This window comes from Rhinatrema bivittatum, chromosome 15 (genome assembly GCF_901001135.1).
Source record: "Rhinatrema bivittatum chromosome 15, aRhiBiv1.1, whole genome shotgun sequence".
Lineage (NCBI taxonomy): Eukaryota > Metazoa > Chordata > Amphibia > Gymnophiona > Rhinatrematidae > Rhinatrema > Rhinatrema bivittatum.
In genome coordinates this window covers 75,095,164-75,202,127 of record NC_042629.1, presented here as the reverse complement: position 1 = coordinate 75,202,127, position 106,964 = coordinate 75,095,164, and the positions used below count along the sequence as shown (strand labels likewise).

The 106,964-nt window shown below is 46.5% G+C and overlaps 4 protein-coding genes across 6 annotated transcripts in view; all 4 read right to left on the bottom strand.

Annotated features, from left to right (window-relative positions):
- Window positions 1-3,244, bottom strand: part of LOC115076690 (C-factor-like) — an 18,440-nt gene extending 15,196 nt beyond the window's left edge. Inside the window, exon 1 of the mRNA XM_029578415.1 lies at window positions 3,012-3,244. Coding sequence (XP_029434275.1) covers window positions 3,012-3,230 — 219 coding nt within the window. The 5' untranslated portion in view covers window positions 3,231-3,244. The remainder of the gene's footprint in view (window positions 1-3,011) is intronic.
- A 15,425-nt stretch (window positions 3,245-18,669) lies between these two features.
- CCNL2 (cyclin L2) lies at window positions 18,670-45,437 on the bottom strand. Of its 3 annotated transcripts, none has more exons than XM_029579319.1 (11): window positions 45,097-45,435; window positions 39,967-40,041; window positions 38,439-38,548; window positions 37,962-38,082; window positions 31,895-31,959; window positions 29,593-29,692; window positions 29,303-29,407; window positions 28,778-28,919; window positions 20,225-20,351; window positions 20,055-20,141; window positions 18,670-19,775 (listed from the first exon to the last, which is right to left on the bottom strand). In XM_029579319.1, the coding sequence occupies exons 1-11, from the start codon at window positions 45,343-45,345 to the stop codon at window positions 19,448-19,450; spliced, it is 1,509 nt and encodes a 502-aa protein (XP_029435179.1). In that variant the 5' UTR covers window positions 45,346-45,435; the 3' UTR covers window positions 18,670-19,447. The 3 variants fall into 3 exon arrangements, with proteins under 3 accessions (XP_029435179.1, XP_029435180.1, XP_029435181.1); XM_029579320.1 differs by having other exon boundaries at window positions 20,234-20,351; XM_029579321.1 differs by lacking the exon at window positions 18,670-19,775 and having other exon boundaries at window positions 20,055-20,165; window positions 45,097-45,437.
- A 7,637-nt stretch (window positions 45,438-53,074) lies between these two features.
- On the bottom strand, window positions 53,075-58,227 carry MRPL20 (mitochondrial ribosomal protein L20). Its single transcript, XM_029578633.1, has 4 exons — window positions 58,047-58,227; window positions 57,729-57,839; window positions 55,654-55,731; window positions 53,075-55,099 (listed from the first exon to the last, which is right to left on the bottom strand). The coding sequence occupies exons 1-4, from the start codon at window positions 58,131-58,133 to the stop codon at window positions 54,926-54,928; spliced, it is 450 nt and encodes a 149-aa protein (XP_029434493.1). The 5' UTR covers window positions 58,134-58,227; the 3' UTR covers window positions 53,075-54,925.
- A 3,016-nt stretch (window positions 58,228-61,243) lies between these two features.
- Window positions 61,244-68,819, bottom strand: ANKRD65 (ankyrin repeat domain 65). Its single transcript, XM_029578635.1, is given in 4 exon segments — window positions 61,244-62,595; window positions 62,597-62,846; window positions 63,332-63,884; window positions 68,055-68,819. Coding segments are annotated over 4 exon segments (1,203 nt in total). The 5' UTR covers window positions 68,228-68,819; the 3' UTR covers window positions 61,244-62,368.
- Window positions 68,820-106,964: the final 38,145 nt, after the last annotated feature.

The following is a 106,964-nucleotide window of genomic DNA, read 5'->3' as shown; positions in this document are numbered from 1 at the left end:
CCTGAAATTTTATGAAACATCACCTTACGCTCTTTAAAATGTTTTGGTGAAAACATTTTTTTGATGTGAAAAGTTGGTTTGAAGTGGATCGGTAAATCAGTGACCATTTTTTGGCATTTTTCTGAAAGAGGTTAATGACTAAATAAAATCAAAATAAAGTGAATACAAGAAAGTATTGGATGTGGGTTGTGCAGTGCGATTTGATTTGATTCCCCCCATTTTTTGTGGATTGGGAGTGGTTACGTGTTCTATGCAGGTATGGACATACGGCTGTCTCTGTGCAGGTGAAAAGAATATGAGGATGGGGATCGCAGGTGATGCGATTCCCATCGCGAATGCCGGTATAGAAAAAAAAACTAAAAAAAACAAACCTCAAAATAGGCAGTCTTCATGCAGGTGGTAGCATGCGACTGTCTCCGTGCAGGGGCAGGTATGAGGCTGTCTCCGTGCAGGGGCAGGTATGAGGCTGTCTCCGTGCAGGGGCGGGTATGAGGCTGTCTCCGTGCAGGGGCGGGTATGAGGCTGCCTCCGTGCAGGGGCGGGTATGAGGCTGTCTCCATGCAGGGGCAGGTATGAGGCTGTCTCTGTGCAGGTATGAGGCTGTCTCCGTGCAGGGGCGGGGTATGAGGCTGTCTCCATGCAGGGGCAGGTATGAGGCTGCCTCCGTGCAGGGGCGGGTATGAGGCTGTCTCCATGCAGGGGCAGGTATGAGGCTGTCTCTGTGCAGGTATGAGGCTGTCTCCGTGCAGGGGCGGGTATGAGGCTGTCTCCATGCAGGGGCAGGTATGAGGCTGTCTCCGTGCAGGGGCGGGTATGAGGCTGTCTCCATGCAGGGGCAGGTATGAGGCTGTCTCTGTGCAGGTATGAGGCTGTCTCCGTGCAGGGGCGGGTATGAGGCTGTCTCCATGCAGGGGCAGGTATGAGGCTGTCTCTGTGCAGGTATGAGGCTGTCTCCGTGCAGGGGCGGGTATGAGGCTGTCTCCGTGCAGGGGCAGGTATGAGGCTGTCTCCGTGCAGGGGCGGGTATGCGACTGTCTCCGTGCAGGGGCAGGTATGAGGCTGTCTCCGTGCAGGGGCGGGTATGAGGCTGTCTCCGTGCAGGGGCAGGTATGAGGCTGTCTCCGTGCAGGGGCGGGTATGAGGCTGTCTCCATGCAGGGGCAGGTATGAGGCTGTCTCCGTGCAGGGGCAGGTATGAGGCTGTCTCCGTGCAGGGGCGGGTATGAGGCTGTCTCCATGCAGGGGCAAGTATGAGGCTGTCTCCGTGCAGGGGCAGGTATGAGGCTGTCTCCGTGCAGGGGCGGGTATGAGGCTGTCTCCATGCAGGGGCAGGTATGAGGCTGTCTCTGTGCAGGGGCGGGTATGAGGCTGTCTCCGTGCAGGGGCAGGTATGAGGCTGTCTCCGTGCAGGTGTGAGTAGAGGCTGTCTCCGTGCAGGGGCAGGTATGAGGCTGTCTCCGTGCAGGGGCGGGTATGAGGCTGTCTCCGTGCAGGTATGAGGCTGTCTCCGTGCAGGTGCAGGTAGGTGGCTGTCTCCGTGCAGGGGCGGGTATGAGGCTGTCTGTGTGCAGGTGCGGGTATGAGGCTGTCTCCGTGCAGGGGCGGGTATGAGGCTGTCTGTGTGCAGGGGCGGGTATGAGGCTGTCTCCGTGCAGGTATGAGGCTGTCTCCGTGCAGGTGCAGGTAGGTGGCTGTCTCCGTGCAGGGGCAGGTATGAGGCTGTCTCCGTGCAGGTATGAGGCTGTCTCCGTGCAGGTGCAGGTAGGTGGCTGTCTCCGTGCAGGGGCGGGTATGAGGCTGTCTCCGTGCAGGTATGAGGCTGTCTCCGTGCAGGGGCAGGTATGAGGCTGTCTCCGTGCAGGTATGAGGCTGTCTCCGTGCAGGTGCAGGTAGGTGGCTGTCTCCGTGCAGGGGCGGGTATGAGGCTGTCTCCGTGCAGGTATGAGGCTGTCTCCGTGCAGGGGCAGGTATGCGGCTGTCTCCGTGCAGGGGCGGGTATGAGGCTGTCTGTGTGCAGGTGCGGGTATGAGGCTGTCTCCGTGCAGGGGCGGGTATGAGGCTGTCTCCGTGCAGGGGCAGGTATGAGGCTGTCTGTGTGCAGGTGCGGGTATGAGGCTGTCTCCGTGCAGGGGCGGGTATGAGGCTGTCTGTGTGCAGGGGCAGGTATGAGGCTGTCTCCGTGCAGGGGCGGGTATGAGGCTGTCTCCGTGCAGGGGCAGGTATGAGGCTGTCTCCGTGCAGGTATGAGGCTGTCTCCGTGCAGGTGCAGGTAGGTGGCTGTCTCCGTGCAGGGGCGGGTATGAGGCTGTCTCCGTGCAGGTGTGAGTAGAGGCTGTCTCCGTGCAGGGGCGGGTATGCGACTGTCTCCGTGCAGGGGCAGGTATGAGGCTGTCTCCGTGCAGGGGCGGGTATGAGGCTGTCTCCGTGCAGGGGCAGGTATGAGGCTGTCTCCGTGCAGGGGCGGGTATGAGGCTGTCTGTGTGCAGGTGCGGGTATGAGGCTGTCTCCGTGCAGGGGCGGGTATGAGGCTGTCTGTGTGCAGGGGCAGGTATGAGGCTGTCTCCGTGCAGGTATGAGGCTGTCTCCGTGCAGGGGCAGGTATGAGGCTGTCTCCGTGCAGGTATGAGGCTGTCTCCGTGCAGGGGCGGGTATGAGGCTGTCTCCGTGCAGGTGCAGGTAGGTGGCTGTCTCCGTGCAGGGGCGGGTATGAGGCTGTCTCCGTGCAGGTATGAGGCTGTCTCCGTGCAGGGGCAGGTATGCGGCTGTCTCCGTGCAGGGGCGGGTATGAGGCTGTCTCCGTGCAGGGGCAGGTATGAGGCTGTCTCCGTGCAGGGGCGGGTATGAGGCTGTCTTTGAGCAGCAAGGGCAGGGCACAGGTTTAAATGCAAAGACCCAAGTGCCCTGCTCGCCATGCAAGCCGCTGTCACTTGTGCTGCTAAGATCTGGAGGATGTCTGTCTGTCTGTCTTTGTTTCCCTTTATTCCTTTCATACCCATTCTGCTCTTTCCTTACCTGAGCCCCTTCAGGCTGGCGACATGTGGCGATGATGAGGTCGGGCGGGTGGGGGGCTGTTGCCAGCCCCTCTACCAGCCCCCGCCCCAGCCCCCGGCTGCAGCCGGTGATGAGCACGGAGGAGCAGCGGTGGGAAGCAGCGGCCATGGTCTGGGGGGAGATCGAGGATCGTGGCTGGGCCCAGAGGGAGTGAATGACACAAGCTGGAGCCTGCCTCATGCACTGCTGCCAGCTGCCTTATATCATCCACCCATCCCCTCCTAAAATCCATCGCCACACCACACCCCCCTCCTGTAATCCAACTCCACCCCAGCCCCTGCAATCCACCGGCTCCCACAACCCCTCCCTCAATCCACCCCCCCCCCCCCCCCCCCCCCGTCTGAAATCCAACTCCAACAGCACTCCTTCCTGCACCTGCTCACCACACCCTCCAATCCTTCTGCTCACCACTCCCCGCCCCCCACCCTCCTGAAATCCAGGTCCACACCACCATCCCTCTCCCCTCCCAAAATGCACCTGCTCACCACACCTCCTTCCTAAAATGCAGCTCAGCACCACAGCCCACAAAAATGTAACCAGCATCTAGTCATAGTAAAAAGTGCACATTTCCATACAACATACAGATATGAAATACACTGTAGACATAGGAGAGCGGAGAACTAGGAGTAAGACCAGAAAAGAAACATAATCCTAGGGCGGCTGCTGCAGGTTCAGATGGAGCCGGCTCCGGACGCACGCTTTCTCTCTGTAAAGAGAGAGGACTGGCAGGCTCCCAGTGCCTTAGCTCCGGACAGGGAGTTGTCCCAGGGAGCATGGCACTTGTAACCTGCCAGGCTGCCAGTTCACCTTTCCCCTAGCTACCTCAATTCCAGATTTGTTATCATTTTGTAAACAAAGGCGGCTCAAACATTTCTGCCAGAACATAGAATCACTTTTCCAGAGCCATCCAAAATCCCTCAGAAACCTTTCACAAATGAATATCTACTTTATACCCCGAGGGTCCTATGCAGGGTAGGGACCCTCGCACCTGCCGTTTGGTCTGGGGGATCTGCTGCCAGCTTCTAGCCCCGCTCGTCGGCTCAGCGCTTCACTCATTCCCCTCCTCCCCGGTTTGGCTCACATTTCTTCCCTGTTTACTGAAGAATTTAAGCTCAAAGGAAACCCCCATTCGGTTTAATGTTCACCTCTGGCATTTTGCACCTGTTACTTGGTTTTGTGCTGAGACAGTATTACACACATCCACTCTTGTTCCTTCTCTCTTAATCTTAGCATCAACATTTTCCCTGGAGTGGACTCCTGCAATGTCTGCTTGCCTCTCTCGGGACTTCCTCTAGGGTCACAGAGGAGGTTGGGTTGCAGGGGCCCGATGCAATATCACGCGTGCACATCCCCTCTCTTGGGTGCTCGATGCAATACTCAAATGAGCTGGCGCGTGCTAAAAGGGACAAGGAATGGATAAATTGTGCATCCTTGGCATCGAGCGCCCAGAAGTGGCAGTGCGCAGGAACGGAAAACAGGAACTCAATTTTTCAAGCATCCGTTTCCCTACCCGGGCACAGCTATGGAATAGGAAAATGGACACTTGTAAATTGAACTTCCCTTTCCTAACCTGACTGCCGTCGAGATTTTTTTTCTTTTCATGTTGCAGCTTTCTGTGGCTCCTCCTGCTTAGTATCACAACGATATTAAGTAGGAGGAACCAGCGGCGGATTCACGACATCAGACCGGCCCGGGTAATCGCCGCCCAGGCCGGCCCAGGACACATCACGTGGTCTGCCGAGCACGGCTCTGTCACGGTCGCACACGGCAGACCACGTGACTGGAGCGATCGGCCCACCAGGGGATGCTCGATCCCCCGATAGGCCAATCCGCCCCTGGGAGGAACCACAGAAAAACTGTATTTTTTGCTTTTTTGAGCATATCTTGGGGTGCCTCAAAACTTAACACCTGCTCTGGACTGGCATTGATTTTTAAGGGTTAAAATGTGCACGTCAGGCAAACATTTTTTTTTTTTACATTGGGGGTACTAGCTAATAGCCTCAGCAACAAGGCATTTGCATGCGATGAATGCTATTAGCTACCTGCCAATCCCAATATTATATTAGGTGCATGTCTAGCGCTCCCAGTTGCATGTTTAGTGGCATGCTGAGCTCGGCACCTGATATCGCATCGGCCTCTTTCTGGGCAGAACAAATTACAATTTGAACTTTTCTGTAAATAGAGGTAAAATGGGGGAGAAGTGGATGGAAATGTGATTTTTCGTCCCTGCTCTGCTCCAGAGCTCGATGCATTGCACATAGGACCTGACTCACTAAGGATTTTTCCCATAGACACAAAACGGGAGAAAAACCTTAATGAACCTGGCCCTTAATTTGTCAAAACATCTCTGACATGATCCTGGACATCTCCATCTCCAAGGTCTTCGACCAGCCCCTGAATCTAGGAGGAGTTTCATTTTGCACAATTTTCAAGTTTCTCCCTTTAAACTCTTGAACTGGTTTGCTCGCCCCATTCAGCTTTTGGACCTTGTCCTCAGGCCTGTTCTGTTCCTGCTGCTCTCGCGCCCCCTGCCAGTCACTGCTTGCTTAAGCTCAGTCGCTCTTTACAAGTCACCTTGGGGCATAGCCCCAGAGCTTGACAACTCTTTTAAACCAGATCGCTTTCGGGCACAGTCTCTCCCTGTCCCATATCCTGCATTAGATTCTCCTTTTCCTTCCGGCCTTTCCTCACAGAGGTGCAGGTGGAGGCCTGGACATGACAGCGCTCACTGGTTTTTAGAGCAGCCAGGGGAGCTATACAATAGATTTGTTTAAGCGCTGCATTACCAGGCAGCTGTGATGACAGCAGAAACCTTTTGACTTGTGGTTTAGTGTACAGCGTAGCTGACCACTCACAATATTGAGGGTTGGGGGGGTTTCATTTCCAGCCTAGGGCTCTGCTCCCACGGTCAGTGCAGGCTGGTGATGCTGCAGTGCCAGCTTCCACAGCTCCAGAAGAGCAGGAGGTCCACTCACCCTACACGGACACCCACTTTGTGCTCTCCAAGCCCTTATCCATGCAAAGACAGAAGAGGTTGCCTACAAGTGTTAGGGTATAAAACAGGGGACAAATTCCCAAGACCCCACACCTGGTCTGAACTGAGCAGAAGTCCCAAGGAACAGTAGGAAACCGCCATAGAAAAAAAAAATGGGTTGTGAAACGTTGAACCCATTCCCTGATGTCAAGGATACTCCTGTTCCTCTGGTAAATGAGTTGCAAGGGCCAGCATCAGTATCAGCACCAGAATTATCCAGAACCAGTTTATTTGACTCTAAAAGAGCAACACAGCATGACTAACATGACAAAACAGAAAATGTAGTAGAACTGAAAGCAGTGACCTGTTAGTGCCATCGTACTTCCTCCAGCTAATAGCTGGCTGCAGGACAACTCTACCTTGCTCCTGTTACCACTGGCTGGGCTGAGCCTGTTACCTTCCTCTTTCTTCCCCGTACTGGTTTGGACTGGGTACCGCATCGCCCTTCACTCCTGCCACTACCGGTTACAGGCCAGTACCTCATCTCTTTCATACTGACCTGTTGGCATTCTCAGCCCTGATATACAGAACACAAGATCCACTGGCACGAGCAGGCGGGCAGCCTAAAAGCAGCGAGGAAGACACAAAATAGGTAGCCTAGGCAAGCTAAAGGCAGATGAAATTTAATGTGGACAACTGCAAGGTTTTATATTAGAAGTTCCCATTCAGGAAAAGAATGTAGGTACCATCACTGAAAACACATTGAAAGGCTCTGCTCAATGTGCAGCACCAGCCAAAAAAGTGAACACAACACTAGAGATTATTAGGAAAGGAATGGAGAATAAAACAGAGAATATCATAATGCCTCTGTATCACTCCATGGTGCCATCTCTCAGAGAAATACTGAGGGACTGCAAGTGGCACGCTGGGTGATGTACAGTGTCAGGGTGACTCTCTGTCTCCATCTGCTGGCAGGGAGGCAAAACCCAGGAGTCTGGACTGATCCTGGTACGTACAGGGAACTGCTGGAGACAGAGAAATACTGAGGGACTGCAAGTGGCACACTGGGTTATGTACAGTGTCAGTGAGACTCTCTGTCTCCATCTGCTGGCAGGGAGTTATAACCCAGGAGTCTGGACTGATCTGGGTACATACAGGAAAATGAAGTTACTGGGTAATACATTTAAACTAAAAATATTTTTTACTCACACAATTAAGGTCTGGAATTTGTTGCCTGAAGATGTGGTGAAAGCTATCAGCACACCTACATTTAAAAAAAAAGTTTTGGACAAGTTCCTGGAGGAACCATTATTAAGGTGGAGTTTTAGAAATACACTTCCTATCCCAGCTATAAGCAGCTTGGAATCTCTCTACCCCTTGGGATCCTGCCAGGTATGTGTGACCTGGATTGGCCACTGTTGGAAATAGGATGCTGGGCTTCATGGAGCTTTGGTCTGACCCAATATGGGAAGTCGTTTGTTCTTTGTGAAACTAGGTAATGAGAGAGAAGATTGGACAGAAAAAGTAGGAAAAAATGAGAGATAGGAAAGGAACACTTTAGTGATGGGGGAAGCAAAGAGAAAAGTAATGAGAAGTTAAAAACAGCTGCAAGTATCATTAGCTTTGAAATCCACCTTGTGACAAGTAGCTGAACAACAGTGGAACGTGAAATGTCCAAATAGAAATAAAGCCAAGTTGGAGCACATAAAATCTGGGACACAAAAGGTTAGAAAGTTTTAAAAATGTAAAGCTACATAGAGAGCGAGGCTCTTAACATAATGGGAAGGATTGGGAATTATAACTATGTTTGTTAAAGTTATGTAACCTTTCGCTCTTTAGTAGGGTGTTTCAGAAACCATGCACCCTGCTACACTTTGTACTGTTAATAGTTTTGATTTAATAAAAAAGATTTGATGTAAAAATATTAAGATTTCAGTGACAGGAAAATTAGTCCTTACCTGTTAATTTTCATTCCTGTAGTACCACGGATCAGTCCAGACCATGGGTTGAGCCTCCTGTCCAGCAGATGGAGACAGACAAAAACTGAAAGGGTATCCTATAGCAGGACAGAGCCTACCCTGCAGGACAGAGCCCTTCAGTATAACCAGTCAAAGTAGAAAACAACAAACCGTGAATAGGATCAAGCAAGTAGTCAAAAAGCTCAATTGAGGGCCGCCCAAAATCCTGAGGACTAAGTTGAGGTTCCAGGAGGGACAGGGGGTCTCAGGTGTTTCACCCCTTTGAGGAACCGGACAATGTCAGGGTGAGAGGAAAGCAGAAGTTCTTCTTGGAGGTGGACCCAGGATCCAAGAGCAGAAACCTGAACCCTCAGAAAGTTGTAAGCGAGGCCCTTCTCCAGACCCTCCTGAAGGAACACAAGGATCTGAGGCACGGAAGCTGACCATGGCCGTGCGGCTTGAGAAGTGCACCAGGATTCGAAGACCTTCCAGACTCGTAAATAAGCAATGGAAGTTGAGGTCTTCCTAGCCTTGAGGAGAGTCGAGACTTCGGCCTCCGGGTATCCACGGCGTCTAAGTCTCCACCTTTCAAAAGCCAGGCCACAAGACAAAAGCGATCAGCCTGGTTGAAAAATACTGGACCTTGATGCAGTAGGCGCGGCAGGTGCCCCAAGTGTAGAGGACCGTCCACCGCGAGGTTGATCAGGTCTGCGAACCAAGGACGGCGTGGCCATTCTGGTGTGACCAGGATCACCAAACCTTGGTGGACCTCTATCCTCCGGAGAACCTTGCCCACTAGTGGCCACGGAAAGGGGGGGGGGAAACATGTAGAGTAGGAGGTGACATGGCCATGGAAGGACCAGCGCATCCTCGCTTTCTGCGACTGAAGAACCGCAGTGCCTTGGTAATGTGAAAAGTGGCCATGAGATCCAGGGGAGGGGTCCCCCAACGATGAATGAGGAGCTGCATCGCCTCCTCGAAGAGTTCCCACTCCCCGGGATCTAAACGTTGTCGACTCAAGAAGTCCACCTGAATGTTGTCCATGCCCACAGTATGAGAGGCTGCCAGTTGAGAGGCGGACCTCCGCCCACGACATTAACTTGTGCATTTCCAACGAGACATGATGACTTCTCGTGCCCCCCTGGCGGTTTATGTACGCTACTGTGGTCGTGTTATCCGAGAGGATCCTGACCGCCCGAGGGTAAGAAAACGTTCCAGTGCCAAACTTACCGCTCTCGTTTCCAGGCGATTGATTGGCCACGCGGCTTGAGACTTTGTCCACTGCCCCTGGACTGAACTCGTCTGGCACACTGGCCCCCAGCCGGATAGACTGGCATCCGTGGTGACCACCACCCAGTCTGGAATTTCCAGGGGCATTCCCTGCGCCAAGTGGAGTGGGTCTAGCCACCAAAGCAGGCTGTCTTTGGCGAGCTGGGGGCATGGGAGGATGATCTGGTACTCCTGCGACACCGGTTTCCAGCGAGAGAGTAACGCTCTCTGTAGCGAGCACATGTGCGCAAATGCCCAGGGTACAAGATCGATAGTGGATGCCATGGATCCCAGCTGTGGGAGCAGGGAGACAAGAGAAGCACTGAACCTGCCCCAGGAGCGACTGGGCTGATCCGGTCGCAGGAAGACTTTGCCCATCGCCGTGTCAAAGCGCGCACCCAGGAAATCCAAAGACCGTGACGGAATAAGACTGCTCTTGGCAAAGTTGACAAACCCAACCGAGGGATTGAAGAAGCTGCACAACCCGGGTGACCGCTGCGTGACCCTGTGTCAATGTCTTTGCTCGGATAAGCCAGTCGTCCAGATATGGGTAAACTAGAATTCCCTCGCGTCGGAGAGCTGCCGCCATGACCACCAATACCTTCGTGAATGTTCGGGGGTGGGGGGAGAGAAGCGGTCGCCAAGCCAAAATGGAGGGCTTGGAATTGGAAATGCTGACTCAGAATCTTGAAGCGGAGGAAACGCTGGTGCTTTGAGGATGGGGATGTGAAGATAAGCCTCCGACAGATCCAGGGAGGCAAGGAATTCCCCCTGATGCTCTGCAGCGATCACTGAGCATAAAGTCTCCATCCGGAAATGAAGGACCTTGAAGGACTTGTTGACTACCTTGAGATCCAATATTGGACGGAAGGATCCCTCCCCTTCTTGGGGTCCACAAAGTAGATCGAACAGTGGCCTGAGCCCACCTCCGTGGGTGGTATTGGAAGGATGACCCCGAGAGCCTGCCGTACAATGAGCTGCTTTTGAGGTGGTCCGCCGGGAGAGAAATCTGTCTCTTGGGGGTGGAGCAAAATCCAATGCGTAGCCATGTCTTAGGATGTCTAGTACCCACGTGATCCGGACTCATTCCTCGTAGAAAAGAGAGATTTTGTCCCCTGATCCTGGGGGTCGGGGAGTGGGTCAGTCTGGCATCATTGAGAGGACTTGGAGGAAGCCCCTTGGGCCACCCCGTCCCTAGTTGGTCTACAGCCTCGAAAGGAACAAGACCAAGACTGAGATCTGGAAGAGGGCGTCCGAGGCATCACCTGTCTGGTGGTGCGGAAGCAGCGTTGCCTGTGGAACCGACTTCTGGAGGGATTAAACGATCTCGAGGTTCACGGTTGATCTTCTGGGAGGCGATGTACCGCATTCTCTCCGAGTGACTTGATGATCTGGTCCAAATCATCCTCGAAAAGGAATTTCCCTTTAAAAGGAAGAGATCCCAACTGTGACTTGGATGAGGAATCTACCAACTAGTTGCGGAGCCAGAGGAAACGTTGCGCTGAGACTGCAGAGACCATTGACTTTGCTAGAACTCGGAGGAGGTCATACAGGGAATCTGCTCCATAGGCTATGACTGCCTCCAGACAGTCTGCCTGTCTTGCTTCCTCTGGCGGTAGCTCCTGAGAGGTAAGGAGTTGCTGTACCCAGCGAAGTCCTGCTCTTTGCGCAAGCGAGCTACAAATGGCCGCTTGGACTCCCAGTGCGGAAACCTCAAATACCCTTTTGAGGTAGACTTCCAGTTTCCTGTCCTGCAGGTCCCGCACAGCCGTGCCCGGAATGGTCAGACGCTTCGTGCCAGCCGAGACAACCTTCGGAATCTTAAGTAGTTCTAAGAAGTCCTCAGGGAGAGGGTACAGTTTAACCATCGCCCTGCTGACTTTCAGTGAGGCTTCGGGCACATCCCATTCCCTAGCCAATGATTGCAGGAAGGTAGGATGGGTAGGAAAAGCCCTGGTCGGAGGCCCACCAGCACTGGGTCCCCCTTTTTCCCCCCCGAGGTAGTGAGTCCCAGCAGATCCAGGGGGCCTCAATGTCCAGCTCTTGGAGGATATGTGGAATGAGAGCGTCCAACTCATCTCTCTGAAAGATCCAGAGCACCCTAGGGTCATCCCCTTCCATCTGGGCAGCAAGCAGGGGGAGCATCCAGTCCAGGATCCGGGACCAAGTCCACCCGCCCCCCCCCCCCCCCCCCCACAAGGGGGAAGAGCAAGACGCACCCGGGAGGACCCCTGAGGGGGCCACCGGTGCCCCCCCACTGGGATCCAACTCCCTAGAGGACTCCCCCGGGAGGAGTATCAGCTGTCCTGGGCACCTTGGGGGGGCGGAGGCCCTGTTGCGGAATCCGGAGGCTGGGACATTCTTGCCAAATATGCGTCCATGGAGGCGGGCCCGAGGGGGGGCAAGTCAGAAGGATCCCCAGGTGGCAATTAGGGTCCCAGAGGCGGAACCGGTGTTAAAACTGGTGGTAACAGTGCAGCAAGATCTTCCAAATCCTCTCCTGAGGGCAACGGTGCAGCTGGCTCTGAGACCAAGATGGCCACCATTCCCACGCAAAGCGGAATCGGCCCCCGACTGTGAAGGCATGCTTGACCGCACGAAGAAGGTCGTCCCGCCGGCTGCGAGGTGCCCTCCCCACCAGGGAGGCACCTCGTACAAATCCCCTTGCGGGAGAGCCTCGATCCTGGCTCCCCGCACATCTGAGAGCCCTCGGTTTGAGGGGGTAGGAGCCACGGGTAGCAGGAAACACCTCCACTTTCAAACTCACCGACCCAGAGGAAGCACGAGCGCCAGCAGAGGAATGTTACCTCTCTGCGGTGAGCAGCCCCGAGTAATGCACTTCTCGGGGCTGCAGGTCGGGACGCGGCAGGAGGGGAGAAGTTGAAACCTTCAACATGCACCCCCAGGAGAGCTGGTTCGAGGAGAACCTAAAGGAATGTAATAAAGTCACAAAAACTTACCCCATAAAACCAATAAGGAAAAGAAGAAACCAGACAGTGTAAGAGAGCAGATGTGTCTGCAAGTTAAGGCAGTATAATCAACTATTTTGGTTTGTTTTTTTTTCTAAATAACTTGATCCAAACAAAGGAGAAAAGAAAGAATAATTCTCTCCATATACTGGGGAAGCCAAGGTTCCCCTGCTCCTATCTGTTGGAGTCAGAAAGGTACTGAAGACTTACAGAGGGTGCACTGGTTTATGAGGCAGCACCCTCCGAAGCTTTGTCTGACTCCATCTACTGGAAGGGGGAGATAACCCACCGTCTGGACTGATCCTGGTACGAACAGGGAATGCACACTCTTGGCTCTAAAATGCTATCCAGGGCCCAGAGTCGGGGCAGAGAGGGCTTTGTCATTCCTTTAGACAATAGAAAACATTTCATAAAGAAAAATACTAAAACTGTTTGTGTTCCACTGAAAGGAAGGCAGTGCAGCTATGCCACACCTGAGCACATCACCACCTGCTGCGATGGCTTAGTAGGCAGAGAAACACTTCCTCAGAAACTAGGGCATAGGTGTGTACAAAAGCCATTTGTTCCTGGCTGCTGTGGAAGCCGTAGCAGAACCTGTTTGCCAACCCTGTTCTGGAAGCAGATCTATTGAATATGCATTAGAAACCCAGTGCATAAAAATCTTATGCATATTCAATGCTGAAAACCTGCTTGAATGGATGTGCCCGCAGGAGAGGGCTGGGAAACCCTGTGATAATGCAATATTAGAGAGAACAAATGGCACTGCAACTCTTCATGCAGGCACAAGAAAAGTGGAAACAGAAGCTTCTTCAAGCTTGCTTGGAACACATGGCTGGTTACTGGTGCCTTTAATGAAAAAAATTCCATAAAAATCAGTAGTAGAAAGTACAGTTTCAGTTTTATTACTGTATTGGGTTTGTGATTGATGGGGATTGCTTCTATTGATTTTTTTTTATAGTGCTGTACACTACCTACAGCCACTTAAAAGAAAATTATTCCTTACCTGCTAATTTTTGTTCCTGTAGTACCAAGGATCAGTCCAGACCGTGGGTTCTCTCCCCCTTCCAGCAGATGGAGTCAGAGAGAACTTTGAAGGATGCTTATAAGGCAGTGCACCCTCTACTAATCCTCAGTATGGAGTATATCAAAGCAAAGAGGAAAATCAGGATGGATCAAGAACAATAGAATTAACTAACAAATAACAGTGTGCAATGGGCACAAAACAGTGTCAAACAACAAACTTGCAGAATGAACCATTAACCAGCCAAAGGAAAAAAAGCACTGAAGAACAATTTGAGCAGAGAGGCAATCCCAAATCCAATAAACAGTCAGGGAGGGCATCTGGACTGATCCTTGGTACTACAGGAACAAAAATTAGCAGGTAAGGAATCATTTTCTTTTCCCTGTACGTACCAGGATCAGTCCAGACAGTGGGATGTACCAAAGCTTTCCTATGTAGGGTGGGCCCTGGAAAGCCCTGCTCGAATGACCCTAGAGCCGAAGGAGCCAAAAGTAGGTGACTGTGTAGACTATAATGATGAGCAAAGGTATGTAACGATTTCCAAGTTGCCGCTCGACAAATCTCCTGGAACGAGACAGATTGCATCTCCGCCCAGGAAGCAGCCTGAGCTCGAAGAGAATGGGCCGTGACACCTGCCGGAGGTTGTCAACCCGCTCCAATGTAGGCCACCGAGATCGCCTCCTTCAGCCAGCGAGCAATGGTAGTTTGACACCTTGGCCCCCTTCTTCGGACCATGCCAGAGGACAAAAAGATGGTCCGACAAGCGAAAATCATTAGTGACTTCCAGATAGCGAATGAGGATACGCTTGACATCTAGCTTGCATAGATCTGAGCCACCGAGGCGGTCCGTGGCGACACAGGTATGGAGGCACACCAGTTCTAAAAAAAAAAAAAACAAAACAAAACCCAAAAAACAAACAAAAAACTTTCCATACCCTGATATAGGAGATGGAGGTAGAAGTCTTTCTAGTCTTGAGGAGGGTCGAGATAACGGCCTCTGGGTATCCACGCCGTCTCCTCTCAAAACCCAGGCCACAAGACAGAAGCGATCGGCCTGGGCAAAAGATACCGGACCCTGATGCAGCAAGCGTGGAAGGTGAGCCGGACGAAGAGGTCTGTCCACTGCGAGGTTTATCAAGTCTGCAAACCACAGACTGAGCCATTCCGGTGCCACCAGCATTACCGGACCCTGGTGGGACTCTATTCTCTGGAGCACCTTGCCGACCAGCGGCCAAGGGGGAAACAGAGGAGAACATGACGGGGCCAGGGGAGGACTAAGGCATCCACTCCCTCTGCACCGTACTCTCTTCTGCGACTGAAGAACCGAGCTGCCTTGGCATTCCAGGAGGTTGCCATTAGATCCAGATAGGGGGTCCCCCATCTGTGGAACAGATGGGGGACCCCCTATCTGGATGTTGACGACTGAGAAAGTCAGCTTGAACGTTGTCTACGCCTGCAATGTGGGAAGCTAGGCGGGAGAGATGAGTCTCCGCCCAAGCCATGAGCCTATCTGTCTGTCTCCCGAAAGACATGCCGGCTCCTCGTGCCCCCCTTGGCGATTGATGTAGGCCACAGTGGTTGCATTGTCAGAGTATTCAGACTGTGCGATGATGGACGAGAGGTAGGAAGCGTTTCAATGCCAGACGCACTGCTCTGGTCTCCAAGCAATTGATCGGCCAAGTTGCTTGGGACGGTGTCCACTTCCCTTGCGTAGAACTCATCTGACACACCGCTCCCCAGCCAGAGAGAATGGCGTCCGTCGTGACGATTACCCATTTCGGGATGTCCAAAGGAACACCCTGGAGATGAGACAGGTTGAACCACCACGAGAGACTGTCTTTGGCTCCCTGCAGGAGAGAAAGGATGGTTTGGAAGTCCCAAGACACCGGCTTCCAGCGGGAGAGCAAGGCGCGCTGTAAGGGACGCATATGTGCAAACGCCCAGGGGACCAGATCGATGGTGGAAGCCATGGATCCCAGGACCTGGAGCTAATCCCATGCCATTGGAAGCAAGAGACCGATGAATCGCTGAATCTGAGCTATAAGTGTATGAGCCCTGTCCGGGGGCAGAGACACCTTGCCCAGCGCTGTGTCGAAATGCACCCCCAGGAAGTCCAGAGACTGAGATGGAGAAAGGCTGCTCTTGGCGAAGTTGACCACCCAACCGAGGGAGTGAAGAAGCGTCAACACCTTGTCGACCGCCCGGTGGCACTGGTCTGAGGACTTTGCCCGAATGAGCCAGTCGTTCAGGTATGGGTGCACCAAGACTCCCTCCCTCCGGAGAGCGGCAGCTACTACAATCATAACCTTCGTGAAGGTTCAAAGAGCAGTCGCAAGACCAAAGGGTAGAGCCTAGAATTAGAAATGCTGTCCCAGAATCTTGAACCACAGAAAACACTGATGCGCTTGGAGGATGGGAATGTGTAGATAAGCTTCCATCAGATCCAGGGAGGCCAAAAATTCTCTGGAGTGTACCGCCGCTATCACGGAGGTTTCCATCCGAAAGTGGGGAATCTTGAGGACCCTGTTGACCATCTTGAGATCCAAGATCGGGGGGAAGGAACCTTCCTTCTTGGGGACTACAAAGTAATCCTAATAATGTCCCCGGTCTACTTCCGGGAGGGAGGGGGGGGGGGAGGGGACGACACCGGACGAATTGCTCCAAGAGCCAGAAGCCTGTTGAGTGTCTGCCAGACTATGGAGTTGTTTCTGGACTGGGCCACATGGAGAGAAGAGGAACCTGTCTCTTAGCGGCCGAGCAAATTCTAACACGTAGCTGTGTCTTAGAATATCCAGGACCCACTGATCTGACGTGATGTTGACCCACTCCTCGTAGAAAAGGGAGAGATGTCCCCCTATCCTGGGGATCGGGGAGTGGGCCGGCATAGCTTCATTGTGAAGACTTGGGAGGACGTCCCCTGGGCCGGACCAGAGCGGGGCTGTCTTCAGGCACGAAAGGACTGACTCCAGGATTGAGATCGAGAGGACAGCTGATGAGGAGCTGCAGTCCTTGCCTAGCGGAAACGACTGATTCCTGAATCTGCTTCTAGTGAAATTAAAAAGACCTAGAAGAACGAGGGCGATCCTCTGGCAGTTTGTGTACCTTATTCTCTTGGAGGGACTTGATAATCTGGTCCAGATCCTTCCCAAATAGTAGCTTGCCCTTGAAGGGTAGGGATCCCAGCTGCGACTTGGAAGAAGAATCCGCCGACCAGTTGCGAAGCCAGAGGAGGCGTCTAGCCGAGACTGCAGAAACCATAGATCTGGCCAATACTCTCAGAATGTCATATAGAGCGTCTGCTCCATATGCTATGACGGCCTCCAGGTGGTCTGCCTGAAGTGCTTCCTCAGGAGGCAACTCCTGGGAGCTGAGCAGCTGTTGAAGCCAGCGGAGGCCTGCACGCTGAGCAAAGGAACTACAAATGGCTGCCCGGACCCCCAGGGCGGACACCTCGAAAACTTAAGATAAACTTCCAGCTTTCGATCTTGAAGATCTCGCAAGGCTGCACCACCCGTTACTGGAATGGTAGTTCTTTTAGTCACCGCTGAGACTGCAGAATCTACTTTGGGAACCTTAAGAAGCTCCAGGAAATCATCCGGGAGAGTATATAGCTTATCCATGGCTCTGACAACCTTGAGGGAGGTCTCCTGAGAATCCCATTCCCTGGATAACAGTTGAAGGAACGTGGGATGGGAAGGAAAGGATCTACACGGCGGATGTAGACCAGCCAGAAGGGGGTCCCCTTTCTTCGCTGGTGGATTAGGCTCAGGCGGGTCCTGAGGGGCCTCAATGTCCAATTCCTGTAGGATATGTGGAATGAGGGGGTCCAGCTCATCCATCTGGAAGATCCGCTGGACTCTAGGTTCATCCCCTTCCAATTGAGCCGTAGTTGAAGGTTCATCCGGATCCGGGTCCTGCTGAGGAACAGACCCCTCTGCAGAGGGGTGTACCAAACGGACCCTCGGAGCGCTTGAGGTGGTCGGAAGTACCCCTGGTCCCGGGACCACTGACTGTTGGGCACTCCCCAAGACCTCAGTAGAAACAGCCATTCTGGGTACCTTAGGAGGAGGTCCCGCCAAAAATTCCTGGTGCTGGCCCATTCTGGTCAGGTAAGCATTGTGAAGAACAAAATCCGTGGAAAGCGGAGGTGGCCCCGATGGAGAAAGAGTGGGAAGAGCCCCTGATGGAGGAAAAGGCTCCAGAGGTGGAATGGGTGTCAAAACCGGCGACTGAGATGAAAAAGGAGCGTCCTGCTCTTCTCCTGTTAGCGCCGGAGCAGCCGAGTCTGGAGACAAAACGGCTGCCGTTCCCGCGGTCAGCGGGATCGGGGCTGGCCCGAGTGTAGAGGCGCGCCAGAAGACTAGAACCAGAGCGGCCTGGTGGTTGAGAGGGTCCCTCCCCCACCAGGGAGGCAAGCTGTGCAAATCGCCTCGTGGGAGAGCCTCGACCCGGGCTCTCCACAAGCTCAGCATCTGGATGAACGAGGCATGGGGAACCCGATGGAGCCGCGAGGGAACCAGCTGCTCTTAACGCGAGAAACAGGCAAGGTTTAAAGCTGCGGGAAGCGGGAAAAAACCTCCGCTTCAGCCTGTTCTTCCTCACGCTCACCAGGTTCGTGGCTGTAAGAAGCGGGTAATAACCACGGCTTCAGTCCTGCTCTCTCATTTTGCTAAATTTCGCCTCTGTGCTTCCTTTTGTATTTATCAGTTGCCCCGTTCCCCCTTTCCCTGTTTATTGTAATTTTCCACCTTTTTTACGTTAAAATGTAAACCGATGAGATGTGTATTTTAATGTTGGTATAGAAAAGCTGTTAAATAAATATCCCTCAGCGACCCACAGATAGAGGCACAGAGGAATAACGCCTCTCTGTGCCGGCTGTCCCGAGGAAAATGGAGTCTCAGGGGCAGCGGGTCGGATAGCAGCCACAGGGGGAGAGGTCGGCACCATCAACTTGCACCCCGGAGAGAGGAAATAACCTGTCAAAAGGAAATAAAAACAAACTTACCCCGACAACAGAGATGGGAGGGGTGGGGAGAGCTGCAAATAGTACTGCCTGCAAGCTATAGAATGCTCCCACTAAAACAGGAGCGGAGGCTACAGGAAAGCTCTCCAAATAATTCCCTCAGAAAATTCAGATTTTTTTTTTTTTAATTAGACTTGATCCATCCAGAAGAAAGCTGAGGAAAATAGAGAAAATTCCTAAAATAGCTTTCTAGTCATCTCAGTGGGGAACGAACGCCACCACTTATCTGCTGGAGTCAAGAGAATACTGAGGATTAGTAGAGGGTGCACTGCCTTATAAGGAAGCATCCTTCAAAGTTCTCTCTGTCTCCATCTGCTGGAAGGGGGAGATAACCCACTGTCTGCACTGATCCTGGTACGTACAGGGAATTTTTGTTCTTTAGTCTAATACAATAAAGACAAGTTCTTAAATACAAAACAATACTTTAATACAATCAAGGTAGTTACAGGTCAGATATATATCATTCAAAGATCCTAGGCCTGGGCATTTTTTAGACGTATATTAACAAGCTACCCTTCCTTAAAGCTTCAATTCTCCTGAGTGCAGAGTATTTAACAAACACAAAGCTATGTTGTCAGAAACCTCTCTATTTACATACATACTGCATGCTGGTGTCCTGCACTCAGCACCTTGCAGATACAAAATACTCTTTCCAGACATCACATCTTTATGGCAATTCACTGTACAAATCCCAATCTTCTGAGCAGGGAATCTTCAGCGAGATACTTTTCAAAACATAATATACAGTTATTTACATTGTGCACAGGGTTAGAGGCAAAGGTTATACTCCCGAAGCAAATGATCTCAAAAATGAAAAAAACTCAAGGATAAATTCAACCTAATATAGGCATGTGTTCTGTTTTAAAAAGACCAAGATGTTTACATTTGTATACATAACTAAGATTTGATACAAAAAGATCTGAAGTCCTGAACTGCTGTAAACATTTAAAAGTTTCTAAATTCAAATTTTCAAAGGGGACAGGCAGAGCCCTCTCAAATGTCTTGAAAAGCAAATGATGTTTTCATAACAGGTCACTCCTAGATAATACAGGAATACCAACCAAGGCTAGCACCAATTGCGGCATTAACAGCCTTCACAAGCTCTCTGGGGTTCCTTAGGGCACAGCTGGGCAATGCTGAAGCTGCAGTTTTAGCACCCAATTGTTCTGCCTTCCCGCCTGGCTCATCTGCGATGCCGGCCATGCCCAGAATGTTCTCGTTCATAGCGATGACCCATTCTCTCGTAAGACCTTGACCGCTCATGCCTTGCATCCCGGTAATAGTGGTGCCTCTTCTTGTACTTGCCAGGGTTAGCAGATGAGCGCTCTCGGGAAGAGCTTCTGCTGTGGGAATGCCGGTGTTTCTGGCTGGAGTATTTGTGGTCTTTCGATGTTTCATAAGCCCAGGATTTGTAAGAACCATGGTTTGACTGCCTGGGAGGAGAGTCGCTCCGACTTCTGGAGCGACTGCGTGATTTGGAGCCACTGGATGGGGAATAACTCTCACTTTTTCTATTTCAGAAAAGGGAAAAAGAAATGAATAAAAATCAGCCTGCAGTCTTTAACGTCTACTCTGAGTAAGCTGGTATGGGTGGGCAATCTAAGCAGCCATGTGGTCTTTTTCTACCATCACATTTCTATTTAACATCTGTTATCTTCTGCTACAAAAGGACAAGAGCTTGAAATAGCAGCTATCAGAACTCAGACAGCAACAATACTAAGCATCTCACCCAAACAACTCAAGTCCCTTCACAGCACAGTGCAGCAAGGCTGTAACATGTAGGCACTTACCTCCTTTTGGGAGACTGTGACCGGGAGTGGGATCTTGAGTAGCTGCGATCCCGGCTTCGGCTCCTGCTCCCTTTACCCTTCTGTAAACTGCAGAGAAAAACAAACATTCAACTACATGAGGGTTTTATTTGTGAGTGCCCTGAAATTGCAGGTAGAACAGGCAAGCTTACGATTCTGACCCATTCATTGGGCTGGATGAGCTAGCTCGTTTGGCAACCTCAAGTTTTCTTTTGGCATTCTTCATGGCTTGAACAGTCAGTGGTGAAGGCTTGTTTACCTTGCCCTCTTTCGGGGAGTCTGAAATGGAACATTGAAAATAGCTTAAACCCTAACTATGCAAGCTGGAAGGTTTACGTGAAGAAAGGAGAAGCTGCAGAACACTGCTGCTCAGAATTACCAATCTAAAGGCTTGCATTCAAATCTGTCCATGCTAAAGCAACAGGTCACTCAACTTGGATGGAGAGAGAGAGAATGCCAAACAGCCCATTTAGGTTCACCTGAATGCTAAGTTCCAGTAAGATGAGTTGCAGGAATTTACTGTGGGCAATGTTTACAGTAAACAAGTAGCAGAACCCCATATAAAGTCAGAAGAGAAATGCACAGGTTAAAATGGCTAGCTCCTTTTTATCTATCCAGATGCAGTAAATACCTTTATTTTATTATGTGAGGAGTTGGATTATGCTTGACCACAGTTAATAGTTCTAATCTGTTAAATATTTGAGGGCTTTAAGATTGATTGGAAGGGATTAGTGCGCTCCATTAATAGTTCTGCCATTCAGCCTATTCTTTCATAGTCTGCTATGCACTAAGCCTTTTCGTTGCACACTTAACTCAGGTACAAATAGACTGTAAGCCCTCAGGGGACAGCAAAATACCTACAGCAACTGAATGTAATCTGCTTTGAAATGTCTTAAAGGTGGAAAAGAAATGAAATAAAATAGTGAGCAAGGTTGGGGTTTGCATTACGGGTTTATTGTAGTTTATATTCTGATATAAATTATAGTATTTTAGTTTGATATGAAGTAATTATTGCAAATCAGTAGAATGGGAATGTAGTCCTAGCAATTTAATGACCAGGATTTGTTAGGAGATCTATAGTTCCAATCTTCACAAGAGAAGGGGCTCAGGGAAGGGCTGCTTTAGTAAAAATAGGAAAACTGGTTCTTACCCGGTTATTTTCACTCCTGAAGTACCCCAGATCGGTCCAGACAAGTGGGTTTTGCATCCCAGCCAGCAGATGGAGGCAGAGAAACTTTGAGGCATTGCTACATAACCGAGAGTGCCACCTGTAGACCCCTCAGTACTGACCCAAGCCAAGCAATTGGAAAAAAAACCAAACAAACCATCAACTTACCCTAACCAGGGCGAACAAAGACCTCATGGCTGGAGTCTCCCTAAACTGCAGCCCCCCTCAAACAAAGGAACTGAAAAACCATTGTAACTATGGGTTCTGAACATATACACAGAAAAATTACAAACTGTGTCCATAAAGGTCCTTCTACAATAGGGGGATGGGTCTCTGGACTGATCCGTGGAATGAAAATCAGCAGGTGGGAACCAATTTTCCTTTCCCTGTACGGACCAAGAACCCCGACATCCACTCGGTATTGCTGGGTGAGAGTGTGAAGGGAAGACCACGTTGCTGCCTTAAAGATCTCCTGGAGGAGAGACCAACTGACATTCTGCCCAGGAGGCTGCCTGCTCCCTAGCAGATTACGGCCCTTACAAAGATAGGCAGAGAAAACAGCTTCCTTTAACCACCTAGCAATCCTAGCCTTGGATGCTTTGTTTTGCTTTGCCCCACCAAATAAGGTCAATGCTAGTGACCTTTAGATAGTGTAATAGGATCCGTTTCGCATCCAACACGTGAAGCTCCTTAGAGACTGTGACATCTACAAAGCACAGTTTGGTAAGGCTGGAAGTTCTACCATTTGGTCAAGGTGGAAAGAGGAAACGACCTTCGGCAAAAATGAGGGCACCATACACAACGATACCCTATCCCCCATTATTCACAGGAAAGGCTCCCTACAGGACCCAGCTTGCAGCTCCAGTATCCACCTGACCAAACAATTTCCACCAGAAAGACAATTTTCAAGGTAAGATCCTTCAGGATCGCTCTAAAGGTCTCTTCACAGAGTACTCGCAAAACCAAACTTAAGCTCCACACCAGACACAACTCGCACAATAGAGGTTGCAAATGTTTGCCCCCCTTTAGAAACCATACCACATCTGGGTGAGATGCCAGGGCTCTCCCGAGCCACTTTTACCTTCGATAGCCTCATCAGCGGGTACTGACTTTCAAGCCTGCCTCCGGGGAATCCCACTCCCAGCTCACTGACTTCCTTATCTTCTTGGACAACTGAAAAGCCTTCAGTGGCACCCGAAGTCCATCCAGGTCTGGGTCCACGCCCTCACTGTCTTGAATCTTCCTGGGTAACCTTAATCCCCAGCTCCTCCAGAACCTGAGGAATGAGAGGTCTCAATTCTTCCTTTCTGAACAGCTGGATAAAACCTAGCGTCATCCCCCTCCAAAATCATAGCTTCATCCAGATCAGTCACGTCCTTATCAGCCCGTGGGCCGGCATCCAGATCCCATCTAGCGGGTCATCCAATTCCTCCCAAGGTATGTTGCCGCCTGACCCAGACACTGCAAGAGACTCCTGGGTCCCTTTTTCGGAGCTACTCTAGGCCTCGTGGGGGACACTGCAACCTTCCCACCAGGGGCCATGTCCCCCCACCCCCTTCCTTGCCAAATAGGCCTCATACAGGAGCAAAACCAAGTATGTGGAAGATTCCTCCAGATCTGAGGTCTCGTCACATGGCACGTACCCCTCAGGTTCCCCTTCACCAGCAAATGCCTCAAAATTATTCTGACTTATGGGAGACAGAAGGGGGAATCCCTGAGTTTTCCTTCTGCCCTTCACACAGACATAAGGACCTTAAGGGTGCATACCCCTGAACTATAAACCTTGTTCGTCAAGAACCAAACAAAACAAGGAACTGCCCTCTAAGAGAAAAATTCTTTATTAAACCGAAAAGTTCTGTACTAAGCAGAAACTTAGTCCTTTCAGCATCAAACGGGAGGGCCTCTGGACTGCTCTCTGGTATTACAGAACAAAAATGAGCAGGTAAAACCAGATTTTCCTTTCCTGAACATACCCAGATCAGTCCAGACTCTTGGGATGTACCCAAGCACCCCTACACTAGGCGGGCCCCGGCAAGACCCTCGCGCAGGACACTTCTCCCCGAAGGATGGCTCATCCTGCGCCCTGACGATACCTGGAAAAGGTATGAACTGAGGACCACCCTACTGCCCTACAAATCTCCTGTGGCAGCAGAAATTGACACTCAGCCCAGGAAGCAGCCTGCACCCTAGTGGAATGCGCCCGCAAACAGGAATTTGTCGTCCCTTACAAATGTAAGCCGAACAACCAACGAGATATGGTAGGCTTAAAGGCTTTCTCCCCTTTCTTCAGTCCACTGAAGAGGACAAAGATGATCTGAGCGATGAAAAGCATTAGTAACCTCCAAATACCGAAGTAATCTCCGCCGCACATCCAGAAGATGTAATTCTCTATCCTGAGGAGAATCTTTCAGCCACTCTGGAAAACCGGACGATCTAGCGTCTAACATGAAAGGCAGACATCACCTTAGGAACAATGGAAGGAACTGTTCTCAAAGATTCCATTCCCAGAAATCCGCAAAAAAACGGACAGAGCCCGAAGTTCCGCTCCCTAATGAATCTCTACCTGCTTAAGATTCCTAAGGTATACTCGGTGGTCACGACCATAGCCAAGCATACAACTATCCCTGTGACGGAAGGCACAGCGCTCAAGGACCTCCAGGATAGGAAGCTGGAAGTTTTACTTAAGCGGATTTTTGAAGTGTCCGCTTCGGGTGTGCGGGCCGCAGTATGTAGCAGCCTCATGCAGAGGGCTACTCTCCGTTGGGTCGTAATTCTCCTCAGGATAGAGAATTACGACCTAGGACCTTCCCCCGGGGGAGACTGAGCAGGAACTGCATGGAATCAGCGGTAGCCTATACTGCAGATGCTTTGTATGATCTCCTTCGTACTTCTGCCCGCACAATGTCTTCGGCGGTTTCCGCAAGGCGACTGCTATGGCTCCGTAACTGGTCGGCGGATGCCTTTAAGTCTCAGCTGGGTTCCTTTCCTTTCCGGGGCAAACTCGAGCAGCTCATAAGAGCCTTGGGGGACAAGGTTTACAAGCTCCCGGAAGACAAACCCAGATTGGCCCGCTCGCCCGGTGCCTATAGGGGTCATTTTCGGGGACAGCACCGTTTCCGGTCTGGTAGGGGTTCTTCTTATGCCCCTGGGCAATCGTCTACAAGGGCGCAATCGGCGCATTCCTTTTGTGGCAGGCCGCCTCAGCGCGCTGGAGCCTCCCATACCTTCACCCACACCAAAGCTCCCCAATGAAGGGGCGCCGGCCCATTCCTCAGTCCCGAAGATCAGGGGCCAACTCTCCCGGTTTCGTGAGGAATGGGTCAAGATTACCTCGGACCAGTGGGTTCTAGATATTATAAATCGCGGTTACGCTTTGGATTTTGCTCGACCCCTTCGGGATCTCTTCCTAGAATCTCCCTGTGGGCCGCCTCTGCTAAAGCAACAAGTGGTTCTTCAAACGTTGCCCCGGTTAAAGGATCTAGGAGCCATTGTTTCAGTTCCCATGACCAAACCAGTCGCTACTCCATTTATTTCGTGGTCCTACTGGCCAATCTTGGACCTCAAACAGGTCAAAAGGGCATTGAAGGTTCCTCGGTTTTGCATGGAGACGTTGAGGTCTGTCATTGCAGCAGTCCACAAAGGCGAATTTTTGGCTTCTTTGGATCTGACGGAAGCTTACCTCCACATAGGGATCCAAGAACACCATCAGAGGTTCCTGCGGTTCAGGATCATGGGACAGCATTACCAGTTTCACGCCCTACCCTTTGGGCTGGCAACAGCTCCCCGCGTGTTCACCAAGGTGATGGTGGTAGTGGCAGCGAGCCTTCGGTGGAAAGGGATCTTGGTACATCCCTACCTGGACGACTGGCTCATAAGAGGCCCTTTGCACAGAAGCGGTTCACTCAGTTTTGCTTGTAGGCGATCATGCAAAGAGCCAGCTGGTTCCATCCCAGGTGTTGGAATTTCTAGGAGCCCAATTAGACACTGCCGTGGGCAAGGTTTCACTGCCTCTGGTGCGGATGGAGTGGTTAATGTCTCAGGTACAGCGTCTGTTGTCTCTTCCCTCACCCGTGGTGAGGGACTAGTTGCAGGTTCTTGGTTTTATGGCATCTACCCTGGATTTGGTTCCTTGGGGTTCTGCGCATATGAGACCTTTGCAGAGGGCATTGCTTTCTCGTTGGGATCCCAAGTCGGAAGAGTTCCACTTGCCATTACCACTGCTAGAACCGGCCAGATCCAGTCTAGATTGGTGGCTGACCCTGGATCACTTACTTCAAGGGGTGGACCTGGAGAATCCTCAATGGATAATTGTGACGACATTCCAGCCTGACCGGTTGGGGGGCAGTCTGTCAGAGGTCAGTGCAGGGCCTTTGGACACAGTCGCAGACCAAGTGGTCCATCAATCGCTTAGAGACCAGGGCGGTTCATCTAGCACTGCTCCAATTTCTTCCCCTTGCCCGGCACTGGGCGGTACGGATTCTCTAACAATGTGACCACCGTGGCTTACATAAACCATCAAGGGAGTACGAGAAGCCGCCCGTGGCCGCCGAAGCAGACATGTTAATGATCTGGGCAGAACGCAATCTGACCCGCATAGCTGCATCTCACATAGCTGGGTCGACAACGTTCAGGCAGACTTCCTCAGCCGCCAGTGGCTAGATCCCAGAGAATGGGAGCTGTCCGGGGAGGCGATGCAGCTATTGAGACGGTGGGGGACCCCCCCACCTAGACTTAATGGCGACTCATCTGAACACAAAAGCATCTCGTTTCTTCAGTCACGGATCGGAAGGGGTGGATGCCCTGGTTCTTCCATGGCCTCCACACATTCTCCTTTATGTGTTTCCTCCTTGGCCGTTGGTGGGAAAGGTGTTGCGACGCATAGAATCTCACCAGGGGCCGGTAATTCTGGTGGCCCCGAAGACCGTGGTTCGCCGAACTGATCAACCTAGCGGTGGACGGTCCCTTCTGCCTCAGTCATCTGCCGAACCTCCTCCGGCAGGGTACAGTATATTTCGATCAAGCCGACCGCTTCTGTCTAGCGGCTTGGCTTACGAGAGGCGGCAATTCTTTAAACATATCTAATGGTGAGATCAGATCATGTCTTGGGAAATTCAAAACCCTTAGGTTTAGATACTTCAGAGAATTTTCGATGGCCTCAAGCCTTTTATCATAAAGAATCTCGACCTTTGTAAATCTGATAGCAACCATGCAAGTTATTCACTCTCATCTACTACATGTTGACTTTCCTCCAGCTTTGACATTTCAGTCTCAATTTTAATAAAGCGTTGATTAGATGTCTGTTACTTTAATTAAATTAATAATAGCCATTTCTAATGATTTTATAGCTGACCAAATAGAGTCCATTGTAATCTCTTCAGGCTTTAGAACTTGCAATAAGTTTCCTTTCAGAGTAGTTGGTTCACATTGGCCCTCCTTAACTTGGTTTCCTTCTTCTGGTGGAGGAGGAGTGTTAGGGGCCCCGGGACTCAAAGATGCCTCGGCCAAAGGATCTGGAATCCGCTCTACTCCAGACTCCTCAATGGCCTGAGAGGAGGCAATTAAGAAGGAAGGGTTACTCTGAGGTGGTGATTACCACTCTTCTCCGTGCTCGAAAAACTTCTACATCTATCACCTACGTTCGGGTATGGAAGTTGTTTGATTCTTGGTGCCGTGGGTTGAGTTTGTCCCCGCGGCAGGCCACTATTGTTCATTCTTGCCTTCTTAAAGGACGGCTTATGAAAGGGCTTGGAGTACAGTTCGCTCCGGGTGCAGGTAGCGGCCTTGGGCTGTTTGAGGTAAGGTTGATGGTGCTTCCATTGCTGCTCACCCGGATGTGGCACGTACTTGAAGTCGCCAGTGCACGCGATCTGTCCATCCTGGAGTTTAATTTGTTTTCCATAGTCTTTGCGGGTCCTCCTTTGAATCAGGCTATGTTGAAGGATGTAACACTTAAAACGGTGTTTCTTGTGGCTATCTGTTCGGCTAGACTGGTTTCAGAGCTCCAAGCCTTGTCATGTCGAGAGCCTTTTCTGCGAATCTCTGATTCTGCGATTTCTCTTTGGATAGTGCCCTCCTTCCTCCCAAAGGTAGTCTCGGCATTTCATGTCAACCAGTCAGTCGAGTTGCAGGCATTCTATGATGAGGATAAGGATCTGAAGAAGTTGGATGTCCGTAGAGTTCTCTTGCGGTACTTGGAGGTAACTAATCAGTTTCGATTGTCTGATCATCTTTTTGTTTTGTGGAGCAGTCCTAAGAAAGGGACCAAGGCTTCTAGAGCTACTATTGCCCGTTGGTTGAAAGATGCTATTGCTTCAGCTTACATATGTCACAGGTGCCCAGTACCGGATGGTCTTAAGGTGCATTCTCTTAGGTCACAAGCAGCATCCTGGGCAGAAAGCCAATGTGTCTTGCACCAAGAGATTTGTCGGGCGGCCACTTGGAAATCCTTGCACACATTTGCTAAACATTACCGGTTGGATGTGAGGGACCCGAAGGTGGATTCTTTTGGCAGCAGTGTGCTTTGCACGGGACTCTCCAGGTCCCACCCCTTTTAGGGCAGCTTCGGTACATCCCAGCAGTCTGGACTGATCCTGGTACGTACAGAGAAAGGAAAATTAGTTCTTACCTGTTAATTTTCGTTCCTGTAGTACCAAGATCAGTCCAGACGCCCGCCCATAGACCGGAGAGTCAACTCACCTACTTGTATTTCTCTTGGCAGATTTTTCGAAGACTACACATCTCTGCAACATAGTTCCTTTTGTCACAAGTTATAGTTTAAGAGGTTAATGCAAGTTCTAGTTTGTCAGGGGGTTAATGTTTGACTTTATCTAGTCATTGGTTGATAAAAAAAATAAAAATAAACAAACAGCCATTCATTCTGCTTTGATATTGATTATACTGAAGGATTGCAGGTGGCACACCAGGTTATATGGGGGGTGCTTTTCAGCTTTTCTCCGACTCCATCTGCTGGAAGGGAGGCATAACCCAGTAGACTGGACTGATCCTGGTACGTACAGGGAAACTTTATTAAGTGGGTACTTCCCTGACTGGTGGATGATGAGAGGGTGCCAGGACCCCTGGCTATTTGACCATCCAGTACGCTGTGGGTAAACCCAGTCAGTGGTATCCAACCCCCCAGCGGTCCGGCTCTACCTGAGGAGTGGCCCATGAAGATGCCCAGCACCTCAGGGAGCGTCCGAGCTGGAACCTGAAACTACTGCAAAACGAAAACTCTCCTTTTCCTTTTTGTTTTAAACTAACAGTGTGCAGGTGCAACTCTGCCATCTGCTGGAGTCAGAAAAATACAGAGGCCCTGCAGGTGGCACTCTCAGTTATGTAGCAGTGCCTCAAAGTTTTGTTCTCTGCCTCCATCTGCTGGAAGGGATGAAAAACCCACTGGTCTGGACATGTTCAGGAAGTGAAATTCTAGTTCCAGTCACATTAAGCTGCAAAGCTATGCCAGCACACTTTCCCAGCTCCTTATTCAATATTCTTAAGGATGCAGAGTTGCGGTTCAAAATTCGGTTTTAAATCTCACCATTTTTGGAAACCGGTGAAAACTCAGGCGCATTTTCCATGCATGGTGTGCCATCAGGAAGCAGCCCTTTCGCCCTGGCTTTAGCCTCTTCAAGTGCGAATTTTCTTTGTTCAACTTTGCTTTCCAGATATGAGAGGTCAGCCTGTAACAATGGACAAGGGAAGATCGGTTTTATGAAGGGCTCAGTACATCCCTGCAGATCTTTCAGCATGGTAACCTTCTCCGATCAAGTCCTGTAACCATGCGACTGATTTTATGCAAACCACTGTACCCTTCATCCAAAAGAATGAAGCGACCCTCGGCTATGCCATGGGTAGCACAGAGTAATGGACCCCATACGGTCAGTATCTGCAATATGCAAGCTTGATTCCATTATGTGGCACAGTGGTAATTTCAGATAAATAATGGCCATCCAATTTGTAACTAGAGCAGTATAAATGACCAAAAGTTGAAGATAAAACAAAAGATAATTGGTATACCAAATATGAAAGTATGAACATTTTCTCCACAGAAATAAGAACAAACCTTTTTCTGAGAATACAGTCGTAGGATCTGATAACAAATCTCTTTAATTTTCTCCTCTGATGCTCCAAACAGAAGAAACCAGTGTGGTCTGCTAGGTAAAGGGATCTATGACAAAACAAACAGAACAGGAATTTATCAACTGTATAAATCAGCAGCACATTGACTCTGCTACATACGCTATTGGAGGTCAGTGCCATAGAAGCAGTATGTTTACAACCATACAGAGCTTGGCTAACACTGTTCTTTTATGTACATGCCACAAACTATCATCTTAAAGCATATTATCTGACCTCTAATGTTCTAGCAGCAAGGTAAATGCAGGCACAGGCAATGGTTTCTGGCTGGAATCTCACAAAGACATCCGTGCGCAGGCTGTCATTCATATAATTCCTGAAAAAGAAGAGCAAAGAATTGCAGATCCTAGAGAAGCCCTTAGCCTTGTAACACGTACACTATCTGGCATTTCTACTAAGGTCCGATACTGAAGAGAACTTCCAGCAACCACAATGATGGAGAACCCATTTTAACACTTCTATTCCCACTCTCTCATGTACTGGCCTCCTCTTAGGCTTCTGGAGAGACGAGGCACTCATTTATTAATGCTTTCCCACAGGAACCTAGTCTCAAATCTTTCTTTAGGGGAGAAGCAGCATGCAAACTCATAAAAAAAAGTCAATGAACAGTTGCCATTTCTTCTCCCAGTTCTCCAGTGTCATCCACACCAACATGCATCATACACAAAGTTCCTTTCAAGAAATCCAGAACCGGTCCCACAGGCTTTTCATGGATGAACAAACAGTCATGTACTATGGCCACTGAAAATAAAACCATCATCTGGATGAAAGTGCTGCTCAGGATCAAGACAAGTAAGCCTCTGGCTAAGTGCTCTTCTCAAGCTGGTTGCCTCTTCTGAGCCATGTAAAAAGGGTTTCCAAATATTCCTGTTCAACAAGTCCTTGTACCTGAGTATTCACAGAAGGCTGTAACTGTAAAACATTGCACAGGTCCCACAAGAGTCATTAAGCAGTTCAGGTACCCCACAATTGACAAAAAGCAAACCTCACAAAGGGGGCAGTGCGGTGGACCCAGGCATGGGATTAATTGAAGGGAGTTTATAGATCTCAGGCTAGCAGCAGAGGGACTCACACTGAGGTACTGGGAGGGGAGTGGGAGCCTGGCTAGGACATGGCTGCACATAGAAGGCCTCCAGATGGCATTTTTGGCAAGTGAAGGCCATCATTCCACCGCTGTTGGGGATGGGAATACATGAAGATTAGGAAACAGGCAAGGAGATCACCACTGAAGGCAGCCCTAAAATAACTCTCTCCTGGATGGTACCTCAACCACTGCCCCAGCTGGTACATAAAGCAGTTTGGTGGGAAGGGGATGGGAAGAGAAAGTCATGTGTAAACATTTGCATATACGGAATATACAGAAAAACTCTATAAACACTAAAACATTAAAGATACAGATTTTACACGAGCATGAGTTATATCAAAATTACTGTAAATTGTCAAAATCTTATAACTAATAGCACATACTGAGCAGCCATTACTATAAAGCTACAGACAAAGCTTTATGTATTTTATGCCAAAGTACAAGGTAAAACATGCTACTATACATGAACTAGATAGATGGGGATTGCATTCGATGCAAGGACTGTATCCAATGCTAAACTTAAGCGTCTTTGCATCTTAATCTACAATTGCTGTAGGTTCATACAGTTACAAGGTAATAAGTTAAAAAGTACATTTAGGTAGAAATTTTAAACAAAATCAGCAAGTAAGATAAGATAAAAATGTTCAGCAGAAGTAGGCCAGTTACTCTATCACATACTGTATATACCACCTGTCTAGAGAGTCAGCCTTCTCTCTGGAGAGCCTGCATTGGATTGACAGAAGACGGCCGCTATCCCTGCACCAAAGCGCTTGGACAGCAGAGCAGATGGCTTAGTCACTTACCATCACAGGCTACCCTTTGATCAAAAGAGTACAGAAAAGAAAAAGTTAAAATAGGTTCTCCATCAGTGATGTAACAGCACCAGACAATTCAGTCAGCAGAAACCCGTCCCCTACTTTTACAACCCCTGTACATATTAGACAGTTTGTAAGGTTTGCTACTAAGTATTGTTATAGAGATAAGCCCTCTAAATAAAAAGCAAGAGTAGAGAGTGGCGAAAAACTGCAACCTTGGCCAATACGAATACAACCATGCAGACAAGGCAAGGAATAAAGCATTTAACAGTGCATCAAGTAGTGCCAGAACCTACAAGGGTCCTCATGGAAGCAAACCCCTCCTACAGGCCGAGCAAAGGGAGAGGGCGTGCTCTTCTCAGCAGACATCCATGCCCGTAACCCCCCTCCAAGAATGGAACAGTTTATTGCAGGATCAGGCAACTGATAGGGAAAGAGTTGGTTTCCTTACCATCTTAAGGAACACACGTTTCAACAGCTGATCAATACTAAGCAGGAGGCAGAGCTCCAGACACCAGTGGAGCCCATGCCAGTGGTGCCACTGGTGACTGGAGGGCCTGCCAACCTCCCTGCCACTGCCCTTGCTGGTGTCTAAAAAACAAGAGAACAATGAACTTACCATGAGGTCTGGACCAGGTGTTGGTTACGTTCACATTCTAACACCTGAAGGTACATAACGATTATCTGGAAAATATGAGTTAGGTGGTTATTGTCAAGAAGTTCTAGGTGTGGGTATGTAAATGGGGCAGCCATGGCATACCTGCTGAAATACAAAACCATTATTGCTTCAGGAGGACTTGGAATTTACTCTGCAAAATATTACTGCCCCAAGAGTCAGGCACTCTCACACTGCTAGCACTGCTCATAATCCTAGAATACAACAGATCTAGAATTAAAGCCTAGCACATTTCTCCACCCCTATGATAAAAAAGGCTAGGGATGCAAGACCAGTCAGAACTGCTAAACTGAAATTCTGTTATAAACTACTGCACTCAACACAAAGAAAAGTGAACAGAAAATGATCTCATGACAAAACAAAAGCGGTTTACTAGTGGCAGCTATAGGAAAATTGGTTCTTACCTGCTGATTTTCATTCCTGTAGTACCAAGGATCAGTCCAGACTGCTGGTTGTGTCTCCATTCCAGCAGATGGAGCCAGAGAAAAACTGAAAAGCACCCCCTCAATATACCGGTGTGCCACCTGCGATCCCTCAGTATAATCAATATCAAAGCAGAATGAAGTAAATTTAATAACCAATGACTAGATCAAGGAATCCCTATTTATATATTTATTTTTATTTTATTTTATTTTTTTAAAATAAAACAATAACCACGAAACAAGCTGAGCGGACTCTCCTGGACAATATATCTCTGGGCAGGCGTCTGGACTGATCCTTGGTACCACAGGAACAAAAATTAGCAGATAAGAACCAAATTTTCCTTTCCCTGTACGTACCAGGATCAGTCCAGACTGCTGGGATGTACCCAAGCTGCCCTAAATGGGGTGGGACCTCGAGAGTCTCGCTCTAAACACACTGCTGCTAAAGTAATCCACATCCAGAGCTCGGACGTCCAAACAGTAATGCTTAGCAAACGTGTGCAAAGATTTCCAAGTGGCTGCCCTGCAGATTTCTTGAGGTGATACACATTGGCTCTCTGTCCACGACGCTGCTTGCGATCTGATAGAATGAGCCTTAAGACCATATGGCACTTGTCGCACGTGAGATATGAACAATGAAGCAATAGAGTCCTGTGGCCATCGGGCAATCGTAGTCTTAGAAGCCTTACACCCTTTCTTTGGACCACTCCATAAGACAAAAAGATGATCAGACAGTCGAAAGGCAATAGTCACTTCCAAATACCGCAGGAGAATCCGTCATATGTCTAACTTCCTCATATCCTGGCCCTGAGGAGAACTCTTATCCACCTCCGGAAAGGCTGGTAACGCAACAGACTGGTTGATGTGGAATGCAGAGACCACCTTTGGCAGAAAAGAAGGCACAGTCCGAAGCGGAACTCCAGAATCCGATATTTGCAAGAACGTTCTCTACAACGCCTGGCCGAACAGATAGCCACGAGAAACACCGTTGTAAGAGTTAGGCTCAAAAGGAGAACTGCAAAGTCCACGGAGCACCGCAAATCGCCCGCACCGGCGGGTGTAAATGTTTAGCTCCCCTCAAAAAACGAGCAACATCCAGATGTCCCGCAATGGAGGTACCCTCCCATCTTATCTCGTAAGCAGCCGAATGTCGCCACCGGGACCCGGGGTGAACTGTGTGCCAAACCTTTCTTCAAGCCGTCCTGTAAGAAGGCAAGAATGTGTACTATCATGGCCTGCCGTGGGGACACCTTCAACCCACTGCACCAGGAATCAAACACTTTCCTCACCCGAACATAGAGAAGTAGATGCCTTTCGTGTGCGCAGAAGGGTACTAATCACCGCCTCTAGATAGCCTCTTTCACAATTGCCTCCTCTCAGAACCCAAGTCGCTAGACAAAAACGATTCGCCTGATCGAAATATACTGGACGCTGTCACAGTAAATTCAGTAGGTGACCCAGACACAAAGGGCCCTCTATCGCTAGGTCGATCAGATACGCAACCTACGGCCTTCTCGGCCACAAGAGTAACCGGTCCCCGGAGGGATTCTATTCACCTTAAAACCTTTCCCACCAATGGCCAAGGAGGAAACACGTAGAAGAGAATGTTGGAAGGCCATGGAAGAACCAGGGCACCCACCCCTTCCGATCCGTGTTCCCTTCTGCGACTGAAGAAACAAGCCGCTTTGGCGTTCAGCTGAGTCGCTATCAAGTCCAGTCAATGTCGCCGGGATCTAGCCACTGTCGGCTGAAGAAGTCAGTCTGGAAGTTGTCTACTCCAGCTATATGAGATGCTGCTATGCAGGTCAGATTGCATTCCGCCCAGGCCATGAACTTGTCCGCCTCGGAGGCTACCAGCAAACTCTTTGTACCCCCTTGACTGTTTATGTAAGCCACGGTGGCCGCATTGTCAGATGTGATAAGCGGGACGGCCAGACCGCCCCCAACCGATCAGGCTGGCATCCGTTGCCACAATTAACCACTGAGGACTCTCCAGGTCCACACCATGAAGCAAGTGATCCGGGACCAATCTCCCATCTAGGCTGACCCTGGTCAGATCCAGTAACGGCAAGGGCAGGTAGAACTCTTCCGACTTGGGATCCCAACGGGAAAGCAACGCCCAAGGAACCAACTCCAGGGAAGACGCCATAGAACCAAAAACTTGTAATTAGTCCCACACCTTGGGCAAAGGAAGGACCAACAGACGTCGAACTTGAACCATTAACTTCTCCATCCTTGCCAGAGGCAGGGAAACCTTGCCCTCAGATGTGTCGAAACATGCTCTGAGAAATTCCACGTGCTCCCGGAAATTCCAACATCTGGGACGGAGCCATCTGGCTCTTAGTGTAATTGACGACCCAGCCTAGCGAATGTAGACTGTGCAATACCGACTGCACCGCAACCTTGCAAGGCTATTTCGATTTCGCTCGAATGAGCCAATCGTCCAGGCAGGGATGAACTAATATCCCATCGTGCCGAAAGCATGCTAAGACTACCACTATCACCCGAAGAGTGGGCCAGCAATGTTTCATAGGGTAGATTTAGCCAGAGCTCCTTGCGTAGAGGAGTCCCAAGTTAGTCTCCGGTCTCGAAAGGAATGAGACCAGGCGTGCGACCCCGAAGAGGGAGTCCTGTGAGGCCACGCCGTTGCCCTCTGAACCGGGGCCAAATAGTGTTGGAAATTCTGACTGTCCAAAGACTATCTTCTGGCAATTTATGTACCTTATCCACCCCAAGCGATTTAATGATATGGTCCAACTCGTCTGGGGCGGACCCATCAACATCCCCAAGGAGAAGGTCCTGCGGATGAGAAACTAATGACCCCGAGGAATTAAACGCTGTCCGTCCCGACTGTCCCGTAGAGAGATCAAACACCCCTGATGGCTTGGGGACCTTCGCTGGTGTAGGTCCCTCCCCTCCTGCCATTCACCCTATGTGTCTAAAAAAGCTTTGGGCAATAAAAACACAAACTTGAAAAAAAAACAAACCCAAAACCTGCTGTCTCTTTAAACCTAGAAGAAAAATGTGCTGCCTCTTTAAGGCCCCCCTAGGGGAGGGGCCGCATCGGGAGGAGAGGCAGGCTCTAGGTCGGTGGCACAGGCTTAAATTAGGTGTAATAAAAGTACAAAATCAGTTGTAAAGTAAGAAGGGGCTTTCCCTGGAATTGGAGGAGAGGGGATATCGACCTAAGGGTCCAGGATCAAGTCTGGAGAGCTCACGGGGCGCAAAGCGGGAGGGGATTGAACAACCACAGAATCCCTTCCCCTGTCCGGCAAGGAAACGGGCTTGATTTGTGCAGCAGCAGGCTGGCTCTCCACATGTGGATACCAAATGGCGATAGAGGCATCGGGAGGGAGAGAGGAGTTGCCGCGGGAACGGCCAAGTTCTTCTGTGCCCGGCTGCTGTGAGCGGGAGAGAGAAAATTGCTCTCCGTTCCTTCCCCTGTAAACTGCCGGTCCTTGTACAGGGTACTGATTAATAAAAAGTAAACATTTTTCCTCTTTCTTTTCCCCTCCCCAGACAGTTTAAAGTGACAGAGGAATTTTACTTCTCTGACAGTAAGAGACATGAAGGTTCACAGGGGTCTTAAGTGACAGAGGAATGTTACTTCTCTGACCAGAGGCCTTAGGCATGAAACTTGACAGGGGTCTCTACGGGAAAGGACTGGACCCCCCCCCCCGGGAGGCAAAAAAACGGGGAGGGTCTGCATCTGGCTGCTAATCGCGGGGCCGTTGAGGGCTCAAAGATGGCGGGGAGAGAGAAGGGATATCTCCTCCCCATGAGCCTTGTGCAGCTTCAGAACCAGGAGCAGACAAGATGACCGCCGCATCCCCGCTGTGCGGGGATGGGACCTCTGCCTGATCGCTCCTCGAGCCATGCGGCAGGGAAAAAAACCCTGCCGAGAAAATCAGCCTCTGCGAAGGTGCCCCTTGAAACACGACCCACGTGGCATTAAAAGCGCACAAAAAAATTAAAGGCAGCTGGGTGAAGTAATCCACTCCCTCCAGAGGCCCGGGAGACTATGGCAGGCTAGGGCCGAAGAAAAGGTCTGAATACCCTTTTAAATGTGCCCTTTTTTGAAACAATTCTTTTCTTTTCTTTTTTTTGGAATCAGCCACCACGCAGGGGAAACACCTCCCTGATACCTTAGCACAAGCGAGCACCCACCAGAGGAATTTTATCGTCTCTGGGCTGGTATAGAAGGGGGAGAGTGACCGGCCCACCGGTAAGTACTTCCCCCAGCTCACCGGGTAGGGACACAATCTCCGGGTAAAAAGGCATTAGGGCACTGCCCTGCCTTGCCTGCCCTTCAGGACGCTATCAGTACACTTGCCTTTCCTGACAGTATTGTTATTTATATAGAGATCTTTTTTTTAATTTTTAATCAAGATCTAAGAGATATCTCAAATGCCAAACCTTTCCCAATGTACAGGATTATCTCGGAATTTGACAAGGAACAGGACCGCAGGTTATGCTTTCCATCATCTGCTGGAGCCAGAGAAATACTGAAGGAACGCAGGTGGCACACAGGTATATCTAGGGGGTGCTTTTCCCAGCAGTCTGGACTGATCCTGGTACGTACAGGGAAGCTTGTACACATTTAAAAAGTTATAGTAATATGCTCCATGGTGCACTGCCTACCCTAACACCACAAGGTGTGCCACATCGGGTCAGACCAATGGCCCATCGAGCCCAGTATTCTGATATTGGCAATCCCAGTCATTAAGTACTCAGGAGATCTTAATGGGAAAATTTAATTCCTTTTGGCTTTCTCCCAGAAGTTGCTGTAATCCTCAAGTCTACTTGGCTAATACAACTGTCCTCCAGAAAACAAGCCCAACCTTTTATAAAATCATGCTAGCAACCTGGACCACATCCTCCACAGCTTAACTGTGCAGTCACTGAGAAATGCTCAAACTTTATAAATATGCCACATGAGTTTCAGGGCGTATCCTTTAGTCCTAGTATTTGAAAGGGTAAATAGCCATCCATACTTTCAGTTCCACTCCACTTATGATTTTATAAACCTCTGTGCCGAGTCCTAAGCTGTTTAGCCTTTTAAAAAGGAGTCAGTTATCCCTCTTTGTGGCCTTTTCTAATTCCACTCTTGCTCCGAGTTGAGGCAACCAGAACTACAAACAATACTTAAGGTGTATTACAAATCTATATAAAGCTTTAAAGAACATTCTTCATTATCCTCTGTTCTTCTCTCAACAACTCCTAATATTTTATTTAATTTTTTTTGAGCGCTGCTGCACACTGAGCAGAGAATGTAATTGTTTTGTCCATAAATTACTTCGCGATTCTTTTCCTGGGTGGTGGATCCTAAAATGGTACCCATTGTTTATGGGTTTGTATTATTTACCCTGCAGCGCCCCCCTTCACTCTGTATCTGTCTATATTAAATTTCATCCGTTATTCAGATGTCTGGTTTCTCAGCCTTGCAAGTCCTTCTGCAATTCCTCATTCTGCTTGTGCCCGAGAAGGTGCTGTATATAAAATACAGCTGCTGAAATTCTCTCATGCAAACCAAGGGTATAAAATGTTCTAACAGCAGCATGTCAGCTATGTTGCAATGTATTACCTACCTTGTGAGGGTGCTTTACGTGGACACAGAAGCCTAGCTCCTTTAGAACTCTCCTCTCGGCTTTTATAATTTGATTTTTCAAATTAACATAATCTTGATCCAGTATTAAAGGTGCACATTTCCTGCAAAAAGAACACAGAGAATCAAACCATATGTAGAACATAAGGGGGGTAAGAAGGAAGTGTACAAAAAAAACCCCACCCAAACAAACTCACTCAGATATTCTTACATCTACACAGCAGGAACTGCCACCACAGCAGCAGATTTCCCTCCCTGGCCTCAGCATACCTTTACTGGACAGAGGTCATTATTTACTATGAAAGCAGCTGAGACACTTTCAGGAAACAGGACACCACAACACTAATCAGTGGATTCCTTTAAAGGGGTGCATTTAATTGTAAAAAAGTAGAATACTTAGAATATTTCACATCAACCATATTAAATTTAGCAGTACACCTTTAAACCCACAAAAACTTACTTCTTTTCCCTTAGCTGTCGAAGACGGTGAAACACATTAATGACATCCCTTATACGTCTTGGTGCTTCTTCAATTTTGGATGCCAGATGAACACAGGCCATTGATACATGCTGAAATATAAGTAGTGCAATATACTGATGTTTTGGTCAACTCTGGATCGGACAACCTCTTAACAGCTTCAGGAGGGATAATAAGAAAAAATGAGATAACAAGGCAGTTGATTTTGTAAATAAAGTATGTGAAAAAGAAAAACCAGTTCCTCATATCTCAAAAACAGTACTTGAGGCAAGCAGGGATAGACTTTTTTTTTTGAGGGGGGGGTGGTGGAAATAATAGCTTCCAGCCAAAATTTTCAAGGTGTCTGTGAGGCAGATAATCTATTGCTCCCCCCCCCCACCACACACTTTTTACAGTTCTGGCCTTCCCTCATCTTGTAAGGCCAACACAACCCCTCTATCTGGCAGCGAGCATCAAATTCTAGTCTCCCAAGTAGCTTTAAGTCCTGGAAATCAGTAGTTTTCAGTATAAAAATTCTAGCACAAAGAATCATGACATGACGCTGAAGAATGTAGAATCTGAGGTGGTCCTTCAGACTGTGAATAGATGGCAAAAATAAGTTTCTAAAATCCAAGATTAAATCAGAAAAGCTTAGAGGGGTGCTGAACAACGGTAAAACAAGTAACAGCATAGCCACCAGTACTGTAACAGGGCGGTATAATGGGCAGACCCGACTTCTGTGTGGTGAAAAGCTCTAGTCAAATTCTTTAAGTTTTACAGTTCAGAAACCCGTTTTCAAGATGTGCCTATATATGTGTTTAAGTACCACTGCACACTGGAAAAGAATTCAAGCTAACAAGAAATCATATGAAGCAGAGCATACGTATAACTTGAATCCTGACAAACTGGTTTACCCGGGCCTCTTCCTCCCTCTGATCAGCTGACAGGATAACGCAGGCGTGCAATCAAACAGCCATTACTTTACTGCTTCATCCTCCCTTAAGATACTAAAGATGGCGGGTCTGTTAAAACTTAGATCTTTTCCATTATTTATCAAGCAAAACACACTTGAAATGCAAAAACATGTTCAGGCAAAATTTCACATCTAAATGGAGGACTTTTTTTTTAGGTAACAAAATGATGCATATGTTATATTTTAGACCAAACATGTACACCTGATATCCACAATCCAAAGGAAATAATTCAAGAAATATAGCGGTTACAGGTCAACTACATTATTACTAGATCAATTGCGCTCCATGAACTCCCTTAACCAGAAACTGGCAGCTGGCCCAACTCTTCCCCCTTATTACTAAGGAAATAAAATAGGTATGAAGCCCCGTGATATTTTAACAAGCATTTACATGGAAATTTAAGGACATATAATGCTCCCAACTACTGGACTCTAGGTCTTGAGACCTAGAAGATTTTTTTATATTTTGTTTAGTAATACTCAAATACATGCATTTTTATAAATTATGACTGCTATTTAAAGATACTTTATTCATTACAAAAAAAAGGCCTGGCTTACCTCCATGGAATGTTTTACAAATGATTTTGTATAAAAGAAGCGCTGAAACAGAACTTGACCTGTAGCCATGGCCACCTAGAGTTCAAAGAAAAAGTCAAACAAAATGAGTTACGTTTCAATAAATGTGCCAAGTAACCCCTTAATGCTACTCCAATACTAAGTGGAGGAGGAGTGGCCCAATGGGCAAATCACTTCACCCCCTCCACTGCCTCAGGCAGGCACAGAATGGGAAAAAGAAAATTGCTCAGTAAACAAGGCCCTTAGAGTGTGAGCCCTCTGAGGATAGGGAATTACCTACAATACCTGAATGTAATCCATTTTAAGTACCTGAAAGGCAAAATATAAGTCAGTTAAATATCCAGGCCCCTACATTAGCAACCTCCTCGTCCTCGCTAACTGCATTCCTCTACCCACAAGAATCTCCTAATGGTTTCAAGGGATGCAACCCCAAGAATCTTACAACTGAAATGCACCAAATACAAAAAAATGCTAGGTTCATCAATCGGCCACAGGACACAGCTAAACTAAAATGTCTGACAAATAAGAACAGCCAAACGATAAAACAACCTTTCATTCCATTAGTGTTTACCATCCCTGTTTAATGTAACTTTCATTCTTCTGTTTACATAAAGTTTGGTTTTTGTTACATTTTCCCCTGTTCGATGTAAACCGATCTGATATGGTATTTAACCATGAAGGTCGGCATAGAAAAATGCTAAATAAACAAACTAACTAACTAGATGACTTTCACTGCATGTAGCCAATTCAGGTCAGGGTAGCCACACAAGGATATGTAGAACTAATTAATAAACTCTTAAATGCTGCATATTCCATAGTTCATAGCAGAATACAAACTAACGCACAAAGAGATTTAAAACATTTAAGTCATTAAGACAAAAGAAAAAAAACCCAAGGGGTTAAAAGCAAATGTAAAGAAAAACCATCATTAGAAAAATTTTACCTATCTTCAAACTCTATTTTAAATCAAGTTTTTCATGCCTTTTTGAATGTAATTTGGGACAGTGATCCAGATAATGGCTCCTGCAACTGAGAATGCCCAGCCTAGCTCCTTTGACAGTATTTGTAGTAGATTTTTGCTTTTGGATCTAAGAGCACGAGTTGGTGTGTATATGCAAAGGATGGCTTTGGATATTTTATAATAAATTCTTTGCAGGGCTTCTAAAATTGAGGTAACATGTTCCCATAAGTAAACGCACTGCGGCATTCTGTACTATTTGTAAAGGTCTGTTAGTAGTACTTGCACGCCATTCAGAATAGCATTGCAATAGTCCAATCCAGTTAATACCAAAGCCTGGAGGCCCGAACTGAAATCTTGGGGGTCTAATAAGGGGTTTTCTTGTAGCATATGTAAGCTGAAGAATGAACTTTTGACTAAGTTACTAATGTGATATTTCATTGTCAAGGAGCTATCAATTTTAACACCTAAATTAGGTGCTTGCTATTTAATAGTTATTGCTTGTCTATTAAAAGAAAAACGTTTTGGGAAAACTTTTCCGAGCTGAAAAATATTTTTTTTATTTACATTTAGTTGCAATTTATTATGAGAAAGCCAAGTGTGACTTGCATTTAAGTTTAATAGTTTTAGTGTAAATGACCAAGAGTCTTGATAAGCAAATAGAAATTGGATGTCATCAGCATGGATTTTATAATTGACACCAAGGCCAGCAAGCAAATTAATAACATAAAGGGACCAAGTAAATGTTAAAAAGTGGCAGGCAGGGAAGAGCCTTGGGGGACCATTCTGAATGAGAACTATCTGCTCTGATCTGAAATGTTCTGTCGGAGAGACGTGAATTGATCCATTTTAGATAATCAATGAAATCATGATTTCTGTTCTCGGGTGTTGAATAATACTAGAACGTAATTAATTCCTTTATCGAATCCATGGATGATTGTATCCGGGAAAGAAATCAGTAATGTTTCTGTGCTTAACTTTTTTCTAAAACCCAACTGATCATTTAACATGTTTTCTAAATCTAATTGTTTTAGCAGGACTGATTCAATCAGTTTAGTAATGAAAGGGAGAATTCTGGTCCGTAATTTAGTAGATTTGTGGGGGTCTGAATTCTTTTTAGGTACTGGATGGGTGGAAACTTGTTTTAAACTTGGAGGAAGTGTACCTTCAGTTAAGGATAGATTCATTTTTTTAAGTCATTACTGTTGCAGCTGCATAGAAACAGACGGCAGAAAAAGACGAGGTAGTCCATCAAGTCTATCCCACAATCTTGTTTTGAATCACAGACTTTTAGTCTGGGTCCTTTCATTGTCACTAGGGTTTAACAAACTGATTAACCCTATGCCATAGCTCCTTAGAGGGTCCACAGAGTCAAATGAATTTCCTATTGGTGTCCTACCCTATGCCATAGCTCCTTAGAGGGTCCACAGAGTCAAATGAATTTCCTATTGGTGTCCTATCCTATTATCTTCTTCACAATGTCTCCTTTACTTCCTCCCTATTGTTTGAGCTCATCACCCATGATCTTGGGAACTCCTGGAATTATTTCCTTAAGGAACCATATAGTCTCTTGCCGTAAGGTCCTGTACAGTCTTCTTCCTCACCATCTCCTCCGGCAGGGCATTCCAAGCATCTACCACCCTCTCCATGAAGAACCATTTTCTGACGTTCAGTTGAGTTTACCTCACTGGCTTTTCATATTGTGACCCCTGTTCTCATCATATCTTTCAAATGGAAGAGATTTGGTTTTAGTTATGAATCATTTATATCTTTCCGGTATCTGAAGGTCTGTATCATATATCTTATGCACCTCCACTCTTCCAGGGTGGACATATTTAGGGCCTTCAACCTACCTTCATAGGTCATATGATGGAATCCTCCCACCATTTTGGTCACCTTTCTCTGAACCACCTCCTCTCTCTCTCCCCCTTGAGATATGGACTCCAGAACTGAACTCATTACTCCAGTTTGGGCCTCACCAGGAATCTATACAAGGGAATTATCACTTTTTTTCTTACTAGATATTCTTCTTTCTATGCAGCCCAACATTCACCTAGCTTTAGCAATTAATATGTCACACTATTGGGACAGGGACTTGGGCCAGGCCTGGTTACTTTACACTTACAGCCAAGACGGAAGAGTTCTAGCAACTTCAGGTCTAGTTCTTTGTGGGATGCATCTGAAGAACTAATCAGGGCACAAAATAACTTTTGGATGAATGGTGGTGCAAGATGGTACTATCTTACAACTCCCTGACTATCAGGCTGATACAGTACACGGAGCGCACTGTTAACCCGCCATTGGACGCGCGTTTTCGACGTGCTAGCGTTACCCCTTATTCAGTAAGGGGTCGAAAACGCACGTCCAACCCCCCCGCATATTTTACTTTCAGAAATTAGCGCCTACCCGAAGGTAGGAGCTAATTTCTCCGGGCACCGGGAAAGTGCACAGAAAAGCAGTAAAGACTGCTTTTCTGTGCACCCTCCGACTTAATATCATGGCGATATTAAGTCGGAGGTCCCGAAAGTTACAAAAATTTGAAGTCAGCCCGCAGCTTGAAAACCGGACGCTCAATTTTGCCGGTGTCCGGTTTCCAAACCTGTGGCTGTCAGCGGGTTTGAGAACAGACGCTGGCAAAATTGAGCATCGGCTGTCAAACTCGCTGACAGCCGCCGCTCCTGTCCAAAAAGAGGCGCTAGGGAGGCACTAGTGTCCCCAGCGCCTCTTTTTACCGCCGGCCTTCATTTGAATACTGAATCGCGCGCTCTCCCGCGGACTTTACTGTATCGGCCCGTATACTAGGAAATATGCTACCCCAGCCTCAGTTCAAAGTTGTAAAAGTCAGATGCGCACCTGCAGGCTAACTTAAAGACAACAGGCTTTCTCTGGGGAAAACAGGGAATCCCAGGAGCACAAATATGACCCCTCCCCCCATTTGCCAAAATAAGTACTTAAAACTGCATTTAAATGTTTAGAATCTATAGTATTTTGTCACTGGGTCTGCATGTTCTGTCCCACTTTCTACATATAAACCCCGATATCTCTCTGAAGTTGATTAACTCAGTATTGCATTCCTTTGTCAATTTATTCAGACAGCACCAACTTGTATACAGAGTAATAAAACTTACAATTTATAAGGTGCATTTTAGCAGCCTGAATTTGTATTGCCTATACCATTATCAGTAATTTACACCATGCTACAAGGCCCAGGTAGTGCTTTACTGAGACACAAGACAGTCTCTGGTCCCTAATGTTTCTATACTAGTCAAGACAGGAGGAGTACCAGCGTTATGATTTAAGCTAGTCTGAAAAAGATGGAGTTATAGGGCACCTGACTATACTAAACTACAAAAACTACGCTTATGCCACTAGCACCCAGAAGAGAGACCGATTATGCTTTACATATTAGGTGGATCCAGGACTACCCAGAGCAAAGAAAGTCACTTGTTTCATAAAGCTGAAGACCTTTATTTGATTTATGTTCTGCCTTTTAGACTCTTCAAAGTGGATTACATTCAGGAACTGCATTTCTCTGTCCCCAGAAGGCTTCCAGTCATTCGTTTCAGTAACAGACAGATCAATCGTCTAAGATATCAGAGATCTGGGATTAAAGGTTAAAGTCTAACAAGCATAACAAAGTTACATAATACAGAAAATATTAATTAGATTGCCTTTTCTTTCCAAAACTGCATGTCGCAGCAGCATAGATATAGAAGATAAGTTACTCGTTGAGCAGGATGGCATAAATGAGGAGACCACCGATTTAAGGGCAAATACCATCTATGAACATTCATTCCCCGTTATGTTCGCTAAAGCAAACCTAGCAGTGAACTCCCCATATAATGGAAAGAACAAGGACGGAGGGGTGAGAGTTACTTCCTAGCCATCCTCCTCTAAACCAAGCTGAGCCACCAATAAAGAAGAAAAAAGTCTCTTTCTGTGGCTTACCCGAGCGTGCACAGAAGCTCCCCGCAGCCGCGTGCCAAGAGCCCTCCCACCCCCAGCTCGGGGCCCAGCGAGTCGGGGGGGGGGGGGGGGGGGGAAGGAAGGCCACGCAGGCCCAGCACGCAGACAAAAGGAAGGCCGCGGCCCAGCGCTACAACAGAGTCCCGCCCGAGAGGCCCCAGCGCGCGACTCCCCCGTGCCCCCCTCACCTGCGGCAGCCGTAGCAGGATGCCCGCCGCCTGGATGAGCTCGCAGCCCGCGCAGCGCAGGTCCCGCTCCGTGGCCGCGTCCAGGCCGTCCATCTGCGTCGGCGTCAGCGCGCAGTATTCCTCCGACATCAGACAGTTCTCCAGCGTAATAAGGACGCCCGAGTACATCTTGTCGCCGATAAGGATCCCCTGGGAGCCGGGACCCGAGCTAGGCCCTGCCACTGCCGCCGCTCCTGCTGCCGCCGCCATTTTCCGCTCGCTTCCTCCTCCTGGGTGTAGACGACGACGGTTACCGATGCGGACGGCCCGCCCTGCCAGCGCCCTCTGGTTGGCTGCGATACTTGGGCCTTTGTTCTCTTCCCGCGCGGGGATTGGCTCGCGCCCCTGTACGTCACTTTTTGGAAAGTTGGGGGGGGGGGGGTGTTCCGGGGTGACGTCAGCGTGCGTGCATTCAGAGCGGCTGAGTCACGTCAGCGGGATTGCGCAAGGCGGGAAGTGCCCAGCCTCGCGGCCTAGGCCTGGCTCTGCCTGTGCTTGGGAGAGAAACTGCAAAGGGCTCGGCTCGCTCTGGGGAGCTGGTTTTTCCCCGAAGGGAGGAATTGCGCCCCTGAGTTGAGCCGGCTGTTGCCTATTTTCCACAAGACAAGCACCCCTCCCGCTGAACAGTGATGCTGTTATTTTCAAATTCACTTTTATTAAATAAAAAAACTTGACAAATCAGTTCTAGTAACCAAGCAGGTCGTAATACTTTTGTTTTATTTAACTGCTTTTTTAATACTCTCCAGTTGTATTCGTTTATATATCTTTCCTGTCTTCCAACTCCCATGTTCTTGCTCCGTTTAATGTAACTTTACCTTCTATATAGTTGTTAATTGATTTCCCCCAGTTACACTGTAAACCGGTACGATAAGACCTGGTCTTGAGCAGCGGTATATTAAAAGAATTTAAATAAATAATACATAAGTGTAATACTTAAGCCCACAGCTTTAAACTGACCTACACCGGAGGAGACAGTTGCCTTGTTACATTATTGCACTCATGGAGGCCATGCAAGATGCTTGGGCCCTGAGACAGGCTCTGCCTACTAATTATTTTCACTGGCTCCCCAGCGCTTCCAATGCTTGCAAACTTTCTGCTGCTACTAATTTGTTCACATACCACATCGACCTGGTTTCTTTTTATTCCCCTTTCTGCCACTAACCTTTTACCTGCCTCAAACGGCCCTTGGCATGCTAATTTGCCAGCCTGCTTCTGGGACTTGTCCTATCTGCATTGTTCCTCTCCCGCTGGGGTCCATGTAGCTAGTGCAAACAGAAAACGGGTGAGAGAAGCTAAGGGCAGCAGTGTTATATACCCTTGGCCAGGGCAGTTTAAAATGGGCCGATATATTCACCTTCACCATAGTTCCTCAACTATGCAACCATAATATCACCACCTTTACACACCACACCTGCACTCGCTGCAATAGGCAAAAGAGCCACCCTCTTAAAAAGGATGTGCTAGGGATAAATTGTGTGTCCCTGGCATCAAGCGTGCAGGAGCCTTGGCTGTGTACAGGTTAGGAAAACAGACGCTCGATTTTACAAGCACCTGTTTTTGGGTTAGGAAAATGGATGCTCGTAACTTAAGCATCTCTTTTCCTAACCTGACCGCTTTAACTACCCTTTTTTTTTTTGTTTGCTGCTTCTGTGGTTCCTCCTGTGACAATTTATTTATTTATTTTTATTTATTTAAAATTTTTATATACCGACATTCATCCAGGATATCACATCGGTTCACAGTGTAACGCAAATATACGCCATGCAAGGCGCTTTACATGGAACAGATAAAACATGTTAACAAGGGAATAAAGGGGTAAGAGAACATGGGATAAATTGCATTAAATATTAAACAAGAATTGCAATTATATACATATGTACAATGTTGAGAGAACTGAGAGAAAAGAGATTTAGGAATATTAGGGGGGAGGGGGGAGTGGAGAGCAGAGGGGGGAGAAAAGGGGAGAAGGGGGCGGAAAGAAGAAGGATGGGGCAAAAGCGGGGTACCGAAAGGGGGGCCGTGGAAAGGCAGAGTGGAGATTAGGTGTATGCTTTGGCAAATAGCCAGGTCTTAAGCTTCCGCTTGAAGGATTTCAGGCATTCCTCTTGCCGTAGTTCGACTGGCATTGTGTTCCAAAGGGTCGGCCCGGCGATGGATAGTGCACGGGCTCTTGTGGAGGTAAGTTTGTGGAGTTTGGGAGAGGGGATAGGCATGGTTGCGAGATGTGCATGTCTGGTAGGCTTATTGGACTGGTGTAAGCGGAAGGATTCATTGAACCAGTTCATTTCAGGATTGTATAAAGCCTTGTGGATGAGAGAGAGCGCCTTATATTGTATACGGGATGCTATTGGGAGCCAATGTAGGTCTTTTAGAACAGGTGTAATATGGTCATGTTTGCGTAGGTTGGTCAAGATTCGGGCTGTTGTGTTTTGCAGAATTTGAATGGGATGAATGGCGTTGTTAGGAAGGCCGAGGAGCAGGGAGTTGCAGTAGTCTGTTTTGGCAAAGATAGTGGTTTGAAGCACTGTCCGGAAATCAGGGGCATGCAGTAAGGGTTTAAGTTTTTTTAGTGTATGGAGTTTAAGGAAACCATCTTTAAGTATATTGTTGATAAATTTCTTCAGGGTAAAGTGCCCGTCGAGGATGATTCCCAGATCACGGACTTGTTGGGCAAATTTGAACTGTGATAGAGGGGGGAGGATCGAGTGGTTGGGGGGTGAGATGAGCATAATTTCAGTTTTAGTTGTGTTAAGGGCTAGGTGGATGGAAGAGAGGAGATTGTTTATGGATTGGAGGGTATCATTCCAGAAATCCATGGTTTTCGAAAGGGAGTCAGTGATGGGTATGAGCAGCTGAACATCATCAGCGTATATGTAATGGGGGAGATTTAGGCTAGAAAGGAAGTAGCAGAGGGGAAGGATGTAAATATTGAAGAGGGTAGAGGAGAGGGATGATCCCTGAGGGACACCTTGATTAAGGGGGATGGCATTGGATACGTGATTGCCTAGCTGAATTTTGTAGTCTCTGTTGCTGAGGTAGGATTTGAACCAGTTGTGGGCAACACCTGTAATGCCTATTTCAGTTAGGCGCTGTAGAAGAATGGGATGGCTGACGGTGTCAAATGCGGATGAGATGTCAAGGAAGGCAAGTATGTATGATTGTCCTTTCTCAAATCCTTTAATAATGTGGTCAGTCAGTGAAAGTAATAGAGTCTCCGTGCTGTGAGATTTACGAAAGCCAAATTGTGCGGGGGCAAGAATGTGATTGTCTTCAAGGTATTCTGTCAGTTGCTTGTTGACAGTTTTTTCAAGGAGTTTAGCGATGAATGGAAGGTTAGAAATGGGGCGATAATTGGCTAGATCAGAAGGGTCTAGTTTGGGTTTCTTGAGGATCGGTTTGACAATAGCCTGTTTCAGGGGGAGCGGTACCTGTCCAGAGTTAATGGATAGGTTGATAATGTTTGTTAAAGGTTTAGCAATAATATTGGGTATTGTGAGGAGATGTTTTGTGGGTATGGTGTCAGATGGATGCGTGGAAGGTTTGGCTTTTTTGATAAAGGTTTCAATTTCTAATGTTGAGGTGCAGTCTAGAGAGGATAGCACTGTGGTATTTTTGCTAGTCATTGTATGGATGAGATCAGGTTCGACGAGGTTGATGGGAATAGCAGAAGAGGGGAACTTTGATATTAACTTATCTATTTTGGTTTGGAAAAAAGTGGCTAATTCTTTGCATTTGGATTTAGCTAGTTCATCAGGGATGTCAGGAGTAGCCGTCTTGGTAAGTGAGTTAACGTAGGCATAAAGAACTTTGGGGTTGTATTGGAATTGGTGTATTTTGATGGCGTAGAAGTCTCGTTTTGTCGTGTTAAGTTTGTCACTGTATAGGTGTAGGGAGGATTTAAATTGTGCCAGATGTATGTGTGAAGGGTCCTTGCGCCATATCTTTTCAGATTTCCGAAGGTGGTGTTTGAGGTTTTTTAACTCTTGGGAGTACCAAGGTTTCTTACTCTTATTACTTTGTGGACAGATAAGTTTAGTTTGTAGGGGACAGGTAGTATTGGCTATATTATTGGTGATGTCGTACCAGGAGGCAAGTGCAGTGTCTGCATTGGTGAGTTCAAGGTGTTCAAGGTTATTAGCGACAGCCGAGATGAGGTCATCTCTGGTACAGTTTTTTCTAAAGTGTATGGTTTTATTTGTGTTGTCATGGATGGTAGGTGTCTTGATGGAGAGAGTGGTATTGATGAGGTGATGATCAGACCAGGGGATAGGAGTATGAGAGGGTGAGTCAGTTTGTATGAGGGCATTTGTAAAGAGGAGGTCAAGGGTATGACCCGCCTTGTGAGTAGGTAAATGGATGGATTGCTTGTAGCCTAAAGCATTTAATGAATCAAGAATGGCATCACATGGAGGGGTGCGGGGGGTGCTGTCTACATGCAGGTTAAAATCACCAAGTATGATTGCTGGAGTGTTGATGGAGATATTTGTTGCAATGTATTCAATGAGGGTTGAAGGGTTGTTATGTAGGATACCTGGAGGGGCATAAATAAGGCATAATTGTAAAAAAGGGGATTTGAATAGGCCTATTTCAATTTTTGGCGGGGGCGGGATAGTGTGGAGAATCATGTTAAATTTTTTTTTTATGATTAAAAGTAAACCACCTCCTTTCCTTTTCGGCCTAGGGATGGAGAAAATGTCGTAAGTTTCGGAAGGAAATTGGTTTAAGAGAACAGTGTCAGATTCCTTTAGCCAGGTCTCTGTTATAGCACAGATGTCTGGGTCTTGGTCGGTGAGAAGGTTGCAGAGGAGAGGTATCTTTTTGTTTAGAGATTGGACATTAAGTAGGACGAGGGATAGAGCAGTGAGGCCGATGATTTGGGTAAGGGGGGGGGAGATCATATTGGGGAGGATTGTTCTTATATGTGACTGGTGTCGTGGGTATAGGGGGGTGTTGGGTCTGCATTTGTTATATTTGAGTATGGTGATCTGGTGCTGCTGCATGTTGTAATGTGAGGTGTTGGTGGGTGGTGTGTGAATGGAGATAGAAAGAGTTAGGGGGGGAGGTTAGTGAGTAGTGAATAGGTTGTTTTAAGCTATCATGAAGTGGACAGGGCAGAAGCGGGGGTGTAGATTTGTGAATGGGTAGAGGGGGGTGAGGGGGACCTGGTCGGATAAGATCAGGCGCGACCTTTTGAGCAAGATGACAGAAGGGGGACGGGAGGTACTTGAAAACGTATTTAGCAATAAAGAACAGTAGTTGAGTTGTGTACATTAGATGGCAGAAAAACAATAGAAGGGAGTGCAAAATCACAGTACTGAAATAAGTGGTCGGAGCACAGCGTGAAGGGCAGAGCCAAGACTGAACGTACTCTTACCCTAGCAATAGTGTCTTCTTTCTATAAGTCAGAGGAACAACAGAAAAGCAATATTTGCTGCTTTTCTGTGCATGGCTTGTGCCACTTCAAAACAATGCCAGCTGTGGGGCTGGTGTTCATTTTTGAGCATAAAAAATGTGCACCTGGAGGTTGCAGTAACCTTTTACATCTGGCATACTAAGTAATAGCCTCTTCAACAGGCATTTACACGTGATGAAAGCTATTAGCTGCAGACTGGTTTGGACATGCTAATCCAGGTAGTGCATCAGGCATAAGTAATGCATACAACCGCACGTGCAGCTGTCCTTAGCACCGGATATTACATCAGCCTCATAAAGTATGATGGCACTTAAGTAATTCCTGATCCATTTTTTTCTATTGCCCATAATACAAGAGACCTCCAGCTTAATCCACAGCAGCAAGCACCCCCTGTTTCTCTCTCTATATCATGCCTTGATTTTTAACAATCTTTTCCTCATCATTTTTCAGTGGAAAGCTATTCTAATCATCATCTTATCCTTACAATTGTAGCTACACATCTCATTTCAGGTCTTAAAGGAATAAATGTAGCAATACCAGGGTTTCAGCACCTGTTCAAAAAAGCTTTATTGGGAACAATACTGAACAGAAATACAAAGAGTTGCATGCTTGTTCCTGATGCTTGGTAGTAAACAGCTGAGTACAACAAGTATCTTTTTACTACATCTTTATGCAAACATTAACCCAACATTGTTGGCTGTTACACGATAATGCAGATACCTTGGATGGCTATGATACAAGAGGCAAAGCTGTGCAATCAATCACAAACTGAAGAGTGGTATATCTGAATGGAATACAGGGTTATGATATTGGTTAGGATGAAAGAAGATCAGGGCTCTGAATCCCTCCCTCTTCTAAATACCTTATCAAAGGAACGCAAAAACATACATTGTGCATTTCTACCCTATAAAAAGGGATGATAACTGCCCAAAAGTAAGAAACATATCTACTAAAATCTTTCCTCAGTAGAAAGTGGCTCAACTTCATGCCAGGCCGCATACACAGGCAGAGGTAGGGTGGGCTCTGCCATACTGCAGCAGAAGGGTATAGGGGTAGAATTCATAGGCCTTACAGTCTATCTGCAGTCATAGTCTGTTTTAATAAATTCAGTTTGACAACTGAAGGTGGTTTGTTAGGAAGGAAACTACATGCAGCTCAGCACCTACTTACAAATGACAGAGTGCTAAGTTGACTTAGTGACAGGAATAACAACTAACCACAGTGCTACCCAAAGTGAAAGCTAAGCAACTGATCATACAAATAAGTAATCCAGTAACACATGGAACTACACTAACACAGTTCAACCCTCTCAGACTATGCATCAGCTGTTAAAGGGAACATATCCAGTAATAAGACTGATTACTATTCTCCTAATATTTGACTCAATGATTTAACCATATTTATACTAATTACACTCCTTCCTCACCTCTCCTCCCACCCCTAAAAAAAAAAAGCCAACATTCAGGCGGATACAGTAAAAGTCGTGGGAGAGCAGGCAAACACCCGCTCTCCTGTGCTCATGATTTAGTATTTAAATGAGGGTCCGTGGTAAAAAGAGGCGCTAGGGACACTAGTGCGTCCCTAGCGCCTTTTTGACAGGAGCAGCGGCTGTCAGTGAGTTTGACAGCTGACGCTCAATTTTGCGGGCGCCTGTTCTCAAACCCGCTGACAGCCACAGGTTCGGAAACTGGACGCTGGCAAAATTGAGCATTCCGGTTTTCAACGCGCGAGCTGATTTTACATTTTTTTTTTTTTTTTTTTACTTTTGGGACCTCCGATTTAATATCACTATGATATTAAGTCGGAGGATGTACAGAAAAGCAGTTTTTACTGCTTTTCTGTACACTTTCCCGGTGCTGGCAGAAATTAACGCCTACCTTTGGGCAGGCGCTAATTTCTGAAAGTAAAATGTGCGGCTTGGCTGCACATTTTCGCACGGGAATAACTAATAGCGCCCGCAACATGCATTTGCATGTTGCGGGCGCTATTAGTTTCAGGGGGTTGGATGCGCGTTTTCGACGCACTATTACCCCTTACTGAATAAGGGGTAAAGCTAGCCTGTCGAAAACGTGTGGGCTAACAGTGCGCTCTACCGGAGCGCACTGTACTGTATCGGCCTGATTATGTGTTGCTATGGAAATAAGACAAGATTTGTTAAAGCTTTAATGGGTGTGATTGGCCTTTCATTGTCTGCTTCTCTAATAAAGCTCCTCCTTAAGCATCCTGACCACCAATGACGCTCTGAGAGTGGCAAAAGCAAAACTCTTCTGGCCTTAAGGTCCGGTAAGTGCAAATTTACAGCAAACACTTGGCAGGATTCTCCAAGCAAGGGCATCTTCAGTTTCGTTAAGGGAGAGCTGAACAAAATGAGTACTAACTGCTTGCACCTCGTGTACCACAATGGGTCGTCCCAAACATGATGTTATATTAGTGTTTACGGTTCTATTTTTGCATTGTATAACAGAAATAAATCGCCAAATTTTAGGATCTTTGCATGAAAACAAAAGTTGCTTTTGCAGTTTTGGGCTCTTTCACTTGACAGTGGGAGAGGTTTTTTTTTTATTCTCTACCCTTCCAGCACAGATAAAATGAATAATACCCAGAAGCTGATGTTAAAATAAAGACACAAATCCAATTCTACTTCTTCCAACAGCTTCTGATTGCTTTACGGTTGCCTTTGATATGATATGAAAGAGGGAGTATTAGTGATTCCTAATATTAGATGATTAATTTAGGTACACTTTTTACAAAGTCGACAGGCTAATGAACCTCGGCACATTTAAAGATCTTGAATTGCTGGATAGCTGATGCACTGTATGGCCAACCATCACCCGCATACAAAATGCTGCATTAGTATGCGCAGAATTTAAAAAATGCATTTGCTCATTTCCCTGGGGCGAGTGCATTTTCTGGGGCTGACGAAACAACCTGGACAGCCAGAGGCACCAGCCATGTCTCTCCTTTTATTTGAATCTGATAGCAATGGAAGCAAAAGAGTCTTTTAAGGAGTCAGGGAACTAAAGCACCCTTGGAGGTGCAGGAATGAGGCGGCAGCAGAAAAAATGGCTTCAGCCCAGATTAGGGCTCAGGAGTGGGGAAAGGAAAGTGGGAAGACACACAAGGGGGAGAGAGGATAGAGGAGAGGGAGAGGACTGCAGGTTGCACTTGCTGGGAAGAAATGCACTCATTGTGTACTCCCTGCCATCCCCACCCTTCCCAAAAAAACATTCATCTCTGGCGAGTAAGTCCCAGAGGAATGGTAGAATCCCTGACTAGCAGCCACTGGGAGCAGAGTCTAATCCGCAGGAGAGGAAATACATTCCCTGGAGCCAATGACACAAACAGGTACTATCCTCACTTTATATACTGCGCTACAGTACTGTGGTTACTCTTATTCCCACACATCAGCGATCAAGCAAGTTCTGGGGAATCGCACAGGAAAGAATGAGGCTGCTGCTTTTTCTGCAGTTCCTAGATGTCCACAGTTACAAGAGCAGGGCACTAGTTTCTTTCTTCCTTAAGGGTTGTTTCATCAAAAACAGCAATGAATTGAGAAAATCAAGCTCATTCTTCTTCTACCCCTGCTGAATCTACTTTGGTGACTGAATGTGCATTTCAGTATGAATGAAAGCTCGTTTTAAAATTTTATTTTGCTATGAAAGAGAAAGCTTTTCTAACAGGCTGTAGAATTAGTAGTCTAGAAAGAAAAGATTTGGGCTATTGGCTTTGATGGTAGGAATCCGGGTGCTTCTTTTTCTTTATGAGATCCTGCCACGTGCCATGTTTTGTACATGCAAGTTATGTATATTTTAGCCTATTACTACTACTAAACATTTCTATAGCGGTACACAACATACGCAGCCTGAAAACTTCTCAGATTCTCAATCTCAGCCTTGCTCCTGAGAAGACTAAGGCTTCCAATTTAGGATAGTAGAAGAGATTGTGCTGTAAATGTTTACTTTTTTGTATTATGAGTTTTTGAATCAGGAACACATATAGTGTTTAATTCTGGGTAGGATGGGATGTTATCTGCATTTCAGGGTAACAGAGAACATCACCTCTTTACATTACAACTTAAAAAGCTAAGCATTCTCTTTTTTTTCCTTAAAGGAAGGCAGATCTTGATATTTTCTCTCTTAAGAACTCTTTAAAATTATAATAAAAAAGGAAATACACTGGTCCAAATAAGACCCACCTTTTTTCAAGGCTTGTTAGACAAGCAAACGAAGACTTTATATCAGCATAGATACACAGATATGTACAGAAAATCTGTTTAATATTAAGGGGCCTTTTCAAAAGACCCAATCAGGGAAACTCCTGCTTGTACTATGTGACACAATCAAGGTTACTACGTCCAGTGGTACCAAATCTGTGCTTCTAGTGATGTTCCACCACACGGGAAAATATTCCTTCTGGCTCTCTGCCATCACCCAGCACCACCAGAAATCCTTCTTCTCTCCTTCGTTGGGCCAGTGATGCCAATGCCTTAAATGTCTTTGGTTCGTAAATGGCTAAGTCAGAGATCACCTTTCGGTTCAAAGCTACCTGTGTCTAAGACAAGCAAGCAGAGAACAGGGATAATGAGATCAATTAAACACTCCCATCCTTTTAATAAAAAAAAAAAACAAAAAAAACCCCCTACTTATTTGCATGGGTAGCTCAAGTTAACAACAGATGCTGTATTTTTTCTCAATTCCATCTTTAGAATAAATGGTAAGAGTTCTATGAAAATAGAAATTAACAGAGCAAAGCAAAAATGAAATAGAAATTAACTTAATTGCATGCAATTAACTATATCACTTATTTATCTTTTTAAGGATATTTGAGATTGTGAACATTATGCATGTTAATACCTGTGAGCCATCTAGACTCTTGGATTCATGGCATATAATAAGCCTTTAAAGTAAAATAAATAAGTATAACTTTAATATTTTAGTTGATTAGGTTGTGTACTTTATAAAAGGTTCCTAAATACCTCTATTCAGTTAAGAAGGGGTCCACTATCTTTATATTAATACTATGTAGTACATCACCTCACTACAGCTTATAAACTTTTTCATTTGTTAATCAACTTAATACAGGAGCTATCAAAGCCATTCACTTACTTTAACCAAATTACACATGAGAATTGGATATTTCAAACCATGTTCTCGACAAGCTCCTGCAATTCTGCTAATCCAAAGCTAGGAGAAAAAAAAAAAAAAAAGAACAGTGTAGGTTAAAGGCTTTTTTATATTACAAACGAGCCGATACAGTACAGTGCACTCCGACAGAGCACACTTAACCCTCTATTGGACACGCGTTTTGACGCACTAGCGTTACCCCTTATTCAGTTAGGGGCTGAAAACGCACATCCAAACCCCCCCCCCCCCCCCCCCCCGAACCTAATAGTGCCTGCAACATGCAAATGCATGCTGATGGCCCTATTAAGTATTCCCACGCGATTCAGAAAACAAAATGTGCAGCCAAGCCACACATTTTGCTTTCAGAAATGAGCGCCTTCCCAAAGGTAGGTGCTAATTTCTTCTGGCACCGGGAAAGTGCACAGAAAAGCAGTAAAAACTGCTTTTCTGTGCCCCCTCTGACTTAATATCATGGCGATATTAAGTCGGAGATCCCGAAAGTTACCAAAAGTAAAAAGAAAAAAAATTTGAAGTCGGCCTGCGGGTTGAAAACCGGACTCTCAATTTTGCCGGCATCTGGTTTCCAAACCCGTGGCTATCAGTGGGCTCGAGAACCGACCCCGGCAAAATTGAGCTCCGGTCCAAAAGGAGGCGCTAGGGACACGCTAGTGTCCCTAGCGTCTCCTTTTGCCTGTTTTTAATCGCCGGGCCTAATTTGCATAGTGAATTGCGCGCACAGGAGAGCAGGCGTTCGCCTACTCTCCTGCGGACTGTATCGGCCCGAAAGAAAGCTGTACACAGGAAGAAGAAAAAAAAAAAAGTTATGACAATTCTTTAGGGGCTCCATTGGAGAATACAATTTAATGTATCATTTTTAAAATGTCTATCAAGGAGTCCCATACCATCTAACCCATTTGCTTAGCAAGTATGCTCCTAAGAGAGTTCTGAGATCATCCCATCTGGCTCTGCAGGTGGTTTTATCATACCCTCTTCTGGGTTCAGGCCACACACAGACAATATACAGAGGGGCTCTGCCTGCACTCCCACAGGTCTACTTGGGCCTAATTCTCAGGAAAGAGGGTGATACCTCAAATATACAAACCAGCATGCACAAAGATACTGAGTCAGTATACCAGGATCCAGGAATTGGGTGTAAGTTTCTCTGAGCACTTGCTAAGCAAAAAGATAACACAAAAGATGAACAGCAGTAAGCACTAGAGAGTTGACTGCACGCAAATAATTACTAGAAAAGTATTAAAAAATACATTAAGAATATAAGATTTGCTATCTTTATAAAAGTTGAAATGGGCCCACGAAATCCATCAGTGGTCTCAGCTCCGAAGTACAATAATGAGATCTTTCAACTTTGCTAACACTGCCTGAAGCAGGAGAGTCCCCTTATTATCACAGTTCAGCACATCTGCTTCTCAAAACCTTGGTATTATTTGGTATTTACCTCCGTGCCCTACAACTCCCAGTTTGTCTGACCTTGTCTGCCCGTTCACATGGGCTCAGCGCATGAGCATTTTTAAGTATAAACATCTGCATAGCTCTTAGAAGCAATGTTAGCCATAGTTCCCAGAGACATCTAGAGAGGTCTTTCTAACCATAACAGCATTTGTAGTATGTGTCAAACAAAGCCACAGCACAGCAGTAGAAGAAAATATTAAACGGAACTATATTTATTTTTCAAAATCAGATGCAAGTACCAAGGGATCTCACTATCAATGTACATGTTATAGATATTTAAAACTCATATTGAGAATGATACATTTTATATTTTGAGTGTGTGGCTATGTATAATGGCCAACATAGCTGTCAGTCGGTGACTATAGCGTCCTTTACACGGGCAAAGCTGAACCTGTCTGAGCACAGAGAATAGCAGAAAAAAAATGAAGTGGTGGCGCATGTCAACTCAGTTAAATTACGATTGAATAATCACTGGTTTTATCTGCTCATCACTGTAGTTTGGTTGGACTCTTAAATGTGAAAATTCCTGTAGCCCTATCATCACAGGAGCATTCCTAAGGAACTTTCTGCTCTGGTGGCTACTTTACCTTTCTCATGATTCGCTTCTTAGCCTTCCTGGCTTTTGTGGCATAAACAAAAGCTCTATGAACAGCTCTGATAGCCAGACTAAAGCAGCGGTTCTTCCTTCCACGAAAATGCTAAATTTAAGAAGAAGAAAAAAAGAAAATAGAATTGCTGGTGAGCCTGGTGGTTCTGCGAGCTCCTCATGGTTTGTCACTATAAGGAGGGAGGAAGGGAGATACTGGGAAATGCGAGCGGATAATGGCTACGGAAGACTGGCAAGAGCGGCTCGGCGCTGGGCCTCGGATACCGGTGCACGTCTGAAGCTTCGCGGGACGACTCACCCGGGCATGCTTAAGAACCTCCTGAACGCGCCAGTACCGGTCCGGGCCACGATTGCGAACCCAGCGGGCCAGGCTCAGGAATACCATGGTCTGATCTCCGCGCTTTCCCCACCTCGCATGCCCTCAGCAGCTCCAGGGAGCCGCCATTTTACCCAGCGATAGAGAACCACTTCCGGGTCCCCCACCGCAGCGGAAGTTGTTCCTCTTGTTGTTGTAGGGATTTTTTTTTTTAATAATCTTTATTGGATCGCCACAGAACACTCTGTACACACCACCTTTTGTTTTTTAGCCTTCAACATTACCAGAAGAAACTAAGAACTCGATGTCATTTTTTGTATTCATGCGTAGGAACCCTCATTTTACATTTTATTTTTCCTGGAAATTTCAATGTTATAACAAATCAAATCAGTGAAAAATGACTTTGTTATAACATACAGGAATAAAATCAGCGGAAAAGACATTTTCCACTGACTTATTTTGTTATAACATTGAAATTTCCAGGCAAAATAAAATACAAACTGAAAACAAAAGTCCCTACCCATGCAGTAAAAATTGAGTTAACTCCCAGCACAGGAAGTAATATTATTTATTTATTTATTTATTTATTTAAGGTGTTTTGTATACCTTCATTCGGTTTCGCCATCATAACGGTTTACATAAACATGCAAGATATAGTATGCTAATACATACTGGGAGTTGAAAAAAGGATGCTAACCCAAAAATGGGAGCAAAAAGGCATGTTTAGCACATAAGAACATAAGAAATTGCCATGCTGGGTCAGACCAAGGGTCCATCAAGCCCAGCATCCTGTTTCCAACAGTGGCCAATCGAGGCCATAAGAACCTGGCAATTACCCAAACACTAAGAAGATCCCAAGCTACTGATGCAATTAATAGCAGTGGCTATTCCCTAAGTAAACTTGATTAATAGCAGGTAATGGACTTCTCCTCCAAGAACTTATCCAAACCTTTTTTGAACCCAGCTACACTAACTGCACTAACCACATCCTCTGGCAACAAATTCCAGAGCTTTATTGTGCTTTGAGTGAAAAAGAAATTTCTCCGATTAGTCTTAAATGTGTTACTTGCTAACTTCATGGAATGCCCCCTAGTCCTATTATTCGAAAGTGTAAATAACCAAGTCACATCTACTCGTTCAAGATCTCTCATGATCTTAAAGACCTCTATCATATCCCCCCTCAGCCATCTCTTCTCCAAGCTAAACAGCCCTAACCTCTTCAGCCTTTCCTCATAGGGGAGCTGTTCCATCCCCTTTATCATTTTGGTTGCCCTTCTCTGTACCTTCTCCATCACAATTATATCTTTTTTGAGATGCGGCGACCAGAATTGTACACAGTATTCAAGGTGCGATCTCACCATGGAGCGATATAGAGGCATTATGACATTTTCCATTTTATTAACCATTCCCTTCCTAATAATTCCTAACATTGTTTGTTTTTTGACTGCTGCAGCACACTGAGCCGATGATTTTAAAGTATTATCCACTATGATGCCTAGATCTTTTTCCTTGGTGGTAGCACCTAATATGGAACCTAACATCGTGTAACTACAACAAGGGTTATTTTTCCCGATATGCAACACCTTGCACTTGTCCACATTAAATTTCATCTGCCATTTGGATGCCCAATCTTCCAGTCTTGCAAGGTCCTTGTGTGTATAGCACATGCGTTCTGCTCAGTAAAATGTGTGGTATGCGCACAAATCATTTTCGCACAGAAATCCTGAGTATAGGACCTCTGCACCATAAACTCCCCATAGTCCTGAAACTTGATTCCACTTCTGACCAGGCATTAAATTTGGAGGGTTAAGAAAACATTATCACCACATGTAGAGAGATGCGTAATGACTTAATTAACTTTGAGTTTTGCTTGTAAAACAGCTAATGTGTGCACATATTAGCCCTGGATTGAGCACAAAACTCCTTAACTTAGCAGTAAAGTTTGTGCACAAAAACGTGCGCGCACATTAGCAATCCTTACTACATTGGGGCCTAAGATAGGCCCAGTGTTAGCGATGGAGGAACACAGGGTGTGTCCTTCAGGTTCCTTCAGCTCACTATTGACTAAGCCTAGCCCTTCTTGTTCATTTCTAAATAACCAGAATGTTTAAGGGAGCCCAGGTAGCAAATGGTGCAGGAGAATCATCAAACATTAGAAAGCTCCAAGCAAGGGTATGCATACATGAAGGGCTGGTGCAAGAGTACTAGGCAAACCTTTGGTCCTGCAGTCCCCTCCCCTATCTGAGCTCCAGTACCGCATTCCCTTCTTTGGCTGTAATGGTTCTGCTGTAATGGTTCTGGTACAGCACCCTTTGGGCCTCATGCTGGCAGGATTTTGCCACCCGCTAACTTTTGGCACTCTAGGTGACTACCTAGTTTGTCTAATGGAAGCACTGGCCCTGCATATATGCTCCTTTTCATCATCCTGCCAAAACATCCCCAATCTTCTTGGGGAGGGGAGGGGCCATGGTTTGACCCTGCAGTCTTCCTCCTTCCTTTTGCTTCCTACTGAATGGGACCCAGGGTCCCGGGAGCCTTTGCTCACAACTACCGGGGATTCCAGTTTTTCCCGTTTTATAACATTCTGTGCCTTGATCTGTCTCATGCAGGCATTTCGGGGAACATCCGCAGATTGGCAGCAAAGTTCTCAAAATATTAGGATAGCTGCTAAAGCTTTTGGGTACAGATACAGAAAAGAACAGACGAGCATGTGAGATCCCTCAAGAAAACATCATCGGGAGTCAAACTATAGCATTCAGGTAACAGCTCTTTCTGCTGTGACTTTGGCAAAGTGGCTGCCTCTGCATTATTTATAATTTTTCATTGAATTCGGCTGTTGTCCCTTTCCTGAGAGCGTGAGAACTATGAGTTACGTTAAGTTCTGAAGGTGGAAGAAATGGAGAGTGGTTGGTTTTTAATGTAGAATAAGGCTGTGACTTTTAAGGAGTTGGTGCATCTGGATCCATAACAGATAACTCTAAAGGCTGCCTCTGGACCTCTTTACCTGGTAACTGGGGAAACGCTCTCCTCTCCAGCAGAAGGCTTTCATTCCTCCTCTTGGCTTGAACTGCATCCCGTCCAGAGAGCGCACAGCCCAGTAATGTGCACTCAGAGGAGATGAGTTGTGTGTGCAGAGGTAAATCATAATGACATCACAATGCGTTCAGACAAATTCACAATGAGAGAGATGAACATATCATTTATGTATAAAAAGGCACCCTGGTCTCCTGTAGGAGCGCAAATATTAAATCAGGAATTATTATAGCAAGGAAAGGAGCAAGTGCACAGAAGCCCAGAATGTGATGGCAGGATAAGGACTCTGCCCGGTGTCCATTCCTTGGGCAATGCTGTGCTTTTACCCTCATTTCTTTATAACTAGGGGGATAATTTGTGATATAATGTAACATCACAACAGGAGAATCTTTTACTTCTACAGTGAAACTAACAGAGTCTATAAACATAGTATAACAGTATAATATATAACAATGTAATAATATAGTAGAGAATTCTTTGTTTCCCGTGGAACTTGGATTACCCCTTTATTCCTGCAGCTAATCAATTGAGAGTTGATTTCTTTATATCTGAATACACTTTCTAATTTATATATTTCATTCTTTGATTTACTGCTGGATGGGTATTTTACGCCCAGAGGAGACTGTTCAGTGTACTGAAGAGGCAAATCATTTCTTTCTGGAGACCTTATTTAGTTCTTTGAGAGCTTAGCTTATACTCGGTTAGAGACACTTATGGCTGCACTGGATGACATAGAGGGGCAGTTGCAACCCTAAAGCGAACACAACAGGATTGGGGGTTGGGTTCCATGTGGGAATCTGATTTTCTTCCAGCAAATGCAAATAAAATCACTGCTGGAGGTTCCATTGAATAATGCAGCTCGGCTACAGAGAACAAGGGAGAGAGCTTTTTCATATGCAACTCTCTCCCTGATCAATTAAGAACTCTAACCCATGTAAAAGGACTTCAGAAGACAGTTCAAATCGCTCCTCTTCTATGATGCCTTTGAATGGTGGCCATGGTTGTATTGATTATTTTATGCTTTGATGTTTTTTGTATATTTTTATTGTCATTTTAATATTGATCGTTGTAATCTGCACTGAACATTCTTTGAGTGAAAGGCGTGGAATATAAGCCTTTGGATAAATAAATACATAAATAGATGGGCCTTTTTGGTCTTAATCTACTTTTTCATTCTCAGAGATTCCTGGGGGAGATGGAAATATCTGGCATGTCCTGATGTTGGCACTGCCTTGTCTAGCCCAGGCACTCTCACTCAGCCTATCATGCCTTTATATCTTTATAGTAAAGGATTCCAGTTCAAAGTCACTTTGCAATTTTCCATTTTCAGTGCCACGTATGGAAGTCATCCCCTCTTTGGGTATCCCTTTGTATGTTAACCTTTTAGCTATTTCACAACAGTGCGCGTTCCTGGAGAGGGCCGCTCCCTTTTGCAGCAGTGTCTCTATTAAAATGATGTGGCCTTCTTCCATAGCCAGATGAAGGGGGGGTTTTATTTAACCAGCCTGAAGTGTTGATGTTTGCCCCCTGATCTAAGAGATAATTTGCAACATTCCTGTGCCCATTTTTCACGGCTCTGTGAAGTGCAGTCAGGTTGGTATCATCCACACAGTCAACACAGGCTCCTCCCTCCACCAACACTCGTACTACAGTCATGTGGCCAGCAGCGGCCGCTCGGTGCAGGGCGGTGCAGTTGTGGTTATCTTCTACGGCTACGTCAGCTTTCATGTCCAGAAGCACTCTGACAATCTGTGAATGGGAAGAGATAAAATGCCTTCAATCACACAAAACGTAGAATATAACGGCACATAATGAGCCCAGAGCCCAGCTAGTCTGCCCGTTTCTCCTTCCTGCTGCAGTACCATAGATGGGGTACTGCAGGGATGCTCCCTTGGACTGTGAACTCTAGAGTAACTTCTTGTAGTTAGCCTGAGGATCACATTTTCACAGTTTTATCACTACAGGCCCAGCTATCTGGGATATTTTGTGAATGGAACTGAAAGCCATGGACAGACAAGGGAAGGAAAAAACCTACAAATGATGCCCTACCACAGTGTCCCCAAACCTATCCCAGCCAGTCGGGTTTTCAGGATCTCTGCAATGAACATGCATGCGATAGATTTGCATGCACTGCCTCCGCTGCATGCAGCATTCTCTCATGCATAGTAATTGCAGATATCCTGAAAACCCGACCCATTGCCCTAAAGCATTCAGAACCATCTAACGCGAGGCACCTCTTCGTTTCCGATGCTGGATGCTATTGCAAGCGCCGTTCTGCCGAGTCCATCTTTCCCATTAATGCAAGCTCCTTTTGCTAGCAAGAATTGCATCGCCTCCGTCTTTCCGGTCTCCGCTGCCAAGTGTAATGGAGTCATGCTCCCACCACAGCCGAGGTCTGGGACCGCACCCTGGTGAATTAGCAGGTCCATTACATGCAGTTGGTTGCTGATGGTGGCCCAGTGCAATGGGCCCCAACCGTTCTTGTCACAGCAGGGGTCCAGGCTTGCACCCCACTCCAGCAGGACCTGCACGATAAGCATGTGCCCGTTGGTGGCAGCGCAGTGAAGCGGGCTGAGTCCTTCCTTCGTGACAGCTGTTGCCAAGGCCCCTCGATGCAGGAGGAACTCAACCACTTGGGTGTGCCCACTCCAGGCTGCTCGGTGAAGAGGGGTGCAGTGATACTTATCCAAGATGTCCACCAGTGCCCCGCGTTGGACCAGAAGCTTAGCTAGTGACATATGGCCTTTGAATGCAGCCCAGTGCAGTGGGGTCCACTCGTTGGAATCCCTGAAAATGTAAGAATAAAACACAGAGAAAAGACTGATTACGTTCGAGTTCTCAGCTTTGTCAGAGAGCACACAAGGGGAATATGTGTGAAACAAATGACCACGTTAAGGTTTTGCTAGCAAGTTTCTAACGTTTGTTTGGCAGCAGTAAGGGTCTTGGGTGTGCTCCATCATAGGTTCTAGATCTGAATGACGCCATCATACACATTCTCAAACTCGCAAACAAAATCGCAGGACTTCCTCATTGTGACTCTTTAGACGGACTCTAAGGGAAAGGTGCTTGTTTGGGATAGAAATCAGCATTCTGCAGCAAAGCAATGGGCTGGTATGGAGCGGTCATAAATCCTTCCCATAATCCTGAGATTGCTCCTCGGGCTCATTTTAGGAGATTATGAGAAACCTGGTCAGAGGGCAAAATGGCAGAATGCCTTATAATAAAAAGTAAAAGAAATCTGGGATGTGGTCAGGATGATTCAGTTAATTATAGTAGCAGTGATAATAATATTAAAAGTTTGCATATTGCTTGTGGCTCATGTCCCCTTGCCACCCATACACAGTCCTAATCTGAATTTTAGCACCCACATGATATGTGATCTGCTGGAGCTGGTAGTGGGCCCCAGAGCCTGTAAAACATATATTTACTGAATGGGCTGTCAGTGGCCATTAGGTTATGCTACTAGCCCTGTTTCACTCAGCTTTACTCTCACACGCAGAGGCAGAAAGATGCTCACACCAAGGCATCCGAAAGCAAGCTGTGAGGGCTTTGCATGCACTATGGCCCCTAACTTCTCAGCTTTTCTTTGCCCGCTGCTCTGGCTCTGGAAGGCGCTGCTTTAATACGCAGAGTAATTTCCTGGTGTTATTTATTTGGCCATGGAGATCCACTTTTCTGAGCAACATTTGTTTGCTTTCTCTCAATCCAGATTTCCTCTAATGCTTCTCAGCCTTTTTCTATTCTGTGGCACACTTTCAAGTTTGCTGAATCCTCCTGACACAGCAAACCAAGTTTGGGGGGATTCCCACTGGCAGGAGGAGAGAAGCCTGCCCCGTTCTGCCAGCTTCGATCTGGCACCTGAATGTGTGGGGACCAGGTCACTGTGCTGAAGCTGGCAGAGGAGGCGGGCAGGTAGGAAAGGCCTGGCCGTGGGGAAGAGGGAGGGAGATTCACTTTCCTGTAGTGAGGAAGCAATTCATTTTGGGAAGGGGAGGTCTGGGGCATGGAAAATTGAAGTTTTGTTACCACAATATTTTTGGGCTCCGTGCTCACGGCTGTGTCCTGCACATGAGAGAATTAATACTCCAGAAAAAGTCCAAAATTAGCCAACAAAATCCAACTATTTCTAGCGCGCAGACACATCCAGGTCAGAGCCTTTGACCTGTGTCCCACCAGATTTTATACCGAGAAGCTTTTCAAATTCTCTATCGGGTAAGGAAAGTTTCCAACCTTTGGCATCTCTGGCTCAGTGTCTCTCTTATTTATTTTTTTTTCTCATTTACCAGTCTTCTCGCTCGTCCTTTTTTGCTTTCCCTGCCTCTGGTGTTCTTTCTCTTCCTTCATTCTTCCCGCTGTTACCTTGATACGTTCCTTCTCCTCCATTCAGGGCCGGATTAAGGCCAATTGATGCCCTAAGCACAGCTCAACAACAGTGGTGCCCCCTCGGCTCTTCCACTGCTTAACTGACAAGACATTAAGACCCAGTAAGTGCTGAAGGTGAAATAAGAGATTACAAATTCACTCTTCTTCCAGGCCAGATCCCACAACTATACTAAAAATAAACTTATAACACTAAATAGCAATAAGCACTATAAGCACATTATATACTTGGAACTAGGGACAACAGAAAACATTCAGCGCTGCTCCCCCTTCTCTTGGTGTCCTGTGCATGGGCTTATTTTGCTTAATGGTTAATCCAGGGCTGCTTCCATTATTTCCCACCCCCAGCTCTCTCGTTTTCTGTCCTCTCTCTCTCTCTGGCCATCCAATACTCTGTCCTCTCTCCGGTGTTCTTTATCCTTCTTCCCCTATTCTCAGTCCCACCTTCTCTACCTATTCCTCTCTCATTTCTCCACCTCTGTCTCTTTCTTGGATCCTCTTTTCTTTCCATTACTCTGCCCCCAATCCAGGGTCCTGTTTCTTCTCTCAACCTCTGCACCTTTCAACTCCCTGGTCCATCCCCTCCCCCTCACCCACTCCAACCATTTTCATATCCCCCCCAGCTGATCCTCGTCATCCCCTCCCTCTCACCCCCATCCCTGATTTCCTCCTTATTCATCCCCCATCCTCTGTTTCACCTCCCAGCCTCATCTTCTCCCTCTTATTCTCCTCCCCAGCTGATCCCCTCTCAGCCCAGTTGATCTTCTGTTGTTTCCCCCTCTATCACCCTCCACAACTAATCTCGTTCCACTTTATCCAACCCTCAAGCTCTTCTATCTCATCCCTCGCTCCTTCTCCAAACATCCTGCTGGGAAGAGAGGGCAGGCTGATGACAAGGCCCACCATTTTCTCTCTGGGAGGCCCCGTGGCAGTCTCCACTGACCCTCACACACTCAGCCCTTCCCTCCCCTCATGACTGGTCCCAAGCGATCTGCAAGTGACAGCAGCGTTAGTAATGAAAGGCAGCCTGGCGCCTGTGGGCTCATGCAAGTTCACAGGCCCTGCAGGGCCCAGTCCCTCCTTACACAGGGCTCCCTGTTAGCTCAGAAACTCGGGCAGGGCCAGTGAGTGAGTGCCGGCTTACAGGCCCCTCACTGACTTCCACCTTAATGCTGCTGCCTCTGGCACTTGAAGAGCGCCGCCGTTCGAGGCACTTGTGACCCCAGCTGAAGGTTTTGTGACCGCATTCGGGATCCTGACCCAGTTTGGGAAGCCCTGCCCTGTTGGGCTGCAGGCTGAGTTTCTAGACTCTGCAGCATAGACTCCAAGGCCTTTGGCAGTGACTTTCCAAGCAAACGCAGCACAGCAGGGAAGTGTCCTGTACTCCAGGAAGCGGGCAGGGTAGGACACAAAGTCCGGACTGTTCTCTGCTATTTACTGCTTCTGCGTGGGCGCCCCGTGTCTGCCCTCCCCTCCAGTTATCCTCAGTGCTGTCTGGTTGCTGTGGGGACAGGAGGGAGAGGCTGGGACAGCAAGCAGACGATAAGAACATAAGGAATGCAATGCTGAGTCAGAGCAGGACTCCATCAAGCCCAACATCCCCACTCTGATAGTGGCCAACTGAGGTTACAAGTGCCTGGTAGGATCCCAACGAATAGATGCAATACATTTCAACAGAGTCCAGCGTAAGCCAAGGGAGGAGGCTGCCAGCACTGACTGAGAAGCACTGCTCTCATGCTACTAATTTCATAATGCAGTTAGCAATTCATGCTTAATAACCAAAGTACCATCAAACATCAAACAATGACTAAAACACAAAAGCAAACAACATCAACCACACATGACAATCCTAAAACATACAAAGCCAACAATCAATCATTCAAACGCTGGAAAATACTACACCTCCTAAGCCCCAGCCTGAAGCTAAGTGGCATCAATGCACTACCAGCTTCTCCCATACCAGTATTCAGTTCTACCAGCTTGCAAGCACGCCTGTTATCAAATGTTCAGCATGCGCCGCGCCCCCTCCCAGCATCCATGCAAGCCCAAGGCCTCTTGAAACAGTGCCCTCTGCTCTGACTTTCTGGAGTGCCAGTTACTTATTGAGCTGTGTGCGTCCGACTCCCCGGCTCTGCTCAGCTGGTCACAGGGCTTGGAATGCCCAAAGCAGCCGGAGAGCGGATTAAGCCAGGGTCGTTCCTGTTTTGTGGCTGTGCTGAGCCCGTTCTTGAAGTAGGTGTGCGCTCTGAGTGTCTTGTTCAGGTTGAGGGGGAACTGCACTGTTGCAGGCTGTACAATAGCTGGAAGAGAACTAAGGAAAGAAAGCGCCAGCCTTCCACTTTCACGCTCAAATGGACCTTACTGAATTTACCCAACCATAAAAGAGCATTTGTCCTGCTGGCCCTCTCAGATCTTCCTGCAGTATCCACAGGGGCTTAAGCAAGCCACTTCTGGCCCAGGAAAGAGACATTTTTAATTCATGAACTGCTCAACATCTGTAAGCAGTCCTTTATCAGATTACAAACATGAGTAGAGGAGCAGAGAAAAGTGTAAGATGGTAGAAAAGAGAGGTCTTGCCTGCTGTCCACTGCTCCCCCCTGCTGCAGCAGCTGCTTGACCAGGCGCAGGTCCCCAGTCCAGGCCGCCTGGTGCATAGCCATCCATTCCCGGGGCGCGCATCCGCTGAAGCCCCGGCCGGCCTCATCACCTAACTCCATCCACCGCCTCACCTGCTCGGCTTCGGCACCCATTGCTTTCCCTGTTTCAGACTGGCACAGGGAAGGAAAACGAACGCCTTGATGACGTAAGCATTGCCTTGTAAAATGAATTCGTTCCTGAAGCCTTTGGCTTGTCTTCTCTGCAAGATGGCAAAGCTGCACAGAGCAGGCACTGGAATAACCCCTGGAGAGCAAGGTCATGAACCCCCAGAGGGAGGACTCTGCCCCTGGCTGCACCCTCGGGCCCTCCACTCGGAGCTGTGGAGAGGCTCTGCTGCCCGGTGCCAGGAGGAAGCGCTGGTGTCACCGCTGCTGAAGAGGAATTAAACAAAGCCTGCTTGTGCAATTTCACTTGCAAGCACGGGCATGTCCTTCTGTTAAATGATAACCAGTGATGGGTGGCCTCCGGACGGGAAGGGTCTCTGCCCATCGAGATGACTGTTGCTAAGACCGGTGGCACCTTGGCCGTGCCAGGGAACGTGGCAGGTCTCGGCGGAGAAACGTCCGGTGACAGAGGAAGGGGAGAGTCAGCCCTGGATGCTGCTTCAGCCTTTCAGCCATAGCTAAATCCATAGCACTGACCTCAGCCCTGCCATCTGAGAGACGGGACCCTAGCCTTGTGGTGCTCGACTCCTGTTCCACTCCCGTTTGTAATCTGATGCTTTAATTGGTTGGGGGAGGGGAAAGGAGGCCTTTGCTGGGACAGGTTTCATACCTGACTCTGGAAGAGACTTTTGGCAATGGTCATTAACATTGCTGTGTCCCCGGTGAGGAGGGTAAGAGAGTCCTAACCCCACCACCAGCCCCCATGTTCTCAATATCCACAAAGGGGTCGTCCTCCACTAAGGGCTCAGACCCTAGGCATGGATCGCAGCCAAAAAGAGGCCACAAACAATGCTCTTGCTATTCAGTCTGAATACAAATCTCCTGGACTCTAAAGTGCTGAGCGATATGGACCGAGAGGCAGGGGAAGCCACTTAATCTCCGTTTGCCTCAGGTTAAGCATTTTGGGGCAGGGATTTTATTGTAGCTGAATTACTAATCGTGTTGTCAGGCACCTTGGGGCCGATACAATAAATCTCTGCGGAAATCGGGCAATCGGTATTCAGCGCCCACTTTCTTAACGCGCGCCCAGCCTCCTCTCCTGGACGCATGATCGAATATTTAAACGAGGGGTCGCCCTGCCAAGGAGGGGCTAGGGAGGAATGTGCGTCCCCAGCGCCTCCCCGACAGCGAGCGCCCAGGAGAGGAGGCCATCAGCGGGTTAGGAAAACGGACGCTCACTTTTACCAGCCTCCCTCTTCCTAACCTGACCCCCGGCGCTCACTTTTACCAGCCTCCCTCTTCCTAACCTGACCCCCGGCACTCAGTCTTACCAGCGTCCCTCTTCACGCTTTTTAAAACTTTTTTTCCCCTTTCTGTCGTTTTTTTGTTCCTCCGACTTAATCTCGCTCTGGGCAGGCGTTAATTTCTGAGGGTAAAAATGTACGGATCGAGCACACATTTTTTGTTTGGATTGAGGGAGAATAGCTAATAGCGTTTTGCATGTGATGAGCGCTATTAGTTTCGCGGGGGGGTTGGACGCGCGTTTTGGACGCGTTAATCCCCCTATGGAATAAGGGGTTGTGGACGCGCGTCCCAAACCTGCCTACAACCCCGGGTTAAACAGTGCGCTCGGCCCCCTTGTGCATTATTTGGAAAAACGGGCTAAAAACCCAAATTAATAAACCTGTCTACAGATCCCTGGGGAAGGGGAAGAAGCAGCCAATCGTGGGCCAGCTGGGGAGGCAGCATTTATTTGTCATTTCAAAACTGAACTTAATTAAAAAAAAAACAAAACCCTCCAAAAATCATTTGAAAAAGTCCTGCTGCTGCCTCTAGAGCCTTAGTGATGCTGGCAGGACCCCCGAGTAACGCCTGATGCAGAACCTGCTGAGCCCACAGGATGGCGCTGCAGTGACAAAGTCTGGCTGGCACCGACACCGCGGGCCAGTGCTGCTCTCCATCCGGCAAGGAGAGAGGCAAACCTGGGGGGTTGCAGTTCTCTGGCTGATCAAGATGTTGTGAAATCCTCAGCGGGGAGCCAGGGGGTACCTGTGATTGCACTGACAACAAAACAAAACCCTGGAAACGACAGGCAATGAAACAAAGAATGTGTTCGCCTGCACAGCCCCAGCAGCAGCGCAGATTTTGGCCAGTGAAAGGACCTCTGGGCCCATGCCCACTCCCTTGCCCCTCGATATCTGATTCTGTCCCCAGCCTTCTTGACCTCTGTTTCTATGCCAGGCAGTCAGTAAAGAGGGATCTCCTCTCAGCTTGATAATAAGAGAGCACCGCGCCCGTTTGGAGTAAAAGAAAGAACGATTCGGAAAATAAAACCAAAGAAAGGTGCCACTACCTGCCCTGCCACGGAATCTGCGTGGCCTCGGATACCCTTTGCTTAATCCTCACGCTTGTATTTCAGTTCTAAGCCTGGCTCTGCCCCTGGGGTCCTATTGCCCCCTGCTTCAGCTTAGCCAGCTGGATTTGCATGGCAATAACTGAATTCCTCTTTCTCTGCCTGGGGTGCCAAATCTCTTTTATTACCTAATTCAGTAGTTAAACATTTGTCTCATGAAGGAGCAGAGAGCCAAGGACCTGAGTTTCCAGCAGGTAGAGACTATCGCACCCTAACAAGGCCGATACAGTAAGAATCGCAGGGGAGCGGGCGCTCCGTATTGAGCGCCCGCTCTCCCGACGCGCACCCAGCCACCTCTCCTGGGCGCGCGATTCAGTATTTAAATGAGGAGGTCACGCTAATAAGAAGGCACTAGAGACAACTGCGCGTCCCTAACGCCTCCTTATTAGCGTAGAGACGGCTGTCAGCGGGTTCTGATAACCGAAGCTCAATTTTACCTGCGTCGGTTTCTGAACCCGCTGACAGCCATGGGTTAGGAAAACAGATGCCCGTAAAATTGAGCGTCCATTTTTCTAACCCGCTGACTAGCGGGCAGATTTTTTTTTTTTAACACTTTTGGTTCCTCTGACTTCATATCGCTAGGATATTAAGTCGGAGGGTGTACAGAAAAGCAGTATTTGGCCGCTCATTTTACTTTCAGTATCCTGGGGCATTTGCATGTGATGAGCGCTATTAGTTTTGGGGGAGGGGAGGGGGCGGCCCTGTATTTTCAATGCGCTAATCCCCTTACAGTATAAAGGGAAATAGACGCGCGTTGGAAACACGCGGCCAATCGCGTGATAAACGGTGCACTCAGCCTAGCGCCCTGCACTGTATCAGCCTGAAAGCGTTTTATCAAGTGTAGCAAAGCTGCCGAATATTTTTATGTAAGTGAATGTCACTTTTGGATAAAGCTAAGCATTTGAAGGCAATTTGCTCTTTCCTTTCTGCATTGCTTCTTGGGCCATCTCCAGGATGTTCTGGAACATGTGATGGGCTTTTCTGGCAGTCCCTCTGCAGTTTAATTAAATACGCTAATGAGCTTTCCTCCCACTAATTTGCTCTGGCTAAGAGTGGTCTGCTGCAGTTAATTCCTCTGCTGTAGGGCGTGGAGGCCCAGCTACGTCTTGCCATTAGGCAGGAAGAAAGAGATTTTTCCATCCTAGCTAACCGGGTCTTGTCACATTGCTTCACCACCTTGAAATTGTTGGACTCTGTCACCCCAAAGCCTCTCTCCTGGTCTGTGCACATCAGCCCCTTCACCTCCCTCCCATCACATACACCTCCTTTGGATTACCTCATCCCAAATGCATGACTCTACACCTCTTAGCATTGATTTTACAGCTCATTGCATGCATGAAGATGTCGTTCTCATGACATGAGAACTAGCAGCCCCAGTATGCACTGGGATGGGGGACAGGCTGGCATGCCCAGCTCAGAAGCCAGGTGTTGGAGGTCTGTGTGGAATTCGTTAATTTTATTTATTTATTTATTTATTTATTTATTTAATAACTTTTCTATACCGGCATTAGTAGGAGACATCATGCCGGTTCACATGACAACAAAAGAATGGAGAATACATTATAACAGGGCGGTGGGTGGGGAATATAACAACAACAGAGAAGGCAAGAAGATATAGGTCTGAGCAACTGGTTAACAGAAGCTAGGTAATACAATTCAACAGGTTATAAATTAGAGATGTGCTGAATGGGAAGCAGCACCAGTGGAGTATTTACAAAGGATCCGGGACGATCTGGGGGCGAGCATTTGGGGCAGAGGTAGGGAGGGGAGAGGGGCTTAGTCTGGGAAGGCTTGCTGGAACAGCCATGTTTTTAGTTTCTTTTTAAATTTAATTGGGCAGGATTCTAGACGAAGCATCGTGGGCATGGAGTTCCAGTGTGTGGGGCCTGCAATAGAGATAGCTCGTTCCCTGGTTGATGTAAGATGTGCTGTTTTTAAGGACGGGACATGCAGGGTTCCTTTGTGAACTGTTCTCGTAGGACGATTCAGTGAGACAGCGCTGAATGGTATGTCCAACCAGTGGGAATTGTGAGAGAACAAAGATTTATGTATGGTGGTTAGTGTTTTATAGAGGATTCGAGAGGGGATGGGGAGCCAATGTAGGTCTTTCAGGATAGGAGTGATGTGGTCAGTTTTCCGGGTGTTGGTAATGATTCTGGCTGTTGCATTTGGAGGGGTTTGATTGTCACGTAAGGGAGTCCTAGGAATAGAGAATAGAGGAATAGAGAAGTCCTAGGAATAGTTAATATTGCCAATGACGCAGAGAAAGGTTGAAATCCTGTAAAAGAAAGTGACTGTTAACTGCCTGCTGGGAAAAGAGTCTGTTTGCAAAGTTGAGAAATGTAGTGCTATTGTAACAGTTTCCTCTGTGCTGTTGCTGCTGGTGACAGGAATGACTGCTTCTGCCTGCCCTAGAACACTGAGAAATGCCTCCCATGCAGTGATACAATCAAAGGTTGTAAATTAGCAGTGGTGCCCTTGGGGAAGTGAAAACCTTGCTTGGGAGATGATTTTGAAAGATGATACAACAGAGCATTGCAAGGTGGGAAGAAAATAGCTGAAAATGAAAAAAAAAAAAAAAAAGATTTTGTTGGAATGTGTCAGGCCATTAGCAATGACCGTAACTCATATCCAACTTGTTGTCTTGTTGATATATAAGGTCTCGTGGCATTAATCTTGCTCCAGATGCAGGGAGACCCTTGTTCATTTCTGGCCCTCTGTATGGCACAACATTTCCAGAAAGATATTTATCATATTAACTTCTACAGGTTGTCGGCTGGGATGCAGATTTATTTAATCTTCTTTGAATGTCAGAAATGTGCTGTGAAAGTGAATTTTCCTCCTGAGGCTCCTATATTATTTATTCAGATTTATGGGCAAATCAGAGAAGAGGGAAGAAACCCTCGCTGTTACCAAGAAAACGCTGTAGCTCCAGCTAAGCTGTCAAGGATCACGTGAGCGGGCCCAACTCCTTCATTACAGGACCCGCAGTGCTGTAGCAGAGGCAGGGGGAATGATCTTCCTATTTACTCAGTCACGAGTCACAGAAACACTCAGTAATGTTGGGTCACTGCAGCCTTATGACAACCGGGCTTGGTGCAGGGCTTCTGGGATCTTTCCTTAAGTTGATGTTTCCTCTCCATTCCCTTTGCACAGCTCTGTTTGATCCCTGCCAGATGTAGGCCTAGCCGAATGCCCAGGGGGCCCCATTTTGAAGGTGACAGATATCCAGGCCAAAGAGGAGCTTGCTTCTCCGCCACAGCTTCAACGGGAAACCGCCGTGGGGCCAAAATCTTAACTCTGGCCCTTCTGGTGTGAATCCAGAGGTTGATAACGTCATTGAAGGATTCTTGTCTCCTACTAGGCAGTTTCCTGGGATGAGCTATGCTGATGGAGAAGGTACATTGATCTCTGAAGCAGCATTAAATAACAATGGATACATCCAAAGGTTTGAAGTGGCTACTCAATGATTAAAGATGGCAGTGTCAGATAGATAAAGCACCAGCTCTAAGAAAGAAAGTTAAACGTGATCAGGTCGGGGAGCCCCGGGTCCTGCATGATATAGCATGGGAGACAGCGATACTCTGCATGGCTCCTTTACCTCCTCACCATCTTCTGCAACCTAGTCGGATGCTTTCACAAAGGCCATTAGTCCAGTTCGTAAGGGAGGAAGAAAGGTTATTTTGAATTACGTTGTAGATGAGACCTTTTTATTGGACTAACAATATTTTTGTGATTTCCTTTTGAGAGCTCTACTACCTTTATTAGGTCAATGGGTTGACTTGATGAAAGGGGTCACAGTCTGTTTATTTACTAAAACTGGTTACTTACTTAATGACAGCAAAGTCTTCTAGGCAAGGTACAATAGCTACTAAAATGCAAACATTCAAAAGATCCAGACAAAATTATCTCAAAATCTAGTTACAAAAGTATCAAGAAATGAGTTGTAGGTGAGACCTTTTCATCTTCAAGATGGCAGCCACTTGACTACCATTAAGTTTCCCTCCCTTAGGTTGAAAACAATTTCCACTTGACAAGTTGCAAACCCATCTAGCTGAATGCACTCTAACCTCACAGTCTAAACCCCTCCCCTGATACCTTCCAACTCAGATCTCAAAAATGCTTTAAAGAGCTCTGCTTTCTCCTTCCTGGGTCCTCACTCTCTCCTGGAAACAGGACTTGCCGGCTTTGGCATCCCCTTTTACTGCACGCTGGTTCTGGTTCTGTTAACTGCCTCCCCAGCCTCTCCTTCCTCTCTCATTTTGTTTGTACTTCCTGGTCTCCTCTCTTGCTTTCCGGGCATCTCTCCATCCTTCCTACTGTTACCCAGTTTCTCCTCAGCAGGATGGGCTTCCGATCTTATTTATGTGTTATCAGGGGGCTTTTGCTAGCCACCCTGTTCTCATAAGATAATTAAACAAGTGATTCTCTCCTGCAAGCCTCTTTCATTGCGTCCTCAGTCCAGTCATGTCCTTATGTTTGCTGAAGATACTTTTCATCTTCTTCCCTACCTCTTCTCATTGATGATATTTTCCACTTTCTCACTGAGCAGTCACTTTCTGATTGGTTTCCTCGCCTTCTCTCTTGCCATTTTCACCCTTGCTTTCTAGATTTGCTTTATGGCTTATTGTGATTATTAGCAAATATATACATCTCCAAGCAATACCCACCCGTCTCTTCCATAAAGAGGAATTCACTCAAGCTAATCCAAGCGTAGCCCCTCCACTGCTGTCCCCTCCTATTGCATTTCCAAGAAAGCTTCTGCTAATCAAAGTATCAATCTCTCCAGATTCATTTCTGGTTCTGAATCTTTATTCTAACCTTTTTGCCTTCTTTCTGCATTGCCAGCATCTCTCTCATCATCCAGCATCTCTCTCTCCATCCAGCATCTCTCTCTCCCTCCAGCACCTTTTCTCCATCCTGACAACTGCTCAGTACCTTTTGTCTCTCTCTTTTATCACTCGCACCCACTCAAAACACTCATTCCCTCTTCACTCCTCCTCTCTCCCACCCCCCACCCCCATGCTTACCTACCATTCATTTCCCTCTCCTCTCCCTCCATGCCAGGCTGCCTCCTGCACTCTTTGACCACCTGTGGGACGGCGGCCTGGCACTGTTGGAACTTTTCCACCCTCCAAAGGCTGGCGCTCTAGGCAACCCCTTAGTTCATCTGGCAGTGGCATCTTTGGTATACGACAATCTGAGTTGTCCCACTGTGGGTGCTTTATGCTTGGGTCTTTACCACGGAAATGAGATAAGCCCAAGTTCAGCTTCTCTGACAGGGCATCTACCTTTCACGCCAACTCCTTTTCCAACAACCTTTGCTTTCTGGTTAGTCTCAAAAAAAAAGTGCAAATCTGAGCTGGGACAGGAAGTCATGCGGTGCACTTAGGATCTTCCACAGATACAAAGAGATGCAATTCCTTTCCTGTGCATGGTGCGGCCGCCACCACTTGATTTATGGAGCTGCTCCCCCTTCAGTTCTTACGTCTCTGTTTCCCTTCCTTTATTCTGCTCATGGAAGAACCAGTAGTGTTCATGGTAATTTCAGCAGTGTGCTCCATTAGTAAAGGGATCAGGTTTCTCCTGTAGAAAATAAAAGAAATGCTGGAACATGCTGATCTGGTCCTGGTTCTTAGAATATTTCACTCTCTCTGATTCTTTGCAGACGGCGGTGCCTTTTATAAGAGTAATGTAAGAATTAGGAAAAGGCTGAAGGTGACTGAGATCACAGAGATGAGAAGAGGGCTGGGCGGTTTGGACATGTGGAGAGAAGAGATGAAAGAGTTGTGATTTCCCAGTTGAACATAAGAACATAAGAACATGTCATACTGGGTCAGACCGAGGGTCCATCAAGCCCAGAATCCTGTTTCCAACAGTGGCCAATCCAGGCCATAAGAACCTGGCAATTACCCAAACACTAAGAAGATCCCATGTCACCATTGCTAATGGCAGTGGCTATTCTCTAGGTGAACTTAATAGCAGGTAATGGACTTCTCCTCCAAGAACTTATCCAATCCTTTTTTAAACCCAGCTACACTAACTGCACTAACCACATCCTCTGGCAACAAATTCCAGAGTTTAATTGTGCGTTGAGTGAAAAAGAACTTTCTCCGATTAGTTTTAAATTTGCCCCATGGTCTCCCCTGGGAGGAGGAGAAGGCCAAGAAGAGAGGGAAGCACAGTGGATTGCGGGTATCAACAAGGGGAAACCTCAACGGAAGGGAAGAACCTTGCCAGTTACACTGGGGGGCAGCCCTAAAGCCCAGGATGGAGCAGAGATATCAAAGGATGGTTTTTCTCACATCTGGATTCAACAAGAAAAATGCTTCTCTGTATTGAAGAAGTGATTCAGTAAAGATTGATGTTGGAACACCAGCAAGGAATCCTGAAGGTCAATCCTTCCTGCCACCAGAGAATCCACACCAGAAGTTGCAGTAAGCGAGTCAGAACAAAGCCCTGGTATTGAGTGTGTACCCCTTATCCTAAGGCCTGACCCAGGAAGGGGTTAGATATATTCATCCGTGCCACAGGGCTGGTTTAGGGCACTTATTGATCACATAATAAAATCACTGTGCTCCCCGCTGCCCCCCCTTTCTAACCTGCACCCCAATCTGGAAATATGAAATTCTGTAGGAATAAAGATCAGGTATGTGCGCATGTTATAAAATCGGCAGAACGCGTAGACGGGCGCACATTTTTATAAGGGTGGGTGCAAATGCCGCGTCTACTGCGTAAGTGTGTGTGTGTGTGTGGGGTTTGAAAGATACGCGCGCCGACGACAAAACCCATTTCCCCAGTCCATTCCCAGTTAGCCCAGTTAAATGATAGGACTTCCTTACCTCCCCCCAGCTAACGAGCCTGCCTCTTACCCTTCCTGCCCCCACCCTTGAAACCCTGCTGAGTAGCTTAGTTTGTTTTTTGTTTTTCTACTTACACCTCCTCCATAGCAGAAGGAAAGTCACGCGGCACGAGACCCCAGCGTGCGCTTGTGCGTAGAAGCTTTTACCCTCAGTTCCGAACCACCCGTGTCCCGTCCAGGCTCCGCCCTTGCCACTCCCATTCGTTTGTCTTTTGGATTTGTGCGCGTTCCAGGAGACGCGCGTGTATTCAGTTGTTTTTTAAAATCCACACAGCGCATGCTACCCGGCGACACGCGTGTATTCCCCCGGCTTTATCGCACATAGGCCTTTTAATAGCTTTTACTTGCTAAATTGTGCATTTTTGCAGATGACATCCACGTGGTAGCAAATTTAAATTCTGTAAGCCCCGATCTATCTTGGGTTACTTGTGCTCTGACAGCAATTGCATCCTGGCTAACAGATCATAAACTACAAATAAACCCCTCAAAAAGTCAGGTGTCCTCCAGGATTGCAGAGGTGGGCATCCCCTTCTGAGCTCTAGGGTAAGTATTAATGGAAAAGAACAGAATAGGACACTCAGAATTAATGTGGACTCCAATTTGTCTATGGCCAATCAAGTCTCCACTATTGTGTGGACTTTGTTTTTTCATTCGCGTGCACTACGCCAATTGCATAGGGTGCTAGGTAGGTAGGAAATAAATGGAGGGACTCATGCATGCAGTGTCCCTGCCCTTGTATGAATTTCTGTGATAACAGGAAGCATTGAGGCAGCTACACCAGTTATTGTTATGCACTTGACTTTGTTGCATTTTTAAGTTATTAAGGCTGTGGCTGTTTTTCTCCACTCAGTAAAGTCAATTTCCAAAGAAGGTGTTGTCGTTGGTAAAATGAACGTGTGTGTGTGTGTGTGTGTGTGGCGGGGAGTGAGGAGTTACAGGGAGAAAGTTACTGCGTGCCTCAGCTATGCTCGCTCGGGCACTCTTTCGACATGTAGTACTAATTATTCCATTCCTCCCTTTCCCATTTACTAAGACTGTGCATGCTGCAGCTTGCTGTATCTGCCCTTCCAGCCTTGGGGTGGTTGTTGGTGCCTTTCTGCAGTTTACTGTCGCCAGGGGGCACTCTGATACTGCTATTTAAAGAAAGATGAGGACGATGAGGAGAGTGAGGTTGGGGAACCAGAGTGGGACATTACAGGAATGCCCCCGTCACTAAATAGGATTCCAGAGAGGATCCCAGTTACTGAAGAGATTATGAACCTGATGCCGTAGGATGTTGGGAAGCTCCGTTCCTTCTGATTAAATGAACATCTGCGTGTGTGGCAGGCTTTATATTTGCTTTGCTTGTTTCTGTAGGCAGGGGGTTACGGAGTTGTTTCAGATTTGTGGGAAGTTATTATTAGTGGGCTGAATTGGATCTGGATGAATGCTCATGAGCTGAATGAGGTCTGAAAAGTGGGATGGTTGATGGGTCGAGGTTTTTCATTTTTGATACCACGGGTATTTGCTATTTTGTCTCTTGAAGATTTATAATTTTGTTGTGATCTGGTAATATAAGCCTTGAAATTAAGTTTAATGAAATGCCAGGATGTGAGGGTAAACCCCAAGATGAAGCCGGCTGGGTGGTGTTGCATGGATGGGCCTGGTAGATCTTTATCTGCTGTCATTTTCTTTACTAGGATGGGTGGAAATGCGCAGTGAATTAAAGAAATAACACAACTGATGCCACAGGGACTCAGAAATGATATTTCTTTTCTGTCTTAGCGTGGGAAAGACACTGATGTGAGCCATCTTTTCCATTAGAAGATTTTTCTTGTTCACAAAGTATTTCATGCTGACCTGATCCCCACTGCCGCCCCTAAAAATACTTTGAAACTGGACAGACCTGGTGGTGAAGCTTACGTAGAATTAAGCGGCAGAACCGATTTAAGTTAGGAAAGTGATTGGGGCACTTCGGCTGGAAGGAAGCAGATGATGCTAGCCCTGGCGGGTCCCAGTGCTGATATGGTGAGGAGCTAGCAAAGGGGGAACCCCATTAACCAGAATGGCCTTCATCCCAACCCTTCCATATAAAAGCTGCTTTCCTGCTTCTGAAATGAGGCTTATTGAGGCGAAGACAAGTGCTTTGGGTGCTCAGCTGAGCTTGCGGCGGGAAAGTCCGAGCTGTGTCGCGCTCTCCTGGCTGAAGGCAGCACCAGTGTGCAGGGGAGTGGAGAAGCAGCAGCTGCTGGCATAGTTTCAGGTCCAGAAGGAAGGTTCTCTCTCTGGTGCCTTCTGGATTTTGTTCTTGCTTTTGAGTGCTGTGGAACGAAAAAGAAAATCAAGTTGGGGGCCTGTGTGGTGAATATGTGGAAGGAGCCCCAATGCCGCTCCCCCTGTTGCATCCACCCTGTGGGCTCTGCTTTCACAACTTCCCAATTAATGGAAACCAGCAGACTAAATCCTGAGTTTTATTGATCCATAGGTCCACTCCCCTGTACTGTGAGTGCTTGTTGGCTTAGTAATTCTCCCAGGAGAGGCTGGAGCATTAATAAAGAATACTAATTAAAAACAATCTCATTTTCCTTCTCCGATCCCTGGGCTGCTGGAGAGACAGGGAGAAAGCTTGGCTTTCAGTAGGGCCCAGCGGCATCTCACCCTGCCTCAGCCGTACTCCAGGCACTGAAGGCACTGAAGGCTCGGCAGCTGTTGAAAACACGAGCGCCTCCAGCAGAAGGCAGAGTGCCAGGCATGGAGGCCGGGCCACTTCTCAGCTGGATTACAGCGTGAACCGCCTTGTCCAGATGCAATTCAGGGAACTGGCAAGACCCGCCTTGCATGAAGCTGCAGATAGGGATCTCCAAGACCTTTCTTGAAAAAGGGGTCAGGGGTCAGGATGTGACTCGGTAACTGAGTTGGCTTAATGTAAGGTGTACAGATGATGTTTTCAGTAGAAAACTGAACCCTCTTGTTATCCTATAGAGCGAGTGCAGGGATGGGTGAGACTCATCGGTATCTGATTAACTTAGCTCGAGAGGTTTCTGTGAACGTGATATTCAGCCACACAGAGACCGAATAAACGTATCCAGCTAATTTATAAAGTCTGCACCAGCGGATCTCGCACCCAGTTACACGTATCCGGCTATCCTTAGGACTGCTTTAAGGGGCTTCTGAACGGCCCGTTATCTGGCCCCAGAGCACCTCCAAGCTCCCAGGATACATTGCATCCAATTAAACATTTATCTTTGATAACTGGAAAGGGGTCCTCTGTGGTAGGAAATGTAAAAGCCGCTAAGAGCCAAGTTATCTGGTGCAGCACTTCTCCAGCTAACGCAGTCAGATAATGCAATCAGCCAGAGGACTCAGGAATGGTGAAACCAACAGGAGTTTTGGAAATCTCAGGCTTTGTCAGGCTACGTGTCAAACCCCTTTCAATATGGACGGCTAGATCTGTCATGTTTTGGCCGTGAAGGTGACTCTGACAAAATTAGGGCTGATTGTGGGGGGGGGGGGGGGGGGATGTTAATGATTGTTCATCACGTATGTGCCGTGCTGTATATAACAAGGACATTTACATCAAGAAACGGAGCTTACAGTTTGCACAGCTGGAGGAGGAGGATCCTGGGCCGGGAATTGCCGCTAGCTCTGAGCCATCAGGTGGGCCCCAGGGGCACAGGAGATGGAGCCTGGCAATGCTGAGTCTCCTGTTGCACTTCCCTTAGGTGGGAAAAAAGATGCATCTCCCTCCACGCCCCCGGTAAACTTGCATTTCATTTTTAATAAGGAAGGCAGAGATGTGTTGGCATTAAGGAGCTTTATATCTTTTATCTAAGTTCATGGGATAAGCACAGACAGAGGATCCCTAGTTGTAAAGAAGTGAGAGGAAAGCCAGGGATGAACTGCACCAAGAAGTAAAGCGGGAAGTGATTAGATGAGACTTATGCTCCTAATATGCCAACTAATTCTATCTTTCTCTGCTTACATTTGCAACTTTTCACCATTAAAAGCTTCTGATCTCAAAAGCCTTTACCCAGAAACACAACCTTTTTGGACGTGCAGTTCTTTAACTGGGATGAGTTCATTCTGAATGAATTTTGTGTGTGTGTGTGTGTGTCTGTGCGTTTGTCTCTGTGTGTGTGTCTCTGTCTGTCTGTGTGTGTCTGTCTGTGTCTGTGTGTCTGTGTCTGTCTGTGTCTATGTGTCTGTCTGTGTGTCTCTGTGTGTCTGTGTCTCTGTATGTGTGTGTATGTGTGTCTGTGTGTGTCTATGTGTCTGTCTGTGTGAGTGTGTCTCTGTGTGTCTGTGTCTCTGTATGTGTGTGTCTGTGTGTCTCTGTCTGTGTGTGTCTATGTATCTCTCTGTGCATGTGTGTCTGTCTGTGTGTGTGTGTGTCTCTGTGTGTCTGTGTCTCTGTATGTGTGTGTATGTGTGTCTGTGTCTGTGTGTCTCTGTCTGTGTGTGTCTATGTGTCTGTCTGTGTGTCTATGTGTCTGTCTGTGTGTGTGTCTCTGTGTGTCTGTGTCTGTGTGTGTCTATGTGTCTGTCTGTGTGTGTGTGTCTCTGTGTGTCCGTGTCTCTGTCTGTGTGTGCCTATGTGTCTCTCTGTGCATGTGTGTCTGTCTGTGTGTCTGTGTCGGTGTGTGTGTGTGTCTGTGTATCTCTCTGTGCCTGTCTGTGTGTGTGTGTGTATGTGTGTCTGTGTCTCTGTCTGTGTGTGTCTATGTATCTCTCTGTGCATGTGTGTCTGTCTGTGTGTGTGTGTGTCTCTGTGTGTCTGTGTCTCTGTATGTGTGTGTATGTGTGTCTGTGTCTGTGTGTCTCTGTATGTGTGTCTGTGTCTGTGTGTCTCTGTCTGTGTGTGTCTATGTGTCTGTCTGTGTGTCTGTGTCTGTGTGTGTCTATGTGTCTGTCTGTGTGTGTGTCTCTGTGTGTCCGTGTCTCTGTCTGTGTGTGTCTATGTGTCTCTCTGTGCATGTGTGTCTGTCTGTGTGTCTGTGTCTGTGTGTGTGTGTGTCTGTGTATCTCTCTGTGCCTGTCTGTGTGTGTGTGTGTGTGTGTGTGTGTGTGTGTGTATGTGTGTCTGTGTTATGATCCTGCTGGGGGTTCTGCCCGCTGACAGCCTGGACTCCTTGGCTGAGGTTGCGCTCTCTTCATGGCTCCTCTTGAGCTCACTGACTTGATGAAGGGAGGATAACTCTTGAAAGCTCATCACAGATGTATCGTTAGTCCAATATAAAGGTCTCACCTACAACTTGACCCTTAATTCCACATATTCAAGTGGAGCAGCACGGTAACCACAATCCTTAGCATGGGCTGTAATGACTTGTATGCTATGAAATCAGCAAGCAACTTCTTGCTGAAAATATCTGAATCGAAAGAAATCAATTCCAAAGTGCATGAAGAGCTGTGTGCCAGAGGAGGTAGGAGGCTCATTGCACTTGTTATGCAGGTGCATTGAAGCTGATAGTGTAGTCACTGTATGCAGCCTGAATCAACTGCCTGTGATGTATAATTTAGAGAAAAAATAGCCCTGGCCTTTTCTGGTCTCGGGAGAGCGGAAGATTGCAGACATTGCTGCGTGATCTTCTGAACCTCCGTGGTGTTTATTCTGTTCCCAATGGAAATTATTTGAGTTTGTGCCATTGTGACCCAGCCCGCCACAGCACTGCAGCTCACAGCCTGGCTGTCCGCAGTCTGTCCTCTCACCATCTTCAGGGAATGTCCCGTACAGGCTGTCCTTTTCTGAATAGAACACGTGTAATAGAAACAGAACAGATTTCAACAATGTAGTAAAACAATTATGGGTTTTTTTAAAATTAATTGTATTATTAATTTATTGTAATTTTATATTTTGTTTCATTGTACATCCATCGGGAAGGTGGCCTATACATTTTAGAATTGAATTAAATTATATTAAATACTCCACGATTATAAGATGATTCTGTGTTCACTTCAAGGGCTGTAGGAATGTTTCCACTTCAGGTGGCTCCAAAAATCTCTGCAACATAAGCCTGTTCACGCTCCCTTCTTCCTGCTTGGACAGCTTTGCCAGCTGGGGCTGCCAATGGGCTCCATGCCGTACTGAACATAAGGTACAGGCTAATCCAGGACTGGTTTTACCCAAAGCACGTAGGAATCTGTAGATTTTGTTTTAAGGGAAATCAGAAATACAAATCGCTGAGTGCATTGGGGCAAAGACTGAATTGACTTGAATCCAGTTGCAACCCTACTGCCAGGTTCGTGTTAGCCAATGAGGGTCCCACAGCAACTCTCTAACGGGCAGAGGCGGTCTTTCGGGAGAAGTGGGGGACAGCACCACAAGGAGCCCCCTTGGTGAACGTGAGGTCTGTACTGTTTGTTTTTAGCTTGTACAATTCTGCTATTATTTGTGATCTGCTTTGGCAATATAAGTGGAACTGCGGTCAATCAAATGAAATAATTAATTAGTGCGGCACGGGCTGGTCCCACTCCTTCGCCTCGGCCCTGCTGCTGAGCTCCACAATACTTGGAGGACTCTCAGAGACAAGATTTGTATTTGTGCAGAAATTATCACAGAAACAGAAATGGCCGCAGAAAAGGTCCAAATGATCCACCCAGTCTGCCCAGCAAGCCCATGCCAGTATCTGCCGCGCTGTGCAGGTTACCCCCGTGCTCATCTGCTTCCCAGACCATAAAAGTCAGGGCCCTCGGATGCTGTCTGAATCCAATGTCCCTTAACCCCTGCCGGGAAGCAGAGAGCAGTGATGGAGCCTCAACAAAAGTATCAGGCTCAGTGATTAAGGGTAGGAAGCGCCGCATCAGCTAATTACCTCCATGTTTCTTTGTTCGTCGGGGCCCTTGATGGTTTCTGTCTAAATCCAATTCCCCTTTTCCCACTGCCGTTCAAGGTTTGACACTGCCACTTTTAGCCCCTTTCCAAGAGTCAGCCCAGTCAGCTCCTTGAATTGCTGAGCTTCATTTGATCTTTTTCATTTAAATTACATTTTCTAGCCTTATCATTTTTTTTTTTTTACTCAGCAATTTTCTCCTGCTGCTGTGGACTTCCAGCTCAGTCAGAACCAGGGCTGGATCCGCTGCCATTCCCCCTGGTTCATATCCAGTGATTGCAGCGGCGGTCTCTGCCGAAGGACGGGCACTAGGGCCGGGCCCGGCTGCAGCTCTGAAGGAGCTTCATTGGGAAATTTAAATATCAAGGGGAGAACAAGTTCTCCGCCACCCAAAAAAATGTGAATGTGTAAGGAAAAGCCCTTAACAGTTTGCAGCTAGATTGCCTGGCCCTTTCCAGTAAACGTGAGATGGGCTCTCCCTCTAGATTGATTTTTTTTTTTTGTACAACTGCATTATTCTGTTCAATTGCTTTACTGTGCCTGCAGCTCACAATTGTCCTTCTCCACAATACTCCCCTACTAGCCCTCTACCCAATAATGCCCCCACACGCTCACCCCTGTCCCCCCAACTACCTAATCGGACACCCCCCAAAACTATCTCTCCCCCCTTTCTCCTGCCACAACACTCTAAAAAGGCGTCTGACCTCCATCCCCATTTCTCTCACCTCGCAAGCCCTCACCATCTCCCTCATTTCCCTTCTACTCATTAATGCCCAATCCCTAAGACAAAAAACACATCTTCTCCACGATATTTTAACTGACTCCAAACCAGAAATTCTTGCTGTTACCGAAACCTGGTTCAAACCCTGTGACACCCCCCTTATTAACCAACTTCCTTCTGAAACCTATGACATTTTTTCCATCCCCCGCAAAAAGAAAAGAGGAGGGGGCCTACTCCTCATAGCTAAAAAAGAATTCAAGCTCACCTCACAAACCTGTAATATTCCCATTCAATACGAAGTAGGCCTTTTCAAATCGCAATCTCTACAAATCTGCCTTATCTATACCCCTCCTGGCCTTCTAGAAAAAGACCCCTCCCCCCTCATTGAATTCCTCACCATTTCCCTCTCTCCCGACATCCCCACGATACTCCTTGGCGACTTTAACCTCCATGTTGACTCCGTTCCACAATCCCCACCATGCGAAGCCTTCATCTCTTCCTTAGACGCAATGGGCCTCACCCAACTTGTCCACTCCCCAACCCACAAAGCCGGTCACACCCTCGACCTTATCTTCACCAACTCACTCATCAACGTCATCCACTCCCCCACATGCCTCCCCGTCCCCTGGTCTGACCACTCCATCATCAACACAACTCTCTCTCTACAAACCCCATCTACACCCTCTCCCTCTCAGCCTAAATCCTTCCAATTTCGTAAAACCTGTCCCCTAGAAACCCTTGCCACGGCTTGCTCCAACATCCCAAATCACATTGACCTGGAGACAGCAGATAGTGCCATATCCTCCTGGACTGAAACTACCCAAGAAATCGCTAACAAATTATGCCCAGTCATCCAAAAAACAATCACACAACCTAAATCATCCAAAAAACCCTGGTACACCCAGACACTCAAAACCCAAAAAAACAAGCTTAGAGCAGCAGAAAGACTTTGGCGCAAACATCCCACTCCTGCCTCAAAAACCATCTATCACCAACTCATGCATGCATACAGAAATGCCATTCAAACAACAAAAAAAGAATACTATGCCAAAAAAATTCACCACCTCCAATTCAACCCAAAGGCTCTATTTACCCTAGTCTCAAATCTTACTAAACCTATCGTGTCTACACCCCAAGTCCTCTCCTCACAGACACGATGCAATGAAATTGCCCTCTTCTTTAAGAACAAAATATCAAATATCACCGCCAAGTTTAACCCTAACTCCAAAAAGTCCTCTAACACCAACAGTATAACCCCCCCCACCCCACACACTCTCACCTCTCTCTCCTCATTTGAACCCTCCTCTACCCTAGAAATAGAAAACATTTTAAAAAAGATGAGACCCTCTTCCCACCCCTCAGAAACTATCCCCACTAAATTACTTCTCGCTATTCCTAAAACAATAGCCTCCTCACTCTCCAAAATCGTGAACTCTTCCCTGGAACACGGCCTTGTCCCTATCCCCCTGAAACAAGCCGTGGTCAAACCCATTCTAAAAAAACCCTCCCTCGATCCCTCCAACCTATCCAACCTCCGTCCCATTTCTAACCTCCCCTTCCTCTCCAAAATCATGGAGAAACTAGTTAACTCCCGTCTCTCCGACCACCTAGAACAAGCCAACATACTCCTTCCAACACAATATGGTTTCCGAAAACACCTCAGTACAGAATCCCTTCTCCTCTCCCTCACAGACACCATCATCAAAGGTATGGATGCCGGTAACTCCTACCTTATTGCCATGCTAGATATTTCCGCCGCCTTCGATACCGTAAATCATAACATCCTCATCAACACCCTCATCAGCATAGGAATCACAGGTACTGCTCTTTCTTGGATAAAGTCCTTCCTCCAAAACCGAACTTACACAGTCCTCACCGACAATTTTACATCCCCCCCTGTTAATCTCGACTGTGGCGTCCCCCAAGGATCCTCCCTTTCTTCCACCCTATTTAACATCTACATGCTCCCCCTCACAAAACTCCTCTCCAACCTTGGTATTACACACTTCATCTACGCAGATGATGTGCAAATCCTCATACCCTTCACTAATTCTGTCCTCACTGCTCTCCAAAAATGGAACACCATCCTCACCTCCATAAACCAACTCCTCACCGACATGCACCTAGCCCTTAACCCGCAAAAAACTGAACTCCTCCTCATCTCCTCAAAACATACATCCATACCCTTTCCCTCCACCCTCCACCCCCCCAATTTTTTCTCTGACACAAGAAACCTGGGGGTTACACTCGATAACCAACTAACCTTCAAACCATACATCAAATCTATCCTTAGCAGCTGTTACTTCAAACTACAAACCCTCAAAAAACTCAAACCTCTTCTCTACTTCTCTGATTTCCGTACAGTACTTCAATCGATAATCTTTTCAAAAATTGATTACTGTAATGCACTCCTACTTGGTCTCCCTGCTACCCACATCAAACCCCTACAACTCCTTCAAAACGCTGCTGCACGCATCCTAACCAATGCCAATAAGAAAGACCATATTACTCCCACCCTCATTAATCTCCATTGGCTTCCCATTCACTCACGAATTATTTACAAGACCCTTACCCTCATCCACAAAAGTATTGCTAACGAACATTACAACTGGCTAAACCCACCCTTCCTCCCTCGTACCTCCACAAGACCCACCCGCTCCTCTCTCCGTGGAACCCTTATTCCCCCTTCCATTAAATCCACAAGACTCATCTCCACCACCAATAGGGCCCTCTCTCTCGCAGGCCCTTCCCTCTGGAACTCCATGCCTCCCGACCTACGTACCGAAACCTCCACGCCCGCTTTCAAAAAGAAACTCAAAACCTGGCTCTTCCTCCAAGCCTATCCCCAATCATCTTCATCCCTTACTAACACCCTAACCCGACCACCACCTCTCACCAACACTCCCCCTCAGGACCTACACCCGACACCCACCCCCTCCAAGGAGCTTCAAACCTAAAATAAATAAAAAAAAAATAAAAAAAAAAAATCCAAAAACTTTGTATATAACCTGTGTACATATTAGTTGTTCCTCAAACCCCTGTACATATCTTCTCCCTATGTTTTCCTTTTCACCCCCCCTCCCCCCTCCTTTTGTCTCGTATATCCCTACCCTTCCCTCCCCTACTTATTTATCTAGTTAATTGCTATGTTACTGCATTTATGCTACAAACTGTTCCCTGTAAAGGCTTTGCCTATATATTATTGGTTATAAGTTATCTGTAAACCGGCACGATGTGCAAACGGTTGTCGGTATATAAAATCAAATAAATAAATAAATAAATAAATAAATAAATAAAATTTTGATTTAATTATGGATTCAAATGAAAGATGAACAAATGGAAGGTAGCCAGGGTTGGGTCTTTGAGGACTGGGCGTTATCTATCACAAGTGTCAAACTTTTGCTAATTCAACTCCTGTTTGAGTCTTTGATTATGCGTCCAATATATGCGCATATATTTTCTCCTTTCCTTAAAGATTCTGGGCAAGATCAGCAGTAACAGCCACGTGAGGGAAGGAGGAGGAAGGCCTTGGGAGAGAAAGCACAATCTCTGTCTTATAAATAGTGGAGCTGAAGAAAAGTGGGTGTGATGTGCGCTCTCCATTGCTTAGCTCTCCAGATGCACAATGAGCTGCTCACCATATCCTGGCATCTCGGGGCTGCCTTTCTAACCAGAGCCCTGCCTATAGTTAGGCAGCACAGCATCTGGAATTTGCTCACGTAGCTCTGAGGTGGGGCCGTGCCAAAGAGCAGAACTGGAGTTCGGTCCGTCTGGAATATTACCGCTGCATGAATAATGAATGAGAGATCTGCTTGTTTAAAACAAAAAAACAAAACACTTATTTTTCACTCCTAAGGGCATCATAAAATTGTTTCCTAATGACTATTTCATGGAAATGAAACTCTAGCACCAGAAGAGCTAATAATCATTTCAGGCAAAGGAGGGAAGACCGTATTCACTGACACTGGCAGGTCTTTGTTTTCTCTTGGCTTGCTCCTATTAAAACCCTGAATTATCTTCAGGGTGATGCAGTTCTTCCTTTTCTTACATAGATTTGGAGAATGAAGGAGCTGGCGTATTTCTTTCTAAACCAGTATCTCAAGGACACTCAAGGTCATGGGTCACCCTCCTTTTCTGCAGAGAGGAAAGAAATGCAGATTCTGCCCTTGGTCTGATGATGAGGGCAGGGCCAGATTTAGGGGCAGGTGCCTAGGGGACTCTTCCTTCTGCTCTCTGGGGTGGAAACACCCACCCTCAGTTCTCTGCCCATGGGCACGTCATAACCTTTCATCCAGCCCCAGATGAGAGCAGCTGCTGCTTTACACAGCACAGAGTGGTGTGGTCAGTGAGGATGGCCCATCCAGTCTTCCCAGTTGCAATTCTCTCACTTTGGGTAGACGGGCATGTGCATTCTCATATGCAGCTCCAACATTACCGCTTCTGCTCCTGCGCTGGATATGCTTCTGATAATGGTCCTACCTGAATTAGTCGAGAGTTTGCTACCATGCAGCTTTCTGCTGGATAATGCTCAGTTGGGTTGACGGCACAGGGCATGAAACTCTCCAGTTATGCCCCCACTGGGTACAGCCTGTGGCCATTCCAAGCTTTTCCCTAGAGAGGGGCTACGACTGAGAAAGTCGTTCCTTTTTTTCTGCCAGTTCAGCCCTTGGCCCCTGTTCGGAAGTGACTGTGTTCATTGCTTCTTAGTGATGTCTGTGGTGCCCTCAAGAGCCAGAATGAATTGCAATGGAAGTCTGAAAATCCCAGCGTGAATTTACAGTCCATGCTGGTATGGAATTAGGTTTGGTAGAGGTATCTGGAACTGGGCATGCAGATGGTGCACTACCTACAGTCCTGATTCTGGCAACTGAGTGGAAGCGTCGATTAACCCAAAGAAGGAATACCTGCCGTGAATGTTAATGGCGCAGTAAGTCGCTGTAAATGAACAGATGATGAATGCTTAGAAGACAAATTACTTTCATTAATATATTGGCTGGCTTGATGCGGACAGCTTGCACTGGTGTAGGCATTTTTCCTGGGAAGTGATAAAACTACAGCTGAGGGCAGCTGGGAGTTACAGATCCCCATAAAGATCCCTGTCGGGGTCTCTTTGCCTTCATGAAGCTTTCTAGCCTGCTGGTCCCTGAAATAACCTCAGTGATTCCTGTTTTCCTTTGTATGGCTCAGAAGGAAAAGACAATGAGTTCTCTACAGAGGCCACATCACTTCATTACCCCTGGTCCCTAGCATTCTCATTATCTGTTAATCATCCCTGATGACTCCAAGTTATTAGGGACAAGTGGAGGCCGTTCTTTTGCATTTTTTTTCTTTTAACCATTTCATTTTATAATAAAAATAGTAGAAAAAAAAATGAAAGACTAGGTCTCCCTCAGCCTGGTTTCCACCGAGTCTCATGTGCGCTTGTGAAAGAGCACATACACGATGTAGGAAAAGAAAAAGCAGGCCTCTTATGCCAGACTTGTGCTCTATAAAAGGGCGAGGAGGGAAGGGCATGAAGGCTGGGCAGACTGACAGCATCATGCGACTGTGCCAAAATCCCTGAATGCAGTCATCGCATCATCAGCCATCAACCAACAGCAAGGCCGGTTTATTAATGCCTGATGACATCACAGTGAGGCTTTCACTCCACAGAAGCTTCTGCTGAGCCGAGTAAGGAACCGCGAATGGCTGTAAAGTTAACTTCTCTTTTTGAATGGACTCTTGACTGTTTGGTTAACGGCACTAAGGTTTTGAAGGGCAGTAATGCATTTCCTGGGTTCTGTATTCCCTTAGTGCTTTCCAAGCAAGGGCGTGCAAGAGAATTCCAGCTTCCATGCATGCCTTAACATGTTTCTTGCACAAAGAATTGTATCTTATTGTACGTGAATTTCTAATAATGCTGCCTTGAGCTATATCTGGAAAGATGGGCTAAAACTACTAATGATTTATTATTTAATGGCACAGTTAGGTGTTCCTCGTCCTGTCCTAATGTTTCATTTTTATTTCATCCAGGTAAAGGCAGGGGGGGGGGGAAGGATTCAAGGTTGGGCAGTGAGTGCTGGCATCTGGAGGCTGCTACTGTGATGAGGCCCAACTATGGTAGTCACACACCTTCCATCTTCTTAAACCATTAAACAAAGCTCTGCAGGCTACCAGCAGCTTGTCCTTTCTGAGAGCATGTTCTGACTTCCTCACTTCCCTTCCCTCGGGAAGGGAAGTGAGGCCCCCCTCAGGCACAATGCATCCCCTTCCAGCATCAGCTGGAGCCGGCGCTGCAGAGGTTCCTGGGAATGCATCCCTCGCACTGCCTCCCGAAGAGTCCAGCCCTAGTCTGTATGAGCCAGAAGCTGGGAGCATCCCTTCACGGACTTTTGGCTGATTCTGTGTGATTTGGAGGGGTTAACACCCTGCAACCCAACCCCACGGGGGTCACAATGATATCACAACTGTTGGCAAAGCAGAAAGATCAACCCCCCCCCTGTTAAAAAAAAAAAGGCTTTGCTCTGTCAGACTCCCTCCTGCCCCAGCAGCTGGAGGCTAACGGTTGGATTCCTTTTAGAGATGAAACCCACAAGGAAACACTCAGAAATATAACCTTCCTGCTCTGTGGGGATGAATTGTAAACACAGAAAATTGTGCGCTACGAGCACGTTACAGACGGGCAATCCTCGAGCGGACGATACTGGATCGACCTGATAGAAAGGTAAACCCGATTATCTTTGTGAGACCATCTTAGATTTAAAGGGCTCAGAGTTTGTCACTGAAAGGCAGTCCATGATACAGATATTTTGCACCAAACCTACTTAAATGTAGCTCAGCCCACATTGGAACCAGGATAGAAATAAAACCCATTTTCTGGCTTCCACAAACCAGGACAAAAAGTTCCACCCAGAACTAATCCAGTCTACTTTCCAGAACAGATGTGCCCTCGGTGTGTGCACAGATGCAAATGAACCCATCCTGGCCAGAATCCTCATATCTTACCTGACATTTCCCCCAAATCTTGTGCTAATAGGACACCAAACAGAAAAGTTATTAAGATGGGGCGAAGGGAGATACACAGACACATGCAGAGTCTTTCCTCTGGAGATTATATCTGCTGCAGACCATGGCTGCGTGGGGCATTTCTAGCCTGGGGATGAGAGATTTTGATGAAGAACTGGATTTCCTTATTATGTAATCTTTGGTAATTAGGTTCTTTGTAAGAAATTTTCAATCCTCCTGAGGGGCTGGAGCTGCCTTAGGAAGTTTGGAAGAGTGAGAATCGATGCAAAACTGCCTCTCAGAAATGCTGTCGATATAATGTGGCAGTTTATGGGGCTCTATCAGCAAAGCACACTAACAATTTGCTTTTGCTAATTATGATTCCAAATGGCAATATGCCATCAGGGCTGACAGTGCACCTCTAGCTGGCTCTTGTCATCCACCAAGCAGCTGGTGCCCCGGTGTAACATGATGTCTGTGAGGGAAGCTGGCAATGCCACTACGCGAGCTGTACTCGTCCTGTTTATATGTGCAGCTTGCACTGCTGCTGCACGTCCTTTACTGGGGCTCCATGGGTGATCCAGGAAACTACAGACCAGTGAGCCTGACTTCAGTGCCGGGAAAAATCAGGGAAACTGTTATAAAGAATAAAATCACAGAGCATATAGAAAGACATGGTTTAGTGGGACACAGTCAGCATGGCTTTACCCAGGGCAAGTCTTGCCTCACAAATCTGCTTCACTTTTTTGAAGGGGTGAATAAACATGTGGATAAAGGTGAACCGGTAGATGTAGTATACTTGGATTTTCAGAAGGCGTTTGACAAAGTTCCTCATGAGAGGCTTCTAGGAAAACTAAAAAGTCAAGGGATAGGAGGCGATGTCCTTTCGTGGATTACAAACTGGTTAAAAGACAGGAAACAGAGTAGGATTAAATGGGCAATTTTCACAGTGGACAAAGGTAAACAGTGGAGTGCTTCAGGGACTTGGATGGTGCCTTTTAATATATTTATAAATGATCTGGAAAGGGGCACGAGTGAGATGATAAAATTTGCAGATGATACAAAATTGTTCAGAGTACTTAAATCTCAAGTGGATTGTGATAAACTGCAGGAGGACCTTGTGAGGCTGGAAGATTGGGCATCCAAATGGCAGATGAAACTTAATGTGGACAAGTGCAAGGTGATGCATATAGGGAAAAATAACCCTTGCTGTAGTTACACGATGTTAGGTTCCATATTAGGAGTTACCACCCAGGAAAAAGATCTAGGCATCATAGTGGATAATACATTAAAATCGTCGGCTCAGTGTGCTGCGGCAGTCAAAAAAGCAAATAGAATGTTAGGAATTATTAGGAAGGGAATGGTGAATAAAACGGAAAATGTCATAATGCCTCTATCGCTCCATGGTGAGACTGCACCTTGAATACTGAATACAATTCTGGTCACCGCATCTCAAAACAGATATAGTTGTGATGGAGAAGGTACAGAGAAGGGCAGCCAAAATGATAAAGGGGATGGAACAGCTCCCCTATGAGGAAAGACTAAAGAGGTAGGGCTGTTCAGCTTGGAGAAGAGATGGCTGAGGGGGGATATGATAGAAGTCTTTAAAATCATGAGAGGACTCGAATGGGTGAATTTGAATCAGTTATTTACTCTCTCAGACAATAAAAGGACTAGGGGGTACTTCATGAAGTTAGCAAGTAGCACATTTAAAACAAATCATTTCACATGCTGTACCTGTCCTGCGGTGGGGCAGAGTGTGTGTGTGTGTGTGTGTGTGTGTGTGTGTGTGTGGAGCTTGCACTGTTGCTGCATGTCTTCTGGTGGGGCGGTGCATGTCTATATGCATGGGAAGCTTGCCCTGCTTTCATTTGTGCTGTACGTGTTCTTCAGTAAGGCAATGTGTGGATGTATTTGTAAGGAAATCTTGTAATGCCACTACCCATGTTTTATCTGTACTGCTGAACAATAGCAGTTTATATTGCTAATGAATTTGCCATTTTTAATCCTCACTAGATTCATTGGAAAATGTGTAGGATTGAAATTTAAAAAGAAATCAAATTCTGCATAACTAGGAACTCTTATGCTGCCCAAGCAGTTTTAAGGAGCTAAGAGCCAACATTACTTACATATCTCTAAAGATGGAAACAGTTTCCAGCTCAGATAAAAAGCCAGGAAAGCAATTGCTCTCTGCAGGCCTTGGGGATACTGCAGGGCATCCACCTTACAACTTGTCACTGTCTGAAAGACTACACAGGCTGCAGGACAAGCACTAACAGAGTCTGCATGGGCTAGATAAATGTGGCATCAGGCTGATTTACCATGGTCAACATGTCTCCAGTAAGAGAGGATAGCAGAGCTTCAACTCCTGCTCATGCATAAGCAGATGCATGGTGATTCTCTCTCCCTGGGAAGGGAGCCATGATTCAAAAGGGAGAGAAGAGAGATCCATTGATGTTAAGGAACCACGTAAGCAGAGCTGTGGTCCGAGGATGAATGCTGAATTAGTAGAAACTAATGCAGACTCTGTGTCCTAAGGATGTGTATGATTACTGCTCCCAGTGATGGATTATCAGATTATTTTTGCTGAGTTATGCCTCATTACTAGCAGCACTTTAAGAAATATTTTCTGATTGTAAGATGATTGGTGAAAGTGAGCAAGATGACTATTAAATATTTTTTCCTTTTCTTTTCCCCAGGAAATTCCTCTCACCCAATATTTAGCTGTTTCACTGCTTATCGACAACCTCAGACACAACTTTGACTTTCCAGTAAACAGAGCTGCAGTGATGCCTTTGTAATAGGATGGTTACCTTGCTGGCATGTTAATTCTTGTAAATGCCTAGCACAAGGCCTCAGACTGAATTGAAGAGACATTTAATTTTGACCCATTGTATTTCTAAAGTGCTTTGCTCGCTGATTGTTGCATGAAAGCAGCAAACACCGCATCCTGCCAGTCTCCATTAATATTTCAGCCTCACTGTCCACTTCTGCAATAGAGGATTCACTGAGGCAGCAATGTAGTCAAAGCAAATCTAAATGAACCCTAGACACACACTCTCGCTCTCTTTACCAATTTAGGTACAAAGAGGATCATAGCATATTTAGTGTCTGTGAGTCTGAGAGTGCTTTGAACATTTTGGGGCACACTGCACAGAGATGTTGCTTTGCTTTGCTATCTCTGCTTGCGCCTCTGCTCTGCATCATCATTTCTTTTGTGGGTGAGACTTGGCCAGATGGAGTGGTCATGAGTTTCCCCCAAGACTCCCGGTACTGAAATGTTTCACAGATGATTTGAGGGAGTTCCTGAAATGCTTCTTCTGGCTACCCTGAGAGCACGTTCTCTCTTTCACCTCACTAGAGAAACCTTTTTTTTGGCAATCACTCATCTAACAACCTGGTGACATGGCCTGCCCATCTCATAAGAACTTACAGGCTGATACAGAAAAACGCGCTGGAGAGCCGGCGAGCGCCCACTCTCCCGACGCGTGCACAGGCCACTCTTCTGGGTGCGCGATTCAGAAAGCCCAGGTATGTAAATTAGGGCCAGCGGTAAAAGGACGCACTAGGGAACTAGTGCGTCCCTAGTGCCTCCTTTTTGACAGAATATACAGACAACAACCAACAACCAACAAGTACTGAATTATATAGTCTGGGTAAACAAATAAGCATGGGTGTAGCTTGCTTATTGCGGCGGTTACTACCTCTACTACCCCTAACTAATCAAGCTTAATATTTCACTTGGATGCAGCTCCATCACTGCTCTCTGCATTAATGGTGGGGGTGGAAGGGAAATAGAACCAAAGAGCTAAGAGAAACAGATAAGTATGAGAAAAAAGAAGTGTGAAACTTGCTGGGCAGACTGGATGGGCCGTTTGGTCTTCTTCTGCCATCATTTCTATGTTTCTATGTTTAGAAGTGGTGGCTGACAGCGGGTTTGGAAAACGGACGCCGGCTAAATTGAGTGTCCGTCTTCCAACCTGCGGGCTGTGGGCAGATTTTTAATTTCTTTTTTTAATTTTTGATTTTTTTTTACTTTTGGGACCTACGACTTAATATCGTTTTCTGCTTTTTTGTACACTTTCCCGGTGCTGGCCGAAATTAACGCCAGCCTTTGGCAGGCGTTAATTTCTGAAAATAAAATGTGTGGCTTGGCTGCACATTTTACTTTCTGTATCGCACGGGAATAACTAATAGGGCCATCAACATGCATTTGTATGTTGCGGGCGCTATTAGTTTCGGGGGGGGGGGGGGGGATTGGACGCGCGTTTTCGACGCACTATTACCCCTTACTGTATAAGGGGTAAAAATAGCGCGTCAAAAACACGCGGTCAAACGCGGGCTAAAGTGCGCATCGCCGGAGCGCATTGTACTGTATCGGCCTGTTAATAAGATAAGAAATGTCATTCTGGGCCAGAGCAATGGTCGAACAAGCCCAGCATCCTGTCTTCAATACCTGGCAAATCCTAATATGAAAGTCTGTTTCATGTTCTCTCCTCATGAATTAAGAGATACAAAGAACAAAGTCTACCTGGCTAATAATTATTTATGGTTCTGTCCTTCAGAAATTTGTCCAAACCTTTTAAACTCAGTTATACTCATAACCTTAACTACATTTTCTATGATTTTATCAGCTGAGTGTAGATCTGAAGTCTAAAAGTTTGCATTGAAGCTGCAGCATATAACTGGTTCTGGATTATTCTAAAGGTGTTTTGTTTTTTTTTTTAGAATTGTTTATATATTTTAATTGTATTTTGTAAAATTTTACTGCAGAATTGTTTGCATTAAATATTGCATTGAAATGTTGTAAGCCACTTTGAGTTCCCTAGCGAAAAAGGCAGGGTAGAAGACTCAGAGTAGAACAGAAATCCAAGCCTTGTGTTATGAATCAGAAGGTGGACCCCTGTTCCGAGCTAGAGTCAGTGCTACCTAAAAGGAAACAATCCCCTTAGGTCTCTACAGTCGAAGGGCGAGGCCAAATGCTGTAGCTGTTGAATGAAGACTTCACCCTGGAAGCTCGTGATCCCCCCAGGAGGAGCCTGTAGGGACCCGGCCGCTGGGACTTAGGAGACTCCCCTGAAGACTGAAGAATGATCCGGATGCAGGCGCCTCCTGCAGGTCATGGATTCCAGACGACTGGCGCCTCCAGCAGGTCGTAGTAGTCTTGAAGAAGGAGTCGCGGAGTAGTCCAGAGTCGGTCCGAGGGTTCGGTACACAAGAAGGGTCGACAGCCAGTCCAGGAGAAATCAGGAGAAGGGTCGCAAGCCGTACCAGGATCAAGCCATGGAAACACGAACGCCGGTCCAAAGGTCAAAAGCCAAGAGTCAATCCAACGGAGCGGGGAAGCAGAGTGGGACGAAGAACCAAACCAGGAAACGGAGCTCAGGATGAAACCCAGCCAGGAACCTTGATACCAAGGCAAGGACTGAGGAAATGTCATTCTGGGCCAGAGCAATGGTCAAACAAGCCCAGCATCCTGTCTTCAATACCTGGCAAATCCTAATATGAAAGTCTGTTTCATGTTCTCTCCTCATGAATTAAGAGATACAAAGAACAAAGTCTACCTGGCTAATTCCATGATTCCTGTCATGGCTCCTTTAAGAAGTCTCATCAGCCGCTCGTGCGGCTCTAGTGGAGGCAGAGGGGGAGGAGTCAGCCCGGCCGGGAGGAAACCATGTGGCCGGGCCAGGCAGCGGCAGTGGCCGCAAGAAGGGAACCAGAGAGGGCTGCCTGCCACCGCAGGAGCCCTCGACGAAGCCCGACGCCTCGGGTAGGTCTGTTTATGCCATGGCCGCCGGCCCGCCCCTCGTTGTGGCCCGCCGCGGCCGGCGGCCATGATACCAGGCCCTGTCCGCGGGCTGCCGCGGCCGGTGGCTCTACCACCTTGCACCTTGGTTTCCCATTTTATCCTCATCAGTTTCCTCAGGCAACCCATGAGAAAGTGATTCAACTTCATAGCATGAAGTCCAAAAACCATCCGGGTGTCAAATGCATTCAGCAGGGCTGGCAAAACAACCGCTTTGTAGATCTTCAATATCGATACTTCTGTGCTCCCACATAGGCTTCCTAAGGTCACCCTCGTCTTGGCAAGCCTAGAATTGATTTCACCGCTAACGAGGACTACGAGTGGCAGTTCAAGTCGCGCACACTCTTCTCTGGGTTAAAGCTATGCATGAGAGCATACATCCAAAATTATGGGGAAATGACTTGGTGGTCTGCAATACAGTGTCACGTAATAGTGTCCACATAAAATTAGCTGCCACAGACTGGGCTTCTTCAGATCTGGGTTTGTTCTGTTTCTCAAAGTACAACCAGGGAAATAACTTCTGAAATGGAATTTACTGAAAATATAAAACCCTGGAGTGGAAAAAATGTCATTTTGACGTCATAGTATTTAATTGAATATTTTATGTAACAAAATGTCTAACTTAAATGCACACATTACAAATGATTGTAGTCACTTGTAGTCCAATTAATTACTGCATATGTGAGGAGGCACATGATTCAAATATTTAAATCTCTATCAAGCTTCAGTAAAGTATAAGCAAGTAGCATTTTTAACAGAAAAAGAAGCTCTGCTTAAGGGGTGGTAATTTAATATTGAAAGGGGGAGACTGGAGGAAATAGCAGGAGCTAGGTCTTTACTGAGAAGGTGGAATGAAACCAGCATGGAATGGATACAGAGGGTGGTGATAAGGGCACAGGAAGGAAATGGTCAGAGATCACACAATAAACAGGGCGTCTGGGAAGATTAGGTGATCCAAGATGACAATTACTATGTTACTGTGTATGACTGAATTTTCCATATGTAGTTTGCTCAATGTTCAAATGTCATTAAAAAAGAGGTATCACCTGTCATTTAGAGACCAAGAGCTCGTCTATGTCTATGTCCATGTCTGTTAAGCACAGATTAACTGCTGGAAAAACATCGTATGAATTATATTTGTGGGTGGTAAATAAATAAATGGCAATCTCTACTCTTCCATGCAGTTCTCCTAGACGTTAATCAGGTTCCTACGCATTCCACTGTCCACAGCTAAGAGTTGGTGCCAGACACCATAATGAATCAAACAGGAACGAAATATTATATACTTTGCCTTCATATTTCTGGTCTTTCAATTTAAATTACTTTGCAGTGAATTAAAGCTAACAGCATTTTTCGGGAAAATTTGATATTCTCTCCATTCCTCTGATTCTTGGTCTTTTCTATAACTTCACATTACGTCTCTGATTCTTGTTCTTCTCTATATCGTCAGGCTATGCTCAGATTCTTGGTTTTCTCTATGACTTCACCCTATGTCTCTGATTCTTGCTCTTCTCTATAACTTCAGGCTATGCTCAGATTTTTGGTCTTCTCTATAACATCACACTATGTCTCTGATTCTTGCTCTTCTCTATAACTTCAGGCTATGCTCAGATTTTTGGGCTTCTTTATAACTTTATGCTATGCTTCTGATTCTTGGTCTTCTCTATAACTTCACATTACTCCTCTGATTCTTGCTCTTCTCTATAAATTCAGGTTATGCCTCGGATTCTTGGTCTTCTCTATAACTTCAGCCTATGCCTCTGATTCTTGATCTTCTCTATAACTTCATGCTTCGTCTCTGATTCTTGGCCTTCTCTATAACATCACACTATGCCTCTGATTATTTTCTTCTCTATAGCTTCACAATATGTCTCAGATTCTTTTTCTTCTCTATAGCTTCACAATATGTCTCAGATTCTTGGTCTTCTCTCTCTTTAATTTCACACTATGCCTCGGATTCTTGGTCTTCTCTATAACATCACACTATGTCTCTGATTCGTGGTCTTCTCTATAACCTCAGGCTATGTCACTGATTCTTGGGTTTCTCCATAACTTCAAACTATGCCTCTGATTCTTACTGTTCTCTATAAATTCAGGATTTGCTCAGATTCTTGGTCTTTTCTATAACTTTATGTTATGCCTCTGATTTTTGGTCTTCTCTATAACTTCACACTACACTTCTGATTTTTGCTCTTCTCTATACCTTCAGCTTATGCCTCTGATTCTTGATCTTCTCTATAATGTCATGCTTCGTCTCTGAGTTTGCCTTCTCTATAACGTCACACTATGCCTCTGATTCTTTTTCTTCTCTATAGCTTCACAATATGTCTCTGATTTTTGGTCTTCTTGCTCTATAATTTCACACTATGCCTCTGATTTTTTCTCTTCTCTATAAATTCAGGCTTTGCTCAGATTCTTGGTCTTTTCTATAACTTTATATGCTTCTGATTCTTGGTCTTCTCTATAACTTCACACTGTGCATCTGATTTTTGCTCTTCTCTATACCTTCATGCTATGCCTCTGATTCTTGGTCTCTGTAACTTCAGGCTATGCCTCTGATTCTTGGGCTTCTCTCTAACTTCACAGTATGTCTCTGATTCTTGGGCTTCTCTCTAACTTCACAGTATATCTCTAATTCTTGGGCTTCTCTCTAACTTCACACTATGACTCTGATTCTTGGGCTTCTCTCTAACTTTACACTATGACTGATTCTTGGGCTTCTCTCTAACTTCACAGTATATCTCTAATTCTTGGGCTTCTCTCTAACTTTACACTATGACTGATTCTTGGGCTTCTCTCTAACTTCACACTATGACTCTGATTCTTGGGCTTTTCTCTAACTTCACACTATGCCTCTGATTCTTGGGCTTCTCTCTAACTTCACAGTAGGTCTCTGATTCTCGGGCTTTTCTCTAACTTCACAGTAGGCCTATGATTCTCGGGCTTCTCTCTAACTTCACACTATGTCTCTGATTCTTGGGCTTTTCTCTAACCACACTATGACTCTGATTCTTGGGCTTCTCTCTAACATCAGGCCATGCTTCTGATTCGTGGTCTTCTCTCTAACTTCTCACCATGCCTTGTATTCTTGGTCTTCCCTCTTACTCCAGGCCACATATCTGATTGATTTAGCTTTCTTACTGTCTACCTACAAAATGTCCAGTGACAATGCCTCCTACAAAGCAGCATATATATTAGACTTCTTATTCATAACCTGAAATTCCCTCTTAGTTCCCCAAAGGAAATACTGAATTGTACTTTTCAAACTATTCCTGGGTCATTCTTTTCTTTGATATTTTGTTCAGAATTTTTCGTTATTAAGTATATTTGTTTCTCACATCCGAACCAGGGAAGATGGTTGTCACACCACAGCTAAATTGCCAGGGTGCATGATGTGTAAGCCTTAACTCCACAACATATATTATAAATTCAACCACTGCTTTGAGGCCTTTGAAAATCAATCACCAGAGGATCCACGTAAGCACTAAGGTATGGAAATCTTAGCAATTATTTGAGTCTGAACTATCCCTGGCAGAAAGGGTGGTGTTTACCTCTCAGGCTCCCTCACCACCAGCATTCTATGTGCTGAGTAGAATCAGAATGAATCACTACTCTAATCACTGAGAGGAGCTTCTGGCCAGTGAAGACTTGTAGCTGTGCAGCTGAAACCAGTATGATGAGCAGTCTCTAAGAGAGCCTCAGACAAGAAGGATGGAAAAATAGAACATGTGCACATTGGAATGAGTGCACATGGGGTGACCTTTAGTGTTCAGAAAGAGATTACTAGCACTGGCCAGAGACAGCATAGTATAGATGAGTTCCATGCAAACTGATTCCTCAGTGGAGTCCTTTGCAAATCCAGTCCGTAGCCTAGATTAGTTTGATTCTGAGGGTATCTATCCAAAAGATGCAAAGCTGAAACTAGTACAGGCCCCTAATTTCTGGTGCATTGGCGTATTTTTTCTTATTAACTCTCCTCCACAGTTCTTAACACAAGATTTCGGGGGTGGGGGAGATTAACTCTGCATCCTTCTTCTCCTGGGTATGGAAGCAGATCTCTGCACAGTAATTAAATCCTGACATCCCTTCCTCTCACCCTGTGCTGTGAACATGATACATTATTTTTCCCACAATTGTTTCTAGTATTGTAAGATGGAGCTAACATTCCTGGACTGAAAATGGGGGAAATACTTGGAGAAACAACATGGTACATACATAAAGCAGGGACCAAAATTAAATCAAATATTTCTCCATCATAGGTTTCTCTAGTCCATCCAGGGAGCACTCTCTTTGCCTCTACATAAGCTATGTTATGTACATGTTTGGACATATCTGCTTCCATCTATGTATAGAACCACTGGCAATTAGAGCAGCCAGCAATATGCTTATTTTGGATGACCTCTTGTAGATGCCTAAATAGCTTCTGGTGGTAAATTTCCAGAGGCTGATTAAGTGTTTGTACTTGACAAACTAAAATAAAGATTTATGCTTCAATAAAACTGCTCAATCCCCAGGGGACTCTGAGTTAAAAACAACAAAAATGAATAGGGTCTGATTTATGAGGGTATTAGATTTACGGTAAAGGTTAGAGTAGGGATAATAGTGAAAGTTTCAATTAGAGTTAGGTGAAGCTTAGAGTAGGAATAATAGTGAAAGTTACAATTAGAGTTAGGTAAAGGTTAGAGTAGGGATAATAGTGAAAGTTTCAATTAGAGTTAGGTGAAGCTTAGAGTAGGGACAATAGTGAAAGTTACAATTAGAGTTAGGTGAAGGTTAGAGTAGGGATAATAGTGAAAGTTACAATTAGAGTTAGGTGAAGGTTAGCCCAGGGCTTAGCCACTCCCTGCTATGGCATATTAATGTGGCAGGAGGAAGCCTTCCTCCACCCCAGCCCAGTAGCAGCTAAGCTCAGATTTCCCCTCTCCCCCCTAGTGGCATCACAACAGTGCAGATAGCATTACTAATTTGTTTGGCATTAGGCCACAAAAAGTTGCCAACCCTTGTGTGAGGGTAAAGATTAAAATAGAGTCTAGGATAAGGGTTAGAGTGAGGGCCAGGGTCAGAGCAAAGGTTAAGTGAGAGTTAGGGTAAGGATAAGATTTAGGGTAGGATTGTAAGATTGAGGTAAACTTCCTGGACTGAAAATGGGGAGAAGAGCTTGCAGAAGCAATGTGATGCATGCATAAAGCAGGGACCAATATTAAATCAAGATATTTAGAAAGAAGTTAAATATTTTATTTTATAGAAGATTTTAAATGATGGTTTTGATTGTTGTATTTTTACTTTTTATATTTTATGTGTGAGGTATGTATTTTGTTCTTTTTGCTTTATTTATGATTTGCATTGAACAATGTACTGGAAGTTTCAGAATATAGAATGCTTAAATAAATAAATAAAGTAGGATCAGAGTAGGTTTAGCTACAGAATGGAAGAAATCCCTGGGCACTTGATAGATAACAATAAACGAGAGTCTATTAGCAAGACCTTTCAGATACTTCAGGTCTTGCCGATACTGAGTCAACCCTGAAATTTGTCTTTCCTCGGCAAATTGCGTATTAATAACTCTTTCCTTTCCTCATCATCTGCTTCAGGAGCCTGACTGCTCTTCATCTGCACAAGAATGCACATCCTACCCTTCTTTCTGTGACCAGTTTCACTGACAGACATCTGTTATCAGGACTAATCTCATTGCAGCCAGGATTGCCTATATCTGATCTGAAAAGTTCATGGGTTACAGCATCTTTGGATAAGTCTTACATTAATACAATTAAAGAATGCAATGAGCCCACCTGCGCACACACTGAAAAGCCTAGACCAGCATGTCCAGACTATAAGTGGCGGGGAGCACCATGTTCTACTCATGAATGCTTTAGTGTGTCCCACAAAGACCCTTGGATAGCTGCCTGTTAGAATTGTTTCAAAATACATAAAATAAATAAAATAAATCTCTAGACAAGAAGCAGAAAATAACAGATTTAAAAATGATTTACTGCTGTAATTTGGAGGTAACATACCCTTTGCAGGGGTCCTGTGCATGGCACTAAGTCAGAGCTAGCAGGGGGCGCTAGACGGATTTGAATTAGCCTGGAATGAAACATGCTTGACTTCAGCTATACCCAACGCCCTAGGAAGATGGCTCTGCCACTAAAATTGCAGTGCATGTGGTAGTAGTCTATACTCAGAGTTTAAAACTTCCATATGGCTTATTTAGTTTTTCATCCTTTTCAGGAAGATAAAATGAGAAGGAGATGTCAGTTCCTTTTGACCTACTCTCTAAGATGTTCTCAGTAATTCTCTTATAGACACACAATGAGGAAACCCTTTGATATATCTGACAAGTATGTGCAGCTTGACGAGGTAGCAGTGCTCCTTCAGACAGAGACTAACACTTAATAGAATGTGTGGAGAAGCAGCTGTCCCCTGTGTTCTGACCCATTTCAGCTTGGCCTCCAAGCCCACAGGTCAAAACACTTTATAGTCATACGCATAAGGTTTTGTGTCTGAGTTTCCATCCTTCTGTGGCAAGAGAGTTTGTGGTTGCTGTTGTTTTTTCTTTTAAAGAAACACAGAATCAGGTTGTTTTGAAGGAAGGCTGATTCTTACTGATATTATTTTTGTATTATTTTAGTAATGCCTGGCATTTATTTCCAAGGGTTAGTCTGTCAAGCATCATAAGAATATAAGAAGTTGCCATACTGGGTTAAACTGAGAGTCCATCAAGCCCAACATCCTGGTTCCAATAGTGGCCAATCCAGGTTACAAGTACCTGCCAAGTACCCAAATATTAAATACATCCCATGCTACTAATGCCAATAATAGCAGTGGCTATTCCTTAAGTCAGCTTGATTAATAGCAATTTATAGACTTCTTCTCCAGGAGCTTTTCCAAACCTTTTTAAAACCCAGCTATACTAACTGCCATAACCACATCCTCTGACAATGAATTCCAAAGCTTAATTGTGCCTTGAGTTAAAAATAATTTTTCTCTGATTTGTTTTAAATGTGCTACTTGCTAACTTGCCTGCAGTCCTCCCAGTGGTGGTTTATCAGAAAGATGCTGACCTTCTCTTCCCAAACCTCTTCTGCTGCTGACTGTTGGTTATTATGTTGTAGATATTATATTAATGGCTCCCAGCAAGCTGTTCTAAGGAGCCTGCAGAACACTTTTTTGGCTACTGAAAATAAAATGAACTGAGCACAGGTGTACACTCTAAAGATGAGTGGCGGCACCTAAAATGTTGGCTGTCTCTTAACTTGGATTTATGGTCTGCTTTACTGCCTGCTGCAGGTGATGCTCCCACCACTTGTGCAGACAGGATTGATGATCATGTCACTGTCAGAAGACATCCCACAGCCAAAGGGACTCTCTCACCCCAATAAATAACCTAAGTAAGAATTCAAATCAAGGGCTGTGCTTGGGCGAGTTTCTTCCTGGTGCAGTGTCTGTAGTAGGACCACGTTCCAGCTCCCGGGACTGTCTGTCTTAGTTCTCCTCCTCCTCCTCGTCATTCACTGCTTCCTGTCAAAGCCTAAAACATGCATTAGAGACAAGGGGCAGACGTTTAAGAAGATGGAAGACATCCAGCAAGCAGGAAAAGGAAAATGTGTGTTGTTAAAGGTGAGGGAGAAAATGATACAAAAGGGCAAAAGATGAAGAGATTTCTCTTCTAACCGGCTCTTCTTTCATCCCTTAATAGAAGTTTATGGCAAAGAACAAACCCTATGAGAATCCAGTCTAAATAACCGGCTGCCCAGAATCCTGCATTGCCTCTGACCCCCTCCTCTCCAAGGACTGGAGACTCCCAGACTGGAAGGCAGTGCCAAAATCTCCCTGCAAGCTGAACTGCTGCAAAGCACAACCTGCAGGAGACTTAACCCTCGGAATACCCTTACATCCCTTTCTTTGTAGCACCCCACCTTGTCAGCCTTAAATGAGTCAACCTCCTACTCCCACGTTATAAAGCTGCTGTCTTAGGTTCCTAGTCTGTAAAATCCCCACAATCAGAGAGTCTAAGATGGGGAGGGCAATTCTGGGCTCAGAGTCCACCAACCGGTAGGGCTTTCAGGATATCCCTAATGAATATGCATATTTGCAAACAATTAAGGCCGTATGCATGCAAATCTATTTCATGCATATTGATTAGGGATATCCTGGAAATCTGGTTTGTGTTCCCCAAGGATGGGAGTTGCCCACCCTTGCTCTAATATGCAAATTGGGATAAAACCAACCTCGTCTGAACAGGCAGAACAGGTTTGTTAAAGACCAGTCCTCTGGAGGCAGCGCGGGCCGCGGTCATAGAAGTCTCCAAAGAGCCTCCCAGCTCTAATAGGAACCTCCTGTACATATTCTCTTATCAGCCCCAGAAGCAGCGCTCTAGTCTTTGGCACAATGCAAGCATTAGCGGTGCACTGGAGAGACTGCGCGTGTACCTAACACGCCCTGGCTGGAGAGTGAGCTTCATTCCTATCCTAATGGGACTGATTCAGTACCGTGCACTAGCACTAGCACTAGTGTGCACGGCCTAACACGCGAATGGCCGAATGTCGGTATATAAAAATAATAAATAAATAAATAAATAAATGTTTTGGACGCACGTCCATAACCCCCGATCCAATAGAGGAATTAGCGCATCCAAAACGCGTGTCCAAACCCCCCTGTAGCTAATAGTGCTCATCACATGGAAACCCAAGGCTGTTAACCAAACCCCGCCATCCAAGAAATCCTCCGCCCAGTCAATGAGCCCCTGCAATACAGCAAATTTTACACCAAAAAAGAAAAATCCTGCTTTCTAAGATTCCTCCTAATAGTATGGAAGTGATGCTATGTAGGTGGAACCAAATAAAGCAGTATTTAAGGTCCAGACTGTGCATGCAGGTGCCAGTGGCAGGAGAAAGCGGAGGCTCCTTCTCCTGTGCGCGGGATTCCGAGCAGGGCGCACGTTTGTCCCTAGCGCCTCCTTTTTAGCGCAGCCTGGGTGCGCCTTAGGAAAAGGGGCGCTCAGCACCCAGTGCCCATGCTCTGCTCACAATTCTTGCACCGGCCCCAGTGTGCACACATCCGGACCCTGCTTCAGGGAGAAGCTGCACCAGGGCGGGCTCATGTTAGGAAGGCAGAGCGGTTTCTACATTTTGCA

Coding starts and splice junctions, on each gene's coding strand:
- CCNL2 (XM_029579319.1), bottom strand. CDS start 45,345: ATGGCGGCGGCAGCAGGAGCGGCGGCAGTGGCAGGGCCTAGCTCGGGT. Junction 38,549..39,966: donor TTGTAAAACATTCCATGGAG/GTAAGCCAGGCC, acceptor CTTATATTTCAG/CATGTATCAATGGCCTGTGT. Junction 29,408..29,592: donor TTGCTGCTAGAACATTAGAG/GTCAGATAATAT, acceptor GTTTTGTCATAG/ATCCCTTTACCTAGCAGACC.
- MRPL20 (XM_029578633.1), bottom strand. CDS start 58,133: ATGGTATTCCTGAGCCTGGCCCGCTGGGTTCGCAATCGTGGCCCGGAC. Junction 57,840..58,046: donor AGGTTCTTAAGCATGCCCGG/GTGAGTCGTCCC, acceptor TCTTAAATTTAG/CATTTTCGTGGAAGGAAGAA. Junction 55,732..57,728: donor AGAAGCGAATCATGAGAAAG/GTAAAGTAGCCA, acceptor TTTTTCTCCTAG/CTTTGGATTAGCAGAATTGC.